Raw genomic sequence first — 144,179 nt, 5'->3', positions numbered from 1 at the left:
GCCGTGATTTGGCCACTCGAGTGAGGCGTGTCGCTGCTCATTTTCCTGCAACTTTCTTCACAAATCAGCAATTTCTCTCTAGCTTTTCTCCTTGTTCGAGCGTCGTCACGGGGTGTGCCACATATCAAAATGCTCGTCTTGACGAGACGAACATGCTCACAAATTGAGCACGATCCGACTTGGGATGAATGAGATATGGCATCCAAAAGTCACTGTCCGAGACTGTAAAAACAACCACATTTAATGGTGATTTGGTGCAGGGAGGGCGCATGGGAATAGTGTGCAGCCTACCCCTTTTTGGCCTTTTACCCATAACTTTGTCTTGGAGTGCCCGATTAAGCCGAAACTTTACCATAGGGGTTTTCTGGATCCAATGACGGTGGTCCCATAGCATTTTGACGCACCAAAAATAAAGCTCTAGTTACGGAGTCCATTTTAGGGTGCAAGAGTTTAATTTTTTCGAAATTGTTTCTTTGTCTGCACTGCCTTAGACATATCGGATTGGAACGAAACTTGGTGGGTGCCTTTTTAAAGTGCTTGAGAACATTCTGACTCATTATGGGTCAATTCTTGGACTATCGAGAATTCCATTGTATGTCAACGACTTCCTCTTTATTTAGCATCAGGGACCAAGGTGCTGAAAAATGTCTTCAAACAGCTTGCCCCACCGAATGTTGTGCTTAGGGACAAGCGAGAAGAACAACATTCAAAAATTTCCTTCGGCTTTATTTCTTTTTTCTTCCTAGCCACAAGACCACGTGAACGCCGAGGAGATCCATGCAACGTACAGGTCCATCCGTGGAGACTTTAGGGGGAGAAGAGACTTTTCTGATGGATCTTGTCGAAGTCCTCACCTTCAAGGGACTAATTGTGATTCTGACAGCTGGGGATTTTGTATGGACCTCGTTGATCAGAATCAAGCCCGTCTGGCGGTCGAGTGCCATGCTGAAGGGCATTTTTCCCATTTTGATTTGGTTTTGTTTATTTTGTTGTTGCAGCAGGGACTGTATTGAAATTCCATGAATTGTGAGGCAGGGGTAAAACAATCATTTTGCACTATTTTTAGAATTTATTTTAATTCAAAATAATTGTAATTATCATCAATTGAGATAGGCTTTGGACATCCACCCATGTTTAGGTCCAATTCTATAAATACATGCCAAACTTAATTGTAAAGGGCTTCCCTGGCTCTTCCCTTATTCCCCTTCAGACTTTCAATTGATCAATAAAGTTCAGCTGCAGTATAGGAATGTCGCTCTTACATATAAGGAAAAAAAGACGGTTGACCCTAAGCGTCGCTCTTGCATCTGAGGAAAAGAGAACGACTACCCCCAGCGTTGCTCTTGCATATGAGGAGAGGACGGTTACAGGCCAGAAATTGCTCTCATGTCAGAAGCATTGCTCTTGCATCTGAGGAGAAGAGGATGGTTACAGACTAAAAGTGGCTCTCACAATAGGATAAGGTGGAAGCGCTTTGATGGGGTATACCAGACATACGAAGCAGACTTCTCTAGCAAGAAACTGGCCTATGATAGAGAGCCTACCCTGTTCAGTGTGAGGCCCCTTCCACAGAACAACATAGACTTTACTGTTGTGCTGGAGGACTTAGCTTCCAATAGGCATCATAAACACGGCAAGCAATACCCTTTGCTTACCCAAGTCATCGTTGTGTATGACAATCAGTGTGCGCAACTCTTCACGCAGCATAACCACAGTCAGAAGCAACTTACTACCATTCATGAAAGGATCGTCAAGTGAACAGCCACCGTCGCATGTGATAAACGCCGTATGCATCATGTCGTTGGCCATGCGTGACTGAGGCACTGATAATCGCCGCGTGAGGCTAGCGTCGCTTGTGTCTCTATAGCCCAGCGCCGATTGCGCTTCTTGAGGACTAACGTCGGCTGTGACTAAGAGGGGTAACACTGACTGTGTTGGACAAAGGGTGTAACGCCGGCTGTGTTCACTGGCGTCGCACGTGTTCGCTCCTGATGGTCACCTTTCACCTTCCCACGACCCTTCGTCTCCCCGACGAATCGAATCCGTGGCAACCTTTCGTCTCCCCGCAACTGTCCGGCTGCTTGCGGCTATTTACTTTCCCTGCGACCTTCGGTTGCCCACCGGGAAACCGTTTTCCCGCTCTCTAGAAACCAACTGTGACACCTGTTCCACTACTTCCCGATGCCAGAAAACACTTTTGCTCGCAGCTGCTACTCTTCCACTACTCCCCGGAGACGGAAAGCCATCGAGAAACAATCAGGAATCCACGGAATGCCCCGATGACCCTCACTTGCCTCTTTCCCACCTCTCCGATATCTCAAGAATTACTGTAGGAACCTTAATTTGCCTTGGCAACCTGCCTGTTGCTCAATTCCAACGGTGACAATCACTGTGACTATCCCTGTCTTCCCTTCTGGTGCTCTCTCCTCACAGTCGGAACCTTCTCCTACTCGCCAGACTGCTTGCAAACCCTCACCCGAGTACTTTGCTGACACCATAGTTCTTACTTGAAGTCCTTTCCTCTCTCTCACAGTTACTGTTTTACTTGAGATAAAAACAGTGAAAAATGGGGTTAATCCCCTTATATAGGAAAAGCTTCACCAACGTACCCCTCACAAAGCAAGAATACCTGACATCCCTGAAGGCCAATCAGCGATGGCCCAGACTGGGTCAGGCTTAGACTCAAGGCCCGAATAGAGGCCTACTGCCAACCATGCAATGCCGAGTAGCAACCTTCAGATGGGATGGACAAGGTCGGGTTCAGACCCAAGGCGAATAGAGGCTTACTACTGCCTATGCAACGTCGAGCATCAACCTTCAGAAGAGTCGGCCCAAAACATACATGATCTTCCGTGGATGATCTGGATCACACAAAGCATGCCGTCACGTTCACGTGGCAACAAATACAGCTCGATTTCGTGCCTGGACGAAGATTTCGCAACTTTTGAGTTTTGACCGGAATTTGAAATTTCAGCACCGAAATTTACTGTCACTTTATTGGCTTTGTGTGCGAAATCCGACCGTTCATCATGTACAGAGTTCGGACCAGAGATAGCCCTAGACCTTACGCACACAATGGAACTGGTCTCGCATCAATCTAACTGTGAGTGCCATGATTTGGCCGCTCGAGCGAGGCGTGTCGCTGTTGATATTCCTGCGACTTTCTTCACAGATCAGTAACTTCTCCCTAGCTTTTCTCCTTGTTCGGGCACCGTCCCGGGGCGTTCTATATATCGAAACGCTCATCTTGATGAAACAAACATGCTCACAAAATTTAAACGCAATCCGACTCAGGACGAATGAGATATGGACTCTGCCCAAGACTGTAAAAACAACCACATTTAATGGTGATTTGGTGTTGGGAGGGTGCACGAGAATAGTAGGCGGCCGACCCCTTTTTGGTCTTTTACCCTTAACTTTGTCTTGGAGTGCCCTATTAAGCCTAAACTTGACCGTGTCGGATCCAATGATGGTGGTCCCATAGCAATTTGATGCAATTTAATAAATTTCATTTTTTTTTCAAATAACTTGATAGAGCAAAATGGTGGACCATGATTTGTATAGTCGATCTCAATTAGTTGAGAAAAAACTCTACTGATGATTACAATAATTTTTATTTCAAATAACAAATAAAATTGGGCTAAAATTTTGAGTGCAGCCCCACTTGGATGCACCTGAAAAAAATATAATTCAAAATTAGAAAATGGTGAACTTCCCTAAGCAGCATATATATTGGTTATTTCAAATTTTTTGAATATTTTAGGTTTGAGACGTTGACAAATACACATGCCCAAAATTGCAAACCTCTCATATATAGAAAGTAATTAAAATTCAAATAATAACATACATTATCAACTGTTTGATCAAGATCAATCTGCTAGGAGGTGGACCAAAAATTATTAAATAAAATAGCTTTGGCATTTTTCTCACAAAATTATGCAATGAACTATCTTTACTTACACCTTATAATGTTAAACCATGAATACTATGGTTTAGATTTGAACCTATATGGCATGAGCACAATTTTCTTCTTCTTCTCCTTCTCCGTATCCTTCGGTTTCTTCTTCTTCTTATTGTTTTCTGGTTTTGTTTCAAAGAACCCCTATGTCCTGTTGGCTAACCCATCTGGATCGAGCACTGGGTCAGCGATAAGTGCTGCAACAAATCTAGCAACTGTAACTTTAGGCATCGAAACTGATGGCTCCATCATTACTCCATCAAGTGCTAACAGCGTAGTTGGGATCAAGCCCACTCTTGGCCTCACTAATAGAGCTGGAGTTATTCTTATATCTCCTCGACAAGACAATGTTGGGTAAGCTTTCTGTACATAAATATGAGAAGCAATTATGCAGCACAAACCCCCAATATTCCTTTAAGAACAGCATGCTTCACTCACTATGATATATATACAGAATAGGATTATCACCACCGTTTGCTTCAATGATAGGGGGAGTAATATTGATCTTTTATTTTCTTTTTAGGAAATTGTTCTTATTTATATTGGTCTTTCTATTTGAACAATAATCGCGAAATTATGGCGGAACATTTTGCGATTCTATGTCATACCCACCATACAAAGTGCGTATGGCATAGTTTCCCTTTCATCAGTTATGTGTGCTATTGCAAGAATCATATAGGATTGATTACCTCCTTCCAATCCACTCAGTATATTCAGATTCAATAATTGTTATTTAGAATGCTACATATTGACTTTGAACAATGTCGTATACATTTTGGATTAACATGTAGAAAATGGCAGGCCAATTTGTCGAACTGTATTTGATGCAGTGTTTGTTTTGAATGAAATTGTTGGTTTTGATCAAAGGGACAAGAAAGCTACAATAGCAGCATCCAAGTTCATACCTGCTGGGGGTTACAAGCAATTTCTCAAGGCAGAGGGTCTTAGAGGGAAAAGATTGGGGATCCTGAGACGGCCTTTCTTCAATTTCTCAGGGACATCTGTGTCAGCACAGACGTTCGAAACCCATTTTAAAACATTAAGGTACTAATTAGAGAAGCCACTTGAAATTTATGATGTATTATGATCATTGAAACACTGAGAAAGGGTTAGAAGAGAAACTGAATATTTCAAAACTTGAGTATCGGTTTTGATATCGTTCAGAAGAAAAAATATCATGTAAGCCAACATTGTTATACTGTCATATAAGTCACTTTCAAACCTAGGGATCCGTTAGGCCCAAATTTTGCAAACACGTAGGCCTCATCTGAAATATCAAAATTTGTTAAAAATGAAAATAATTAACTATATAAATTTGCATAGTAAATAGAAGACAATGAGGCTCCCATTTGGTGTATAAGAGATCTAGGACTTCATCAACTTAAAACAATTTTTTTAAAAATTGTTTATTTTCATATCCAAGTTGTATTCAAAATTTGAACCATAAAAGATCCCTTTGGCTATGTTTTGGAGCTCAGCCTATACTATAGCTATAAGCCTTTTGGAGTGTAGAAGTTATTCCCTCGAACTAAATTTTCATAAGGATGTATTTTTCTTTGTTATCCTAACACTGCACGTATTTTATTTTGATTTTTGTCTTCTTTGATATAAAACTCATCTAAAAGATGAATATTGATTGCAAATACCACATATAAAGAAAATATGAGTTGCAGATAGTGTGAGAAAAAATAGATTGTAAAAAATCAAAATTCAAACACCATTGAAAGCTGAAGTTCCATTTTTCTTCTGTTTTTACTTGTTTCCTTTAAATTTCTTCTATCTTATGTTCTGTTAAAAAAAATTCCTTATAGTTTTCAAATTATTATGGGGAATTATCAAATTTTGACAATATGCTATGGAATAACCGCATCAGAAATATCTCAAATAGATTTATGATATGCTTTTGGTTGTGTCGCAGGCAAAAGGGAACCATTCTGGTATATAACATAGAAATATCAAATATTAATGTCATTTTGGATGTTCGAGAGAGCGGAGAAGGGTTGGCATTGCTCTATGAGTTCAAAAAGGCATTGAATGCTTACTTGTCTGAGCTACTGGTTTCTCCTGTTAGGACATTGGGAGATGTGATTGCTTTCAATTTAAAGCATTCAAAAGAGGTATCTCTTGCCCTCTCCCCCATCCCCTTCCCCTTCTCTACGTTAATTATAGAACTTGATGCTGTTCTATCCTCATTTAATCTCTTTTGAATGTTAGCCCTGGATAAAATTGACTTCTACTTGTATTTTAACATACTAGGGTGTTCACTCTTTTCTTTTAGCAGGCCGAAATCCATCAAATGGGTAAACGATTCCCTACCCATTTTCATTAATTCAAAAAGAATAAGAAAAATTAGAAGTATATTAGATCACTCTTTGATGGGCAGTAATTGTTGCATCAAAAAAAGAACCCAACAAGAGCCGTTTTGGTAGTATTTTGGTATATCGGGGTGTTGGGATAAGGCTCTGATGAACATGATGATATTACATCAGAGTGTTCACTCTTCTTCAATACATGTTCCATTTTTAGATCCTCCTTGTATGAAGGATGCCTCAAATTACCAAAAATAAATATCACAACCAATATTTTACTTTTTTGTTCATGATTTGCAGTAGACATGAATACACCTTTTCAGTTGGTTCAAACCCGAGCTTAAGCATGATCTAGCAGGAGTAATTCAATCCAAGAATAACTCTGAATTGTTAAGGACATTGTTAACCAAACTAGTGCGAAAGTATGTTCCTTCATCTGACTTAAACCTTCAAAGTGGATGGTTGGCTTGTTACAAAACTGTGTAAGTACACTATAATGGGTCAAAAAGTAATAGCGCAGGTTACATCCCTTGAACATACAATTGGAATTCCCAGTTAGGGGGAAAACATGAAATATGTTGGTTTGTTTTCTTGGAAATATGGAATAATATATTCTATTAAGAAAGATGATTTTGTATTATATCCATTATTTTCATATTCCTTTTAGCACTAGTCAAAAAATTAAAAAAATGGGGGAGTGAGGACTTCTATGTAAATACTGAATATTTTGGAAGCAGACCATAATTACTGCAACAGATAATGGGATGGACATAAATTTCCCTTAAAAAATACAAAATTTATAAAAATCCAAAAATATAATAATTTATTTGTAATATGTTTCTTTATGTTTTTATCATTTTGGTAAAATACTGAAGTGTTTTGGCCATGAATACTTATTTTTACATTTTCCCTTCTATTTAGATTATGTCTAAAATAACCCCGATCACAAAATTTACTCTTTTAAAATCGATTTTTTTTTTTTACTACTTTTTAAACCTCATTTAGATGTGTTTTCTTTAATTTTACTTTAAACATGTTTTAGAACTTTTTTGGATATTTTGGGATTCTTTTGTATTGTTTTATTTTTAACACTTTTTGCTTTGGCCGGACCCTGGCCAACTCGGGCCAAGTAACTTGGAATTCAGCCGAGTTAACCTGGGCTCGACCCATGGCTGACTTCCATCTCCAAGTCGTGGTTTTCCAGCACTAATCCTGATAAATGGTTATTTGGCACAGGAGAAGCTGAAAGAGTATGGACAAGACATATTCATACTGGCTGAGAGCTTAAACAGGTCAAACAGTAGCCAAGTGAAAAGGGCCATATCAAATCTCAAAGAGTTATCAAGAAATGGTATTGTGAACGTGATAAGGGAGAAGAAATTAGATGCTATTCTGGCTCCTGCTAATACTCCAGTCTATACCATATTAGCAATTGGAGGTTATCCTGGGATTACTGTGCCTGCTGGCTATGACGAGGAAGGTGTGCCATTTGGGATTTGTTTTGGTGGACTCAGGGGCTCAGAGCCCAAGTTGATTGAGATCGCCTATTCTTTTGAGCAAGCAACACACATTAGAAGGCCTCCATCCTTCAAGTCTTGATACAAATGGTTGTGTTTTGCACTTAATAGTACGACCCACTTTTATTTGATGATAAATACAATGCATCCTGATGATTGGTATTAATGCATCTAAATTGGTCACCTGTCTGAATATTAATTATGTGGCTGATTATTGGTATTAATGCATCTAAATTGGTCACCTGTCTGAATATTAATTATGTGGGTTTTTTTTTTTTCCTTTGTTTTTGGAGTAGTTCATTGTTAGGAATAGAACTTGGGATGTAGCATTGCTTGATATCAACTAATAACCACTCAAGCCCAAGCCCAAGCCTAAGCCTATTCCCATTGTGCTTTTAATGTTTGAACACACACAAGAAAATGAGTTCAAGTGATATTTTGCTTCTTTTCTATCTATAAAATTTATGATACGAAAACCATACAAAGAGACCATTTACTTTTAGTACAAGGAAGTCATAATCGCTCTTATCCGTCAGATTTCTAGTCGGGTACTTGTAATGTGTTTTTGATTAAACTTAGAGTTATAAATAAAAAATTAAAAATTGTCAAACTTTGTGAGACACCCCAAAGTATCCAATTTGACATGTAATAGCCAGTAGCATTGTTGACGTCCTTGGACCAAAGATTACTGGCTCATTGTACACAATACCTTTATGATATGAATACTCTTAAGATACTTAACTGAATCTTTCTTTCGTGGTAGATCGATGATTACTTGAACTTTGTTAATCCAAATCCATTAATATTTCCCAGCGAATAGGTTCCATAAACACTTGGTTTTATCTTAGGATAATTTGATTGTTAGTATAGTGCACTAGTATTACTTTTATCCTATGGCATTATATACTATGAAATCATTTATTTTTTGTATAAGGTCACAGTCACGTTTAGCTATTGGATGTGAAATTCAATAGATTAAAGTATATCATAACATTTGAAAAATTTTATTTTAGACTTTGTGCCCAAATATCCTAAACTCTTAGATTTCAAATAGAACAATCAATAATATTTGTAACTTCCTTGTATCAAAAGTCAAATCATACATTTTGTCACTACAATGCACTATTTCAGGTAAACATTATGCAGGATGTCACTTTTAGTTTAATGATATAACATGAAGAAAATCTCAAACCAATGAATAACCAAAAAAAGTCATATGCTAAATATAAAAATATAAGGGAATCATCCTATTAGAGAAAATAACAAAACTCTACATAGCATTGTTTACGCTTGAAACTTGGGCGAGAAAGAACTTTGTTTCTTCCAGCTCAGTTGACGGGATACAAAATGAATAAAAATTAATAGAAAAGGCTCATGTCATATTATCAATGTTATCAAACTAACTTCGCTTTGGTCGAAGAGGTCGAAGCATTCAGATTTTAAGCATAAGCCGAAGCGAAGAAAGGATGGTGCCGTCACTTCGGTCAAATTCGGGCCACTTCAGGCAAGTCGGTTTGCTTTGGGTCTGCTTCGGCCGAACCTTCAGGCTGCTTCAGTCAAAAAAGAAATAGCTACATAAATATTTTTTTATTTTTTATTATTTATTTTTTATTTTTTTATTTTTATATATAAATATTTAATTTATTTATATACATTTTTTTAAAAAAAGTTCTAAGTCTTTCTCTAATCGGTCCAAATACCGAAATATTTCATTTTCTCACCAAACCAAAAAAACTCTAAAACGAATCTGATAACATTGCATATTACACATGACAAAACGTTGGCCTAACAACTTTCCATCATAGTCCGACCATACTAGCAAGACATTCGCCACATAACCAAGGAGAAGATTAGAGAAACTTTAGAAAACAAAAAAAAGGTTCTAAAAAGCGTTTGAAAAACAAAAAAAAAGACTGTTATGCAAACAAATGAAAGAAAATGAAAAGAGAAAAAGGAAAAGATGTGAGAGTACTTGATAAGCTGGGCACACAGGTCTAACACCAAAAGTTGAGGTTTAAATGGGGGCCATTGTTTTGATCGTATATGCCAGAGAAGATTGTGTTTGGAGTTGGAATAAGATTTAAAAGTACTATGGCCAAGGTACGCTGGTCTGAGCTCCACCTAATGGTAGGTTTTGTTTTTTTGTTTTTAAAAACAAGTAATATCATTTGGATAAGGGTCTTATAATCATAATAAGACTGAAATTAAAAACATTATGTTGTAACACCCAACACCTTCAACACCTATGCCTTCAGTCCATTCCTAAGTTTTAAGGATTTTGGTGAGTTTAAGGTCTTGGAAGAGTTGGGTCAAGGTTTACTAGAATTATAAGATATCTTAGAAGGTCTATAGTTAGGGTTATGGTTGCCTGGAAGGTTTGCCTAAAGGATTAGTGCAATTACGAAAATTGGCTTTTTAGGGCTAACTAATTAGCGTTTCCTAATGATGGGGATCCTATGGTAGTTTTAGATGTTACTTGAGACATATGGAGCACAGGATATGGTGCACCATGGGCTAATACTATGTCACTGGCACGATGCAAACCATAGTTACCAAAGTGCCTAACTAGGATGGCGCTCCCTCTCCAGAACCTAGCTCATGCGTTTTATGACCAGGATCTTGAACGGAACTCAATTTAAATTTTTCAGGAGCTGGCTCATATTAATAGGATTCTCTATCCCATGCACAAAGGATCTCGATCCCACTGTCCCATAGAACGCGTTCCTTAAATTGTTGAACTCGTTTCAGAATAAATTAGATCCTTACGTTCTCAAAACTTCATCCTTACATTCTCGGAACTTCCTAAAAGAAACTTTTTAAATAATATTAACTTTTAAAATAAAGTAATTATATTTTAACCCAAATTTTCATACAAGTGGAGTTCAACGATGGGAGCACAGACTAATCATGCATGGAACGCGATCCTTCTTTGAATGATGCTTTATCCTTTCCAAATAGGAACATGGTTAGTCATAGATGGGGGCGCTATTTGATGGAAGCGCAATCTTATTGAATATTGGAAAACGATTCCATTTGACATGGAACGCGTATCTGTTAACTAAAGATCTAGATTCCGATATATTGGGAACACACTATCTGTTCATACGAGATCTCGATACACTATGTTTACCCTCACCGAAACTCTCTTTCCGAACTTTGTAGCTTTGGCCAGCCGTCAATCTGATGCTCCCGTTCCCTAAAGCAGGAGTTGTTCCCGCTCTCTAAATTGGGAGTTGTTCCCGGCCTCGGTAACTATGGTTCAAACTAGGAAGGGAGTCCTTGGAAGGGAACAAAATTACGTTTTTGGTCTAGGATAGTTCTGGGGAAGTGATTAGGATTGACTGGCCCTATGGTTTAGGTTTACGGGCTCCAAGAAAGCCCTTTAGCCAATGTAGGATATCAAGCTGGTAATTGTGTTTTCTACTAAAGTCAACCGTAAACCAATAAATATATGAAAATTCCAGCCCAAGATATTAATACACAAAAGAAATTTCCAATTGAATCTAAAGGGATAAAATAAATAAATCGACTAGTTTTGAGCTGTTCAAAATAGGGAACAGAGCAGTTCGGAAGTCCAAAAATGGCAAAACTCGCTTCAATACGTAGAAAAAAAAAAACGAAAAAGAGGGGGATATTCTTTTAGTGATAGTATACCCTATACCGCAATTATACATTGTGGCTTTCATTCTCACTGACACTTTTAAAAACTACTAACTAATTTAAAAAAGGTGGATTTCATTCAAATTGGCATCTTCAAAACCTACTAACTAATTTAAATCAGTAGGGGCCGTCTTCCCTATTGAATTACCAAAAAAAAAAAAAAAGCCTTAATAGAGAATCTTGTCTCAAACCATGGCCTACAACCTCTTTCAAGCTAAATATATGCATGCCATGGCAGTATAAGAATTCCACTCTCAAACCATGGCATAGAGCCGAGAGGAAGTCTTAGAGGAGGGAGAGGAGCTGAGTTCGTGGTGGTAGTACACCCCATATCTCAGTTGCACGTTGTGGCTTTTACTCGTAGCTTCAAAAACCACTAACTAATTCAAAAACAACCAGGGGCCTATTATTCCTACTTACATCCTTAAAAATAAAATAAATAGAATCTCATCGTCAAACCCTCAAATATAGGCTAGTGTTTGTGATCTAGCCATTCCTCCAATGGTCTATTGCAGATCAACAGTGAGAAACTCCCTCTCCAGTCCGATCTCCACCGTCCATCTACAAAGAAGGCCAGACCTGAAAATGACAGCACGTTGAACCACAGTAGGAGGACCATCCGCTAGTGTATAAAATATTGCAATATACACTGACGGTCCACAAACAATGGGTTCTTGCTCAAACCAGATTGCTCTGCCCCTCTTGCTTGTTATCTCTCCCTCTTTTGCCTTTGAGATCAAGGAAGCCACAGTGAACCAAATTCAAGAAGCCTTCAAGCGCAAGGAGCTGACATCAAGAGACCTTGTCGAGTTCTATCTCCGAGAAATTAACGCGCTCAATCTGCTTCTACGTGCAGTGCTTGAGGTGATCCCGGATGCGTTGGACCAGGCCGACAGGGCTGACAAAGAGATAGAGGCCACACATGGAGAGTGCGCCAAAGGGTTACATGGGATACCGGTGCTGTTAAAGGGTAAAATAGTGACACGAGACCTGCTCAAACACCACGGCTAGATCATTTGCGTTGCTTGGCTTGGTTCGGTGGTGCCACGAGATGCGGGCGTGGTCAGGAGGCTGAGGAGGGCGGGTGTTATCGTTCTGGGGAAGGTAAGCCCTAGTGAATGGGCACATTTTAGGACGTTTAAGGCCCCTAATGGGTGGAGTGTTCTTGGGGGTCAACCTAAGGTAACACATGGATCCTCTATTTAGAGCAAATGGTTTGGAAATCTCCTCACGCATTAGATTCGTTAGGATCATTAACCGTGAGTCCGATTGCCTTACCCAGTCAAGTCTTAAGCAAAAAATACATGCAATTTATGCTTTCTTTTAGGAGTAAGCTTTGTAAAAATACGCTTACACTAAAAAATTCAAATAAATATTTTATTTAAATAAAAAAATAAAGTCTTAAGCAAAAAATACATGCAATTTATGCTTTCTTTTAGGAGTAAGCTTTGTAAAAATACGCTTACACTAAAAAATTCAAATAAATGTTTTATTTAAATAAAAAAATAAAATGTGAGACTAACTTTTGGTCATTGGATATGACCATACGAGATCTTAACCATTGGAAGGGTCTGTCCACTTGATGTGGACAGGTACTTTCCCTTTTTAAGTTTGTTTTTAAATGGTTCCTTTGCATTTGTTAATGTTCTACCTTATTCAACCTTATTCATGATTATTTTTCTCTTCTATGCTCACTTTGGCTGTTTAGCATGGTTTTTTAGAACAAACAAGCAATTAGTTTTCCAATGATTTCTATTTACCTTTTTAATTTATCTAATTTTTAACTGTTTATTTGAATTTTATTTTTTTAATAGCGTAAATAACTCGTTCATGTCTACTAGGGCTTGGCCAAGTAATTAGCTTCAACCAAGGTCCGAGTATCTTGGTCTAGGTGAGCTTGAAATATGGAATGCGTTTTCAATAACGCCCGGCTTTGCGAAAACAAAGTGAAGCCTCATCTCATATCCTCATTCGGAAAGCACTTTGGGCATCATAAATCTTCATGATGGCTCTAAATTCAATTATTAAGCCGACTATGAAATTTTGAAGCTCAAAAAATAGTACAAATCTTGCTATCTATTAATACTCATTTTTTCGACGAAATGGACAAATTGTTTTATAATAGACATCATTTTTTGAGCTTGGAATCCTAATTTTTTCACAACTATAATGTTCAAGGATGATGATTAATTTGAAGGTTTCCAACGCAACAATTGTAATCTTCTGTGATTTTTAGGGTGAGGCTTTACTTATTTTATTAGGGCTGCAGCCCTATCAAAACATTTTCATGGCTAATGTCATGAAAATTTGAAAGTTCAAATTTTCAACGTGTTATCTCATAAAGTATTTTAAATTTTTAGGAAGTACCCATGTTATGAAGATATTTTTGTAGTTTTTGGAAACAACACAAAGATTGGATCATCATATTTTGAGAGCTTCATTCCCATTTAGAGAAACCACGATTTTATCTAAATACATCATCCGCATACTCAGTTTTATGCAAATATTTGCTCCTAATTCTCTATAAAAATGGGTATTAACTTTGAGAACCAGCAAAGTCATAGTTTTGAGATTGTCCATTTTTTAAAGAGTTTTGTTTGCATTATGAAGCTCTCTACAGTTAATATTCATATCTTACTATAATTTCACATTATAGTATACAATCCCTTTTTTTAGTTCTTCTCATGCGAATTTGCATTGTTTTTTAGGCCACAAAATCATCAGATGGATGTTTTTGGAGGGGACAGATTGAAATGGACCTCATTTGTAATTTTCCCAAAAATGAATAAGAAATATTCTTTTGAAGCCATGACTCAATTCTTGTCATAAATTGATACTCCAGGGCCAGAAAACTATTAAATTCATCATCTCGAGAGTTCCAACCATAGTTAGCAAGTCTCCGATTAAAACATGATTTTTTCATAAAATCTCAAAGTTTTTGAAATAGGTTTAGAACTGCAAATTTTTCAAAAGAACTTAAAAAAAATGTGACTTTTTAACAGAACCAATTTAAATCCAAATTTTATCTTTTTTCAAAAAATATTTTCAAAAAAACTTCTTCCCTATATCCTTATTTCCTCATTAATTAATATTATTAAATTTTGATTTAAAGATAAATACATTAACAGTGGGAGTAAATTAAGAATCTTTATTTAACAAAAAATTCCATCAAAAATTTCAAATAAGTCTTCTTAAAAAACATATATAAAAAATACAAGCAATGTATTCCTCAAAAAAAAAAAATTAAAACAAGGGAAAAGTTTACTTAAAGCCAAGGCTCTAAACAATTAAATTAGAGCCTACATCAAAAATTTCACTAGAAGAGGTTCTTTTGATGCCCAAATATTTTCAAATTGATCATTTCGACATCAAGATGCATGAACATGGAAAAAAATAGATTTTAAGTTTTGGAAATAGTATATTTTGTAATGCATTTTTGGATAGTCACTTTTCAATATTTTTAAGTTTTCATAGATTTGTCGATCTACACTATTTGAAGCTTTAAAGTTTATAAATAAATCTGAAAATATATTTTAAGGCTATCAAAAAGATTTCAAGTATTGAAACAACATTTCTCAGCACTATTTGAAGGTACGCTCTAATTTGATTGTTTAGAGCCTAGGCTCTATACAAACCGCACCCTTAAAACAATCTTATATCTTAAAATAATAGGAAAAATTAGAAGAAGAGCAACCTAACGAAAAATCTCTTTTTAAAAAAATAAAATTTATGGCATACTGTAAAGAGCAAGAGAGATATTCATTGATACTAAAGATTTAAGTTGTAGCTATTCAAGGCGATATTTAAATTTTCTTGAGCATTTTGTGTAGTTTTTATGCATAAAGAAGTTTTCTTAATTTCATAGTTTATTTTTTGATTTTTTCATTTTCTTGGTGAATGCAACATAGCATTTTGGATGAACAGGTATTTCTTTTGAGAAATAGAAATAGTCATGTAGCTTGGTTCACAATTATTGTGTTTAGTATTGTTGTTGTTGTTTCATCTTGTGCTCGCAATAGATCTATGATATGTTTTGTGTTGTGACAATAAAGTAAGTATTATTGTTGGATTTATTTAAAGTTTCAACAAAACATTATTCAGCATTATTTTGAGGGATTATAAACAATGAGACTTTTTACCTTTCATACATGGAGGTCACAATTACTTACAGCTTTATGATATTAAATCTGGTAGCTTGGAAGTGTTACAAAGTTCGAGAAAATTTCTTTTAGACTTTGAGTGTGATCAATAAAATAATTACAGCCACCCAAATATCACATCCAATGGTCAAGATCAATTGTGACCACCTTGTACCAAAGGTAAATGGTCTCATTAAATATTTTTCCTTATTTTAATGATACTAGTAAAGCTAGAAAATTATTATTTAGTGGCTTAAGTATATATATATATATATATATATATATATATATATATATATATATATATATATATATATATATATATATATATATATATATACAATAGCTGCAAATCACAATCCTATGTTTTATCATCTTTACATATCCAATTTTTTGGCTACGTTTTTTTTTAACTAAATCCAAAACCTTATTTTTTTAGCAATATGTATTTTTTACCCGATTTTTTCCTTCGACTTTTTGAAATAAAATCGACTTATTACCGATATTTTATTATCTCCCGACTTGCTAACTATTGTTGCCACTGCCCCAAACAAACATCGCTCTTTATAAGTATAAATGGCCTCAAAATTGCAGTACTATATGGATTGCATATTTGCATCTCCTCAACGAAAATACACCAAAATAAGCATGACTCAATAGCCTTATAATTACGAGAAAAGTTTATGTAGAGCCTTGGCTCTAAACAATCAAATTAGGTCTACCTCAAAAGTTTCACTAGAAAAAGTTGTTTTGATACTCAAATATCATCAAATTGATCATCTCGACATCAAGATGGATGGGCATGAGAAAAAAAATGAATTTCAGGTTTTGGAAATTAGTGCATCTTGTAATGCATTTTTTTACCATTAATTTTCAAGATTTTCAAGTTTTCATAGATTTGCTCAATCTACACTATTTTTAAATCTTTAAATTTTATGACTAAAGATGAAAATATATTTTAACGCGATTACAAAAATTTCCAGTATTGAAACCATATTTCTCGACACTATTTGAAGGTGGGCTCTAATTTGATTGTTTAGAGCCTCGACCAGATATTAAGTTTCCTATCTTGTAAAGTTTCCGGTTTCTATAAGTTTAATATAAATTGTGTCAAATAAAGAATACAGTCAAATGAAGATGACTCCAAAGCTTTATAAGTTGAATAGAAATTGTCCAAAAGAAGCAAGCATATGATGATTCATACACAACATAATACGGAGGAAGGCTACATACACAACATAATATGGAGGAAACTATATATTCTCCGAGCATACTAGGAAGACTACCATCAGAGAGAGAGAGAGAGAAGAAAATCACTTAGGGGTTGCAAATTTTTGCAGTATTGTAAGGGCTATGGGATTTCTGGGGTTCGATGATCGGAAGAGTTCACTTATGGTGCAATGGGTTGGGGCCGCCGGGCACCTCACGGAGAATGCTGTCCTTTGGGAGGGAGGGTGGTCCGCCCCCACCATTGGTTGGGTAAGGACCATTGGGAACATCACCGAGCATGCGGCCCTCCAAGACTAAGACAGAGGGTGGGCTGCCCTCACCATGGTTGTTCCCGATTGGGCTAGGACCGCTGGGCACATCGCCGAGTTTGATTCCGTAGCCACCACCAAGCTTTGAACCCACTCTGCTGCCATAACTCTTTGAAGAAATTATCTTCCGGTTCTTCAACCGCAGCTCACCATTGTCCAGGCTCTCTTTGCCATTGAAAGCACTTTCGCCTGTTCGAGAACTGAGAAAAACCAAACAAACGGCTACTCATGGTACCTTAGCCTAGGGTTTGCAGATGAGACTCTCATTGGCATGCACGTACAACTATCTTTGTCGATACATAAACGAATGAATATAGGAAAGGGGCTTTAGTCATGGTGGTAGCATCCCCACATCCAATTACCACATCTTGGTATGCATTGTTAACCTTAAAAAAATGTTACTCTCTAATCTAGTGAAAGAACAGGTGGGGATCTATCTTCCCCACTGAATTACCTAAAAACAAATAAAACTAATGAATGTAAGGATTGGTGTGTTAAGACTTAGAGATTTACAGGGTTGGTGTGTTAAGACTTAGAGATTTACATAGGGACCAGAAAAAATTTTCCTTAAATACGATAAAGTTTGTTCTAAAATACAAAATGCTCCATTTATAGTGGAAATTACAACAAATGCCGGGCAAATTGTGTTTTTTTGTTTTTTTTTTTTCAAAATTGCCCCTCATTCCAAAATTCTAAAACCGAAATTTAATTTAATTTTTTTTTAGCTTTTTCATTAGACTGCCCTAAAGCTTGGAGAATTGCCCAACTAACAAAAATAAATAAATAAATAATGAAAATTTGGATCGAGGATTCCATCTACTAGTAAAGGAGAAATTTTGACAAAAAAAAAAAGTTTTGACTGACCTTCTTTGTAATTTCTGCCTATAAATGAAACATTTTGCATTTTAGAACAAAATTTAAAATCTATACGTAAATCACACTCTGAAACTTTAAAGAGCGAGTTTCTTGGAGAACTAAGAGAGAGAAGCGAAAGGATATGTCGTGTACATTCTAGTAGATTCTACACACATTCTCTCTCCTTAACTTTGTCATAGGTGCACAGACTTCAAAATCATGAACAAGCAACAAAATTAAAATATAAAAAATAGGTGTCTCTTCTTGCTACCAAATGTTAATCCCAGTGGTTTAAAAAAAAGGATCGATGCCCCAAATCGGATACCCCAAAACCCGTTCGGATCGATAAATTGGTGTTTGGATGGAGAATCGGCCGAACCGGTAGGATTCAGTCTTAAAAAGGATTAAATTTTTTTATTAAAAATCATTATAAATGTTGTTTTTTAAGAATCCAATAAAAAATACACTATTATATATTGAATTTAGAATTATTGGTTTGTATTTTATTATTTTATCATCATTTTATTATACAAGTAAAAATAAATTTGAAATTTGTCTTATAACATCATCTAATTTACAATTACAACAAAAAATAATACATTGCAATAATTTATAGATCTTTTTTTATTGTTCAAAAATAAAATATTTTAGATCCATAAATACTCTATAAGTACATTATGATCCTGCAAGTACACACACTCTTTTTCACCACTTATGAGGTGCATTTAAGCCCTTTAATATGCCATATGTTAGTTTTCGTCTTTAAAGAAGCAAAACAATCGCACATCGAAGATATAGGATTGAGCAAGTACATATAAATAAAACCCTACGTGCATGTGGTGGGGGTTGGTGCATGAGCTAGTGGGTCCCATGGCAGGTGGAGAGCAGGAGGCACATGAATGAGTTGGTTGGATGGATCCGGAACGGTATCACTGATTCTCAAACCAGATCACCCGATTCGTAATCCCTATAAGTACAATGTAAAAGTCTCAATTTTAATTAAACCACTAGTTAAGTTCTTAAGGCTATATTGAGTCTCAATGAAAAAGTCTCAATTTTAATTAAACCACTAGTTAAGGTCTTAAGGCTATAAGTACATTGAGTCTCAATGTAAATACAAATATTCGACAGAGAGAGAGTTAGTGCATTAACAAATATTCGAAAGAGAGAGATAGAGAGAGTGAGTTGTTAGTGCATTGCAGTAAATGAGGAAGATAGGAAGTTACCAGAAGCCCAGTATCTCTAGTTATAGGCAAGAAGGCTATAAATACATTGAGTCTCAATGTAAATAAAAATATTAGAAAGAGAGAGTTGTTAGTGCATTAGGAAGTTACCATAAGCCCTATCTCGAGTTATAGAGAGAGTTGTTAGTGCAGTGAAATGAATGAGGAAGATAGGAAGTTACCAGAAGGCCAGTAGGGAAAAGCAAATGAGGGTAGAAAGACTCAGCATGCTAGCAAAACTTATCAACCAATGAACAATAACATAACTCTGACTCTTGCTGAAACTCAAGGTTAATAGCCATCTCTTATATATAGAGGATTAGGTACCATTATTACGAAATTTGTTTCCTCTATTGCATAGCATCGAGGATCCGGATACTAATTATCGGTATTATTATGTTCTCTCTGTATGGAAAGGAATCTCTAACAATCTTGTGTTGTTTTCAAAAACAATACCAATATTTTCATTAAATCGTTATTTCCTAACCCAAAATAGCAGGTTGAAAATTCCTATTTTGTTTATGGGTATATGTAATATACTCCTTCAAGGGCATTGTATATATTTATTCTCTTGGTTAGAAGACTTACTTTCGAGGATTTTTTCAATTTGAAATTATGGGAACTATCTAATAATCACTAGATGATTATTTTCAAAAAAAATAAAAAAAATAAAAATAAAAAATAAAAAAACTAAATAAATTGGGCTTTTTAACACTCGATCTCACCCTCTAAAAACTGGACGGTCTCTATTAAATCTTGAGACATTATTTTTTTCAATTACGTAGAAGGTGCAATCAGCAATTTTTCTTATTGAGGTTAATCTATCCGTTGAAGAGGTTATATTCTAAAATTTGGGATCCTTAAATTCATCCTGATAAAGATTTTACTCGAGGGAGTAAATAGATAGTATCCTAGCCACCACGTTCCCATCAGTAACATCACCCAACTAACACCTTCAACAAAGCTAACTCCTAATTTATTAGAAAAAAAAGGGTAGGAGTCTGTCTTTTCCACTGAATTACCCAAAAAAAAAAAATTATTATTTTTAAAAAAATTATTTAATTAGTGTTTTATTTTTTAATTCAAGTCATTATTTTCTTTATAGCAAAATAATATGAAAAATTATAGAATGAGACGATTTACTTTTGGTACAAAGTGGTCACTTCAATCTTGACTTTTGGATGTGAGATTGGGTCGTTGCAATTATTCAATTGACCAAGCTCAAACTTCAAAAGACATTTTTTCGAACTTTGTGACATAACTAAGCCATCAAATTTCACATCGGATGGTTTTAAGTAATTGTGAACACCTTGTATAAAAGATAAATGATCTCATCGCATACAATCCCATTTAATATTTCCTATTACTTTTTTGAATTCTTTTCTAAGTTCCAAATTCTCTAAAAGAAGGTGGCACTTTTGGAATGAACAATCACGCATAGAAAAGCCTTTCTTAAATTTTTCATAATATTTTTCTCGCTCCTATTTATTCTCCAAAAGATATTCTCTCGTATTTAATTATAATTAATAAAAACATATTAGAGATTTCTAAGACAAATGAACAAAGAAGGAAGTAAATGCATAATACGTGAATTATCCATGAAAACATCGAAATAAATTCTCTAGAATCATAAAAGATTGGGACCGTATTACAAAAACCTATGGTTTAAACCAATATATTTGCATACCGAGTACAACACTTGTTAGGAGCAGTGGTTTAAAAAATGGATTGGTGCCCCAGATCAGGCACCCCAAACACCCATCCAGATCGGTGAATCGGTGGTTCGTATCGGTTATCGGCCGAATCGGTCTGATTCGGCAATAAGAAAATCCAAAAAAAATTATTCAAAATTATTATAAATATTTTTGTTAGGAATTCAATAAAAAATGGGCTACTAAATTATTAATTTTCAATTTTTTTATCAATATATGAATATTGAGATATTCTTTCCATGTTTGAACTTACGTTAACAATTAAATTTACATCACAAAAAAAAAGAATCCCAGAATTATCATGAATGAAGTATCTTATAATATCATCTAATTTAAAATATAATATTAACAACTGTAAAAAAAATAGTACATTACATCAAGGATTGTTGATTTTTAAACACTGGGTGTCACCAAATTAAAAAAATAAGACGTTATTTAAAAATAAGAACAAATCTACAATGTCTTATAATATCATCGAATTCAAACAATCTTATTTACAACAATAAGAAAAAATAATACATTATAAAATTTATAATACAAATAAATTAATAAATAAAATACAAGATTTGGTTATCAATATATAATTATTAATTATAATATTATAATAAAAATAAAAATAAAACCCCTTATAAATTTTAATATCATGATATTAAAATATTTCAAAAAACATTTACCCTAAAAAATGTAAAATAAAGATATTAAAATTCAAAGAAAAAAACAAAAACAACTTTAAACCTCTTTCAAACATTCAATATAAATATAAATGCTATATTTACAAGTGTATTTTTTTAGACAATGATGATTAAGTATCAATCATGTTCTCTCTCTAGATCCTATCTATCTAACCAAGTCTTTTACCTGTGACTTTCTCGAACTCCATTCTTTCTGACCACGCCTTTTCCCTCTCTAACTCATTTCCCTCTCCAACTAAAGTGACCATTTAGCTCGAGAAGCAAAACACTAAGTTAGGGACACTTTCAGTTTCTTTCAAGGGGAAGTATATGAAGATATCATTTACTTTTTGTAATTAGAGATCACAATCATTTTTGTCCTTTAGATTTTAACGATGGTCGTAGGAATCATAGTGAATAGATACAAATTTTTCAAAAAAAAAGTTTTGAACTTTGTAATTGACTCAAAGTCCTCCAATTTGACATCTAATGACTAACGATAATAGTGATCTCCTTAAAGATAAAGATCAATGCTCTCTTTATAGCCAACTTGTAAAGGAAAAAGATTATATAAGGTTGTAACCTTAAAATGTAGAATCACATATGCACCTAAAAAATCTACCAGAAATGTTGTTTTAATATTAAAAAAACCCTCTAATCGATCATCTCGACATTGAAATATATAAATATTAAAAAAAAAAAAAAATTGAGTCTCAAAAATAATGCATCTTGCAACAAATTATCTAGACCGTCCATTTTCAAGATTTTCATATATTTATAGATCTATTTGATTTTAACTATTTTTTAAATTTAAAATTTTTTAATTATGTATGAAAATAGATTTTAAGATAATACTAAGAGTTTGTTATTATAAAATTACAATAAAATTTTAAGATGCGTCCTATGAATTGTTTAAGTAAAAAAAGCTTTTTTGTAGTTCTTAAAAAACGTAATCTATTTGTCTGTCAAAATAGAGCCGGTCACGAGTCAAACATGGAGGCGGAGTGGGTACAAATCCTTCTTTGATGTCCAAATGGAACTGAAATCACTTAACCCTTAAGTTTCTACCATGTGGGGTCTAATACTAGTTCTACATTTTGTCCCAGTTTTCGCGGTCATTGTTTAAAGGAAAGTTGTTTGGTGCTCCCAAGCCCGCAACTGTTGCTATGCGCACTCGAAGATCTACACCGTCCACCAAAACATGGTCCTGTAAATAATAGTCCTCCAAAGAAAAAATAAAAAGCAATGGTTCTGATATTTTCTCTAAAAAATATCATTTCTAATTTTCTAAATTTATTTATTTTTACAGATTAATAATATCCATGATTATATATGGGTGTGGTTTGTATAGAGCCTAGGTTCTAAACAATCAAATTAGAGCCTACCTTCAAATAGTGTGGAAACATGTGGCTTCAATAATGGAAATCTTTGTGATAGCCTTAAAATATATTTTTATGTTTACCTATAAAATTTAAAGTTTAAAAAATAGTGTAGATCAACAAATCTATGAAAACTTGAAAATTGACGGTCCAAAAATGTGTTATAATATACACTATTTCCAAAACTTGAAATCTATTTTTTTTACATGCCCATGCTTCTTGATGTCGAGATGATCAATTTGAAGATATTTCGACATCAAAACAACCTCTTCTAGTAAAATTTTTGAGGTAGGCTCAAATTTGATGGTTCAAAGCATCGACTCTATATAAACTTTTCCCATTATATATTCCCTAAAAGTTAAATCAAATTACATTTCAAAAATAAATTATTAAGGGGCCCGCATTCTATATTTGAGTCCGTGGACTCGTAGAAACCGTGTCCTTGTTGAAAGTTTCAGACTCGTGTGTTGGTAGAACGTAACCAATCTCACACATCAGCTCCTGTTTCTTGTTGGCAGAGTTTCGTGAGGTCCCACAAGACCATAAGATACATTTAGTCGGGCATGAAAAACACCTAGGTAGGGGCATCTTTATGACTTGAAACTTTTCGAATGGTCTTCATTCCATTTTCTGAATAAAATTTAAAGAGACAAAGTTTGAATATCTAATGAACGGCCACGAGTCAAGGAGAGAATGACTCCCAGCGTTTTTAATGCCTAAAATATATATTTTACAAAACTAACTTTGAAAAGAAAAAGGTTTATATAAAGTTGACACTTTAAAATATAGAACTAAGGTGCACAACTAAAATCCTAATAAAAATAAATAAAACTGTTTTGATGTTAGAAGGGTGCGGTTTGTATAGAGCCTAGGCTCTAAATAATCAAATTAGAGCCTACCTTTAAATAATATCGAGAAATGCTATTTCAATACTGAAATTCATTGTGATAGCCTTAACATATAGTTTCATCTTTATTTATAAAGTTTAAAGCTTCAAAAATGGTGTAGACTGATATAACTATGAAAACTTGAAAATCTTGAAAATGATGGTCCAAAAAAGAATTTCAAAATACATTATTTCCAAAACTTGAAATCCATTTTTCTCTCATGTCCACGCATCGTGATGTCCATATGATCAATTTGAGGATATTTGGGCATCAAAACAACCTCTTCAAGTGAATTTTTTGAGGTCGGGGCCAATTTGATTGTTTTGAACCTCGGCTCTATATAAACTTTTTCCATGTTAGAAAAGCATCTAATTGGTCATATGGACATTGAGATATATAGAAATGGAGGAAAAAAAAAAAAAAGATTTCAAATCATAAAAATAGTACATCTTAGAATATTATTGAAAAAGAAATTCAAGTAATAAAAATAGTGCACCTTAAAACACATTATTTCGACCATTCATTTTCAAGATTTTCATTTGTTTATAGATCTACTTGATTTGAGCTATTTTTGAAATTTAAGATTTTATAGTTAGAGGTAAATATTGTTGGGAAGCAATCTCTTTCCTTCCATGTGTGAATTAAAGGTAAAAACATCCCACAATGTATGTTTGTGCAAATACCGAAAAAATGACAATTTGCTAAGGGTCTACAAAATAGAAATCACAAATCGCAAAAAGGAAAGTTCCACCAGACACAAACACAAGCACAATCACAACATAAGCTTTAACGTGGAAAGCCCTGCAATGTGAAGGGAAAACCACGGGTCAAATCTGATAGAGGAATCCACTAAAATCAAATAAGGGTTATAATATAGTTTATTATCAAGTTTTTGCCCTAAACTTGAAGCTTACAATCAAATGAGAGAACAACAATAACTTGGAGAAAAGACAAAGTTGCCTCACAAGCACCAACAAGATCATCTCTTTCCCACTTCAAAAAAGTTCCAAAAAAATGGTCTTCCAATGGCTTGGAGATACAACCAGAGAGCACACCAGTGGTTCCGGTTTTCTACCTGAGTGTTGAGCGTGAGAGATAGCACAAATGGTCTCTGGAATGGCCTAAAATAGTAATGGAAACCTTGCTACAAACTTGCACTTTCTTCTCTTCCAGAGCCTTCAAAGAACCCTATCTTTGCTTGCAAATGGTGTCTCCAAAACACAACCCTTTTTGTTTTGTCTTTTAAAACGCCATCTATATTCTCTCTCTAAAAACCTCTCTCTCTCTAACCTTTTTCTTATTTATTGGGTCCCCCTTTTTTTTTTTTCACTCCTTATGGGGCTGGACCCCACAAGGTAATCACCCAACAAATATTGCCTTACTTCAATTATTTAAGGTTGCAACTTTTCAAAAATAAATAGAAGATGAATGAGCGGGATGTGATTATCTTTGAATTAAATAGATCCCATACCATGTTACTTTGGACCATTCCTAGAAAAACCGGACGATCTAGTCGGTAACCGGCCGGTTAGATCGGAACCGGCCCCTTGTCGGTTTCGGTTTCGAGCGGTTTTGGTGATCAGTCGGTATTTAAAAATTAAAAATTAAAAAACAATGTATATAAAATATTAAAAATAAAAAAATTGATTTGTAATACATTTTTTATTATTTTTTACATTATGAAAAATATTAAAAATTGTTTTGGTCATTAATACTCACTTTTAAAATCCATTTTTTCATTAATTTTCAACTTTATTTGAATGCGTTTTGTTTTAATCATTATTTATATGCTTTTCGTATTCTAGTACAGTTTTTTGCATCTCTTTTATTTTTTTTATTAATATTTTGGCTATCGAGATTGCCCGGTAATAACGGTTGAATAGGCTGGTTTACCGGTTAAGTCAGTTAAACCGCTTCCGGCCCCATGTCCGGTTAACCCTCCAGTTCGATTTTGCAAACGCTTCTTTGGACAAAGAATCAAGTCTCATGCTGGACCACCAAAAATTGTCTAATTGAAAATGCGCATTAAAAAACCTTGAAATTTAGTGGGCATATAAGTGGTTTATAACCTTTAAAAATGAATCATTTTCATGGAATTGCATCCCATTCTACTTCCTGAAATTGGAGTAATATTAGCATACCAATTTCCCTTAATAATATTCCACACACCAAACAATGGGTCCATCCCCACTCCTGGTTGCATTGCTCATCTTCTCTCTTCTTCATTTTCTATCTCTCTCTTTTGGCTTTGAGATTAAGGAAGCCACAGTTAGCCAGATTCAACAGGGCTTCAAGCGCAAGGAGCTCACATCGAGAGACCTCGTCGAGTTCTATCTTCGAGAAATTAACGGGCTCAATCCGCTTCTACGTGCAGTACTCGAAGTGAACCCGGACGCGGTAGACTAGTCCGACGAGGCCAACAAAGAGAGAGAGGCCACATATGGAGAATGCGCCGAAGGGTTACATGGGATACCGGTGCTGTTAAAGGGTAACATAGCGACGCGAGACCGGCTCAACACCACGGCTGGATCACTCGCGTTGCTTGGCTCGGTGGTGCCACGAGATGCACGGGTGGTTCGGAAGCTGAGGGCGGTAGGGGCTATCATTTTGGGGAAGGCGAGCATGAGCGAGTGGGCGGTATTTAGGTCCCTTGAGGCGCCTATGGGGTGGAATGCAATTGGTGGTCAGCCTAAGGTAACAAATACGCAGAGTACATTATTAGTAAGTTGGTCCTTTAAGTTTTTATTATTTTGCGGAATTAACGTATATATTTATTTACATTTTGCAGACTTAAATTATCATTACCATCCGATTCTTGTCTCAACAATTTAGGGTCGGCTATATGAATCTTGCTCCGGACTTTAACTCTATCAAGGGTATAATAGTCTCAATTATACCATATCCCTTCTCACTATTTTTATCCATGCTTTTTTGGACTTTTTTTTGTTTTTATCAGAGCATTTTACTTGAATCTTTCTTTTTATTTTTTTAGAGCGTTTTACTTAAATCAAATCACATCTCCTAACAGATGTTGTTCTAGGGTGATGTTGCATGTGGCCAAACTACTTAAGTCCACTTTCTCTTATTTTATCACCTATTGAAGCTACCACCAAGTTCCCTCAGGATGCATTTATTCTGAATTCTATCCATTTTGGTCTTGCCACTCATCCATCTCAACATCCTCATTTCTGCCACACTCATTTTATGATATGTTATTTCTTGACCACCAGTATTCCATCTCATAAAGCATGACTGACTTTACAACCATCCTATAGAATTTTTCCCTTAGTTTCACTCCTATGTAATGCTAATAAAAAACAAAGAGAAGCACATCTCCATTTTGTCTACCTAGCTCTATGTGCAATATCTTTCACAAATTCTCAATTCTCATAGATTATCGACCTGAATTATTGATAATATTCTCTTTTACGCTCTTTTTGGCTATCATCTCAGCTAATTCCTCATTTCTATTCCTATTATTGCGAAACTCTTTTGGGTACTACTTGTTTTCGTAAAATGGTTTGGTATTGTGGCCACATGTTGTGGACACTCAAAAGGTGCATAAGCACCTTTTAATGGTTCAGATTGAACCATCCTCATTCAAGGGCTAAAAATAATTTCTTTTTAATTTTTATTTAAAATAATATTGGTATGAAATTTGGGTTTTAGCCTCATTTTTAAAAGTAAAATTAAATAAAAAATATTGATCAAAATAAATTTAGAGGTAATTTGTTTACGTTTTTAATAAATATTTTAATATTCTATATTTTATGTTCAAGTCTTTTATTTGATAGTTTTTATTTTTCCCAATATACAAATAATTTGGGACTTCTTTTCTGCTGATATATTTTTCAGTCAAAGACCGGACTGAATTTTTTGAGTCGAAGTGCTTGAATCAAATTTCTTGTAACCACCCAAAGTAAGCCAAAAATCATGCATTCATCTTAACAGTGGCAATGGGCAAGGCCAGCCCAGACACGGCCCTTGTCCTTATAGGGTTGGCCAATGCCTAGCCCTGGCATACTTCAACTGGCCTTCAAGCGCAAGGAACTCACATCGAGAGACCTCGTCGAGTTCTATCTCCGAGAAATTAACGGGCTCAATCCGCTTCTACGTGCCGTGCTCGAAGTGAACCCGGACGCGTTGGACCAGGCCGACAAAGACAGAGAGGCCACATATGGAGAATGCGCCGAAGGGTTACATGGGATACCGGTGCTGCTAAAGGATAACATAGCGATGCGAGACCCGCTCAACACCATGGCTGGATCACTCGCGTTGCTTGGCTCGGTGGTGCCACGAGATGCAGGGGTGGTTTGGAGGCTGAGGGCGCCCGGGGCTATCATTTTGGGGAAGGCGAGCATGAGCGAGAGGGCAGAGTTTCGGTCCCTTGAGGCGCCTATGGGGTGGAATGCGTATGGTGCTCAGCCTAAGGTAACAAATCGGTGGAGTACATTATTAGTACGGTGGTCCTTTAAGGTTCTATTATTTTGCAGAATTAACGTATATATTTATCAGCATTTCGTGGACTTAAATTATCATTACCATCCGATTTTCATCTCAACTATTTAGGGTTGGCTATATGAGTCTTGTTCCGGCCTTTTACTCTATCAAGGGTGTAATAGTCCCAATTATACCATATCTCTTCTCACTATTTTTATCCATGCGTTTCTGGAAATTTTTCTTGTTTTTTTCAGAGCATTTTACTTGAATCTTTCTTTTTATTTTTTTAGAGTGTTTTACTTAAATCAAATCACATCTCCTAACCGATGTTGTTCTAGAGCGATGTTGCATGTGGCCAAACTACTTAAGTCCACTTTCTCTTATTTTATCACCTATTGAAGCTACCACCAAGTTCCCTCAGGATGCATTTATTCTAAATTCTATCCTTTTTGGTCTTGCCACTCATCCATCTCAACATCCTCATTTCTGCCACACTCATTTCATGATATGTTATTTCTTGACCACCAGTATTTCATCTCATAAAGCAAGACTGACTTTACAGCCATCCTATAGAATTTTTCCTTTAGTTTCACTCGTATGTAATGCTAACAAAGAACAAGAGAAGCACATCTCCACTTCGTCTACCCAGCTCTATGTACAATATCTTTATCAAATTCTCAATTCTCATAGATTTTCGACCTAAAATATTGATAATATTATGTTTTACGATCTGTTTGGCTATCATCTCAGCTAATTCCTCATTTCTATTCCTATTATTGCCAAACTCTTTTGGGTACTACTTGTTTTCGTAAAATGGTTTGGTAATTTGGCCATGGACCCTCAAAAGGTGCATAAGCACCTTTTAATGGATCAGATTGAACCATCCTCATTCAAGGGCTACAAATAATTTCTTTTTAATTTTTATTTAAAATAATATTGATATGAAATTTGGGTTTTAGCCTCATTTTTAAAAGTAGAATTAAATAAAAAATATTGATCAAAATAAATTTAGAGGTATTTTGTTTACTTTTTTAATAAATATTTTAATATTCTATATTTTATGTTCATGTCTTTTATTTGATATTTTTTATTTTTCCCAAAATACAAATAATTTGGGACTTTTTTGATGCCTTCATCTTAACAGGGGCAATGGACAGGGCCAATGGGCAATTGGGTTGGCCAATGCATAGCCCTGGCATGCTTAGTGCCTGGGCCGGCAAGGCGAAAAAAAAAGATCGGGCCAATCCGAACTGGGCTCGCACTAGCCCCAAAGAAAAGATGAACGTTCAAAAATTGGAGGTGGTTTCAATAAAGAAAAATGTCCATCCACCGCCGATTTGTGCGCACATGGTCTTACTTTAGGGTTCCCATCGTTTGTTCTTAGATTGATTCAAGGGCTTGGTCTTGCCACTCATCCATCTCAACATCATCATTTCTGCCACACTCATTTTATGATATGTTATTTCTTGACCACCAGTATTCCATCTCATAAAGCATGACTGACTTTACAACCATCCTATAGAATTTTTCCCTTAGTTTCACTCCTATGTAATGCTAATAAAAAACAAAGAGAAGCACATCTCCATTTTGTCTACCTAGCTCTATGTGCAATATCTTTCTCAAATTCTCAATTCTCATAGATTATCAACCTGAATTATTGATAAAATTCTCTTTTACTCTCTTTTTTGGCTATCATCTCAGCTAATTCCTCATTTCTACTCCTATTATTGCGAAACTCTTTTGGGTACTACTTGTTTTCGTAAAATGGTTTGGTATTGTGGCCACATGTTGTGGACACTCAAAAGGTGCATAAGCACCTTTTAATGGTTCAGATTGAACCATCCTCATTCAAGGGCTAAAAATAATTTTTTTTTACTTTTTATTTAAAATAATATTGGCATGAAATTTGGGTTTTAGCCTCATTTTTAAAAGTAAAATTAAATAAAAAATATTGATCAAAATAAATTTAGAGGTAATTTGTTTACTTTTATAATAAATATTTTAATATTCTATATTTTATGTTCATGTCTTTTATTCGATAGTTTTTATTTTTCCCAATATACAAATAATTTGGGACTTCTTTTCTGCTGATATATTTTTCAGTCAAAGACAGGACTGAATTTTTTGAGTCGAACTGCTTGAATCAAATTTCTTGTAACCACCCCATGTAAGCCAAAAATTATGCATTCATCTTAACAGTGGCAATGGGAAGGCCAGCCCAGACACGGCCCTTGTCCTTATAGGGTTGGCCAATGCCTAGCCCTGGCATACTTAGAGCCCGGGCCGGCTGGCCAAAAAAAAGATCGGGCCAGTCCAAACTGGGCTCGCACGAGCCCCAAAGAAAAGATGAACGTTCAAAAATTGGAGGTGGTTTCAATGAAGAAAAAAGTCCATCCACCGCCAATTTGTGTGCACTTGGTCTTACTTTAGGGTTCCCATCGTTTGTTCTTGGATTGATTCAAGGGCTCGGTACGACGTGCTCTTCACACCCCGCTAGAGACAAGTCACACTGATTTGACTTTCGAAACCAAAGCTTCTTACTTAGCCCTTTGTACCTTTGGTTTCGTGCGATTCCCTGGGACATATAAATATATGTGAATCACATATTGATTCGTATAAATGCATATGCAAATAAAATATTAGGGTAAAAGCTTTTAGTTTATTTAATTCATGATAAAATAAAACAACACCTATTGAAGTGTGGAACATATTTTAAGTAATATAATATAGAGAAGTGATCCTATTGGACCCTCCCCCACCCATGTGTGTAAGATCCTAAATGATCACTATTAAATTTGAGCAAGATCTATACAAAATTCAAGTCCTACACCTATGTGATAATATTTCTAGAGATCTGTGCCAACTTTAATAGTGATCCTTTGAGGTTTTACACACATGGGCGGGGGAGGGTCATATAGGATCAATTCTCTTTTTATAAATGTATAAAAAGAGTAATGATCCTATAGGACCCTCCCCCACCCATGTGTGTAAGACCCTAAAAGAACACCATAAAGTTAGTACGGATCTCTAGAAAAGTTATCACATGGGTGTACGACTTGACTTTTCTATAGTTTTGTGTCAAATTTAATGGTGATCTTTTAGGGTCCTACACACATAGGTTGGGGAGGGTCCTATAGGATCATTTCTCTTATAAAAATGAGTAATGATCCTATGAGACCCTCCCACTCCCATGTGTGTAGGACCCTAAAGGATCACCAGCACAGATCACTAGAAAAGTCAAGTCTCACACCCATGTGATAACTTTTCTAGAGACCTGCGCCAAATTTAATAGTGATCATTTGGGGTCCTACATACATGGGTGTGGGAGGGTCTCATAAGATCATTACTCTTATAAAGTTTATAATAATATATCTGACTTACGACCTTTACCCTACTACTACTGTGATGTGAGTAGTTCAAATTGTTTTGTCCCAACCACCCTGGCCGGAACTTATACGCATCACTTGTACAGGAATAATCTATATTATATATTATTTTATAAATAATAATAATACTTATTATATATTATTTTATAAATAATAGTATATATTATTATATATTTTATCAATATATTATATTAATTAAGTATATATAATATTTAACTATATTTATATTATTTTATATATGATATATTGTTTATATTAAATAATATATATTTATTATATTTTATATAATATATATATCTATTAAAGGTTTTATGTAAATATTCTCATGCCAACCAAGCGCTACCAAATATATGAATTGTTTGCACAATACTTTTTAAATATGCTATCAAACATGGTAAAAAGAATACACATACAAATTTATGCAAATATTTACACGGGTAAAGTATTTACTTATGTAACTATTTTTCGAGGAATATTTACGTGCTAACCAAACATGCCCTAAAGGTGTGGTCTCTATGAGGCTTAGGTCTTAAACAATCAAAGGCCAAAGAGTCTTGAAAGATGATTTCTAAGCAGCAAAAATCTTTATGATGACCTGAGTATATATTTCTATTTCTAATTATAAAACTTAAAACTTTAAAAATAGCGTAGATCGAACGGATTTATGAACACTTGAAATATTGAAAATTGATGGTTCAAATAATGTATTACAAGATGAACTATTTTCCATACTTGAAATTCCATTTTTTTTATAGGTCTATATATCTCGAGGTCGAGATGATAGGTTTGAGATTTTTCTACATCAAAATAACCCCTTATAGTGATTTTGATGTGTGCCTTCATTTGATTGTTTAGGGCCTCAACTTTATATAAACTTTTTCCTTTTTTTGAAGAAACAAAAATAGTGGTCAATTGAGATTAGGTTCGGAATTTGTAGGTCAAAACTATTCTTTCTTTCGAATATGGATATAAAAAGAAAAATACTTGTGACTCAGTTTGGAAATTTAAGTTCCAAACTAGTGCAATTACAGGGAAAAAAAAAAAAAAAGAGTTGGGTATTGAGAATCAGATTATATTTTTGACAAATAGCATAAAAACCTCAGTTTGGAACTCGAAGTGCCCAGTAGGGTTATTTGGAAAAACACAAAAATTCTCGCACCAAAGACATGAGCATAAATATAATGGGTGTGGTTTGTATAGAATTGAGGCTCTAAACAAAGTAAAACGCACTTTCAAATAGTATCGAGAAATATGGTTTTCACATTGAAAATCTTTGTGATAGCCTTAAAAAATATTTTTACCTTTAATTATAAAATTTAAAGCTTCAAAAATAGTGTAGATCGAGTAGATCAATGAAAACTTGGTAATCTTGAAAATTAATGTTACAAAAATGCATTACAAGATGCACTATTTCTAAAACTTGAAATCCACTTTTTGCTCATGTCGATTCATCTTAATGTCGAGAAGATCAATTTGAGGATATTTGGGCATCAAAACAACTTCTTCTAGTGACATTTTTGAGGTGAGCTCTAATTGGATTGTTTAGAGCCTCGGCTCTATAAAATTTTTTTCAAAATATAAAATAGCAACAAATTTTTCCTAATACCTCAGAAGATGAAGGGTATTTATTAACGTGCGTGGTTTGTATAAGGTGAGGTCCTAAACAATCAAAGTAAGGTGCACTTTTAAATAGTATCCAAAGATGATTTTCAATAGTTAAAATCTTTGTGATGGCCTGAAAATTTACTTTCATAGCTATTTATAAAATGGGATTGTATACTATGACAAGCAAATGAAATCTTTTTTTTTTTTTTCTTCTAATTTTAATTTTCAATTTTGCGATACGAAAATCTTATCATATTGGTAAGTGGGTTCCTGATTGCTAGTTAGGATTAAAGGTGGAATAATATATCTATCTGATTCATACTACAATTAGAAATTACAACTTATGTCAAGAAAAAAAACTCCTTTTTGGTTACTTCGATTCCGATCAGCTAAATACTCGTTGGTTACAAATATATGAACCTATCGCTTCACTTTATTTGATTTAAGGAAATGGAAAGTAGAAGAAAAGAAATTTTGGAGCTGAAATAACTCACTTGGAATACCTTTTGAAGGATTACGTGGTACGATTGAATTGAATAAAGCCCTTATATAATGAATAATTAGCTACTTGCTAACCATCAAGTAGACCATTTATTTTTGGTACAAAAAGATCACAACATTTCTTAACCTTTGGATATGAAATCTAACATATTAAAATATATCACAGCTTTCGAGAAAATTTGTTTCGAACTGTATATATCACCACCCATCCGATTTTACATCTAATGGTTTACAATTATCGTGACCTTCATGTATAAAAAGTAAATGGTCTCATCATATGCATCCTTATAAAATTTAAGCTTAAAAAATAGTGTAGATAGAACAAATCGATAAACACTTGAAATTATTGAATATTGACGCCTTAGATATGCATTACAAAATGCACTATTTTCCAAACTTGAAATCTTTTTTTTTCACGTCTATACATCTCAATATGGAGATAATCAATTTGAGGGCTTTTCATCATCGAAATATGAATTTCAATGATAAATAAGATCAAAACATTAAAAAATTGGACCAATGGGTAGAATCGATAAAACTAGTGACCAAATATTCCCCATTGGTTCCTTGAGTTTGTCCATGTGGACCACAAAACAAGAATAAAATAAAAAAGTAAAAGAACAGAAGAAAGTATTTGAAAATTTATGCTCAAATTGTGTTTTAAATCATGCATTAACTACTTTAGATTGAGGATAATACTCCCCACAACAAAACCCCTAACAAAATTAAGCCAAATATATGTACAATTTTTTTTCTGAAAATCCTGATGCTTTTTTAGGAAAGAAACTTGACTAAAAATTGAAAATACAAAAATATTGTTTAAATTATGCAACATCAGTGTAGATGGAAGCTAAATATATGGTTTTCTTGAAACCCAGAGGTTATCTTAAATGCTGCCAACATTTTTTATGCTAGCTCTCCTCGCATATGGTTTTTTATGGGAGAACTTGTTACATATATGCTAGAGGGCTACAATGGCATTGCCCTCTTTATGTAATAAAGTGCTAAGCAACATTGTTTGTAAAGGCCGTCAGCTTGGAAAACTTCATAAATTACTTTTTTTAATGCCAATAAATGTACTTTTTTTTTTTTTTGAACTCATTCATACTGATTTCTAATGACCATTTGATATTACATCTCTCTCTGGTTCTCGCTATTATATTAGTTTTGTTGATGATTTCACCCGTTTTACATTGATATATTTTCTAAAATCCAAATCTGAAGCGCTTCAAGTTTTCCAGTCCTTCAAAGAATTCACCGAAAAACATTATCAAGTACAAATTAACGTCCTTTGTAGTGATAATGGTGATGAATTTACTTCTCATGATTTTAGATCCTTCTGTCAAACTTACAGTATCAAACAACATGTCTTTTGTCCACGTAGACCTGCTAAGAATGGTATTCTAGAGCAAAAACACATACACATCAGTGAATTGGGGATGTATGTAATATTTACTAGTGGGATACCGATGCATTTTTGAAGTGACGCATTTCATACAACTGTGTTTGTAATTAATCGGTTACCTACCGACCTCTACCAATCCAAACAATAAGTCCCCATATCAAATGCTTATAGGAAAAGTTTCCGATTATTCAATTTTACGTGCCTTTGGTAGCATGTGTTATACTTATATTGAAAAAATTTTAAAGCGAAAACTCTCTACAAAGACAAAGAATGTGTGTTTATTTGGTACAGTGATGAGCATAAAGAATATCGATGTTACTCTCCTGTTAGCAGAAAGATACATGTTTCTTATTATGTGACCAGCGATGTGGGACAATTATTTAAGGAAGCACAGAAAATTTGTCAAAATGATGACTTACAGCCTTTACCTTCTTTTATTATAGCACCTGCAGGGGACACATTATCAACTAGATTTCAATCATTGCTACATAGTAGTTCTGAGTCCTTGATAGATGTAGTTATTGGCTAAGTACCGAGTGATGGTGGCAATGTTAATCCCTCCATAGAAAGTATTTCAAGTACACCAACCATAATAATCAATCAGGTCGGTCATCTAGAGATGTTCAACTACGAAGGTTCATTTTGATATAAGATTGGGCATCCTATAGTGAACACTCCCCTGAACATTATTCATTTCTCATTGCACTCACTAAACATACATAACCAAATACCTACAGATAAGCTATAAAAAACCCCAAGTGGATTGAAGCTATGAATGAGGAAATACTTGCTCTTCATCAAAATCACACTTGGGATCTTGTACCTAGACCAAAACTTAAGAATGTTGTTATATGTAAGTGGGTTTATAAGATCAAGTACAAGGCTGATGGCAATATTGAAAGATACAAAGCGAGATTGGTTGCTAAAGGTTATAATCAAAAGTATAAGTTAGACTATGAAGAAACGTTTAGTCCGGTTATGCAGATTGAGACTGTAAGACTAGCATTAGCAATGGCTAATCTTTGTGGTTGGAGATTACATCAGTTAGATGTCAAAAATGCATTTTTGCATGATTATCTCCAAGACAAGGTCTACATCGAGCAACCACCAGGGTATGGAGAATCCAAAGAGTCTGATTTTGTGTGTAGATTAAGGAGGGCAATATATGGCCTCAAACAAGCCTTGCGAGCTTGGTTTGAAAGCTTCTGGAAAGCCCTTCTTACATGGGGTCATTCTCGAAGTGTTGTAGGTAAAAGGATTCTCCGATATGTGAAGGGTAGGGTACCTTGGGTGCTAGTTTTCTCTTTCCTATTGGTGGAAGACAGCTTAACCTAATCGCCTATTCTGATGCAGATTGGGTTGGAGATCCCTGTACAAGAAGATCGGTATCTGGATTATGTATTTTCTTTACAGGATCTCTAGTGTTTTGGAGTAGTAAAAAGCAAATGATTGTTTCACGCTCAAGTTCAGAAGCAGAATCCCGAGCAATGTCTTCTACAGCTGCTAAAATCACTTGGTATCGCCACATTCTATCAGAATTGGGGATAAAAATTCAACATGCAATTCTACCTTGTAATAACAAAAATGCAATTAAGCATGCCTTTAATACAGTTCTTCATGCATGGACCAAGCAGATTGAACTGGACTATCATTTTCTTCAAAAAAAGGTTGAAAGTGAAGAGATTACTCCTTATTATGTTTCAAGTATAGAACAACTTGCTAATATTTTTACAATAGGTCTTCCTACTTCACAACATCTTCAATAACAAAAAAGTTGTACATGTTTCACATTGATAATAGTTTGATGGGGACTAATAAGAATGATGATAATGATCTAGAGAATGATATATCTAATGAATGATAAATGATAAAAAAAGATACGATCATGATAAGGATTAACATAATATATTGTAATATATGTCTTCTATGTACAAATTTGTTGTTGTAATCACATCTTTGATTGAGCCAATCAAGGATGAATATAGAATACTTATAAATAGAACTCACATCCCTCTTTATGGGTGTAGAGAATTTTACAGAAATATTGCTCTCTAAATGTCTTTAAGCTTTTGATATCTTGATCTCATAAAAAATATATTTTTGATCCAATTCTTTAATCTTTTAGAACTATTGTACATCAAGGAGAGATGAACACTAAGCGACATATTCAAGAGGATTAAGTGAATAAGCACGAGAGAAAATGATTAAGTGAGTCCGCATCATACTATGATTTTATTTCTGATTTCTTCTTTTTTCATTATCGTTACAATTACATTCATTATTTACAATTACATTGATTATTAAGAATAAGAATTCATTCTATCATTAATTAATGAAATCTATTCATTCTAATATTCTATCATTCTAATTTAATTATTTATATATATATATATATATATATATATATATATATATATATATATATATATATATATATATATATATATATATATATATATATATATATATATATATATATATATAGAGGAAAAGTCTTCCCAATGCCTATAGATGAAAATTAACAATGATTTTGCCTATGCTCATCACCGTCCAAAGTTCATTGCACGATCATGATTGTCCAGTAGTGTTTCAATTTTCATTTGTTTTATAAATCTGAATTATTTGAAATCTGGAGCGTGTGTACATCTTAGTGAGGCGCACGTAATAAAAATATAGAACAAATGTTTCGTAAAGTACAAATTGATCAAAATACCCTTATAATTTTTCAGGGGTAGTTTGGTCAATTTATATTTTACGAAGTATTGTTTCTATATTTTTATTAGATTATTCTATTTTTGATGAACACATGTTCCAAATTTTAGATCATTTTGATTTGTAAAAAAAAATAAAGAATGAAGCACTACTAAACCACTGTGACCGTACGATGAAGTTTGGATAGTGATGAGGGTAGGCGAAATCGTTGTTCATTTTAGCCTATAAGCGTTGGGAAGAGTTTTCCATATATATATATATATATATATATATATATATATATATATATATATATATATATATATATATATATATATAGAGGGAAAAGATGGGATTAGCCCACTAGCTCATACGAACCCAATGGTTCAAATTGAATTTGGGTTGATCTGACGATCACGGATGTCTAGTAGTGCTAGAATTGTTTTTTGTTTTTTTTTTTACAGATCCAAATCATTTAAAATTTTAGGTGTGTGTTCTTCTCATCAAAGTGCACCTAATAGAAATCGAAAAAAAAAAATTAGCTGTGAAAATAAAAATGATCAAAATAACCCCTGATACTTTTTCGGGGTATTTTGATCAATTTATTTCATGTAAAATATGTTTTTGATATTTTTCACAGATTCTCCTATTTTTTATGAACACACGTCTAAAATTTAAAGTGATTTGGATTTATAAAAATAAAAACTAAAATTCAAACACTACAAGACATCCGTGATCGTCAGATCGGCCCAGATTAAATCTAGGATGTTGGGCTTATATGTTCATATGAGCTAGTGGGCTAACCTCATCTTTTCTCATATATATATATATATATATATATATATATATATATATATATATATATATATATATATATATATATATATATATATATATATATATATATCAATTTTGTAAAGCTTTAAAAAGGGGTAAATTGGCCACTTTTGGGCCATACTTGGATCGATCCCCCACCAGTTTTGGACCCTCAATTAGACGAATTTTTAGAGATAGATATGAGTTTTCTGGAACCCTTGATAAGATATTAGATATGGATAATATCTAATTTCAATTAGGAATGAGATGATGGGTACCTCTAATACTGGATTCTAGCACATTTTGATCAAACCTTTATCATGCTTAATTTAAAATGGATAATAAGGTCCAAAAGAAAAAGCAAAACAAATAAAATCTAGATTTGCATTATGATCTATTTCATAAAATTTCATTTTTTATTGGGTTGTTGCCCTTCATTTCAATGGGGACAATTCTCATTGCTTGAAATTTGTCCGTGGTTAGGTGCCTCGATCTCGTCCTTCGGATCCAAATGATTTTGCGGCACACATCTCGGGTTTCGGGGGAACCCGGGACTTGAAATCGCTCTCTCGAGAACTTTGCTCAGGAGTAAGGGCAGGTATACCAACAGATGAGAGAGGAATTTAAGGTGGGTTTTGGACTTACGCGGGTTGCTAGCGTGGAGGCCCTCTTAGATCACGATGAAAGCCCCCCAATCCTACAGCTGGTTCGGAATCGCCTCCCTTGGCCTGTAGTCTATTGTTTTTGTAATCATACATCTATGGTTAATTTTACAAGACAAGTGGGCTAAAGGGCCCCACTTTGTCTTTAAGTGAATGTACACAAGACGTGCACATCCAAAGGAGAAAAGAGAAGAAACGATGAGATGAGGGTTGGGAGAAGGAAGAAGAGAGAAGAATACATTTGATCGGGTGACTAGCTTAGCACAGTGGCTAGATTGGTATGATGATTAACCTGGCATGGTAGCAAGACGGGCACAGTAACGAGACCGGCACGGCGGCAGTACTACTCGACAAAAGAACATCAACATCAACTAGCCTCGCACAATGGCAAATTCGACGTGGAAGCAAGACAGGCACGGTAACTTAGGTCGGCACAACGGTAGTACTGCTCGATGACGAGACTACTGTGACAGTGCTAGACTTGTCCCTAGGTCAAATGAGAGAGGAAAAAGAAGAAGAAAGAGGGAGATAAAGAATAAGAAAAGCAAAGAGAGAAAGAGAGAGAAGAAGAGAGAAATAAGAGAAAAGAGAAGGAAAGTAGAAGAAAGGCAAGAGAAGATGAGGAGAAAAAGGAAAGAGAAGAGAAAAGAGGGAAAGGAGAGAGAAGTGAAGAAAGAGAAAGGAGAGAGAACAGAAGAGATAGAAGAAAAGAAAAGAGAGAGAAAGAAAAGAAAGAAAGAAGAGAGAGAAACCATGGACAGTGATGGAGTTTCGCCGTCCATGACAGAGAAAGAACATGGATGATGATCGACTTTCGCCGTCGATGATAGAAAGAGAGAGAGACAAAATTGAAAAAGGAATATCATGCGCGGTGATGATCATCGCCGTGCACCACATGGGAAAGGGGAAATTTGGATAGGGGTTCGACCCTCCACTCGGGTTAAGGCCCGGCTCGCTGCGCATATTTCCATAAGATAAAGAAAGACTAAGAACGTCATACTCGGCAATGAGCATCGTCGTGCATGACTGGAAAGGAGAGAGAGAGGGAATATCAAGGTGAGGGAAAGAAAGACAGAGAGAGAAAGTTTTAGGAAAGAGAAAAAAGAAAAAGAAAGTAGAGAGAGAAGGAAAGTGAACAATGAGACATAAAAAAGAAAGAAAGAAGAAAGAGAAAAGAAAAGTGAAGAAAGAGATTAGGAAAGAGTAAGAGGAGAAAGAAAGAAAGGGAGACAAAGAGATTAAGAAAAAGAGAAGAAGAATAGGGAAAGAAGAGAGAAAGAAACACGCACGGTGTTGCTACCACCGTGTGTGTCAGAGAGAGAAGAAAACAGAAAGAGAGATTCGTGCATGGTGTTGCCATCGCTGAGCATGTTAGAAGAAAGAAAGAAACACTCACAACGTTGCCACCACCATGTGTGTCAGAGAGAGGAGAAAACAGAAAGAGGGATTTGTGCACGGCGTTGCCATAGCCGTGCATGTTCAGACGGAGAGAGACAGAGAGAAAGACAGAGCAGAGAGAGAAGGGAGAAGAAAGGGATTCATGCACGGCGTTGCCATCGTTGTTCATGTTCCGACAAAAAGAAAGATAAAGCAGAAAGAGAAGGGAGAAGAAAGGAGAAGAAGAGAGCAAGAAACACGCATGGCACTGCCACTGTCATGTGTGTTAGAGAGAGTAGAAAGTAGGGAGAGAGATTCATGCATGGCGTTGCCATCGCCATGCATGTTCAGACAGAGAGAGACAGAGAGAAGGTTAAAGCAGAGAGAGAATAAAGAAAGAAGGAGAAGAGGAAGAAGAAGAAAAGCAAGAAGAAAACACACACGACGTTGTCGCCGTCGTGTATGCGAGATAGAGAAAATAAAATAGAGAGAGAGAGGTTCAAGCATGGCGGTGCTATCACCGTGCACATTCCGCCAAAGAAAAACAGAGAGAAAGATTGCCAAGAAGAAGAAAGAGAGAGAATGGGACACACACAGCGTTGTCATCGTCGTGTGGGTTAGAGAAAGAGAAGGCAGAGGATGACATGCACTGCTCTGCCATAACCGTGCGTGTCTACAGAGAAGAAGAGAGAGAAGCCGAGAAAAAAAGAAGAAAGAAAAGAGAGAGGAAGCAAGAGAGAGAAAAAAAAAGGAGGAAAGAAGAAGATAAAGATGAGTGGAGAGAGAAAGAGAGAGACGAGAGGAGGAGAGAGAAAATTACCTTATCGAAGGATACCAGCCCTTTTCTTCTCTCTCCTCTCTCTCTCTCCAAGACGCACCCATGAATTCAAAGAAGAAAACCAAACGTTATTGATCAATTGAAAGTTTGAAGGGGAATCAGGGAAGAGCCAGGGAAGCCTTTTACAATTAGGTTTAGCATGTATTTATAGAATTGAGCCCAAACATGGGTGGATGCCCAAAACTATCTCAATTGATGATAATTATAATTATTTTGATCTAAAATAAATTCTAAAAGTGGTGTAAAATGACTGCTTTGCCCATGCCTCACAATTCATGGAATTCCAATACAGTCTCTACTACTGCCCTATAATGTACGTGATCTTCTGTGGATGATCCAAGATTGCTCTGGTGCTTGTTTGTCAAAAAAATGATTGTTTTCTTGTAGGGGCGATCGATTTGATACCAACTTTGAGCCATGGATCATGTTTTAAGCCACGATCATGCGACTTGAAATTTGGATGGATCTTGAAAACTTCGGATCTATAGTACGCTTGTTCCTAGATGTTTCTATGTGATTTCTTCACTGGATCACACTAAGCATGCAGTGAGGATCGTGTGGCAAAAAATGCAACTTGATTTCATGCTCGGACGAAGATTTTACAACTTTTGAGTTTTGACCGGAATATGAAATTTTGGCGCCGAAATTTACAGTCACTTTATTGGCTTTATGTGCAAAATCTTGCCGTTCATCATGTACAGGGTTCGAAATAGAGATAGCCTTAAACCTTACACACGCGATGGAACTAGTCTCACGTCAATCTGACGTACGAGAGCTGTGATTTGGCTACTCGAGCGAGGCGTGTCGCTGCTCATTTTCCTGCAACTTTCTTCACGGATCAGCAATTTCTCTTTAGCTTTTCTCCTTGTTCGGGCGTCATCACGGAGCGTGCCACATATCAAAATGCTCGTCTTGACGAGACGAACATGCTCACAAAATTGAGCACGATCCGACTTGGGATGAATGAGATATGGCATCCATAAGTCTCTGCCCGAGACTGTAAAAATAGCCACATTTTTTGGTGATTTGGTGCAGGGAGGGCGCATGGGAATAGTGTGCGGCCTACCCCTTTTTGGCCGTTTACTCATAACTTTTTCCTGGAGTGCTCTATTAAGCCGAAACTTTACCCATAAGGGTTTTCGACTGTTCCGGATCCAATGGCGGTGGTCCCATAGCAATTTGACGTACCAAAAATCAAGCTCTAGTTACGGGGTCCATTTCAGGGTGCAAGAGATTAATTTTTTTGAAATTGTTTCTTTGTCTGCATTGCCTTAAACATGTCGGATTGCAACGAAACTTGGCAGGTGCCCTTTTGAAGTACTTGAGAACATTCTGACTTGGCAGGTGCCCTTTTGAAGTCGGATTACCGGCTCCCTCTTTATTCAACATCAGGGACCAAGGTGTTGAAAAATGTCTTCAAACAGCTTGCCCCACCAAATGTTGTGCTTATGGAGAAGATAGAAGGACAACATTTGAAAAATTTCCTTCAGCTTTATTACTTTTTTCTTCCTAGCCACAGGACCACGAGAACGCCAAGGAGATCCATGCAATGTTGTAACTAGGATGCCCAGACGTTTGGGTGCAATGTACAGGTCCATCCATGGAGACTTTAGGGGGAGAAGAGACTTTTCTGATGGATCCTGTCAAAGTTCTCACCCTCAAGGGACTAATTGTGATTCTGACAGCTGAGGATTTGGTACAGACCTCGTTGATCAGAATCGAGCCCGTCTGGCAGTCGAGTGTCATACTGAAGGGCATTTTTCCCATTTTGGTTTGATTTTGTTTGTTTTACTGTTGGTGGTCTGCTGAAGGGCCTTCGGTTGGCGACCATCTGCGTGGTGCACCAGATTGTACTCGGTGGGTAGGGTACCTCAGTTTATCGAGGTGACCAGCTGTGGGTATAACCCATGCCTATTCCTTGCAGTTTTGTTTGCATAATGGGTCCAAGTTCCGGCTGACTTTGGTCTTCTTGGGGCATCTCTTGGAGTGTGTTTGTGACCTCGTGGGAATAGTGCTCTTCCTCATGAGACTTGTCTTACCTCCTTGGCGAGTCTTCTGTCGTTTGAGTCCTTTTTGGAAATGGACTCAGGCTGTAGGAACTTTGCTTGATGCTCGTAGTTTTGGGTCCTGGTATTATGACATCAAGGATTTTTATTTTGAATGTTGGCTGAAGTCGCCTGTTAAGGTGAGTGTTGCATCAACCTATTTATTGGTCTAAAAGTCCTTTGCAGATTTTCACTTGGACTTGGGAAGCGTTGTCGTAGAGATAATTTTCACCAACTTCTTTTTATTCGGGCTTTTTTACCCATGACCTTTCGGCCATGTCCACCCCTATTTTTTCATTTTTACTCACGGTGCCCTTTTGGGTTTTCACCATGCCCGGGTTTTTATTTATGGAACACTTTTACTCATGGTTTCGTGACCATGCCCGTCCGTCATTTACTCATGGCGTTCCCTTGTCCAGGACACCATTCCCATTTTTTTTGTGAAGGCATGTTTAAGGTCATGCCTTCGGGACATCATGCAGCCAGGACGTGCACTATACTTTAAGGTCATATGGCTATATCATAGTGGAGATAGATGGCAGTCTATTGAGGCCATGGAGTGAGTATGATAGTGGTCTTGACTAACTTTGGGAAGATGGCATGAGGCTATCTTTGAAGGATGGATGATGTATGAATGGAAGGTGGAAAGTGGTGACCCACTAGCTGACGACGAGTATGGATGGTAGGATGGTTTACCGTTTTGTGAACTCGGGTGAGACTCATTGGGGAATGATGAATGCTAATGAAGGAATTCACTACGGAGTTGATGAAGGTGATGTACGCACACGGACGGGTCAGTTTGGGAAGACGTGTGTGAAAATGCACGTAAAGGGCATGTTCGCGTGTGTGGGGGTGAGTTTAAGGTCATGCCTCTGGGACCTGTGCAATGTAGTTTAACGTCATGCGGCCAGGACGTGCACTATGGTTTAAGGACATATTGCTTGGACTGTGGTTATGCAGTTTAGAGTCATGCAACTAGGACCATGCAGTTTAAGGTCGTGCAACTAGACCTCTGCTATAGTATAAGGTCATATAGTTTGGACCATGGTGTGAAGCCTTTTAACGTCATGCTGCCATGACGTGCACTCCAGTTTAGAGTCATACAGCTGGACCGTGGCTACGTAATTTAAGGTCATGGAGCATGGACTATGCAGTTTAGGGTCATGCAACTAGACCTCCGCTATAGTTTAAGGTCATATAGTTTGGACCATGTTGTTTAAGGTCGTGCATCTAGACCAAGGTGTTGCAATTTAAGGTCATGCAGCTCAGACCAAGGCTATGCAGTTTAAGGTCATGTAGCTCAGACCATGGTATGGGTCGCTCAGTAGGTGAAGCTTTATGGGGGATAGGTCCGTGGATAGCTATCTGACTCCCTGGGGATAGAATGATTAAAGCCAGCAGGGGTTTAGATGGAGAAGCAGACTTCATTAGGGATTAGGGGACAAGTATGACTCCCTAAGGTGAAGGATGGAATTCCATGGGGAATAGGTTCATGGAAGGTAACCCGACTCCTGGGGATAAGATAGCTTGGTGCGAGACTGACCCATAGGGGATTAAAGGGGTAACATGACCTTAACTCCGCTGGGGATGAGGGACAGTGGATTGCTTCTGACTCCATTGAGGATGACCAGTCATGGCTTGGGTCGAACGACTTGGATGCAACTCCACTGGGGATAACAGAGGCTACGGCTTTAATCCAACTCCACTAAGGATAGTGGTAGAATACTCGTAGTGATGATCAAGTTTAGACATGCACGGCGCTAGCCACAGACAGTAGCAACATATGCGACGATAGTCATTGCCGCACATAGCGCTAGCACAAGCGGCCTGGCGTGCATGGGAGTGGCCACGGGCAGCAGTAGTACTGGCACGCACAACGTTGGTTGCACGCAGTGTTAGCAACGCTCGGCGATGAGGAACACATCTATCTTTTAGCCTGCGTTCGGGCCTCGGGCTTGAGCCCTATCCGGTCCGTCTGAAGGTCGGTGCTCGACGTTGCACAGGAGGCGGTAAGCCTCTATTCGAGCCTCGGGTCAAAACCCGACCTGATCCATCCCATCTAAAGGTTGGTCCTCGGCATTGTGTGGTCGGCAGTAAGCCTCAGTTCGTGCCTTAGGTCTAAGCCTGACCCAGTCCTGCCCATCGCCGATTGGCCTTCTGGGACCTGTCAGGTATTCTTGCTTTGTGAGGGGTACATTGGTGAAACTTTTCCTATATAAGGGGATTAACCCCATTTTTCATTGTTTTTATCTCAAGTAAAATAGTAACCATGAGAGAGAGGAAAGGACTTCCAGTGAGAACTCCGGTGTCAGGAAAGTACTCGGGTTTGTAAGCAGTCTGGCGAGCAGGAGAAGTTTTCGGCTGTGAGGCGAGAGCACCGGTAGGGAAGACAGGCATAGTCGCAGTGGTTGTCGTCGCTGGAATAGAGGAGCAGGCAGGTTGCCGAGGCGAACTAAGGTTCCTACAGTGATTCTTGAGATACCGGAGAGGTGGGAAAGAGGTAAGTGAGGGTCGCCGGGGCATTCTGTGGATTCCCGATTGTTTCCTGATGGCATTCCGTCATCAGGGAGTAGTGGAAGGGTAGCAGCGGTGAGCAAAATTTTTTTCTGGTGTCGGGATGTAGTGGAACAGGTGTCATAGTTGGTTTTCAGCGAGCGGGAGAACGGTTTCCCGGTGGGCAATCGAAGGTCACAGGGAAAGTAAACAGCTGCAAGCATCCGGACTGTCGTGGGGAGACGAAAGGTTGCCACGGATTCTAGTCGTCATAGGAAAACGAGGAGTCTGGGGAAAGTGCACAATCGTCGGGGAGACGAAGGGTTGTGGGAAGGTGAAAGGTCACTGTCACGAGCGAACATGTACGGCGACAGTGAACACAGTCGACGTTATGTTTCCAACACAGTCGATGTTACCCTCTTAGTCACAACCGGCGTTAGTCCTCAAGAAGTGCAATCGGCGCTAGGCTTTAGAGACACAAGCGGCGCTAGCCTCACGTGGCACTTATCAGTGCCTCAGTCGCGCATGGCCAACGACATGACGCATACGGCATTTATCACGTGCCGTGGTGGTTGTTCACTTGAATATCCTTTCATGAATGGCAGTAAGTTGCTACTGACTATGGTTATGCTCGGTGAAGAGTTGCGCTCGGTGATTGTCATACACAGTGATGACTTGGGTAAGCAAAGGTGATGGCCAATGGTAAGGCCGTGTTTATGATGCCTGTTGGAAGCTAAGTCCTCAAGCACAACAGTAAAGTCTATCTTGTTCTGTGGAAGGGCCCTCACTGTGAATAGGGTAGGCTCTCCATCATAGGCCAGTTCGTTGTGAGAGAAGTCTGCTTCGTATTTTTGGTATACCCCATCAAAGCGCTTCCACCTTCTCCTATTGTGAGAGCCACTTTTGGCCAGTAACCGTCCTCTTCGCCTCAGATGCAAGAGCAACGCTTCTAACATGAGAGCAATAATTGGCCTGTAACTATCTTCTCTTCATATGCAAGAGCAACGCTGGGGGTAGCCGTTCTCTTTTCCTCATATGCAAGAGCGACGCTTGGGGTCAACAGTCTTCTTTTCCTTATATGCAAGAGTGATATTCCTATACTGCAACTGAACTTTATTGATCAATTGAAAGTCTAAAGGGGAATCATGGAAGAGTCAGGGAAGCCCTTTATTTCAAATAACAAATAAAATTGGGCTAAAATTTTGAGTGCAGCCCCACTTGGGTGCACTTGAAAAAAATATAATTCAAAATTAGAAAATGGTGAACTAACATGCGCATAGATATTGGTTATTTCAAAATTTTCTAATATTTTAGGTGTGAGACGGTGACAAATACACATGCCCAAAATTTCAAATCTCTCATATATAAAAAGTAATTAAAATTCAAATAATAACATACATTATCAACTGTTTGATCAAGATCAATCCGCCAGGAGTCGGACCAAAATTATTAAATAAAATAGCTTTGGCATTTTTTTCACAAAATTATGCAATGAATTATTTTTACTTACCCCTTATAATGTTAAATGATGAATACTATGCTTTGGATTTGAACCTATATGGCATGAGCATCTGGATCGAGCACTGTGTCAGCGATAAGTGCAGCAACAAATCTAGCAACTGTAACTTTAGGCACCGAAACTGACGGCTCCATCATTACTCCATCAAGTGCTAACAGCGTAGTTGGGATCAAGCCCACTCTTGGCCTCACTAGTAGAGCTGTAGTTATTCTTATATCTCCTCGACAAGACATTGTTGGTAAGCTTTCTGTACATAAATATGAGAAGCAATTATGTAGCACAAACCCCCAATATAACTTAAAGGACAGCATGCTTCACTCACTGTGAAAGTATATATACAGAATAGGATCATCACCACCGTTTGCTTCAATGATAGGTGGAGTAATATTGATCTTTTATTTATTTTTTAGGAAATTGTTCTTATCTATATTGGTCTTTCTATTTGAAAAATAATCGTTAAATTATGGCGGAACAGTTTGCGATTCTATGTCATACCCACCATACAAAGTGCGTATGGCATAGTTTCCCTTTCATCAGTTATGTGTGCTATTGCAAGAACAATATAGGATTGATTACCTCCTTCCAATCCACTCAGTATATTCAGATTCAATAATTGTTATTTAGAATGCTACATATTGACTTTGAACAATTTCGTATAACTTTTGGATTAACATGTAGAAAATAGCAGGCCAATTTTTCGGACACTATTGGATGCAGTGTTTGTTTTGGATGAAATTGTTGGTTTTGATCAAAGGGACAAGAAAGCTACAATAGCAGCATCCAAGTTCATACCTGCTGGGGGTTACAAGCAATTTCTCAAGGCAGAGGGTCTTAGAGGGAAAAGATTTGGGATCCTAAGAGAGTCTTTCTTCAATTTCTCAGGGACATCTGTGTTAGCACAGACATTCGAAACCCATTTTAAAACATTAAGGTACTAATTAGAGAAGCCACTTGAAATTTATTATGATGTATTATGATCGAAACACAGAGAAAAGGTTAGAAGAAAAACTGATTACTTCAAAACTTGAGTATCAGTTTTAATATTGTTTAGAAGAAAAAATATCATGTAAGCCAACATCGTTATACTGTCATATAAGTCACTTTCAAACTGAGGGATCCGTTAGGCCCAAATTTTGCACACACGTAGGCCTTATCTGAAATATCAAAATTTATGAAAATTGAAAATAATCAACTATATAAATTTGCATACAAAATAGAAGACAATGAGGCTCCCATTTGGTGTATAGGAGATCTAGGACTTCATCAACTTAAAAAAGTTTTTTTTAAAATTGTTTATTTTTCATATCCAAGTTGTATTCAAAATTTGAACCAGGAAAGATCCCTTTGGCTATGTTTTGGAGCTCAGCCTATACTCTAGCTATAAGCCTGTTGGAGTGTAGAAGTTATTCCCTCTAACTAAATTTTCATAAGGATGTATTTTTCTTTGTTATCCTAACACTGCACTTATTTTATTTTGATTTTTGTCTTCTTTAAATTAAAACATATCTAGAAAATGAATATTGATTGAAAATAACACTTATAAAGAAAATATGAGTTGCGGATAGTATGAGAAAAACAAGATTGTAAAAACTCAAAATTCAAACACCATTGAAAACTAAAGTTCCATTTTTCTTCTAGTTTTACTTGTTTCCTTTAAATTTCTTCTATATTATGTTCTGTTAAAAAAAAATCCTAATAGTTTTCAAATTATTATGAGGAATTATAAAATTTTGACAATAAGCTATGGAATAACCTCATCAGAAAATTCTCAAATAGATTTATGATACGCTTTTGGTTGTGTCGCAGGCAAAAGGGAACCATTCTGGTAGATAACATAGAAATATCAAATATTAATGACATTTGGGATGTTCGAGAGAGAGGAGAAGGGTTGGCATTGCTCTATGAGTCCAAAAAGGCATTGAATGCTTACTTGTCTGAGGTACTGGTTTCTCCTGTTAGGACATTGGCAGATATGATTGCTTTCAATATAAAGCATTCAAAAGAAGTATCTCTTGCCCTCTCCCCCATCCCCTTCCCCTTCTCTTCTTTAATTATAGAACTTGACGATGTTCTATCCTCATTTAATCTCTTTTGAATGTTAGCCCTGGATCAAAATTGACTTCTTTTATTTTAACATACCAGGGTGTTTACTCTTTTCTTTTAGCAGGCTGAAATCTATCAAACGGGTAAACGATTCCCTACCCATTTTCATTAATTCAAAAAGAAGAAGAAAAATTATAAGCATATTAGATCACCCTTTGATGGGTCAAAAAAAGACCCCAACAAGAGCCGTTTTGGTTGTATTTTGGTATATCAGGGTGTTGGGACAAGGCTCTGATGAAGATTATGATATTACATCAGAGTGTTCACTCTTCTTCAACACATGTTCCGTTTTTAGATCCTCCTTGTGTGAAGGATGCCTCAAATTACCAAAAATAAATATCACAACCGATATTTTACTGTTTTTCATGATTTGCAGTAGACATGAATACACCTTTTCAGTTGGTTCAAACCGAGCTTAAGCATGATCTAGCAGGAGTAATTCAATCCAAAAATAACTCTGAATTGTTAAGGACAATGTTAACCAAACTAGTGCGATAGTATATTCCTTCATCTGACTTAAACCTCCAAAGTGGATGGTTGGCTTGTTACAAAACTATGTAAGTACACTATAATGGGTCAAAAAGTAATAGCGCAGGTTACATCCCTTGAACATACATTTGAAATTCCCAGTTAGGGGGAAAACATGAAATATGTTGGTTTGTTTTCTTGGAAATATGGAATAATATATTCTATTAAGAAGGATGATTTTGTATTATATCCATTATTTTCATGTTCCTTTTAGCACTAGTCAAAAAAATAAAAAAATGGGGGAGTGAGGACTTCTATGTAAATACTGAATATTTTGGAAGCAGAACATAATCACTGCAACAAATAATGGGATGGACATAAATTTTTCTTAAAAAATACAAAATTTATAAAAATCCAAAAATATAATAATTTATTTGTAATAGGTTTCTTTATGTTTTTATCATTTTGGTAAAATATTGAAGTGTTTTGGCCGTGAATACTTATTTTTACATTTTCCCTTCTTTTCATATTATTTCTAAAATAACCCATATCACACTGGCAGAGAGCTTAAACAGGTCATACTACTGCCAAGTGAAAAGGGCCATATCAAATCTCAAAGAGTTATCAAGAAATGGTATTGAGAAGGTGATGAGGGAGAAGAAATTAGATGCTATTCTGGCTCCTGCTAATACTCCAGTCTATACCGTATTAGCAATTGGAGGTTATCCTGGGATCAGTGTGCCTGCTGGCTATGACGAGGAAGGTATGCCATTTGGGATTTGTTTTGGTGGACTCAGGGGCTCAGAGCTCAAGTTGATTGAGGTCGCCTATTCTTTTGAGCAAGCAACACACGTTAGAAGGCCTCCAACCTTCAAGTCTTGATACATTTGCACTTAATAGTACGACCCACTTTTATTTGAAGATAAATACAATGCATCCTGATGATTGGTATTAATGCATCTAAATTGGTCACTTGTCTGAATATTAATTATGTCGGTTTTTTTTTTTTCCTTTGTTTTTGGAGTAGTTCAGTGTTAGGAATAGAACTTGGGATGTAGCATTGCTTGATATCAACTAATAACCACTCAAGCCCAAGCCTTACCCTATTCCCATTGTGCTTTTAATGTTTGAATACACACAAGAAAATGAGTTCAAGTGATATTTTGCTTCTTTTCTATCTATAAAATTTATGATACGAAAATCATATAAAGAGACCATTTACTTTTCGTATAAGGAAGTCATAATCGCTCTTGTCCGTCAGATTTCAAGTCAGGTAGTTGTAAAGTATTGTTGATTAAACTTAGAGTTATAAATAAAAAATAAAAAATTCTCAAACTTGGTGAGACACCCCAAAGTATCCAATTTGACATGTAATAGCTAGTAGCATTATTGACGTCCTTGTACCAAAGATAACTGGCTCATTGTACACAATACCTTTATGATATGAATACTCTTAAGATACTTAAATGAATCTTCTTTCGTGGTAGATCGATGATTACTTGAATTTTTTAATCCAAATCCATTAATATTTCCCGGCTAATAGGTTCCATAAACACTTGGTTTTATCTTAGTATAATTTGATTGTTAGTATAGTGCACTAGTATTACTTTTATCCTATGGCATTGTATACTATGAAATCATTTATTTTTTGTGCAAGGACACAATCACTTTTAGCTATTGGATGTGAAATTCAATAGATTAAAATATATCATAACATTTGACAAATTTTATTTTAGACTTTGTGCCCAAATATCCTCAACTCTTTGATTTCAAATATAACAATCAATAATAATTGTGCCTTCCTTGTATCAAAAGTCAATTCATACATTATGTCACAACAATGCACTATTTCAGGTTCCATGTTTACACTATGCAGGATGTCACTTTTAGTTTAATGATATAACTTGAAGAAAATCTCAAACCAATGAATAACCAAAAAAAAGTCATATCCTAAATATAAAAATATAAGGGAATCATCCTATTAGAGAAAATAACAAAACTCTACATAGCTTTGTTTACGCATGAAGCTTGGCCGAGAAAGAACTATGTTTCTTCCAGCTTAGTTTACGGGATACAAAATCAATAAAAATTAATAGAAAAGGTTCATCTCATATTATCAATGTTATCAAACTCACTTCGCTTTGGACAAAAAGGTCGAAGCCTTCAGATTTTAAGCATAAGCCGAATTGAAAAGCATGGTGTCGTCGCTTCGGTCAAATTCGGGCCACTTCAAGGCTAGTCTGCCTACTTTGGGTCTGCTTCGGTCGAACCTTCGGGCTGCTTCGATCAAAAAAGAAATACCTATATAAGAATATTTTTATTTTTTTATTTTTATATATATAAATATCTAATTTATTTGTATTAAGTTTTTTTTAAAAAGTTCTAAATCCTCCCCTGACCGATCCAAATACCGGAATACTTCATTTTCTCACCAAACCAAACAAAACTCCAAAACGAATCTGACCACATTGCATATTACAGATGACAAAATGTTGGCCTAACAACTTTCAACATAGTCCGACCATACTAGCAAGACATTCACCTCATAGCCAAGGAGAAGATTAGAGAAACTTTAGAAAACAAAGGAAAAGGTTTTAAAATGCGTTCGAAAAAAAAAAAAAAAGACTGTTATGCAAACAAATGAAAGAAAATGAAAAGAGAAAAAGGAAAAGATGTGAGAGTACTTGATAAGCTGGGCACACAGGTCTAACACCAAGAGTTGAGGTTTAAATAGGGGCCATTGTTTTGGTCGTATAAGCTAGAGAAGTACTAAGGCTAAGGTACGCTGGTCTGAGCTCCACCTAATGGTACAATGTACGTACGGTTTGTGGTGGTAGTACACCCCATATCTCAGTTGCACGTTGTGGCGTTTACTCAGCTTCGAAAACCACTAACTAATTCAAAAACGACTAGGGGCCTATTATCCCTACTTACTTACTTAAAAATCAAATAAATAATAATAATAGGCTTCGAGAGAGAATCTCGTCGTCAAACCCTCATATATTGGCTAGTGTTTGTGATCTAGCCATTCCTCCAATGGTCTATTGCAGATCAACAGTGAGAAACTCCCTCTCCAGTCCAATCTCCACCGTCCATCTACAAAGAAGGCTAGACCTGAAAATGACAGCATGCTGGACCACAGTAGGACGACCATCCGCTAGTGTATAAAATATTGCAACGTACACTGACGGTCCACGAACAATGGGTACTTGCTCGAACCAGATTGCTCTGCTCCTCTTGCTTGTTATCTCTCCCTCTTTTGCCTTTGAGATCAAGTAAGCCACTGTGAACCAAATTCAAGAAGCCTTCAAGCGCAAGGAGCTCACATCAAGAGACCTTGTAGAGTTCTATCTTCAAGAAATTAACGCGCTCAACCTGCTTCTACGTGCAGTGCTCGAGGTGAACCCGGATGCGTTGGACCAACCCAATAGGGTTGACAAAGAGAGAAAGGCCACACATGGAGAGTGCGCCAAAGGGTTACATGGGATACCGGTGCTGTTAAAGGGTAAGATAGTGACACGAGACCAGCTCAACACCACGGCTGGATCACTTGCGTTGCTTGGCACGGTTCGGTGGTGCCACGAGATGCAGGCGTGGTCAGGAGGCTGAGGAGGGCGGGTGTTATCGTTCTGGGGAAGGCAAGCCCAAGTGAATGGGCACATTTTAGGACATTTAAGGCCCCTACTGGGTGGACTGTTCTTGGGGGTCAACCTAAGGTACCACATGGATCCTTTACTTAGAGCAAATGGTTTGGAAATCCCCTCATGCATTAGACTCGCTAGGATCATTGACCCCACTGAGGGCTTGGATGGGGCGAGTCCGATTGCCTTACCCAGTCGAGTCCTAAGCAAAAAATACATGCAATTTACGCCATCTTTTAGGAGTAAGCTTTATAAAAATATGCTTACACCAAAAAATTCAAATAATTGTTTTATTTAAATAAAAAAATAAAATGTGAGACTAACTTTTGGTCATTGGATATGAACATACGAGTTCTTAACCATTGGAAGGGTCTGTTCACGTGATGTGGACGGGTACTTTCCCTTTTTTAGTTTGTTTTTAAATGGTTCCTTTGCATTTGTTAATGTTCCACCTTATTCAGGATTATTTTTCTCTTCTATGCTCACTTTGGCTTTCTAGCATGGTTTTTTTAGAACACACAAGCAATTAGTTTTCCAATGATTTCTAATTACCTTTTTAATTTATCTAATTTTTAACTGTTTATTTGAATTTTAAACAGCACTGAAGGGCCATATGCTCCATGATATGCCCAGCGGCCCTAACCCAATTAGGAACCACAATGGTGGGGGAAACCCTCCCTTTGTCTCCGAGGACCGTATGCTTCATGATGTACCCAGCGGCCCTAACCCAATCGGGAACCACAATGGTGGGGGAAGCCCACCCTCTGCATTAAAGGGTGTATGCTCCATGTTGTGCCCAGCGGGCCTAACTCAATCGGGAATCACAACGGTGGGGGAAGCCCGCCCTCTGTACTAAAGGGCCGTATGCTTTATGATGTGCCCAGCGGCCCTAACCCAATCGGGAACCACAATGGTGGGGGAAACCCGCCCTCTGTCTCGGAGGGCCGTATGCTCTATGATGTGCCCAGCGGCCCTAACCCAATCGGGAACCACAATGGTGGGGGAAGCCCTCAGCACTGAAGGGCTGTATGCTCCATGATGTGCCCAACGGCCCTAACCTAATCGGGAACCACAATGGTGGAGGAAGCCAGCCCTCTGTCCCAAAGTGTCGCACGCTCCATGATGTACCCAGCGGTCCTAACCCAATCGGGAACCACCATGGTTGAGGTAGCCCATCCTCTGCCTTGGAGGGCCGTAACCTCCATGATGTGCCCTGTGGTTGTAACCCAATTGGGAACCACCTTGGTGGGGGTAGCCCACCCTCTACCTAGTCCCCAGAGCAACAAAGTTCTCATATATTTTCCCACAGATCCCAACGCTTCGGACCATCACCGGATTACTCGTCTCTTCGATCCCCATGAATCCCATAGTCCTTACAATATTGTAAAATGGTCTCACTATAATTATTCTTGACGGTTATGGAAACGAGATAATGAGTTTCCTATCTTGTATATTACACGATGTTCAGTTTCCGGTTTCTATATCCGCCAACAATTATATTAGCCTCAAAATTGCAATACTGGAAGTATTGAATCTTATTCTCGAGAATATAGTCAAATGAAGATGAATTCGTAGCTTTATAAGTTTAATATAAATTGTCCCAAAAAAGCAAGCATATGATGAATCATACACAACATAATACCGAGGAAGACTGCATACACAACATAATATGGAGGAAACTATATATTCTCGTAGCATAATAGGAAGACTACCATCAGAGAGAGAAGAAAATCAATCAAGGGCTCCAAAATTTTGCAATATTGTAAGGGCTATTGGATTTCTAGGGTTCGATTATCGGAGGAGTTCAGTTATGGTGCAAAGGGTCGGGGCGCCGGGCACCTCATGGAGAATACGACCTTCTAGGACAAAGGGCAGGCTGCCTCCACCATGGATTGGGTAAGGATCATGGGGAACATCATGGAGCATGCGGCCCTATGGGAGGGAGGGCGGCCTGCCCCCAACATGGTGGCTCCCGATTGAGTTAGGACCGTTGGGCACATCACCGAGTATGATTCCGTAGCCACCATGAAGCTTTGAACCCACTCCGTTGCCGTAACTCTCCAAAGATTATCTTTCGGTACTTCAAGCACAGCTCACCGTTATTCAGGCTCTCGTTGCCATTGAAAGCATTTTCGCCTCTTTGAGAACTAAGAAAACCCAAACAAACATATTACTGTTATGCTTGCTATTCATGGTACCTTATCCTAGGGTTGGCAGGTGAGACTCTCTCTCTTTAGCATGCACGTACAACCATCCTTGTCGATACATAAACTAATGAACATAGTAAAGGGGCTGGAGTCGTGGTGCTAGCATTCCCACACCCAGTTACCACATTGTGGTATACATTGCTACAGTTGGCACCCCCAATTAACACCTTAAAAAATGTAACTCTCTAATCTATTAAAAAAAAAGTAAGGGCTTGTCTTCCCCATTGAATTACCTAAAAACAAAAAACTAATGAATGTAAGGATTGCAGTGCTAAGACTACTTAGGGATTTACATAGGGAGTATAAAATTTTCCTAAAATATGATAAAGTTTTTCTAAAATACAAAATACTCCATTTATAGGTAGAAATTACAACAAATGTTAGTCAACTTGTGTTTTTTTGGTTATTTTTCAAAATTGCCCCTCCGTCCAAAATTTCTAAAATCAAAATTTAATTTTGTTTTTAGTTTTTTCATTAGACTGCCCTAAAGCTTGGAGCATTGCCCTACTAACAAAAAAATTAAAAAAAAAAATTAATGAAAATTTGGATCAAGGATTCCATCCTCAGGTCAAGGATAAATTTTGAAAAAGAAAGAAAAAGAAAAATAAAACAGGTTTTGACTATATATGAAACATTTCATATTTTTTAAAAAAATTTAGGATCCATACATAAATCAGTCTAAGAGTTACAAGCGTTGGAAAGAAGTGAAAGAGGGTAGAGAAAGGAAATGTCATTAACAATCTAGTAGATTCAAGACACATTCTCTATCTCTTCTCTTTCTCTATATCTCTATGTCATTGGTGCACAAACTTCAATATCATGAACAAGTAAGAAAACCAAAATCTCAAAAATAGGAGTCTCTTTCTTGCCACCAAGTGTTAAGAAAGAAAGGCTATAAGTACAGAGAGAGAGAGAGTCTCAATGTAAATAAAAATATTCGAGAGATCGGGAGAGAGAGATTGCATTGAATGAGGAAGATAGGAACTTACCAGAAGCGCAATAGAGAAAAGCAAATGAATGTAGAAAGCTTCATCATGCTAGCAAAACTATCAATGTAGAAAGCTTCATCATGCTAGCAAAACTGTCAACCAATGGACAATCACAAAACTACCTTTACATAGAAAAAAGTTTATATAAAGTTGACACCTTAAAATATAGATATAAGTTACACAACTAAAATCCTTGAAAAAAAAACATTGTTTTGAAGTTAGAAAAACATTTAATTGGTCATATCGACATTGAGATATAAAGATGTAAAGATTTCAAGTCATAAAAATAGTACATCTTAGAACATATTATTTGAAAAAGCAAATTCAAATTATAAAAATCGTACATCTTGGAACACATTATTTGGACCCTCCATTTTCAAGATAATCATTTATTTATAGATCTACTTGATTTGAAATGTGAGCGTGTGGAAAAACTTTAGTATAGTTGAGTTTTATGTTTATCTCTCCATGAGTACGTGAATACGTGTTTTTTAACATTTCGACGTGGTATCAAAGCCGAGGTTCTCAAAAAGAAAAAAAAAGTTAGGCATTGACTTGCAGAGCGCAGGTTATGAAAAAAAAAGATAAACATTAGATATCACATTGTGAAGAGAGCCCAGGTTGTGAAAAATATAAACTTTAGAGATCAGCGTGGTGGGCCCATCACCTTCAGAGCACAAGTTGCCAAAGATAGGCATTGGAGAGCCAAGTTACCTAAGAGACAGGCTTTGGTGGAGATTTATTACGTTGAGAGGAGAACAGAGACAAAACTCAAAGGAAGGTGGCACAAATTTCTTTATTTTCATGCTTTTTTCCATATGGCAAACAATAGCAACTCAAAGATTTCTCAACCACCAATTCAAAATTTTAAAGGAGATTTTTATGAGCATTGAAATTTTAAAATGAAAACAATGTTTGGGTCTTAATTAAAAAAAAAGGGTGATTAAAAAAAAAATGATTTGCAATAAAAAAAAAAGGAGAAAAAAAATTGTGATGTTCTTGGAAAAAGATGATGAAGAATTAAAAAAAAAGAAAAAAAAAAAAAAAAGGGAAACAAAGTTGGAGAGCTCTTGATGTCATATTTTTGCAAAAGTTTTCAGAAATGAGATTTAAAAAAGAAAAAAAAATTCTAAAAGACGAACATGAATAGTCCTCATGGGAAATCCATGCCTATGTAGGCATAGGAAAAATTAAAAATGACAAATGATGTTTAGGAAAGAAGAAAAACAGGACACTGCAGTCCTGGTATGTTTTGCTATGGATTGCATGTTGGGAAATTCATGCCTAGTGTAGGCATAGGAAAAACGATTGATTTTTGAAAAATGAAAACAAGACATCAAAGTCCTAGTTTGTCATGTCATGAAAAGGCATGATGATGCCATGAAAATGCATGAGGGTGCCTAATGAGAATGCATAAAAAAAAATTTGTGTTTAGAAAAACAGTACATTGAAGTTCTAGTTTATCATGTCAGGAAAAGGTATGATGATGCCATAAGAAGACTAACAATGGTGCCTAATAAAAAGGCATAAAATAAAAAATTGAATTTAGAAAAACAGGACAGTCCTAGTTTGTCATGTCATGAAAAATCATGATGATGCCATGAGAAGACATGAAAAAAAAAAAAAAATGAAATGTGTCTTTTTTAAAAAAAAAAAAGAAGAAGAAATAAATAAGAAGAACCAAGAAGCAAAAAGAAGAAGAAGAAGCAAGAAGCAGCAAGTAGAAGAAGAAGAAGCAAAAAACTAAAAAAAGTAGAAAAAAATTGAGTTTTGTGTTTATCTCTCCTTGAGTATGTGAGTACATAACTTTTAAAATTTCAACAAAAGAGAGAGAGGCCACATATGGAGATTGCGCCAAACGGTTACATGGGACAATTGAAAAGCCATATTTGAGATCTCAGAGCTGGCTCCTTGCTCTGGTTCATACGAGAATTTATGAGGTGATACATGGTGACATCTCAGCCTGTGCAATACTTTTGCTTTAGAGGAAAGAGAGACCAACACCCGTTGTGCAGTGGAGAGAAGATTTAGGGCCTTATTTTTGTAGAGGTTTTAGATGGCAGTTTTGGGATCTGGATACAAATGGTAATTTTGGGATCAGATATTTGGTTTTCCAAATGGCAGTTTTGGGTGTGGTTTCAAAGTGGCGGTTATGGGTGTGGTTTGAACTGGTAGTTTTGAGAGTAGGTGGTTTAGGAAGATGGCGGTTTTGGGCATACGGTTTCAGATCAAGATAACAGGCGTAGTTTCGAACGGCGGTTTTGAGCAGACGGTTTCAGATATAGACGGCGTTATTCAGATACCAATCTTCACACTTCGGTAGGGTGGTATTTCTCGCGGTATTCAAATACTCGGTTATAGAAGGGTGGTATTGCAGAAACCGTCAAACCTTGCTTTCATACCATATGAGAAATATGTATTTTTTGTATTTCTGTAATAATAAAATGCTTTTGTTATTTCTGTAATAATAAAATGTGTATAGTCAATTTATAGAGTTACAAAACAATATGTGATAATTAACATAGTAAATAACTTTCCTAATCTGAGTACAAAAAGAAGGAGAGACAATATTCATATCGTACTATAATTTCACATTATAGTGTACAATCCCTTTTTTTAGTTCTTCTCATGCGAATTTGCATTGTTTTTTATGCGGCAAAATCATCAGATGGGTTTTTTTTGGAGGGGACACATTGAAATGGACCTCATTTGTAATTTTCCCAAAAATGAATAAGAAATATTCTTTTTGAAGCCATGACTCAAATCTTGTCATAAATTGATACTCCAGGGCCAGAAAACTATTAAATTCATCATCTCAAGAGTTCCAATCATAGTTAGCAAGTCTTCGATTAAAACATGATTTTTTTATAAAATCTCAAAGTTTTTAAAATATGTTTAGAACTCCAAATTTTTAAAAAGAACTTAAAAAAAATGTGACTTTTAAATGGAACCAATTTAAATCCAAATTTTATCTTTTTTCAAAAAATATTTTCAAAAAAACTTTTTCCCTATAACCTTATTTCTTCATTAACTTAATATTATTAAATTTTGATTTAAAGATAAATACATTAACAGTGGGAGTAAATTAAGAATCTTTATTTAACAAAAAATTCCATCAAAAATGTCATCAATAAGTTTTCTTAAAAAAAATATACAAAAAATACAAGCAACGTATTCCTCAAAAAAAAAAATTTAAAACAAGGGAAAAGTTTACTTAGAGCCGAGGCTCTAAACAATTAAATTAGAGCCTACCTCAAAAATTTCACTAGAAGAGGTTGTTTTGATTCCCAAATATCCTCAAATTGATCATCTCGACATCAAGATGCATGGACATGGAAAGAAATGGATTTTAAGTTTTGGAAATAGTGTATTTTGTAATGCATTTTTGGATAATCACTTTTCAATATTTTTAAGTTTTCATAGATTTGTCGATCTACACTATTTGAAGCTTTAAAATTTATAAATAAAGATGAAAATATATTTTAAGGCTATCACAAAGATTTCAAGTGTTGAAACCATATTTCTTGGCACTATTTGAAGGTAGGCTCTAATTTGATTGTTTAGAGCCTAGGCTCTATACAAACCGCACCCTTAAAACAATCTTATATCTTAAAATAATAGGAAAAATTAGCAGAATAGCAACCTAATGAAAAGTCTAATTTTTTTAAAAAATCATTTATGGCATCCTTGTAAAGAGCAAGAGAGATATTAAATGATACTAAAGATTTAGGTGGTAGCTATTCAGTGCGATATTTAAATTTTCTTGAGCATTTTGTGTAGTTTTTACGCATAAAGAATTTTACCTAATTTCATAATTTATTTTTTGATTTTTGCATTTTATTGGTGTATGCAACATAGCATTTTGGATGGACAACTATTTTTTTTGAGAAATAGTCCTATAGATTGGTTCACAATTATTGTGCTTAGTATTGTTGTTGTTGTTTCATCTTGTGCTCGCAATAGATCTACGATATGTTTTGTGTTGTGACAACAAAGTAAGTATTATTGTTGGATTTATTTAAAGTTTCAACAAAAAATTGTTCAGCATTATTTAGAGGGATTATAAACAATGAGACTTTTTACCTTTCATACATGGAGGTCACAATTACTTACAGCGTTCTGATATTAAATGTGGTAGCCTGGTTGTGTCACAAAGTTCGGGAAAATTTCTTTTAGACTTTGAGCGTGATCAATAAAATAATTACCGCCACCCAATATCACATCCAATGGTCAAGATCAATTGTGACCACCTTGTACCAAAAGTAAATGGTCTCATTAAATATTTTTTCTTATTTTAATGATACTAGTAAAGCTATAAAATTATTGTTTAGTGGCTTCTATATATATATATATATATATATATATATATATATACAATAGCTGCAAATCACAATCCTATGTTTTATCAACTTTACATATGCGATTTTTTGCTACGTTTTTTTGAACTAAATCCGAAACCTTATTTTTTTAGCAATCTGTATTTTTTACCTGATTTTTTTCTCCGACTTTTTGAAATAAAATCAACATTGCCAATAATTTATTATCTCCCGACTTACTAACTATGGTTGCCACTGCCCCAAACAAACATCGCTCTTTATAAGTATAAATGGCCGCAAAATTGCAGTATTATATGGATTGCATATTTGCATCTCCTTAACGAAAATATACCAAAATAAGCATGACGCAATAGCTTTATAATTATGGGAAAAGTTTATGTAGAGCCTTGATTCTAAACAATCAAATTTGGGCCTACCTCAAAAATTTTACTAGAAGAAGTTGTTTTGATACCCAAATATCATCAAATTGATTATCTCGACATCAAGATGGATGGGCATGAAAAAAAAATGAATTTTAGGTTTTGAAATTTGTGCATCTTGTAATGCATTTTTTTACCATTAATTTGCAAGTTTTCGTAATATGGAGGAAACCATATATTCTCCAAGCATACTAGGAAGACTACCATCAGAGAGAGAGGGGGAAGAAATTCACTTAGGGGCTCCAAATTTTTGCAGTATTGTAAGGGCTATGGGATTTTTGGGGTTCAATGATCGGAAGAGTTCACTTACGGTGCAAAGGGTTGGGCCCGCCGGGCACCTCACGAAGAATGGGGTCCTCTGGGAGGGAGGGAGGTCTGCCCCCACCATTGGTTGGGTAAGGACCATTGGGAACATCACGGAGCATGCGGCCCTCTAGGACTGAGATAGAGGGCGGGCTGCCCTCACCATGGTGGCTCCCGATTGGGCTAGGACCGCTGGGCACATCGCCAAGTTTGATTCCGTAGCCACCACCAAACTTTGAACCCACTCCGCTGCCGTAACTCTCTGAAGAAATTATCTTCCGGTTCTTCAACCACAGCTCACCATTGTCCAGGCTCTCTGTGCCATTGAAAGCACTTTCGCCCGTCCGAGAACTGAGAAAAACCAAACAAACAGCTACTCATGGTACCTTAGCTTAGGGTTTGCAGGTGAGACTCTCTCTCTCTCTGGCATGCACGTACAACTATCATTGTCGATACATAAACTAATGAATATAGGAAAAAGGCTGTAGCATTGGTGGTTGCATCCCCACATCCAGTTACCACAGCTTGGTATTATGCATTGCTAACCTTAAAAAAATGTAACTCTCTAATCTAGTAGGGGTCTGTCTTCCCCACTGAATCACCCAAAATCAAATAAAACTAATGAATGTAAGGATAGTTGTGTTAAGAGTTAGAGATTTAAGTAGGGACCATAAAAAATTTTCCTTAAATACGCTAAATTTTTTTCTAAAATACAAAATACATCATTTATAGTGGAAATTACAACAAATGTCGGACAAATTGTGTTTTTTTGTTTTTTTCTTTCAAAATTGCCCCTCAATCCAAATTTCGAAAACCGAAATTTAATTTAATTTTTTTTTAGCTTTTTCATTAGACTGCCCTAAAGCTTGGAGAATTGCCCAACTAACAAAAATAAATAAATAAATAATGGAAATTTGGATCGAGGATTCCATCTACTAGTCAAGGAGAAATTTTGACCAAAGAAAAAAGTTTTGACTGACCTTCTTTGTAATTTCTGCCTATAAATGAAACCTTTCGTATTTTAGCAAAAATTTTAAAATCTATACGTCAATCACACTCTGAAACTTTAAAGAGCGAGTTTCTTGGAGAACTGAGAGAGAGTAGGGAAAGGATATGTCGTGTACTTTCTAATAGATTCTACGCACATTCTCTCTCCCTAACTTTATGTCATAGGTGCAAAGAATTCAAAATCATGAACAAGCAAGAAAATTAAAATATGAAAAATAGGTGTCTCTTCTTGCCACCAAGTGTTAATCCTAGTGGTTTAAAAAAAAGGATCGATGCCCCAAATCGGACACCCCTAAAACCCATTCGGATTGATAAATTGGCGTTTTGGATTGAGAATTGGCCGAATTGGTAGGATTCAGTCTTAAAAAAGATTAATTTTTTTATTAAAAATCATTATAAATGTTGTTTTTTAGGAATCCAATAAGAGATGAGGGTACTATATTAATAACTTTTGTTTTTTTACATCAATATGCAAATATTGAGATGTTCCTTCCCTGTATGAAGAATCTCATCAAACATTTATCAAAATCTAACTAAATACACTATTATATATTGAATTTAAAATTATTGGTTTGTATTTATTATTTTATCATTATTTTAATATACAAGTAAGAATATATTTGAAATTTTTCTTATAACATCATCTAATTTTTTTATTATGACAAAAAATAATACATTGCATAATTTATAGATCCTTGTTTATTATTCAAAAATAAAATATTTTAGATTCATAAATACTCTATAAGTACATTATGATCCTGCAGGTACACACACTCTTTATCACCACGTATGTGTTGCATTTATGCCCTTTAATATGCCATATGGTAGTTTGCGTCTTTAAAGAAGCAAAACAATCCCACATTGAAGATATAGGATTGAGCAAGAACATATAAATAAAACCCTACGTGCGTGTGGTGCGGATTGGTGCATGAGCTGGTGGGTCCCATGGCAGGTGGAGAGCAGGAGGCACATGAATGAGCTGGTTGGATGGATCCAGAACGGTATCACTGATTCTCAAACCAGATCACCCGATTCTGAATCGCTATAAGTACAATATAAAAGTCTCAATTTTAATAAAACCACTAGTTAAGGTCTTAAGGCTATAAGTACATTGAGTCTCAATATACAAAGCGAGTCTCAATGTAAAAGTTTCAATTTTAATTAAACCAGAACGGTATCACTGATTCTCAAACCAGATCACCCGATTCTGAATCGCTATAAGTACAATATAAAAGTCTCAATTTTAATAAAACCACTAGTTAAGGTCTTAAGGCTATAAGTACATTGAGTCTCAATATACAAAGCGAGTCTCAATGTAAAAGGTTCAATTTTAATTAAACCATTAGTTAAGGTCGTAAGGCTATAAGTACATTGAGTCTCAATGTAAATAAGTACATTGAGTCTCAATGTAAATACAAATATTCGAAAGAGAGAGAGTTGTTAGTGCATTAACAAATATTCCAAAGAGAGAGATAGAGAGAGTGAGTTGTTAGTGCATTGCAGTAAATGAGGAAGATCGGAAGTTACCAGAAACCCAGTATCTCGAGTTATAGGCAAGAAGGCTATAAATACATTGAGTCTCAATGTAAATACAAATATTCGAAAGAGAGAGTTGTTAGTGCATTAGGAAGTTACCAGAAGCCCAGTATCTCGAGTTATAGTGATAGTTGTTAGTGCATTGCAGTGAATGAAGAAGATAGGAAGTTACCAGTAGGCCAGTAGGGAAAAGCAAATGAGTGTAGAAAGACTCAGCATGCTAGCAAAACTTATCAATCTTGTGTTGTTTTAAAAAAAAATACGACTATTTTCATTAAAACGGTATTTCCTAACCCAAAATAGCAGGTTGAAAATTCCTATTTTGTTTATGGGTACATGTAATATACTCTTTCAAGGGCATTGTATATATTTATTCCCTTGGTTAGAAGACCTACTTTCGTGGATTTTTTCAATTTGAAATTATGGGAACTATCTAATAATCAGTAGATGATTATTCTCAAAAAATAAAAATAAAAATAAAAATAAAAAATAAAAAAAAATAAATTGGGCTTTTTAACACTCGATCTCACCCTCTAAAAACTGGATGGTCTCTATTAAATCTTGAGACATTATTTTTTTCAATTACGTAGAAGGTGCAATCAACAATTTTTCTTATTGAGGTTAATCTATTAGTTGAAGAGGTTATATGCTAAAGTTTGCGATCCTTAAATTAATCCTAGTGAAGATTTTACTCGAGGGAGTAAATAGATAGTATCCTAGCCACCACGTTGTGGTTAACGTTCCCATCAATAACACCACCCAACTAACACCTTCAAAAAAGTGAATTCCAAATTTACTAGAAAAAAAAGGGGTACGAGTCTTTCCCACTGAATTACCCAAAAAAATAAAAATACTATTGTTAAAAAAATTATTTAATTATTTTTTTTTTTTAATTCAAGTCATTATTTTCTATATAGCAAATTAATATGGGAAATTATAGAATGAGACGATTTACTTTTGGTACAAGGTGGGCACTTCAATCTTGACTTTTGGATGTGAAATTGGGTCGTTGCAATTATTCAATTGACCAAGTTCAAACTTCAAAAGAAATTTTCTCGAACTTTGTGACATATCCAAGCCATCAAATTTCACATCGGATGGTTTTAAGTAATTGTGACCCCCTTGTATAAATGATAAATGATCTCAGCGTATACAATCCCATTTAATATTTCCTATTACTTTTTTGAATTCTTTTCTAAGTTCCAAATTCTCTAAAAGGTCGTACTTTTGGTATGAACAATCACGCATATAAAAGCCTTTCTTAAATTTTTCATAATTTTTTTCTCACTCCTATTTATTCTCCAAAAGATATTCTCTTGTACTTAATTATAATTAATAAAAAACATATTAGAGATTTCTAAGACAAATGAACAAAGAAGGAAGTAAACGCATAATAGGTGACTTATCCATGAAAACATTGAAAAAAATTCTATAGAATCGTAAAAGACTCGGACCGTATTACAAGAACCTATGGTTTAAACCAATGGATTTGCATACCGAGTACAAACTTGTTAGGAGCAGTGGTTTAAAAAATGGATTGGTGCCTCAGATCAGGCACCCTAAACACCCATCCGGATAGGTGAATCGGTGGTTCGTATCGGGAATCGGCCGAATCGGTCGGATTCGGTAATAAAAAAATCCAAAAAAAATTATTCAAAATCATTTTAAATATTTTTTTTAGGAATCTAATAAAAAATGGGGTACAAAATTATTAACTTTCATTTTTTTTATCAATATATGAATATTGAGATATTCTTTCCATGTATGAATTTACGTTAACAATTAAATTTACATCACAAAAAAAAAGAATCATAGAATTATCATGGATGAAGTATCTTATAATATCATCTAATTTAAAATATATTATTAACAACTGTAAAAAAATAGTACATTACATCACGGATTGTTGATTTTTTAAACACTGGGTGTGACTGAATTAAAAAAAATAAGACATTATTTGAAAATAAGAACAAATCTACAATGTCTTATAATATCATTGAATTCAAAAAATCTTATTTACAACAATAAGAAAAAATAATACATTACAAAATTTATAATACAAATAAATTAATAAATAAACTATAAGATTTGGTTATCAATATATAATTATTAATTATAATATTATAATAAAAATAAAAATAAAAACCCCTATAAATTTTAATATTATGATATTAAAATATTTCAAAAAACATTTACCCTAAAAAATGTAAAATAAAGATATCAAAATTAAAAAAAAAAAAAAAAAAACTTTAAACCTCGTCAATATATTTACAAGTGTATATTTTTAGACAATGATGATTAAGTATCAATCCTTTTCTCTCTCTAGATCCTTTCTATCTAACCACGCTTTTCCCTCTCTAACTCATTCTTTCTAACCACGCCTTTTCCCTTTCTAACTCATTTCCCTCTCGAACTCCATTCTTTCTAACCACGCCTTTTCCCTCTCTAACTCATTTCCCTCTCTAACTAAAGTGACCATTTAGCTCCAGAAGCAAAACACCAAGTTAGGGACAATTTCAGTTTCTTTCACGAGGAAGTGTACGAAGATATCATTTACTTATTGTACAAAGAGATCACAGTCACTTTTGTCCTTTAGATTTTAAAAAAAATTTCTCAAAAAAAAAGTTTCAAACTTTATGATTCACTCAAAGCCCTCCAATTTGACATCTAATGACTAACAATAGTTGTGATCTCCTTAAAGATAAAGATAAATTTTCTCTTTATAGGCAATTTCTTAAGAGAAAAGTTTATATAAGGTTGTAACCTTATAATGTAGAATCATATGCACCTCAAAAATCTATCAGAATTGTTGTTTTAATGTTGAAAAAACCCTCTAATCGATCATCTCGACATTGAGATGTATAAATATTAAAGCCAAAAAATGGATTTCAAGTTTTGAGAATTGTTGTTTTAATGTTGAAAAAACCCTCTAATCGATCATCTCGATATTTCAAGTTTTGAAAATAGTGTATTCAAGCCGGAGTAGGTACAAATCCTCCTTTGATGTCCAAATGGAACTGAAATCACTTAACCCTTACGTTTCTACCATGTAGGGTCTAATACTAGTTCTATGTTTTGTCCCAGTTTTCTCGGTCATTGTTTAAAGGAAAATTGTTTGGTGCTTCCAAGCCCGCAACTGTTGCTATGCGCACTCGAAGATCTACACCGTCCACCAAAACTTGGTCCTATAAATAATAGTCCTCCAAAGAAAAAATAAAAATCAATAGTTCTAATATTTTCTCTACAAAATATCATTTCTAATTTTTTGAATTTATTTATTTTTACAGATTAATAATATCCCTGATTATATATGGGTGCGGTTTGTATAGAGCCTAGATTCTAAACAATCAAATTAGAGGCTACGTTCAAATAGTGTGGAGAAATGTGGTTTCAATAATGGAAATCTTTGTAATAGCCTTAAAATATATTCTTATGTTTATTTATAAAATTTAAAGCTTCAAAAATAGTGTAGATGAACAAATCTATGAAAACTTGAAAATCTTGAAAATTGACGGGGCCAAAATAGTGTTACAAAATACACTATTTTCAAAACTTGAAATCCATTTTTTTCACATGTCCATGCTTCTTGATGTCGAGATAATCAATTTGAAGATATTTCGGCATCAAAACAACCTCTTCTAGTAAAATTTTTGAGGTAGGATCAAATTTGATTGTTTAAAGCCTCGACTCTATATAAACTTTTCCCATTATACATTCCCTAAAAATTAAATCAAATTACATTTTAAAAATAATATATTAAGGGGCCTGCATTTCTACATATGAGTCCGTGGACTCGTAGAAACCGTGTCCTTGTTGAAAGTTTCAGACTCGTGAGTTGGTAGAACGTATCACATCAGCACCTGTTTCTTGTTGGGTAGAGTTTCGTGAGGTCCCACAAGACCATAGGATACATTTAGCCGGGCATGAAAAACACCTAGGTAGGGGCATCTTTACGACTTGAAACTTTTCAAATGGTCTTCGATTCCATTTTCTGAATAAAATTTAAAGACACAAAGTCTGAATATCTAATGAACGGCCACGAGTCAAGGAGAGAATGACTCCCAGCTTTTTTAATGCCCAAAATATATATTTTACAAAACTAACTTTGAAAAGAAAAAGGTTTATATAAAATTTACACTTTAAAATATAAAATTAAGGTGCACAACTAAAATCCTAATAAAAAAAAAGTTGTTTTGATGCTAGAAGGGTGCAGTTTGTATGGAGCCTAGGCTCTAAACAATCAAATTAGAGCCGACCTTTAAATAATATCGAGAAATGCTATTTCAATACTGAAATTCTTTACGATAGCCTTAACATATAGTTTCATCTCTATTTATAAAGTTTAAGGCTTCAAAAATGGTGTAGATTGATATAACTATGAAAACTTGAAAATCTCGAAAATGACGGTCCAAAAAAGAATTTCAAAATACAATATTTCCAAAACTTGAAATCCATTTTTTTCTCATGTCCATGCATCTTGATGTCCAGATGATCAATTTGACGATATTTGGGCATCAAAACAACCTCTTCTAGTGAATTTTTTGAGGTCGGGGCCAATTTGATTGTTTAGAGCCTCGGCTCTATATAAACTTCTCCATGTTCGAAAAGCATCTAATTGGTCATATGGACATTGAGATATATAGATATGGAGGAAAAGAAAAACAGATTTCAAATCATAAAAATAGTACATCTTAGAACATTATTGAAAACATAAAAATAGTGCACCTTTAAAACACATTATTTCGACCATCCATTTTCAAGATTTTCATTTGTTTATAGATCTACTTGATTTGAGCTATTTTTGGAATTTAAGATTTTATAGTTAGAGGTAAATATTGTTGGGAAGCAAAGCTCTTTCCTTTTATGTGTGAATTAAAGATAAAAACATCCCACAATATATGTTTTTGCAAATACCGAAAAAATGACAATTTGCTAAGTGCCAAGAAAATAGAAATCACAAATCACAAAAAGGAAAGTTCCACACACAAGCACAATCATAACATAAGGTTTAACGTGGAAAGCCCTTCAATGTGAAGGAAAAAACCACGGGGCAAATCCAAGAGAGGAATCCACTAAAATCAAATGGGGGTTATAATATAGTTCTTCTCAAGTTTTTGCCCAAAACTTGAAGCTTACAATCAAATGAGAGAACAACAATAACTTGGAGAAAAGAGAAAGTTGCCTCACAAGCACCAAGAAGATCATCTCTTTCCCACCTCAAAAAAGCTCCAAAAAAATGGTCTTCCAATGGTTTGGAGATACAACCAGAGAGCGCACCAACGGTTCCGACTTTCTACCTGAGTGTTGAGCATGAGAGATAGCATAAATGACCTCTGGAATGGCCTAAATGGTGATGAAAACCTTGTTATAAACTTGCACTTTCTTCTCACCAAGAGTCTTCAAAGAACCCTATCTTTGTTTGTGAATGGTGTCTCCAAAAAACAACCCATTTTGTTTGTCTTTTAAAACATCATCTATATTCTCTCTCTAAAAACCTCTCTCTCTCTCTAACCTTTTTCTTATTTTATTGGGTCCCCTTTTTTTTTTTTTTCACTCCTTATGGGGCTGGACCCGACAAGGTAATCACCCAACAATTATAGCCTTACATCAATTATTTAAGGTCGCAACTTCTTAAAAATAAATGGAAGATGAATGAGCTGGATGTGATTGTCTTTGAATTTAATAGATCCCATACCATGGTACTTTGGACCATTGTTAGAAAAACCGGACGATCTAATCGGTAACTGGCCTGTTAGATCGGAACCAGCCCCTTGCCGGTTTCGGGAGGTTTTGGTGATCGGCCAGTATTTAAATAAAAAAAATAAAACAAAAATGTATAAAAAATCTAAAAAATAAAAAATTTTATTTGCAATATATTTTTTATTACTTTTTACATTATGGTAAATATTAAAAATTGTTTTGGTCATTAATACTCACTTTTAAAATCCATTTTTTCTTTAATTTTCAACTTCTTTTGAATGCGTTTTGTTTTAATCATTATTTATATGTTTTTCATATTTTAGTATATTTTTTGCATCTTTTTTATTTTATTTAACAATTTTTTGGCTGCCGGGACTTGCCCGGTTAGAACGGTTGATTAGGCCGGTTGACCGGTTAAGTCGATTAAACCGCTTCCGGCCCCATGTTCGGCTAACCGCTCCAGTTCAATTTTGCAAACACTGCTTTGGACAAAGCATCGAGTCTCATGCTGGACCACCAAGAATTGTCTAATTGAAAAAGGGCATTAAAAAACGTTGAAATTTAGTGGGCGTATCAGTGGTTTATAACCTTTAAAAATGAATCATTTTCATGGAATTGCACCCCATGCCTGGTTGCATTGCTCATCTTCTCTCTTCTTCAAATTCTATCTCTCTCTTTTGGCTTTGAGATTAATGAATCCACAGTTAGCCAGATTCAACTGGCCTTCAAGCGCAAGGAACTCACATCGAGAGACCTCGTCGAGTTCTATCTCCGAGAAATTAACGGGCTCAATCCGCTTCTACGTGCAGTGCTCGAAGTGAACCCGGACGCGGTAGACTAGTCCGACGAGGCCGACAAAGAGAGAGAGGCCACATATGGAGAATGTGCCGAAGGGTTACATGGGATACCGGTGCTGTTAAAGGGTAACATAGCGACGCGAGACCGGCTCAACACCATGGCTGGATCACTCGCGTTGCTTGGCTCGGTGGTGCCACGAGATGCACGGGTGGTTCGGAAGCTGAGGGCGGTAGGGGCTATCATTTTGGGGAAGGCGAGCATGAGCGAGTGGGCGGTATTTAGGTCCCTTGAGGCGCCTATGGGGTGGAATGCAATTGGTGGTCAGCCTAAGGTAACAAATAGGCAGAGTACATTATTAGTAAGTTGGTCCTTTAAGTTTCTATTATTTTGCGGAATTAACGTATATATTTATTTACATTTTGCAGACTTAAATTATCATTACCATCCGATTCTTGTCTCAACAATTTAGGGTCGGCTATATGAATCTTGCTCCGGACTTTAACTCTATCAAGGGTGTAATAGTCTCAATTATACCATATCTCTTCTCACTATTTTTATCCATGCTTTTTTGGATTTTTTTTTGTTTTTTTCAGAGCATTTTACTTGAATCTTTCTTCTTATTTTTTTAGAGCGTTTTACTTAAATCAAATCACATCTCCTAACCGATGTTGTTCTAGGGCGATGTTGCATGTGGCCAAACTACTTAAGTCCACTTTCTCTTATTTTATCACCTATTGAAGCTACCACCAAGTTCCCTCAGGATGCATTTATTCGGAATTCTATCCATTTTGGTCTTGCCACTCATCCATCTCAACATCCTCATTTCTGCCACACTCATTTTATGATATGTTATTTCTTGACCACCAGTATTCCATCTCATAAAGCATGACTGACTTTACAACCATCCTATAGAATTTTTCCCTTAGTTTCACTCCTATGTAATGCTAATAAAAAACAAAGAGAAGCACATCTCCATTTTGTCTACCTAACTCTATGTGCAATATCTTTCTCAAATTCTCAATTCTCATAGATTATCGACCTGAATTATTGATAATATTCTCTTTTACGCTCTTTTTGGCTATCATCTCAGCTAATTCCTCATTTCTATTCCTATTATTGCGAAACTTTTTTGGGTACTACTTGTTTTCGTAAAATGGTTTGGTATTGTGGCCACATGTTGTGGACACTCAAAAGGTGCATAAGCACCTTTTAATGGTTCAGATTGAACCATCCTCATTCAAGGGCTAAAAATAATTTCTTTTTAATTTTTATTTAAAATAATATTGGTATGAAATTTGGGTTTTAGCCTCATTTTTAAAAGTAAAATTAAATAAAAAATATTGATCAAAATAAATTTAGAGGTAATTTGTTTACTTTTATAATAAATATTTTAATATTCTATATTTTATGTTCATGTCTTTTATTTGATAGTTTTTATTTTTCCCAATATACAAATAATTTGGGACTTCTTTTCTGCTGATATATTTTTCAGTCAAAGACCGGACTGAATTTTTTGAGTCGAAGTGCTTGAATCAAATTTCTTGTAACCACCCCAAGTAAGCCAAAAATCATGCTTTCATCTTAACAGTGGCAATGGGCAAGGCCAGCCCAGACACGGCCCTTGTCCTTATAGGGTTGGCCAATGCCTAGCCCTGGCATACTTCAACTGGCCTTCAAGCGCAAGGAACTCACATCGAGAGACCTCGTCGAGTTTTATCTCCGAGAAATTAACGGGCTCAATCCGCTTCTACGTGCAGTGCTCGAAGTGAACCCGGACGCGTTGGACCAGGCCGACAAAGACAGAGAGGCCACATATGGAGAATGCGCCGAAGGGTTACATGGGATACCGGTGCTGCTAAAGGATAACATAGCGACGCGAGACCCGCTCAACACCATGGCTGGATCACTCGCGTTGCTTGGCTCGGTGGTGCCACGAGATGCAGGGGTGGTTCGGAGGCTGATGGCGCCCGGGGCTATCATTTTGGGGAAGGCGAGCATGAGCGAGAGGGCAGAGTTTAGGTCCCTTGAGGCGCCTATGGGGTGGAATGCGTATGGTGGTCAGCCTAAGGTAACAAATCGGCGGAGTACATTATTAGTAAGGTGGTCCTTTAAGGTTCTATTATTTTGCGGAATTAACGTATATATTTATCTGCATTTCGCGGACTTAAATTATCATTACCATCCGATTTTCATCTCAACTATTTAGGGTTGGCTATATGAATCTTGTTCCGGCCTTTTACTCTATCAAGGGTGTAATAGTCCCAATTATACCATATCTCTTCTCACTATTTTTATTCGTACGTTTCTGGACATTTTTCTTGTTTTTTTCAGAGCATTTTACTTGAATCTTTCTTTTTATTTTTTTAGAGTGTTTTACTTCAATCAAATCACATCTCCTAACCGATGTTGTTCTAGAGCGATGTTGCATGTGGCCAAACTACTTAAGTCCACTTTCTCTTATTTTATCACCTATTGAAGCTACCACCAAGGTCCCTCAGGATGCATTTATTCTAAATTCTATCCTTTTTGGTCTTGCCACTCATCCATCTCAACATCCTCATTTCTGCCACACTCATTTCATGATATGTTATTTCTTGACCACCAGTATTTAATCTCATAAAGCAAGACTGACTTTGCAGCCATCCTATAGAATTTTTCCTTTAGTTTCACTCGTATGTAATGCTAACAAAGAACAAGAGAAGCACATCTCCACTTCGTCTACCCAGCTCTATGTACAATATCTTTATCAAATTCTCAATTCTCATAGATTATCGACCTAAAATATTGATAATATTCTGTTTTACAATCTTTTTGGCTGTCATCTCAGCTAATTCCTCATTTCTATTCCTATTATTGCCAAACTCTTTTGGGTACTACTTGTTTTCGTAAAATGGTTTGGTAATTTGGCCATGGACACTCAAAAGGTGCATAAGCACCTTTTAATGGATCAGATTGAACCATCCTCATTCAAGGGCTACAAATAATTTCTTTTTAATTTTTATTTAAAATAATATTGATATGAAATTTGGGTTTTAGCCTCATTTTTAAAAGTAGAATTAAATAAAAAATATTGATCAAAATAAATTTAGAGGTATTTTGTTTACTTTTTTAATAAATATTTTAATATTCTATATTTTATGTTCATGTCTTTTATTTGATATTTTTTATTTTTTCCCAAAATACAAATAATTTGGGACTTCTTTGATGCCTTCATCTTAACAGGGGCAATGGATAGGGCCAATGGGCAATTGGGTTGGCCAATGCATAGCCCTGGCATACTTAGTGCCTGGGCCGGCCAGGCGAAAAAAAAAGATCGGGCCAATCCGAACTGGGCTCGCACCAGCCCCAAAGAAAAGATGAACGTTCAAAATTGGAGGTGGTTTCAATAAAGAAAAAGGTCCATCCACCACCGATTTGTGCGCACATGGTCTTACTTTAGGGTTCCCATCGTTTGTTCTTGGATTGATTCAAGGGCTCGGTATGACATGCTCTCCACGCCCCGCTAGAGACAAGTCACACTGATTTGCCTTTAGAAACCAAAGCTTCTTACGTAGTCCCTTGTACCTTTGTTTTCGTGCGTAAATATTCCCTGGGACATATAAATATATGTAAATCGTATATTGATTCGTATAAATGCATATGCAAATAAAATATTACGGTAAAAGCTTTTAGTTTATTTAATTCATGATAAAATAAAACAACATCTATTGAATTGTGGAACATATTTTAAGTAATATAATATAGAGAAGTGATCCTATTGGATCCTCCCTCACTCATGTGTATAAGACACTAAATGATCACTATTAAATTTGATACAGATCTATACAAAAGTCAAGCCCTACACCTATGTGATAATTTTTTTAGAGATCCATGACAATTTTAATGGTGATCCTTTGAGGTCCTACACACATGGGCGATGGAGGGTCCTATAGAATCATTAATCTTTTTATAAATATATAAAAAGAGTACTAATCCCATAGGACCCTCCCCTACCCATGTGTGTAGGAACCTAAAAGATCACCATCAAAGTTAATACAGATCTCTAGAAAAGTTATCACATGGGTGTAGGACTTGACTTTTCTATAGTTCCGTGCCAACTTTAATGGTGATCGTTTGGGGTCCTACACACATGGGTTGGGGAGGGTCCTATAGGATCATTTCTCTTATAAAAATGAGTAATAATTCTATGAGACCCTCCCACACCCATGTGTGTAGGACCCCAAATGATTATCAGCACATATCTCTAGAAAAGTCAAGTCTCATACCCATGTGATAACTTTTCTGGAGATCTGTGCTAAATTTAATAGTGATCTTTTGGAGTCCTACATACATGGGTGTGGGAGGGTCTTATAGGATCATTACTCTTATAAAATTTATAATAATATATTTGACTTACGGCCTTAACCCTACTACTACTATGATGTGAGTGGTTCAAATTGTTTTGTCCCAACCACCCTGGCCAGAACTTATACGCATCACTTGTACAGAAATAATCTATATTATATATTATTTTATAAATAATAATAAATACTTATTATATATTATTTTATAAATAATAGTATATATTATTATATATTTTATCAATTTATTATATTAATTAAGTATATAAAATATTTAACTATATTTATATTATTTTATATGTGATATATTGTTTAGATTAAATAATATATATTTATTATATTTTATATAATATATATATCTATTAAAGGTTTTATGTAAATATTCTCACACCAACCAAGCGCTACCAAATATATGAAATTGTTTACACAATACTTTTTAAATTTGCTACCAAACATGGTAAAAAGAATACATATACAAATTTATGCAAAAATTTACACGGGTAAAGTACTTACTTATGTAAATATTTCTCGAGGAATATTTACGTGCTAACCAAACTTGCCCTAAAGGTGTGGTCTCTATGAGGCTGAGGTCTTAAACGATCAAAGGCTAAAGAGTCTTAAAAGATGATTTCTAAGCAACAAAAATCTTTGTGATGACCTGAGTATATATTTCTATTTCTAATTATAAAATTTAAAACTTTTAAAAGAGCGTAGATCGAACAGATTTATAAACACTTGAAATATTTAAAATTGATGGTTCAGATAATGTATTAAATGATGAACTATTTTCCATACTTGAAATCCCATTTTTCTTACAGGTCTATATATCTCGAGGTCGAGATGATAGATTCGAGATTTTTCTACATCAAAATAACCCCTTATAGTGATTTTGTGCCTTCATTTGATTGTTTAGGGCCTCAACTTTATATAAACTTTTTCTTTTTTTTGAAGAAACAAAAATAGTGGTCAATTGAGATTAGGTTCGGAATTTGAAGGTCGAAACCAGTCTTTCTATCGAATATGGATATAAAAAGAAAAATACTTGTGACTTAGTTTGGAAATTTAAGTTCCAAACTAGTGCAGTTACAGAAAAAAAAAAGAAAAAAGAGTTAGGTATTGAGAATCAAATTATATTTTTGACAAATAGCATAAAAACCTCAGTTTGGAACTCCAAGTGTCCAGCAGGGTTATTTGGGAAAACATAAAAATTCTCGTACAAAAGACGAGCATAAATATAATGGGTGTGGTTTCTATAGAACTGAGGCTTTAAACAATGTAAAACGCACTTTCAAATAGTGTCGAGAAATGTGGTTTTCACATTGAAAATCTTTGTGATAGCCTTAAAAAACCTTTTTTACCTTTAATTATAAAATTTAAAGCTTAAAAAATAGTGCAGATCGATTAGATCTATGAAAAGTTGATAACTTGAAAATTGACGATACAAAAATGCATTACAAGATGCACTATTTTTAAAAGTTGAAATCCACTTTTTGCTCATGTCAATTCATCTTGATGTCGAGATGATCAATTTGAGGATATTTGGACATCAAAAGAACTTTTCCTAATGAAATTTTTGAGGTGAGCTCTAATTGGATTGTTTAGAGCCTCGGCCTATAAAAACTTTTTCAAAATATAAAATAGCAACAAATGTTTTCTAATGCCTCTGGAGGGTATTTATTAAAGGGCGTGGTTTGTATAAGGTGAGGTCCTAATCAAAGTAAGGTTCACTTCTAAATAGTATCCAAAGATAATTTTCAATAGTAAAAATCTTTGTGATGGCTCGAAAATTTACTTTCATATCTATTTATAAAATGGGATTGCATACTATGACGAGAAGATGATTTTTTTTTTTTTTTCTAATTTCAATTTCAATTTTGAGATACGAAAATCTTATCAAGGGTTTCTGATTGCTAGTCAGGAATAAAAGTCGAATAATATATCTATCGGATTCATACTACAATTAGAAATTAGAACTTACGTCTAGAAAAAAAACTCCTTTTTGGTTACTTTGATTCCGATCTGCTAAATACTTGTTGGTTACAAATAATTGAACCTAGCGCTTTACTTTATTTGATTTAAGGAAATGGAAAGTAGAAGAAAAGAAAGTGTGGAGCTGAAATAACCCACTTGGAATACCTTTTGAAGGATTACGTGGTATGATTGAATCGAATAAAGCCCTTATATTATGAATACATAGCTACTTGCGAACCATCAAGTAGACCATTTATTTTTTGTACAAAAAGGTCACAACTTTTCTTAACCCTTGGATATGAAATCTAACAAATCGATAAACACTTGAAATTATTGAAAATTGACGCCTTAGATATGCATTACAAAATGCACTATTTTCCAAACATGAAATCTTTTTTTTTCACATCTATACATCTCAATATTGAGATCAATTTGAGGGCTTTTCATCATCGCAACAATCTCTGCTAGTGAATTTTTTAACTGTACCTTAATTTGATTGTTTAGAGACTCAACCTTATATAAAGTTTATTTTTTCTTTATTGAAACCCTACCTCAAAATATAGAGGATATTTATAAAAACCCTATATTTATTTTTTTGATATTCACATTTCATGGGAAATATGAATTTCAATGATAAATAAGATCAAAACATTAAAAAATTGGACCAATGGGTAGAATCGGTAAAACTAGTGACCAAATATTCCCCATTGGTTCCATGTGGACCACAAAACAAGAATAAAATAAAAATGTAAAAGAACAAAAGACAATATTGGAAATTTTATGCTCAAATTGTGTTTTAAATCGTGCATTAAGTATTTTAGATTGAGGATAATACTCCCCACAAAAAAAACCCTAACAAAATTAAGTCAAATATATGTACAATTTTTTTTTCCTGAAAATCCTGGTGTTTTCTTGGGAAAAAAACTTGACTAAAAAATTGAAAACTACGAAAATATTGTTTAAATTATGCAACATCATTGTAGATTGAAACTAAATATATGGTTTTCTTGAAAGCCATAGGTTATTTTAAATACTGCCAACATTTTTTATGCTAGCTCTCATCGCATATGGTTTTTTATGGGAAAACTTGTTACATATCTGGTAGAGGGCTACAATGTGGGCATTGCCCTCTTTATGTAATAAAGTGCCAAGTAACATTGTTTGTAAAGGCTGTCAGCTTGAAAAACATCATAAATTCCGTTTTTTTTAATGCCAATAAATGTACTTTTTTTTTTCTTGAACTCATTCATACTTATTTCTAATGACCATTTGATATTACATCTCTCTCTGGTTCTCGCTATTATATTAGTTTTGTTGATGATTTCACCCGCTTCACATGGATATATTTTCTACAATCCAAATCTGAAGCTCTTCAAGTTTTCCAGTCCTTCAAAGAATTCACCGAAAAACATTATCAAGTAAATTAAAGTCCTTTGTAGTAATAATGGTGATGAATTTACTTCTCATGATTTTGGATCCTTCTATCAAACTTATAGTATTAAACAACAGGTCTTTTGTCCACGTTGACCTACTCAGAATGGTATTGTAGAGCAAAAACACATACACATCAGTGAATATGGGGATGTCCCCATATCAAATGCTCACAGGAAAAGTTCTCGATTATTCAATTTTACGTGCTTTTGGTAGCATGTGTTATGTTTATATTGATAAATTTTTAAAGCGAAAACTCTCTACAAAGACAAAAGAATGTGTGTTTGTTTGGTACAGTGATGAGTATAAAGGATATCGATGTTACTCTCCTGCTAGCAGAAAGATACATGTTTCTTGTTATGTAACCTTTGATGTGGGACAATTATTTAAGGAAGCATAAAAACTTTGTCAGAATGATGACTCGCAGCCTTTACCTTCTTTTATTATACCGCCTGCAGGGGACACATTATCAGCTAGATCTCAATCATTGCTACATAATAGTTCTGAGACCTTGATAGATGTAGTTATTGGCTAAGTATCGAGTGATGGTGGCAATGTTAATCCCTCCATAGAACGTATTTCAGGTACACCAACCTACAATAATCAACCAGGTCGGTCATCTAGAGATGTTCAACCACGAAGGTTCTTTCCGATATAAGATTGGGCATCCTATGGTGACCACTCCCTTGAACATTATTCGTTTCTCATTGCACTCACTAAACATACATAGCCAAATAACTACAGATAAGTTATAAAAAACCTCAAGTGGATTGAAGCTATGAATGAGGAATTACTTGCTCTTCATCATAATCACACTTGGGATCATGTACTTAGACCAAAACATAAGAATGTTGTTATATGTAAGTAGGTTTATAAGATCAAGTACAAGGCTGATGACACTATTGAACGATACAAAGCGAGATTGGTGGCTAAAGGTTATAAGTATAGGTTAGACTATGAAGAAATGTTTAGTCCTTTAATCCAGTTCTTCATGCATGGACCAAGCACATTGAACTGGACTATCATTTTATTCAAAAAAAGGTAGACAGTGAAGAGATTACTCCTGATTATGTTTCAAGTATAGAACAACTTGCTAATATATTTACAAAAGGTCTTCCTACTTCACAACATCTTCGATAACGAACAAGTTGTCCATGTTTCACATTGATAATAGTTTGATGGGGACTAATAAGAATGATGATAATGATCTAGAGAATGATATATCTAATGAATGATAAATGATAAAAAAAGATACGATCATGATAAGGATTAACATAATATATTGTAATATATTTCTTATATGTACAAATTTATTGTTGTAATCACATCTTTAATTGAGCCAATCAAAGATGAATATACAATAATTATAAATAGAACTCACATCCCTCTTTATGGGTGTAGAGAATTTTACAGAAATATTGCTCTCTAAATGTCTTCAAGCTTTTGATATCTTGATCTCTTCAAAAATATACTTTTGATCCAATTCTTTAATCTTTTAAAACTATTGTACATTAAGGAGAGATGAACACTAAGCCACATATGCAAGAGGATTACAATTACATTCATTATTTACAATTACATTGATTAAGAATAAGAATTCATTCTATCATTAATTAATGAAATCTATTCATTCTAATATTCTCTTTTTTCATTATCATTACAATTACATTCATTATTTACAATTACATTGATTAAGAATAAGAATTCATTCTATCATTAATTAATGAAATCTATTCATTCTAATATTCTGTTTTTTCATTATCATTACAATTACATTCATTATTTACAATTAAATTGATTATTAAGAATAAGAATTCATTCTATCATTAATTAATGAAATCTATTCATTCTAATATTCTATCATTCTAATCTAATTATTTATATATATATATATATATATATATATATATATATATATATATAGTGGAAAAGTCTTCCTAATGCCTATAGGGGAAATGAGCAATGATTTTGCCTATGCTCATCACCATCCAAAGATCATCGTACATTCATGATTGTCCGGTAGTGTTTCAATTTACATTTTTTTTATAAATCTGAATTATTTGAAATTTGGAATGTATGTGCATCTTAGTGAGGCGCACCTAATCAAAATATAAAACAAATATTTCGCAAAGTACAAATTGATCAAAATACCCCTATAATATTTCAGGGGCAGTTTGGTCAATTTATATTTACGAAGTATTGTTTTTATATTTTTATTAGATTATCCTATTTTTGATAAACACATGTTCCAAATTTTAGATCATTTTGATATGTAGAAAAAAATAAAAATTGAAACACTTCCAGACTACTGTGACTGTACGATGAAGTTTGGATAGTGATGAGGGTAGGCGAAATCGCTGTTCATTTTAGCCTATAGGCATTGGGAAGAGTTTTCCATATATATATATATATATATATATATATATATATATATATATATATATATATATATATATATATATATATATATCTATAGGGAAAAGATGGGATTAGCCCAATAGCTCATATGAACATATGAGCCCAACGGTTCACATTGAATCTGGGCCGATCTGACGATCATGGATGTCCGGTCGTGATTGAACTTTATTTATTTATTTATTTTTTACAATCCAAATCACTAGAATTTTGGATGTGTTCTTCTCATCAAAGTGCACCCAATAAAAATATAAAAAAAAATTATACATGGAAATAAAAATGATCAAAATACCCCTTGAAACTTTTCAGGGGTATTTTGATCAATTTATTTCATCTTAAATATTTTTTTGATATTTTTCACTGATTCACCTTTTTTTTATGAACACACGTCTCAAATTTCAAGTGATTTAGATTTATAAAAAAAAACTAAAATTCAAACACTACCTGACATTCGTGATCGTTAGATCGGCTCAGATTCCATCTGGGACGTTGAGCTCATATGTTCATATGAGCTAGTGGGCTAACCTCATATTTTCACATATATATATATATATATATATATATATATATATATATATATATATATCAATTTTGTAAAGCTTTAAAAAAGGGTAAATTGGGCACTTTCGGGCCATACTTGGATCGATCCCCCACCAGTTTTGGACCCTCAATAAGACGAATTTTTAGAGATAGATATGAGTTTTTTGGAACCCTTTATAAGATATTAGATATAGATAATATATAACTTTAATTAGGAATGAAATGATGGGTACCTCTAATACTGGATTCTGGCACATTTAGACCAAATCTTTATAATGCTTAATTTAAAATGGACAATAAGGTTCAAAATAAAAAGCAAGACTAAAAAAATCTAGATTTGCAATATGATTTATTTCATAAAATTTCATTTTTATTGGGGTTATTGGCCTTCATTTCAATGGGGAAAATTCTCATTGCTTGAAATTTGTCCGTGGTTAGGTGCCTCGATCTCGCCCTCTGGATTCAGATGATCTGGAGGCACACGTCTCGGGTTTTGGGGTAACCCGGGACTTGAGATCGCTCTTTTGGGAACCTTGCTCCGGAATAAGGGTAGGTGTACCAATCAATGAGAGAGGAATTTAAGGTGGGTTTGGGACTTACTCGAGCTAGCTCACGTGGGCGCCCTCTTAGATCACGAAGAAAACCCCCCAGTCCTGTAACTGGTTCGGAATCACCTCCCTTGGCCTGTATTCTCTTGTTTTTGCAATCACACACAAATGGTTAATTTTACAAGACAAGTGCGCCAAAGGACCCCACATTGTCTTTGGGTGAATGTACACAAGGAGTGCACATTCAAAAGAGAAACAAGAAGAAATGATGAGATGAGGGTTGGGAGAAGGAAGAAGAGAGAAGAAGAAGAAAAGAAAGATACATTTGATCGGGTGACTAGCTTAGCACAGTGCCTAGATTGGTATGATGATTGACCTGATATGGTAGCAAGACGGGCACGGTAACGAGACCGGCACGGCAGCAGTATTACTCGACAATAGAACACCAACATCAACCAGCCTGGCACAATGGCAAGTTTGACGTGGCAGCAAGACGAGCACGGTAACTTAGGCCGACACAACGGTAGTACTGCTAGATGACGAGACTACCGTGACAGTGCTAGACTTGTCCCTAGGTCAAATGAGAGAGGAAAAAGAAGAAGAAAGAGGGAGATAAAGAATACGAAAAGCAAAGAGAGAAAGAGAGAGAAGAAGAGAGAAATAAGAGAAAAGAGAAGGAAAGCAGAAGAAAGGCTAGAGAAGATGAAGAGAAAAAGGAAAGAGAAGAGAAAAGAGGGAAAGGAGAGAGAAGAGAAGAAAGAGAAAGGAGAGAGAACAGAAGAGAGAGAAGAAAAGAAAAGAGAGAGAAAGAAAAGAAAGAAAGAAGGGAGAGAAAACATGGACGGCGATGGACTTCCGCCGTCCATGACAGAGAAAGAACATGGATGACGATCGACTTTCGCAGTCAATGATAGAAAGAGAGAGAGACAGGAATGAAAAAGGAGTATCATGTGCGGTGATGATCATCGCCAAGCACCACATGGGAAAGGGGGAATTTGGATAGGGAAAGGGGGAATTTGGATAGAGGCCCAGCCCGCCACTCGGGTTAAGGCCCGGCTCACTGTGCATATTTCCAAAAGATAAAGAAAGACTAAGAACGTCATACTCGGCGATAGGCATCGTCATGCACGACTGGAAAGGAGAGAGAGAAGAAATATCAAGGTGAGGGAAAGAAAGACAGAGAGAGAGAGTTTTAGGAAAGATAAAAAAGAAAAAGAAAGTAGAGAGAGAATGAAGGTGAACAATGAGACATGAAAAAGAAAGAAAGAAGAAAGAGAAAAGGAAGGTGAAGAAAGAGATTAGGAAAGAGGCAGAGGACAAAGAAAGAAAGAGAGAGAAAAAGATTAAGAAAAGAGAAGAAGAATAAGGAAAGAAGAGAGAAATAAACACGCATGGCGTTGCCACCACCGTGTGTGTCAGAGAGAGAAGATAATAGAAAGAGAGATTCGTGCATGGTGTTGCAATCACCGTGCATGTTAGAGGAAAGAGAGAAACATGCACAATGTTGCCACCACCATGTGTGTCAGAGAGAGGAGAAAACAGAAAGAGAGATTCGTACACGGAGTTGCCATCGCAGTGTATGTTCAGACGGAGAGAGAGAGAGAAAGACAGAGCAGAGAGAGTAGGGAGAGAAAGGGATTTGTGCAAGACGTTGCCATCGCCGTGCATGTTCCGACAAAGAGAGACAAAGAGAAAGATAAAGCAGAAAGAGAAGGGAGAAGAAAGGAGAAAAACAGTGCAAGAAACACGCACGGCGCTGCCACTGTCATGTGTGTTAGAGAAAGAAGAAACTAGGGGGAGAGATTCATGCACGACGTTTCCATCGCCATGCATGTTCATACAGAGAGAGACAGAGAGAAGGATAGAGCAGAGAGAAAATAAAGAAAGAAGGAGAAGAGGAACAAGAAGAAAACTCACACGGCGTTGTCATTGCTGTGTATGTGAGATAGAGAAAAATAGAATAGAGAGAGAGAGGTTCATGCACGGTGGTGCTATCACCATACACATTCAGTCAGAGAGAAACAGAGAGAAAGATCGACAAGAAGAAGAAAGGGAGAGAATGGGACACACATAGCGCTGTCATTGTCATGTGGGTTAGAGAAAGAGAAGGCAAGAGATGACATACACTACTCTGCCATAACCGTGCGTGTCTACAGATAAGAAGATAGAGAAGCCGAGAAAAAAAGAAGAAAGAAAAGAGAGGAAGCAAGAGAGAGAAAAAATAAAGAGGAAAGAAGAAGATAGAGACGAGTGGAGAGAGAAAGAGAGAGACGAGAGGAGGAGAAAGAAAATTACCTTACCAAAGGATACCAGCCCATTTCTTCTCTCTCCTCTCTCTCTCTCCTAGACGCACCCATGAATTAACAGAAGAAAACCGAACTTTCTTGATCAATTGAAAGTTTGAAGGGGAACCAAGGAAGAGCTAGGGAAGCCTCTTACTATTAGGTTTAGCATGTATTCATAGAATTGGGCCCAAACATGGGTGGATGCCCAAAACTATCTCAATTGATTATAATTACAATTATTTTGAATTAAAATAAATTCTAAAAGTGGTGTAAAATGACTGATTTGCCCTTGCCTCACAATTCATGGAATTCCAATACAGTCTCTGTTATTGCCCTAGAACGTACGTGAACTTTTGTGGATGATCCATGATTGCTCTAGTACATATTTGTCAAAAAGATGATTGTTTTCTTGTAGGGCTTGGCATGTCGATCGATTTGATACCAACTTTGAGCTAGGCATCATGCTTTTAAGCCACGATCATGCGACTTGAAATTTGGATGGATCTTGAAAACTTTGGATGGATAGTGCGCTCGTTCCTTGATGTTCCTTTATGATTTGTTCACTGGATCATACTAAGCATGCTGTGAGAATCGTGTGCCAACAAATGCTTCTTGATTTCGTACCCGGACGAAGATTTCACAACTTTTGAGTTTTGACCAGAATCTGAAATTTCGGTGCCAAAATTTACAGTCACTTTATTGGCTTTGTGAGAGAAATCTGACCGTTCATCATGTACAGGGTTCAAAACAGAGCTAGACCTAGACCTTACGCACATAATGGAACTAGTCTCACGTCAATCTGACCTACGAGAGCCGTGGTTTGGCCACTCCAGCGAGGCGTGTCGCTGCTCATTTTCCTGCAACTTTCTTCACAGATCAGCAATTTCTCTCTAGCTTTTCTCCTTGTTCGGACGTCGTCACGGGGCGTGCCACATATCAAAATGCTCATCTTGATGAGACGAACATGCTCACAAATTGAGCACGATCCGACTTAGGACGAATGAGATATGACATCCGAAAGTCACTGCACGAGACTGTAAAAACAACCACATTTAATGGTGATTTGGTACAGGGAGGGCGCATAGGAATAGTGTGAAGCCTACCCCTAACTTTGTCCTGGAGTACCTGATTAAGCCGAAACTTGAACCATAGGGGTGTTCCGGAACAAATGGCGGTGGTTCCATAGCAATTTGATGCACCAAAATTAAAGCTCTAGTTATGGAGTCTATTTCAAGGTGCAAGAGATTAATTTTTTGAAATTTTTTATTTGTCTGCACTGCCTTAGACATATCGGATTGCAACAAAACTTGGCAGGTACCCTTTTGAAGTGCTTGATAACATTCTGACTCGTTATGGGGTAATTCTTAGACTATCGAGAATTTCGTTGTATGTCAACGGCTTCCTCTTTATTCAGCATCAAGGACTAAGGTGCTGAAAAATGTCTTCAAACAGCTTGCCCCGCCGAATGTTGTGCTTAGGGAGAAGCGAGAAGGACAACATTTGAAAAAATTCCTTCGCCATTATTTCTTTTTTCTTCCTAGGATGCTCAGATGTTTGGATGCAATGTAGTGGTCCATCTATGGACACTTTAGGGGGAGAAGAGACTTTTCTGATGGATCCTATCGAAGTCCTCACCCTCAAGGGACTAATTGTGATTCTGACAGCTGAGAATTTTTTATGGACCTCGTTGATCAGAATCAAGCCCGTCTGGAGGTCGAGTGCCATGCTGAAGGGCATTTTTCCCATTTTGGCTTGGTTTTGTTTGTTTTGTTTTTGGTGGTCTGCTGAAGGGCCTTTGGTTGGTGACCATTTGCGTGGGGCACCAGATTGTACTCGATGGGTAGGGTACCTCAGTTTATCGCGGTGACCAGTTGGGGGTATAACCCCTGCCTATATCTTTTAGTTTTGTTTGCATAACAGATCCAAGTTCTGGTAGACTTTGGTCTTTTTGGGGCATCTCTTCGGGTGTGTTTGTGACCTCGTGGGAATAGTGCTCTTTCTCATGAGACTTGTCTTACCTTCTTGGGAAGTCTTCCGTCTTTCGAGTCCTGTTTGGAAATGGACTCAAGCTGTCGGAATCTTGCTTGATGCTTGTAGTTTTGGGTCCTGGTATAATGACACCAAGGATTTTATTTTGAATGTAGGCTGAAGCCGCCTGTTGAGGTGAGTGTTGCATCAACCTATTTATTTGTCCAAGCGTCTTTTGAGGATTTTCACTTGGACTTGGGAAGCGGCATGGTAGAGACAATTTTCACCAACTTCTCTTTATTTGAGCTTTTTTACCCATGACCTTTCAGCCATGTCCACCCTTATTTTTTCAGTTTTACTCACGGTGCCTTTTTGGGTTTTCACCGTACCCTGGTTTTTATTCACGGAACACTATTACTCATGGTTTCGTCACCATGCCCGTCCGTCATTTACTCATAGCGTTCCCTTGTCCAGGTATACACCATGCCCGTTTTTTTTGTGAATACCTATTTAAGGTCATGCCTTCAGGACCTATGCGAAGCCTTTTAACGTCATGCAACCAGGACGTGCACTTTAGTTTAAGGTCATAAAGCTATATCATAGTGGAGATAGATGGCAGTCTATTGAAGCCATGGAGTGAGTATGGTAGTGGTCTGGACTTACTTTGGGGAGTTGGCACGAGGCTACCTATGAAGGATGGATGATGTATGAATGGAAGGTGGAAAGTGGTGACCCACTAGCTGACGACGAGTATGGATGGTAGGATGGTTCGCCGTTTTGTGAAACTCGGGTGAGACTCACTGGGGAATGATGAATGGTAATGAAGGAATTCACTGGGGAGTTGATGAAGGTGATGTACGCACACGGACAAGTCGGTTTGGGAAGATGTGTGTGAAAATGCACGTAAAAGGTATTTTCGCTTGTGTGGGGGTGAGTATAAGGTCGTGCATCTGGAAACTGTGCAAAGTAGTTTAACATCATGCAGCCAGGACGTGCACTATAGTTTCAGGTCATATTGCTTGGACTGTGGTTATGCATTTTACAGTCATGCAACTAGGACCATGCAGTTTAAGGTCATACAACTAGACCTCTGCTATAGTATAAGGTCATATAGTTTGGACCATGGTGCGAAGCCCTTTAACGTCATGCTACCAGGACGTGCACCCTAGTTTAGGGTCATACAGCTGGACCGTGGCTACGCATTATAAAGTCATGGAGCATGGACCATGCAGTTTATGGTCGTACAACTAGACCACCACTATAATTTAAGGTCATATAGTTTGGACCATGTTGTTTAAGGTCGTGCATCTGGACCAAGGTTGTACAATTTAAGGTCATGTAGCTCAGACCAAGACTGTACAGTTTAAGGTCATGCAGCTCAGACCATGGTGTGGGTCGCCCAGTAGGTGAAGCTTTATGGGTAATAGGTCTGTAGATTGCTATCTGACTCCCTGGGCATAGCTTGATTAAGGCCATCAGGGGTTTAGATGGAGAAGCAGACTTCACTAGGGATTAGGGGACAAGTATGACTCCCTAAGGTGAAGGATAGAATTCCATGGGGAATAGGTTCATGAAAGGTAACTCGACTCCTGGGGATAAGATAGCTTGGTGCGAGACTGACCCATAGGGGATTAAAGGGGTAAACATGACCTTAACTCCGCTTGGGATCAATGGGTTGTAGTACAGGTGTAGTTCCTATTGGGGATGAGGGACAGTGGATTTCTCTTGACTCCATTGGGGATGACCAGTCATGGCCTCGGTCGAACGGCTTGGATGCAACTCCACTGAGGATGACAGAGGCTACGGCTTTGATGCAACTCCACTAAGGATAGGGGTAGAATATTCACAGTGATGATCAAGTTTAGACATGCGTGGCGCTAGCCACAGACAGTAGCAACATACGCAACGATAGTCATTGCTGCACATAGTACCAGCACGAGCAGCCTGACATGCATGGAAGTGGCCACGGGCAGCAGTAGTACTGGTGCGCGCAGCGTTGGTTGCACGCAGTGTTTGTCATGCTCGGCGATGTGGAACACATCTGTCTTTTAGCCTGCGTTGGGCCTCGAGCTTGGACCCGATCCGGTCCTTCTGAAGGTCGATGCTCGACGTTGCACAAGCAGCAGTAAGCCTCTATTCGAGCCTCGGGTCTGAACCCGACCTGGTCCATCCCATCTGAAGGTTGGTGCTCAGCATTGCGTGGTCGGCAGTAGGCCTCTGTTCGGACCTTGGGTCTAAGTCTGACCCAGTCTGGCCCATCGCCGATTGGCCTTCAGGGACCTGTCAGCTATTCTTGCTTTGTGAGGGGTACATTGGTGAAGCTTTTCCTATATAAGGGGATTAACCCCATTTTTCACTGTTTTTATCTCAAGTAAAACAGTAACCGTGAGAGAGAGGAAAGGACTTCAAGTGAGAACTACGGTGTCAGCAAAGTACTCGGGTGAGGGTTTGCAAGCAGTCTGGCGAGCAGGAGAAGTTTCCGACTGTGAGGAACAGGCAGGTTCCCAAGGCAAACTGAGGTTCCTACAGTAATTCTTGAGATACTGGAGAGGTGGGAAAGGCAAGTGAGGGTCACCGGGGCATTTTGTGGATTCCCAATTGTTTCTCGATGGCTTTCCGTCACCAAGGAGTAGTGGAAGAGTAGCAGCGATGAGCAGAAGTGTTTTTCGGGTTCGGGAACTAGTGGAACTGGTGTCACAGCTGGTTTCTAGCGAGCAGGGAAATGGTTTCCCGGTGGACAACCGAAGGTCGCAGGGAAAGTAAACAGCCACAAGCAGCCGGAAATTTGCGGGGAGACGAAAGGTTGCCACAGATTCGAGTCGTCGCATGAAAACGAGGAGTCTGGGGAAAGTGCACAATCTTCGGGGAGACGAAGGGTCGTGGGAAGGTGAAAGGTCACCGTCAGGAGCGAACACGTGCGACGACAGTGAACACAACCGGCGTTACACCCTTTGTCCAACACAGTCAGTGTTACCCCTCTTAGTCATAGCCGGCGTTAGTCCTCAAGAAACGCAACTGGTGCTGGGCTTTAGAGACACAAGCGGCACTAGTCTCACGCGGCGCTTATCAGTGCCTCAGTCGCGCATGGCCAACGACATGATGCATACGGCTTTTATCACGTGCGGTGGTGGCTGTTCACTTGACAATCCTTTCATGAATGGCAGTAAGTTGCTTCTGACTGTGGTTATGCTCGGTGATGAGTTGCGCGCGGCGATTGTCATACACAGCGATGACTTGGGTAAGCAAAGGGTATTGCTTGCCGTATTTTTGATGCCTGTTGGAAGCTAAGTCCTTCAGCACAACAGCAAAGTCTATATTGCTCTGTGAAAGGGGCCTCAGTGTGAACAGGGTAGGCTCTCCATCATAGGCCAGTTCCTTACTAGAGAAGTCTGCTTCGTATGTCGGGGTATACCCCATCAAAGCGCTTTGACCTTCTCCTATTGTGAGAGCCACTTTTGGCTTGTAACCGTCCTCTTCTCCTCAGATGCAAGAGTAACGCTTCTGACATGAGAGCAATTTTTGGCCTGTAACCGTCCTCTCCTCATATGCTAGAGCAACGTTGAGGGTAGCCTTTTTCTTTTCCTCAAATGCAAGAGTGACGCTTGGGGTCAACCGTCTTCATTTTCTTATATGCAAGAGCGACATTTCTATACTGCAGCTGAACTTTATTGATCAATTGAAAGTCTGAAGGGGAATCAGGGAAGAGCTAGGGAAGCCCTTTACAATTAAGTTTGGCATATTTTTATAGAATTGAGCCAAAACATGGGTGGATGTCCAAAGCTTATCTCAATTGATGATAATTACAATTATTTTGATTTAAAATAAATTCTAAAAATAGTGCAAAATGTTTGTTTTACCCCTGCCTCACAATTCATGGAATTTCAATACAGCCCCTGTTGCTGCCCCAAAACATACATGATCTTCCGTGGATGATCTAGGATTGCTCTGGTGATCTTTTGTTAAAAAGATGATTGTTTTCTTGGAGGGCTCGGCAAGGCTATCGATTTGATACCAACTACGAGCTATGGATCATGTTTTTAAGCCACGATTATGCGACTTGAAATTTGGATGGATCTTGAAAACTTCGGATCGATAGTGCGCACGTTCTTTGATGTTTCTTTGTGATTCTTCACTGGATCACACTAAGCATGCCGTCACGATCACGTGGTAACAAATACAGCTTGATTTCATGCCCAGACGAAGATTTCACAACTTTTGAGTTTTGACCGGAATATGAAATTTTGGCACCGAAATTTACAGTCACTTTATTGGCTTTGTGTGCGAAATCCGACCGTTCATCATGTACGGAGATCGGACCAGAGATAGCCCTAGACCTTACGCACACAATGGAGCTGGTCTCGCATCAATCTAACTGCGAGCGCAGTGATTTGGCCGCTCGAGCGAGGCGTGTCGCTGTTGATTTTCCTGTAACTTTCTTTACGAATTAGTAACTTCTCTCTAGCTTTTCTCCTTGTTCGGGCGTCGTCATAGGGCGTGCCATATATCAAAACACTCATCTTGATGAGACGAACATGCTCACAAAATTTGAACACAATCCAACTCTGGACGAATGAGATAAGGATACTGCCCAAGACTGTAAAAACAACCACCTTTAATGGTTGATTTGGTGCAGGGAGGGTGCACAGGAATAGTGGGCGGCCCTTTTTGGTCTTTTACCTATAACTTTGTCCTGGAGTGCTCGATTAAGCCGAAACTTAACCCATAGGGTCGGATCTAATGGTAGTGGTCCCATAGCAATTTGAGGCTCCAAAAATAGAGCTCTAGTTACGAGGTCTGTTTCAGGGTGCTAGATACTGATTTTTCTGAAATTGTTTCTTTGTCTGCAATTCCTTAGACATGTTGGATTGCAACGAAACTTGGCAAGTGGCCTTTTGAAGTACTTGAAAAAATTCTTATTCGTTCTGGAAAAATTCTGAGACTATCGAGAATTCTACTGTATGTCAAGGCTTTATTGACCAGCGTCCTCTTTATTACGCACCAGGGACCAAGGTGCTGAAAAATGTCTTCAAACAGTCCGCTTTGGGAGCCATTGAAAAACATCCACATATTTTCAAGTATTTCAAGACTCGACCCGGTTGGCAAGGTAACTCAAGCTCGGCTTGGCCGAGGCAATTTCTAATCTACTTTCTACATTTTTAAGTCTACGTCCGAGCTATTTGATCTCCAATAGACAATTGAGCTGGTGCATAGTTAATAAATTTCATTTTTTTTTCCAACTAACTTGATAGAGCATAATGGTGGACCATGATTCGTGTAGTCGATCTCAATTAGTTGAAAAAAAACTCTAATGATGATGACAATAATTTTTATTTCAAATAACAAATAAAATTGGGTTAAAATTTTGAGTGCAACCTCACTTGGGTGCACCTGAAAAAAATATAATTCAAAATTAGAAAATAGTGAACTTACCTGCGCAGCATAAATATTGATTATTTCAAATTTTTCTAATATTTTAGTTGTGAGACGTTGACAAATACACATGCCCAAAATTGTAAATCTCTCATATATAGAAAGTAATTAAAATTAAAATAATAACATACATTATCAACTGTTTGATCAAGATCAATCTGCCTGGAGGGGGACCAAAATTATTAAATAACATAGCTTTCACATTTTTTTCACAAAATTATGCAATGAACTATCTTTACTTACCCCTTATAATGTTAAACCATGAATACTATGCTTTAGATTTGAACCTATATGGCATTTTCTTCTTCTTCTCCTTCTTCTTATTCTTCTTATTATTTTCTGGTTTTTTTTCAAAGAACCCCTATGTCCTGTCGGCTAACCCATCTGGATCGAGCACTGGGTCAACGATAAGTGCTGCAACAAATCTAGCAACTCTAACTTTAGGCACATAAACTGATGGCTCCATCATTACTCCATCAAGTGCTAACAGCGTAGTTGGGATGAAGCCCACTCTTGGCCTCACTAGTACAGCTGGAGTTATTATTATATCTCCTCGACAAGACACTGTTGGGTAAGCTTTCTGTACATAAATCTGAGAAGCACTTATGTAGCACAAACCCCCAATATTCCTTAAATAACAACATGCTTCACTCACTGTGAAAGTATATATACAGAATAGGATCATCACCACCGTTTGCTTCAATGATAGGTGGAGTAATATTGTTCTTGTTTATATTGGTCTTTCTATTTGAACAATAATCATGAAATTATGGCGGAACAATTTGCGATACTATGTCATACCCACCATACAAGGTGCGTATAGCATAGTTTCCCTTTCATCAGTTACGTGTGCTATTGCAAGAACAACAGAGGATTGATTACCTCCTTCCAATCCACTCAGTATATTCAGATTCAATAATTGTTATTTAGAATGCTACATATTGACTTTGAACAATTTCGTATACATTTTGGATTAACATGTACAAAATGGCAGGCCAATTTGTCGGACTGTATTGGATGCAGTGTTTGTTTTGGATGAAATTGTTGGTTTTGATCAAAGGGACAAGAAAGCCACAATAGCAGCATCCAAGTTCATACCTGCTGGGGGTTACAAGCAATTTCTCAAGGCAGAGGGTCTTAGAGGGAAAAGATTGGGGATCCTAAGAGAGCCTTTCTTCAATTTCTCAGGGACATCTGTGTTAGCACAGACATTCGAAGCCCATTTTAAAACATTAAGGTACTAATTAGAGAAGCCACTTGAAATTTATTATGATGTATTATGATCATTGAGACACTGAGAAAGGGCTAGTAGAGAAACTGAATATTTCAAAACTTGAGTATCAGTTTTGATATCGTTCAGAAGAAAAAATATCATGTAAGCCAACATCGTTATACTGTCATATAAGTCACTTTCAAACCTAGGGATCCGTTAGGCCCAAATTTTGCACACACGTAGGCCTCATCTGAAATATCAAAATTTATGAAAAATGAAAATAATCAACTATATAAATTTGCATACAAAATAGAAGACAATGAGGCTCCCATTTGGTGTATAAGAGATCTAGGACTTCATCAACTTAAAACAATTTTTTTTAAAATAGTTTATTTTTGATATCCAAGTTGTATTCAAAATTTGAACCAGAAAGGATCCCTTTGGCTATGTTTTGGAGCTCAGCCTATACTATAGCTATAAGCCTGTTAGAGTGTAGAAGTTATTCCCTCTAACTAAATTTTCATAACGATGTATTTTTCTTTGTTATCCTAGCACTGCACTTATTTTATTTTGATTTTTGTCTTCTTTAAAATAAAACTCATCTAAAAGATGAATATTGATTGAAAATACCACTTACAAAGAAAATATGAGTTGCAGATAGTATGAGAAAAACTAGATTGTAAAAACTCAAAATTCAAACACCATTGAAAGCTAAAGTTCCATTTTTGTTCTGTTTTTACTTGTTTCCTTTAAATTTCTTCTATCTTAATTTCTATTAAATAAAATTCCTAATAGTTTTCAAATTATTATGGGGAATTATCAAATTTTGACAATATGCTATGGAATAACCGCATCAGAAAATTCTCAAATAGATTTATGATAAGCTTTTGGTTGTGTCGCAGGCAAAAGGGAGCCATTCTGGTAGATAACATAGAAATATCAAATATTAATGTCATTTTGGATGTTCGAGAGAGCGGAGAAGGGTTGGCATTGCTCTATGAGTTCAAAAAGGCATTGAATGCTTACTTGTCTGAGCTACTGGTTCTCCTGTTAGGACATTGGCAGATGTGATTGCTTTCAATATAAAGCATTCAAAAGAGGTATCTCTTGCCCTCTCCTCCATCCCCTTCCCCTTCTATAATTTAATAATAGAACTTGATGATGTCTTATCCTCATTTAATCTCTTTTGAATGTTAGCCCTGGATCAAATTGACTTCTACTTTTATTTTAACATACTAGGGTGTTCACTCTTTTCTTTTAGCAGGCAGAAATCTATCAAACGGGTAAACGATTCCCTACCCATCTTCATTAATTCAAAAAGAAGAAAAATTAGAAGTATATTAGATCACTCTTTGATGAGTAGTAATTGTTGCATCAAAAAAAGACCCCAACAAGAGCCGTTTTGGTAGTATTTTGGTATATCAGGGTGTTGGGATAATGCTCTGATGAAGATGATGATATTACATTAGAGTGTTCACTCTTCTTCAACACATGTTCCATTTTTAGATCTTCCTTGTGTGAAGGATGCCTCAAATTACCAAAAATAAATATCACAACCTATATTTTACTTTTGTTCATTATTTGCAAGAGACATGAATACACCTTTTCAGTTGGTTCAAACCGAGCTTAAGCATGATCTAGCAGGAGTAATTCAATCCAAAAAAAACTCTAAATTGTTAAGGACAATATTAACCAAACTAGAGCGAAAGTATATTCCTTCATCTCACTTAAACCTCCAAAATGGATGGTTGGCTTGTTACAAAACTACGTAAGTACACTATAATGGGTCAAAACGTAATAGCGTAGGTTACATCCCTTGAACGTACAATTGAAATTCCCAGTTAGGGGGAAAACATGAAATATGTTGGTTTGTTTTCTTGGAAATATGGAATAATATATTCTATTAAGAACGATGATTTTGTATTATATCCATTATTTTCATGTTCCTTTTAGCGCTAGTCAAAAACATAAAAAAATGGGGGAGTGAGGACTTCTATGTAAATACTGAATATTTTGGAAGCAGACCATAATTACTGCAACAATTAAAGGGATGGACATAAATTTCCCTTAAAAAATAAAAAATTTATAAAAATCCAAAAATATAATAATTTATTTGTAGTATGTTTGTTAATGTTTTTATCATTATGGTAAAATATTGAAGTGTTTTGGCCGTGAATACTTATTTTTATATTTTCCCTTCATTTTAGATTATTTCTAAAATAACCCCGATCACAAAATTTATTTTTCTAAAATCCTGTTTTATTTACTACTTTTTAAACCTCATTTGGATGTGTTTTCTTTAATTTTAGTTTAAACATGTTTTAGAACTTTTTTGGATATTTTGGGATTCTTTAGTATTGTTTTATTTTTAAAACTTTTTGCCCTGGCCGGACCCTAGCCAACTCGGGCGAAGTAACTTGGAATTATGCCGAGTTAACCTGGGCTCGAACCATGGCCGACTTTCATCCCCAAGTCTTGGTTTTCCAACACTGATCCTGATAAATGGTTATTTGGCACAGGAGAAGCTGAAAGAGTATGGACAAGACATTTTCATACTGGCTGAGAGCTTAAACAGGTCAAACAGTAGCCAAGTGAAAAGGGCCAAATCAAATCTCAAAGAGTTATCAAGAAATGGTATTGAGAAGGTGATGAGGGAGAAGAAATTAGATGCTATTCTGGCTCCAGCTAATACTCCAGTCTATACCATATTAGCAATTGGAGGTTATCCTGGGATCAGTGTGCCTGCTGGCTATGACGAGGAAGGTGTGCCATTTGGGATTTGTTTTGGTGGACTCAGGGGCTCAGAGCCCAAGTTGATTGAGATCGCCTATTCTTTTGAGCAAGCAACACACGTTAGAAGGCCTCCAACCTTCAAGTCTTGATACAAGTGGTTGTGTTTTGCACTTAATAGTACGACCCACTTTTATTTGAAGATAAATACAATGCATCCTGATGATTGGTATTAATGCATCTAAATTGGTCACTTGTCTGAATATTAATTATGTGGGTTTTTTTTTTTTCCTTTTTTTTGGAGTAGTTCAGTGTTAGGAATAGAACTTGGGATGTAGCATTGCTTGACATCAACTAATAACCACTCAAGCCCAAGCCTATTCCCATTGTGCTTTTAATGTTTGAATACACCCAAGAAAATGAGTTCAAGTGATATTTTGCTTCTTTTCTATCTATAAAATTTATGATACGAAAACCATGCCAAGAGGCCTTTTACTTTTAGTACAAAGAAGTCATAATCGCTTTTGTCCGTCAGATTTCAAGTCGGGTAGTTGTAATAAATAAACAATAAAAAATTTTCAAACTTTGTGAGACATCCCAAAGTATCCAATTTGGCATGTAATAGCCAGTAGCATTATTGACGTCCTTGTACCAAAGATAACTGTCTCATTGTACACAATACCTTTATGATATGAATACTCTTAAGATACTTAACTGAATCTTTCTTTCGTGGTCGATCGATGATTACTTGTTAATCCAAATCCATTAATATTTCCCGGCTAATAGGTTCCATAAACACTTGGTTTTATCTTAGTATAATTTGATTGTTTGTATAGTGCACTAGTATTAGTTTTATCCTATGGCATTGTATACTATGAAATCATTTAGTTTTTGTATAAGGTCACAGTCACTTTTAGCTATTGGATGTGAAATTCAATAGATTTTATTTTGGACTTTGTGCTCAAATATCTTTAACTCTTAGATTTCAAATATAACAATCAATAATAATTGTGACTTCCTTGTATCAAAAGTCAATTCATACATTTTGTCACTACAATGCACTATTTCAAGTTCCATATTTACACTATGCAAGATGTCACTTTTAGTTTAATGATATAACTTCAAGAAAATCTCAAACCAATGAATAACCAAAAAAATTCATATCCTAAATATAAAAAAATAAGGGAATCATCCTATTAGTGAAAATAACAAAACTCTACATAGCTTTGTTTATGGATGAAACTTGGGAGAGAAAGAACAATGTTTCTTCCAGCTCAGTTTACGGGATACAAAATCAATAAAAAATAATAGAAAAGGTTCATGTCATATTATCATTGTTATCAAATTCACTTCGCTTCCGTCAGATTTTAAGCATAAGCCGAAGAGAAGAGAAGCGTGGTGCCATCACTTCGGTCAAATTCGGGCCACTTCAGGCTAGTCGGCCTACTTTCGTCTGCTTCGGCCGAACCTTCGGGTTGCTTCTATCAAAAAAGAAATACCTATAAAAAAAAAATTTATTTTTTATTTTTATATATAAATATCTAATTTATTTATATTAATTTTTTTTAAAGAGGTTCTAAGTCTTCCCCTAATCGGCCCAAATACCGAAATACTTCATTTTCTTACCCAAGCAAAAAAAAACTCTAAAACGAATCTTACAACATTGCATATTACATGTGACAAAACGTTGGCCTAAAAACTTTCCATCATAGTCCAACTATACTAGCTAGACATTCGCCACATAGCCAAGGAGAAGAATAGAGAAACTTTAGAAAACAAAGAAAAGGGTTTTAGAAAGCGTTTAAAAAAAAAAAAAAAAAAACTGTTATGCAAACAAATGAAAGAAAATGAAAAGAGAAAAAAGAAAAGATGTGAGAGTATTTGATAAGCTGGGCACACAGGTTTAACACCAAGAGTTGAGGTTTAAATGGGAGCCATTGTATTGGTCGTATAAGCTAGAGAAGATTGTGTTTGGAGTTGGAATAAGATTTAAAAGTACTAAGGCCAAGGTACGCTGGTCTGAGCTCCAGCTAATGTGGTACATTGTACGTACGGTTTTGAGGTTTTTTTTTTTTTGTTTTTTTAAAAGTATATCATTGGATAAGGGTCTTATATTCATAATAAGACTGAAATTAAAAACATTATGTTGTAACACCCAACACCTTGAACACCTATGCCTTCAGTCCATTCCTAGGTTTTAAGGATTTTGGTGAGTTTAAGGTCTTGGAAGAGTTGGGTCGAGGTTTACTAGACTTATAAGATATCTTAGAAGGTCTATAGTTAGGGTTATGGTTGCCTGGAAGGTTTGTCTAAAGGATTAGTGTAATTACGAAAGTTGGCTTTTTAGGGTTAACTAATTAGCGTTTCCTAACGATGGGGATCCTATGGTACTTTTAGATGTTACTTGAGACATATGGAGCACAAGATATGGTGCACCATGGGCTAATACTATGTCACTAGCACGATGCAAACCATAGTTACCAGAGCACCCAACTAGGATGGCGCTCCCTCTCCAGAACCTAGCTCCTGCGTTTAATGACCAGAATTTCGAACGGAACTCAATTTAAATTTTTCAGGAGTTGGCTCATATTTATAGGATTCTCAATCCCATGCACAAAGGATCTCGATCCCACTGTCCCACAGAACGCTTAAATTGTAGATCTCGTTCCAGAATCCCTACGTTCTCGAAACTTCATCCTTACATTCTTGGAACTTCCTAAAAGAAACTTTTCAAATAATATTAACTTTTAAAATAAAATAATTATATTTTAACCCAAATTTTCATACAAGTGGAGTTCTACGATGGGAGCGCAGACTAATCATGCATGGAACCCGATCCTTCCTTGAATGATGCTCTATCCTCTCCAAATAGGAACATGGTTATTCATAGATGGGGGCGCTATCATGCTGTTGATGGAAGCGTAATCTTGATGAATATCGAAACACGATCCCATTTGACATGGAACGCGTATCTGTTAAATAAAGATCTAGATTCCGATGTATTGGGAACACACTATCTGTTCATACGAGGTCTCGATCTGCTACTTTTACCCTCACCGAAACTCTCTTTCCGAACTTTGTAGCTTTGGTCAGCTGTCAATCCGACGCTCCCGCTCCCTAAAGCAGGAGTTGTTCCCATTCTCTAAACCGACAGTTGTTCCCGCTCTCGGTAACTATGGTTCAAACTAGGAAGGAAGTCCTTGGAAGGGAACAAAATTATGTTTTAGGTCTAGGATAGTTATGGGGAAGTGATTAGGACTGACTGGCCCTATGGTTTAGGTTTACGGGCTCTAAGCAAGCCCTTTAGCCAATGTAGGATATCAAGCTGGTAACTGTGTTTTCTACTAAAGTCAGCCGTAAACCAATAAATATATGAAAATTCTAGCCCAAGATATTAATACACATAAAAGAAATTTCCAATTGAATCTAAAGGGATTAAATAAAGGAATCGGCTAGTTTTGAGCTGTTCAAAATAGGGAACAGAGCAGTTCGGAAGTCCAAAAAGGGCAAAACTCGCTTCAAATACAAGGAAAAAAAAAACAAAAATAGGGGAATATTCTTTTAGTGGTAGTATACCCTATACTACAATTATACGTTGTGGCTTTCTTTCTCACTGACATCTTCAAAAACTACTAACTAATTTAAATTAGTAGGGGTCATCTTCCCTATTGAATTACCCAAAAAAAAAAAAGCCTTAATAGAGAATCTCGTCTTAAACCATGGCATACAACCTCCTCCAAGATAAATATATGCATGCCATGGAAGTATAAGAATTCCACTCCCAAACCATGGCATAGAGCTGAGGAAGTCTTAGAGGAGGGAGAGGAGCTGAGTTTGTGGTGGTAGTACACCCCATATCTCAGTTACACGTTGTGGCTTTTACTCATAGCTTCGAAAACCACTAACTAATTCAAAAACGACTAGGGGCCTATTATCCCTAATTACTTACTTAAAAAATAAATAAATAATAATAATAATAATAATAGTAAAAGCCTTTGAGGAGAATCTCGTCGTCAAACCCTCATATATTGGCTAGTGTTTGTGATCTAGCCATTCCTCCAATGGTCTATTGCAGATCAACAGTGAAAAACTCCCTCTCCAGTCCAATCTCCACCGTCCTTCTACAAGAAGGCCAGACCTGAAAATGACAGCCGCTGGACCACAGTAGGAGGACCATCCGCTAGTCTATAAAATATTGCAACGTACACTGACGGTCCACAAACAATGGGTACTTGCTCAAACCAGATTGCTCTGCTCCTCTTGCTTGTTATCTCTCCCTCTTTTGCCTTTGAGATCAAGGAAGCCACAGTGAACCAAATTCAAGAAGCCTTCAAGCACAAGGAGCTCACATCAAGAGACCTTGTCGAGTTCTATCTCCGAGAAATTAACGCGCTCAACCTGCTTCTACGTGCAGTGCTCGAGGTGAACTCGGATGCGTTGGACCAGGTCGATAGGGCTGAAAAAGAGAGAGAGGCCACACATGGAGAGTACGCCAAAGGGTTACATGGTATACCGGTGCTGTTAAAGGGTAACATACTGACACGAGACCAGCTCAACACCACGGCTGGATCACTTGCGTTGCTTGGCTCGGTTCAGTGGTACCACGAGATGCGGGCATGGTCAGGAGGCTGAGGGCGGGTGTTATCGTTCTGGGGAAGGCAAGCCCTAGTGAATGGGCACATTTTAGGACGTTTAAGGCCCCTAATGGGTCGAGTGTTCTTGGGGGTCAACCTAAGGTAACACATGGATCCTTTATTTAGAGCAAATGGTTTGGAAATCCCCTCACACATTAGACTCGCTAGGATCATTGACCCCACTGAGGGCTTGGATGGGGCGAGTCCGATTGCCTTACCCAGTCGTGTCCTAAGCAAAAAAATACATGCAATTTATGCTTCTTTTTAGGAGTAAGCTTTGTAAAAATATGCTTACACTAAAAAATTCAAATAAATGTTTTATTTAAATAAAAAAATAAAATGTGAGACTAACTTTTGGTCATTGGATATGACCATATGAGATCTTAACCATTGGAAGGGTCTGTCCAATTGATGTGGACGGGTACTTTCCCTTTTTAAGTTTGTTTTAAAATGGTTCCTTGCATTTGTTAATGTTCCACCTTATTCAGGATTATTTTTCTCTTTTATGCTCACTTTGGCTTTCTAGCATGGTTTTTTTAGAGCAAACAAGCAATTAATTTCCAATGATTTCTATTTACCTTTTTAATTTATCTAATTTTTAACTATTTATTTGAATTTTAAATAGCACTGAAGGGCCATATGCTCCATGATGTGCCCAATGGCCCTAACCCAATTAGGAACCACAATGGTGGGGGAAACCCACCCTCTGTCTCAAAGGACCGTATGCTTCATGATGTACCTAGCAGCCCTAACCCAATCGGGAACCACAATGGTGGGGGAAGCCCTCCCTTTGCACTGAAGGGCCGTATGTTCCATGATGTGCCCAGCGGGCCTAACCCAAGCGGGAATCACAATGGTGGGGGAAGCCCGCCCTCCGCACTAAAGGGCCGTATGCTCCATGATGTGCCCAACGACCCTAACCCAATCAGGAACCACAATGGTGGGGGAAACCCGCCCTTTGTCTCGGAGGGCCGTATGCTTCATGATGTGCCCAGCGGCCCTAACCCAATCGGGAACCACAATGGTGGGGGAAACCCGCCCTTAGCACTGAAGGGCTGTATGCTCCATGATGTGCCCAGCGGCCCTAACCCAATTGAGAACCACAATGGTGGAGGAAGCCAGCCCTCTGTCCCAAAGGGCCACATGCTCCATGAAGTACCCAGCGGTCTTAACCCAATCGGGAACCACCATGGTTGAGGTAGCCCATCCCTTGCCTTGGAGGTTCGTAACCTCCATGATGTGCCCTGTGGTTGTAACCCAATTGGGAACCACCTTGGTGGGGGTAGCCCACCCCTCTCCCTAGTCCCCAGAGCAACAGAGTTCTCAGATATTCGCCCACCGGTCCCAACGCTTCGGACCATCACCGGATTACTCGTCTCGTCGAACCCCATAAATCCCATAGTCCTTTCAATATTGTAAAATGGTCTTACCATAATTATTGTTGACGGTTATGGAAACGAGATAATGAGTTTCCTATCTTGTATATTACACGATGTTAAGTTTCCAGTTTCTATAACCACCAACAATTATAATAGCCTCAAAATTGCAATACTGGAAGTATTGAATCTCCTTCTCGAGAATATAGTCAAATGACGATGAATTCGTAGATTTATAAGTTTAATATAAATTGTCCCAAAAATGCTAGCATATGATGAATCATACACAACATAATACCGAGGAAGACTGCATACACAACATAATATGGAGGAAACTATATATTCTCGTAGCATACTAGGAAGACTACCATCAGAGAGAGAGAAGAAAATCAATCAGGGGCTCCAAAAAGGGCTATGAGATTTCTAGAGTTCGATTATCGGAGGAGTTCAGTTATGGTGCAAAGGGTCGGTGCGCCGGGCACCTCATGGAGAATATGGCCCTATGGGAGAAAGGGCGGGCTGCCCCCACCATGGATTGGGTGAGGATCATGGGGAACATCATGGAGCCTGCAGCCCTATGGGAGGGAGGGCGGCCTGCCCCCAACATGGTGGCTCCCGATTGAGTTAGGACCGTTGGGCACATCACCGAGTATGATTCCATAGCCACCACAAAGCTTTGAACCCACTCCGCTGCCCTAACTCTCCGAAGATTATCTTTCCGTACTTCAACCATAGCTCACCGTTGTCCAGGCTGTCTTTGCCATTGAGCGCATTTTCGCCTCTGTGAGAATTGAGAAACCCAAACAAACATATTATTGTTATGCTTGCTATTCATGGTACCTTATCCTGGGGTTTGCAGGTGAGACTCTCTCTCTCTAGCATGCACGTACAACCATCCTTGTCGTTACATAAACTAATGAACATAGTAAAAGGGCTCGAGTGGTGGTGCTAGCATCCCCACACCCAGTTACCACATTGTGGTATACATTGCTACAGCTGACACCCCCAATTAACACCTTAAAAAGTGTAAGTCTCTAATCTATTAAAAAAAAAGTAAGGGCCTGTCTTCCCCATTGAATTACGTAAAAACAAAAAACTAACGAATGTAAGGATTGCAGTGCTAAGACTACTTAGGGATTTACATGGGGACTATAAAATTTTCCTAAAATACGATAAAGTATTTCTAAAATACAAAATGCTCCATTTATAGGTAGAAATTACAACAAATGTTGGTCAAGTCGTGTTTTTTTGGTTATTTTTCAAAATTGCCCCTCCATCCAAAATTTCTAAAACCAAAATTTAATTTTGTTTTTAGTTTTTTCATTAGACTGCCCTAAAGGTTGAAGCATTGCCCTACTAACAAAAAAATTAAAAAAAAAAAATTAAGGAAAATTTGGATCGAGGATTCCATCCTTGGGGCAAAGATAAATTTTGAAAAAAAAATAAAAATAAAAATAAAACAGGTTTTGTCTATATATGAAACGTTTCATATTTTTTAAAAAAATTTAGGATCCATACGTAAATTAGTCTAAGAGTTAAAAGGGCGAGTTTCTTGGAAAGAAGTGAGAGAGGGTAGAGAAAGGAAATGTCATGAACAATCTAGTAGATTCAAGACAGATTCTCTATCTCTTCTCTTTCTCTATATCTCTATGTCATTGTGCACAGACTTCAATATCATGAACAAGTAAGAAAACCAAAATCTCAAAAATAGGAGTCTCTTTCTTGCTACCAAGTGTTAAGAAAGAAAGGCTATAAGTACAGTGAGAGAGAGAGAAAGTCTCAATGTAAATAAAAATATTCGAGAGATCGAGAGAGATAGAGAGATTGCATTGAATGAGGAAGATAGAAACTTACCAGAAGCCCAATAGAGAAAAGCAAATGAATGTAGAAAGCTTCATCATGCCAGCAAAACTATCAATGTAGACAGCTTCATCATGCTAGCAAAACTATCAATCAATGGACAATCACAAAACTAACCTTAAAAAGAAAAAGTTTATATAAAGTTGACACCTTAAAATATAGAATTAAGTTACATAACTAAAATCCTTGAAAAAAAAACATTGTTTTGAAGTTAGAAAAACATTTAATTGGTCATATCGACATTGAGATAGAAAGATGTAAAGATTTCAAGTCATAAAAATAGTACATCTTAGAACATATTATTGGAAAAAACAAATTCAAATTATAAAAATCGTACATCTTGGAACACATTATTTGGACCCTCCATTTTCAAGATTTTCATTTATTTATAGATCTACTTGATTTGAAATGTGAGCATGTGGAAAAACTTTAGTATAGTTGAGTTTTATGTTTATCTCTCCATGAGTACATGAATACGTGTTCTTTTAAAATTTCGACATGGTATCAGAGCCGACGTTGTCAAAAGAAAAAAAAAGTTAGGCATTGACTTGCAGAGCGCAGGTTATGCAAAAAAAGATAAACATTAGATATCACGTTGTGAAGAGAGCCCAGGTTGTGAAAAAGATAAACATTAGAGATCAGCGTGGTGGGCCCATCACCTTCAGAGTACAAGTTGCGAAAGATAGGCATTGGAGAGTCAAGTTACCTAAGAGATAGGCATTGGTGGAGATTTATTACGTCGAGAGGAGAACAGAGACAAAACTCAAAGAAAGGTGTTACAAATTTCTTTATTTTCGTGCTTTTTTCCATATGGCAAACAATAGCAACTCAAAGATTTCTCAACCATCAATACCAATTTTTAAAGGAGATTTTTATGAGCATTGATTTAAAATGAAAACAATGTTTGGGTCTTATTAAGAAAAAAAGGGTGATTAAAAAAAAAAATTGATTTGCAATAAAAAAAAAGGAGAAAAAAAATTGTGATGTTCTTGGAAAAAGAAGATGAAGAATTAAAAAGAAGAAAAATAAATAAATAAAAGGGAAAGAAAATTGGAGAGCTCTTGATGTCATATTTTTGCAAAAGTTTTCAGAAAATGAGATTTAAAAACGAAAAAAAAATTCTAAAAGACGGACATGAGTAGTCCTCATGGGAAATCCTTGCCTATGTAGGCATAGGAAAATGAAAAATGAAAAATAATGTTTAGGAAAGAAGAAAAACAGGACACTGCAGTCTTGATATGTTTTGCCATGGAAAGCCATGATGGGAAATTCATGCCTAGTGTAGGCATAGGAGAAACGATTGATTTTTGAAAAATGAAAACAAGATATCGAAGTCTTAGTTTGTCATGTCATGAAAAGGCATGATGATGCCATGAAAATGCATGAGGGAGCCTAATGAGAATACATAAAAAAGAAATTGTGTTTAGAAAAACAGCACATTGAAGTTCTAATTTGTCATGTCAGGAAAAGGTATGATGAAGCCATAAGAAGACTAAATAAGGTGCCTAATAAAATGGCATAAAATAAGAAATTGCGTTTAGAAAAACAGGACAGTCCTAGTTTGTTATGTCATTAAAAAACATGATGATTCCATGAGAAGACATGAAAAAAAAATGTGATATGTTTTAAAAAAAAAAAAAAAGAAGAAATGAATAAGAAGAAGCAAGAAGCAAAAAGAAGAAAAAGAAGCAAGAAGCAGCAAGTAGAAGAAGAAGAAGCAAAAAAATAAAAATAAAAAGTAGAAGAAAAAAAAGCAAGATGCAAAAGAAGAAATAAGAAGAAACAAGAAGAGATTTAAAAGAAAAAAAAAATGAAATTTGTACCAAGAAAAGTGTTAAAGATGATGCAAAAAAGTGGACGTAATGGGTAGTTATCTAAGTAATGGGTAGTTAGCTAGATAGTGGGTAATTTGTTAAAGATGATGCATGGATGTAATGGGTAGTTATCTAGGTAGCGGGCAGTTTGTTAAAGTCGATGCAAAAAAGTGGATGTAATAGGTAGTTATCTAGGTAATGGGTAGTTATCTATATAGTGGGCAGTGTGGTAATAGTGAAGGTGTGGTAAATTTGAGTAAAGTTGAGTTTTGTGTTTATCTCTCCAAGAGTATGTGAGTACGTGACTTTTAAAATTTCAACAAAAGAGAGAGAGGCCACATATGGAGAGTGCGCCAAAGGGTTACATGGGACAGTTGAAAAGCCATATTTCAGATAATTCTCATTTTTGTTGACACGGAAAACCGGAGAGATATGCTTCTCAGGTTTGATTTTTACTGCTTTGATGGAGATCTCAGAGCTGGCTCCTTTCTCTGGTTCACAAGAGAATTTCTGAGGTGATACCTGATTCTTTATCTAATCGCAGTTTCTCTCTCTAGTTTGTTGGAGACATCTCAGCCTGTGCAATACTCTTGCTTTAGTGGAAAGAGAGACCAACACCCGTTGTGCAGTGGAGAGAAGAATTAGGGCCTTATTTCGTAGAGGTTTTAGATGGTGGTTTTGGGATCTGGATACAAATGGTAGTTTTGGGATCAGATATTTGGTTTTCCCAATGGCAGTTTTGGGTGTGGTTTCAAAATGGCGGTTATGGGTGTGGTTTGAACTGGTAGTTTTAGGAGTAGGTGGTTTGGGAAGATGGCGGTTTTGGGCATACGGTTTCAGATCACGATAACAAGGGTAGATTTAAATCCAAATTTTATCTTTTTTCAAAAAATATTTTCAATAAAACTTCTTCCTTATAACCTTATTTCTTCATTAACTTAATATTATTAAATTTTGATTTAAAGATAAATACATTAACAGTGGGAGTAAATTAAGAATCTTTATTTAACAAAAAATTCCATCAAAAATTTCACCAATAAGTTATCTTATAAAAAATATACAAAAAATACAAGCAATGTATTCCTCAAAAAAAAAAATTAAAACAAGGGAAAAGTTTACTTAGAGCCGAGGCTCTAAACAATTAAATTAGAGCCTATCTCAAAAATTTCACTAGAAGAGGTTGTTTTGATGCCCAAATATCCTCAAATTGATCATCTCGACAACAAGAAGCATGGACATGGAAAACAATGGATTTTAAGTTTTGGAAATAGTGTATTTTGTAATGCATTTTTGGATAGTCACTTTTCGATATTTTTAAGTTTTCATAGATTTGTCGATCTACCCTATTCGAAGCTTTAAAATTTAAAAATAAATATGAAAATATATTTTAATGCTATCACAAAGATTTCAAGTATTGAAACCACATTTCTTGGCACTATTTGAATGTAGGCCCTAATTTGATTGTTTAGAACCTGGGCTCTATACAAACAGCACCCACCCTTAAAACAAACTTATATCTTAAAATAATAGGAAAAATTAGAACAATAGCAGCCTAATGAAAAATCTATTTTTAAAAAAAAAAAATTTATGCCTCCTTGTAAAGAACAAGAGAGATATTAAATGATACTAAAGATTTAGGTGGTTGCTATTTAGTGCGATATTTAAATTTTCTTGAGCATTTTGTGTAGTTTTTATGCATAAAGAATTTTTCTTAATTTTATATTTTATTTTTTTATTTTTGCATTTTATTGGTGTATGCAACATAGCATTTTGGAAGGACAGCTATTTTTTTTGAGAAATAGTCCTATAGCTTGGTTCACAATTATTGTGTTTAGTATTGTTGTTGTTGTTTCATCTTGTGCTCGCAATAGATCTACGATATGTTTTGTGCTGTGACAACAAAGTAAGTATTATTGTTGGATTTATTTAAAGTTTCAACAAAATATTGTTCAGCCTTATTTTGTGGGATTATAAACAATGAGACTTTTTACCTTTCATACATGGAGGTCACAATTACTTACAGCCTTCTGATATTAAATGTTGTAGCCTGGATGTGTTACAAAGTTCGAAAAAATTTCTTTTAGACTTTGAGCGTGAGTAATAAAATAATTACCGCCACCCAATATCACATCCAATGGTCAAGATCAATTGTGACCACCTTGTACCAAAGGTAAATGGTCTCGTTAAATATTTTTCCTGATTTTAATGATACTAGTAAAGCTATAAAATTATTGTTTAGTGGCTTAAGTATATATATATATATATATATATAATAGCTGCAAATCACAATCCTATGTTTTATCATCTTTACATATCCTATTTTTTCGCTACGTTTTTTTTAACAAAATCCGAAACCTTATTTTTTTAGCAATCTGTATTATTTTACCCGATTTTTTCCTCCGATTTTTTGAAATAAAATCAACATTGCCAATAATTTATTATCTCCCGACTTGCTAACTATGGTTGCCACTGCCCCAAACAAACATCGCTCTTTATAAGTATAAATGGCCGCAAAATTGCAGTATTATATGGATTGCATATTTACATCTCCTTAACGAAAATACACCAAGATAAGCATGACTCAATAGCCTTATAATTATGGGAAAAGTTTATGAAGAGCCTTGGTTCTAAACAATCAAATTAGGGCCTACCTCAAAAATTTCACTAGAAGAAGTTGTTTTGACACCTAAATATCATCAAATTGATCATCTTGACATCAAGATGGATGGGCATGAGAAAAAAAATGAATCTTAGGTTTTGGAAGTAGTGCATCTTGTAATGCAATTTTTTTTTACCATTAATTTTCAAATTTTCATAGATTTGCTCAATCTACACTATTTTTAAATCTTTAAATTTTATAATTAAAGATGAAAATATATTTTAATTCTATTACAAAAATTTCTAGTATTGAAACCATATTTCTCGACACTATTTGAAGATGGGCTCTAATTTGATTGTTTAAAGCCTTGGCCAGATATTAAGTTTCCTATCTTGTAAAGTTTCCGGTTTCTATAACTACCAACAATTATAATAGCCTCAAAATTGCAATACTGGAAGAATATCCTTCTCGAGAATACAGTCAAATGAAGATGACTCCATAGCATTATAAGTTTAATATAAGCTGTCCCAAATAAAGAATACAGTCAAATGAAGATGACTCCATAGCTTTATAAGTTTAATATAAATTGTCCCAAAGAAGCAAGCATATGATGATTCATACACAACATAATACGGAGGAAGGCTACATACACAACATAATATGGAGGAAACTATATATTCTCCAAGCATACTAGGAAGACTACCATCAGAGAGAGACAGAAGAAAATCACTTAAGGGCTCCAAATTTTTGCAGTATTGTAAGGGCCATGGGATTTTTGGGGTTCGATGATCGGAAGAGTTCACTTATGGTACAAAGGGTTGGGGCCGCCAGGCACCTCACGGAGAATGGGGTCCTCTGAGAGGGAGGGTGGTCTGCCCTCACCATTTGTTGGGTAAGGACCATTGGGAACATCACTGAGCATGCGGCCCTCTAGGACTGAGACAGAGGGCGGGCGGCCCTCACCATGGTGGTTCCCGATTGGGCTAGGACCGCTGGGCACATCGCCGAGTTTGATTCCGTAGCCACCACCAAGCTTTGAACCCACTCCGCTGCCGTAACTTTCTGAAGAAATTATCTTCCGGTTCTTCAACCATAGCTCACCATTGTCCAGGCTCTCTTTGCCATTGAAAGCACTTTCGCCTGTCCGAGAACTGAGAAAAACCAAACAAACTGCTACTCATGGTACCTTCGCCTAGGGTTTGCAGGTGAGACTCTCTCTCTCTCTCTTGCATGCACGTACATACATAAACTAATGAATATAGGAAAGGTGCTGTAGTCATGGCGGTAGCATCCCCACATCCTGTTACCACATCTTGGTATGCATTGCTAACCTTAAAAAAATGTAACTCTCTAATCTAGTAGGGGTCTGTCTTCCCCACTAAATCACCCAAAAACAAATAAAACAAATGAATGTAAGGATTGTTGTGTTAAGACTTAGAGATTTACGTAGGGACCATAAAAAATTATCCTTAAATACGATAAAGTTTTTTCTAAAATACAAAATGCTCTATTTATAGTGGAAATTACAACAAACGTCAGGCAAATTATGTTTTTTTGTTTTTTTTTTTTCATAATTGCCCCTCAATCCAAATTTCTAAAACCGAAATTTAATTTAATTTTTTTTTAGCTTTTTCATTAGACTGCCTAAAGCTTAGAGAATTGCCCAACTAACAAAAATAAATAAACAAATAATGGAAATTTGGATCGAGGATTCCATCTACTAGTCAAGGAGAAATTTTGACCAAAAAAAAATATATTGACTGACCTTCTTTGTAATTTCTGCCTATAAATGAAACATTTCGCATTTTAGAAAAAAATTTAAAATCTATACATAGATCACATTCTGAAACTTTAAAGGGCGAGTTTCTTGGAGAACTGAGAGAGAGTAGGGAAAAGATTTGTCGTGTACTTTCTAGTAGATTCTACACACATTCTCTCTCCATAACTTTATGTCATAGGTGCACAGAATTCAAAATCATGAATAAGCAAGAAAATTAAAATATGAAAAATAGGTGTCTCTTCTTGCCACCAAGTGTTAATCCCAGTGGTTTAAAAACAAGGATCGATGCTCCAAAAAACCCAAAACCCATTTGGATCGATAAATTGGTGTTTTGGATTGAGAATCGGCCGAATTGTTAGGATTCAGTCTTAAAACAGATTAAAAATTTTTATTAAAAATCATTATAAATGTTGTTTTTTAGGAATCCAATAAGAAATGAGGGTACTATATTAATAACTTTTGCTTTTTTGCATCAATATGCAAATATTGAGATGTTCCTTCTCTGTATCAAGAATCTCATTAAACATTTATTAACATCTAACTACATACACTATTATATATTAAATTTAGAATTATTGGTTTGTATTTTACTATTTTATCATCATTTTAATATACAAGTAAGAATAAATTTGAAATTTGTCTTATAACATCAGCTAATTTACATCTATAACAAAAAATAATACATTGCATAATTTATAGATCACTTTTTATTGTTCAAAAATAAAATATTTTAGATCCATAAATACTAAGTACATTATGATCCTGCAGGTAAACACACTCTTTTTCACCACTTACGTGGTGCGTTTATGCCCTTTAATATGCCATGCCCTTTAATATGCCATAGGGTAGTTTTCGTCTTTAAAGAAGCAAAACAATCCCACATCGAAGATATAGGATTGAGCAAGTACATATAAATAAAACCCTACGTGCATGTGGTGCATGAGCTAGTGGGGCCCATGGCGGGTGGAGAGCAGGAGGCATATGAATGAGCTGGTTAGATGGATCCGTAACGGTATCACCGATTCTCAAACCAGATCACCCGATTCTGAATCGCTATCATTTTACAATGTAAAAGTCTCAATTTTAATTAAACCACTAGTTAAGGTCTTGAGGCTATAAGTACATTGAGTCTCAATGTAAATAAATACATTGAGTCTCAATGTAAATACAAATATTCGAAAGAGAGAGAGTTGTTAGTGCATTAACAAATATTCGAAAGAGAGAGATAGAGAGAGTGAGTTGTTAGTGCATTGCAGTAAATGAGGAACATATGAAGTTACCAGAAGCCCAGTATCTCGAGTTATAGAAAGAGTTGTTAGATAGGAAGTTACCAGAAGGCCAGTAGGGAAAAGCAAAGGAGTGTAGAAAGACTCAGCATGCTAGCAAAACTTATCAACCAATGAACAATCACATAACTCTGACTCTTGCTGAAACTCAAGGTTAACAGCCATCTCTTATACATAGAGGATTAGGTACCATTATTACGAAATTTGTTTCCTATATTGCATAGCATCGAGGATCCGGATACTAATTATCGGTATTATTATGTTCTCTATGGAAAGGAATCTCTAACAATCTTGTGTTGTTTTAAAAAAAAATACAAATACTTTCATTAAATCGGTATTTTTTAACCCAAAATAGCAGGTTCAAAATTCCTATTTTGTTTATGGGTACAGGTAATATACTCTTTCAAGGGCATTGTATATATTTATTCCCTTGGTTAGAAGACCTACTTTCGAGGATTTTTTCAATTTGAAATTATGGGCACTATTTAATAATCACTAGATGATTATTCTCAAAAAATAAAAAATAAAAATAAAAAATAAAAATAAAAAAAGAAAAAAAATTGGACTTTTTAACACTCGATCTCACCCTCTAAAAACTGGACGGTCTCTATTACATCTTGATACATTATTTTTTTCAATTACTTAGAAGGTGCAATCAGCAATTTTTCTTATTGAGGTTAATCTATCAGTTGAAGAGGTTATATGCTACAGTTTGGGATCCTTAAATTAATCCTAGTAAAGATTTTACTCGAGGGAGTAAATAGATAGTATCCTAGCCACCACGTTGTGGTTATCGTTCCCATCAATAACACCACCCAACTAACACCTTCAAAAAAGCTAATTCCTAATTTACTAGAAAAGAAAGGGGTAGGAGTCTGTCTTTCCCACTGAATTATCCAAAAAAATAAAAATATTATTTTTAAAAAATTTATTTAATTAGTTTTTTTTTTTTAATTCAAGTCTTATTTTCTTTAGAGCAAATTAATATGGGAAATTATAGAATGAGAAGATTTACTTTTGGTACATAGTGGTCACTTCAATCTTGACTTTTGGATGTGAAATTGGGTCGTTGCAATTATTCAATTGACCAAGCTTAAACTTCAAAAGAAATTTTCTCGAACTTTGTGATATATCCAAGCCATCAAATTTCACATCAGATGGTTTTAAGTAATTGTGACCACTTTATATAAAAGATAAATGATCTCATCATATACAATCCCATTTTGTATTTCTTATTACTTTTGTGAATTCTTTTCTAAGTTCCAAATTCTCTAAAAGAAGGTCGCACTTTTGGTATGAACAATCACGCATATAAAAGCCTTTCTTAAATTTTTCATAATTTTTTTCTCGCTCCTATTTATTCTCCAAAAGATATTCTCTTGTATATAATTATAATTAATAAAAAACATATAAGAGATTTCTAAGACAAATGAACAAAGAAGGAAGTAAAAGCATAATACGTGAATTATCCATGAAAACATTGAAATAAATTCTATAGAATCATAAAAGACTCGGACCGTATTACAAGAACCGATGGTTTAAATTTACATCAGAAAAAAAAATGAATCATAGAATTATCATGGATGAAGTATCTTACAATATCATCTAATTTAAAATATATTATTGATAACTGTAAAAAAAAATAATAACATTACATCACGGATTGTTGATTTTTTAAACACTGGGTGTGATCGAATTAAAAAAATAAGACATTATTTAAAAATAAGAACAAATCTACAATGTCTTATAATATCATCGAATTCAAAAAATCTTATTTACAACAATAAGAAAAAATAATACATTACAAAATTTATAATACAAATAAATTAATAAATAAAATACAAGATTTGGTTATCAATATATAATTATTAATTATAATAAAAATAAAACCCCTATAAGTTTTAATATTATGATATTAAAATATTTCAAAAAACCTTTACCCTAAAAATTGTAAAATAAAGATATCATAATTCAAAGAAAAAAAAAAAAAAAATTAAAACCTCTTTCAAACATTCAATATAAATATAAATGATATATTTACAAGTGTATTTTTTTAGAAAATGATGATTAAGTTTCAATCCTTTTCTCTCTCTAGATCCTTTCTATCTAACCAGGTCTTTTACCTGTGACTTTCTCGAACTCCATTCTTTGCCTTTTCCCTCTCTAACTCATTTCCCTCTCCAACTAAAGTGACCATTTAGCTCCAGAAGAAAAACACCAAGTTAAGGACAATTTCAGTTTTTTTCACGGGGAAGTATGCATTTACTTTTTGTACAAAGAGATCACAATCACTTTTGTCCTTTAGATTTTAACGATGGTTGTAGGAATCTTAGTGAATAGACACAAATTTTCGAAAAGAAAGTTTCGAACTTTGTGATTCACTCAAAGCCCTCCAATTTAACATATAATGACTAACAATAGTTGTGATCTCCTTAAAAATAAAGATAAATGATCTCTTTATAAGCTATTTCTTAAGGGAAAAGTATGTATAAGGTTGTAACCCTAAAATGTAGAATCACAGATGCACCTCAAAAATCTGTCGGAAATATTGGTTTAATGTTGAAAAAACCCTCTAATCGATCATCTCGACAATGAGATGTATAAATATTAAAAAAAATAAAAAAATAAAAAAAATTGAGTCTCAAAAATAATGCATCTTGCAACAGATTATCTAGACCGTCCATTTTCAAGATTTTCATATATTTATAGATCTACTTGATTTTAACCATTTTTCAAATTTAAATTTTTTTAATTATGTATGAAAATAGATTTTAAGATAATACTAAGAATTTGTTATAGTAAAATTACAATAAAATTTTAAGATGCGTCTTAATTGAGTTGTTTAAAATTGCAACCTTATAGAAATCGCACCCATTTTTTAATTTAATTATAAATAATTAAGTAAAAAAAGCCTTTTTTTAGTTCTTAAAAACCTAATCTAATTGTCTGTCAAAATAGAGCCGGTCACGAGTCAAACATGGAGGCGGAGTGGGTACAAATCCTCGTTTGATGTCCAAATGGACCTGAAATAACTTAACCCTTAAGTTTCTACCATGTGGGGTCTAATACTAGTTCTACGTTTTGTCACGGTTTTCTCAGTCATTATTTAAAGGAAAATTGTTTGGTGCTTCCAAGCCCGCAACTGTTGCTATGCGCACTCGAAGATCTACATAATAGTCCTCCAAAGAAAAAATAAAAATCAATGGTTCTAATATTTTCTATACAAAATATCATTTTTAATTTTTAAAATTTATTTATTTTTACAGATTAATAATATCCATGATTATATATGGGTGTGGTTTGTATAGAGCCTAGGTTCTAAACAATCAAATTAGAGCCTACCTTCAAATAGTGTGGAGAAATGTGGCTTCAATAATGGAAATCAATGTGATAGCCTTAAAATATATTTTTATGTTTATTTATAAAATTTAAAATTTAAAAAATAGTGTAGATCAACAAATATATGAAAACTTGAAAATCTTGAAAATTGACGGTCCAAAAATGTGTTACAATATACACTATTTCCAACACTTGAAATCCATTTGTTTCACATGTCCATGCTTCTTGATGTCGAAATGATCAATTTGAAGATATTTCGACATCAAAACATCATCTTCTAGTAAAATTTTTGAGATAGGCTCAAATTTGATTGTTTAAAGCATCGACTCTATATAAACTTTTCCCATTTCTACATATGAGTCCGTGGACTCGTAGAAACCGTGTCCTTGTTGAAAGTTTCAGACTCGTGAGTTGGTAGAACGTAACCATTCTCAACATCAGCACCTGTTTCTTGTTGGGCAGAGTTTCGTGAGGTCCCACAAGACCATAAGATACATTTAGTCGGGCATGAAAAACACCTAGGTAGGGGCATCTATATGACTTGAAACTTTTCGGATGGTCTTCGATTCCATTTTCCGAATGAAGTTTCTAAAAATAAAAAATAAAAAATTTGATTTTTAATATATCTTTTATTATTTTTTACATTATGGTCAATATTAAAAATTGTTTTGGTCATTAAAACTCACTTTTAAAATACATTTTTTTACTAATTTTCAACTTCATTTGAATGCGTTTTGTTTTAATCATTATTTATATGCTTATCATATTTTAGTATATTTTTTTTATTCTTTTTTATTTTTTTTAACAATTTTTTGGCCGTCGGGACTTGCCTGGTTAGAACGGTTGATAAGGTCGGTTTACCGGTTAAGTCGGTTAAACCGCTTACGGCCCCATGTCGGGTTAACCGCTCCGGTTCGATTTTGCAAACACTGCTTTGGACAAAGCATCAAGTCTCATGCTGGACCACCAAAATTGTCTAAAATGCACTATTTTCCAAACTTGAAAACTTTTTTTTTCACATCTATACATCTCAATATTGAGATAATCAATTTGAGGGCTTTTCAGCATCGAAACAATCTCTGCTAGTGAATTTTTTAAGTGTACCTTAATTTGATTGTTTAGAGACACAACCTTATATGAACTTTATTTTTTCTTTATTGAAACCCTCCCTCAAAATATAGAGGATATTTATAAAAACCCTATATTTATATTTTTGATATTCACATTTCATGGGAAATATGGATTGCAATGATAAATAAGATCAAAACATTAAAAAATTGGACCAATGGGTAGAAACGGTAAAATTAGTGACCAAATATTCCCCATTGGTTCCGTGAGTCTGTCCATGTGGACCACAAAACAAGAATAAAATAAAAAAGTAAAAGAACAGAAGACAATATTTGAAAATTTATGCTCAAATTGAGTTTTAAATCATGCATTAACTATTTTAGATTGAGGATAATACTCCCCACAACAAAACCCCTAACAAAATTAAGCCAAATATATGTACAATTTTTTTTTCTGAAAATCCTGGTGTTTTCTTAGGAAAAAAACTTGACTAAAAAATTGAAAACTACAAAAATATTGTTTAAATTATGCAACATCATTGTAGATTGAAGCTCAATATAAGGTTTTCTTGAAAGCCATAGGTTATTTTAAATACTGCCAAAATTTTTTATGCTAGCTCTCATCGCATATGGTTTTTTATGGGAAAACTTGTTACATATCTGTTAGAGGGCTACAAATGTGGGCATTGCCCTCTTTGTGTAATAAAATGCCAAGCATCATTGTTTGTAAAGGCTGTCAACTTGGAAAACATCATAAATTACTTTTTTTTAATGCCAATAAATGTACTTTTTGTTTTCTTGAACTCATTCATACTGATTCCTAATGACCATTTGATATTACATCTCTCTCTGGTTCTCGCTATTATATTAGTTTTGTTGATGATTTCATCTGCTTTACATAGATATATTTTCTACAATCCAAATCTGAAGCGCTTCAAGTTTTCCATTCCTTCAAAGAATTCACCGAAAAACATTATCAAGTAAATTAAAGTCCTTTGTAGTGATAATGGTGATGAATTTATTTCTCATGATTTTAGATCCTTCTATCAAACTTATAGTATCAAACAACAGGTCTTTTGTCCACGTAGACCTGCTCAGAATGGTATTGTAGAGCAAAAACACATACACATCAGTGAATTGGGGATGTCTGTAATATTTAATAGTGGGATACCGATGCATTTTTTAAGTGAGAAATTTCATAAAACTGTGTTTGTAATTAATCGATTACCGACCTTTGCCAATCCAAACAATATGTCCCCATATCAAATGCTCACAAGAAAAGTTCCCGATTATTCAATTTTACGTGCTTTTGGTAGCATGCGTTATGTTTATATTGATAAATTTTTAAAGTGAAAACTCTCTACAATGACAGAATAATGTGTGTTTGTTTGGTACAGTGATGAGCATAAAGGATATCGATGTTACTCTCCTGCTAAGAGAAAGACACATGTTTCTTTTTATGTGACCTTTGATGTGGGACAATTATTTAAGGAAGCACAGAAAATTTGTCAGAATGATGACTCGCAGCCTTTACCTTCTTTTATTATACCTCCTACAGGGGACACATTATCGGCTAGATCTCAATCATTGCTACATAATAGTTCTGAGTCCTTGATAGATGTAGTTATTGGCTAAGTACCGAGTGATGGTGGCAATGTTAATCCCTCCATAGAACGTATTTAAAGTACACCAACCTACAATAATCAGCCAGGTCGGTCATCTAGAGATGTTCAACCACGAAGGTTCTTTCCGATATAAGATCGGGCATCCTATGGTGAATACTCCCCTGAACATTATTCCTTTCTCATTGCACTCACTAAACATACATAGCCAAATAACTACAGATAAGATATAAAAAACCCCAAGTGGATTGAAGCTATGAATGAGGAATTACTTGCTCTTCATCAAAATCACACTTGGGATCTTGTACCTAGACCAAAACATAAGAATGTTGTTCTATGTAAGTGGGTTTATAAGATCAAGTACAAGGTTGATGGCACTATTGAAAGATACAAAGCGAGATTGGTGGCTAAAGGTTATAATCAAAAGTATAAGTTACACTATGAAGAAACGTTTAGTTCTGTTGTGAAGATTGAGACTGTAACACTAGCATTAGCAATAGCTAATCTCTGTGGTTGGAGATTACATCAATTAGATGTCAAAAATGCATTTTTGCATGATGATCTCCAAGACAAGGTCTACATGGAGCAACCACTAGGGTATGGAGAATCCAAGGAGTCTGATCTTGTGTGTAGTTTAAGGAGGGCAATATATGGCTTCAAACAAACCCTGCGAGCTTGGTTTGAAAGCTTCTGCGAAGCCCTTCTTACATGGGGTTATTCTCGAAGTGTTGTAGACAAAAGGATTCTCCTATATGTGAATGGTACCATGGGTGTTAGTATTTTCTTTCCTATTTGTGGAAGACAGGTTAACCTAATCGTCTATTCTGATGCAGATTGGGCTGGATATCTCGATACAAGAAGATCGGTGTTTTGATTTTGTATTTTCTTTGCAGGATCTCTAGTGTTTTGGAGTAGTAAAAAGCAAATGATTGTTTCACGCTCAATTTCAGAAGCAGAATCCCGAACAATGTCTTCTACAGCTACTAAAATCACTTGGTATCGCCACTTTCTGTCAGAATTGGGGATAAAAATTCATCATGCAATTCTACGTTGTAATAACCAAAATGCAATTAAGCATGCCTTTAATCTAGTTCTTCATGCATGGACCAAGCACATTGAACTGGACTATCATTTTATTCTAAAAAAGGTTGAAAGTGAAGAGATTACTCCTGATTATGTTTCAAGTATAAAACAACTTGCTAATATTTTTACAAAAGGTCTTCCTACTTCACAACATCTTCGATAACAAACAAGTTGTCAATGTTTCACATTGATAATAGTATGATGGGGAATAATAAGAATGATGATAATGATCTAGAGAATGATATATCTAATGAATGATAAATGATAAAAAAAGATACGATCATGATAAGGATTAACATAATATATTGTAATATATTTCTTATATGTGCAAATTTGTTGTTGTAATCACATCTTTGATTGAGCAAATCAATGATGAATATACAATAATTACAAATAGAACTCACATCCCTCTTTATGGGTGTAGAGAATTTTACAGAAATATTGCTCTCTAAATGTCTTCAAGCTTTTGATATCTTGATTTCATCAAAAATATATTTTTGATCCAATTCTTTAATCTTTTAAAACTATTATACATCAAGGAGAGATGAACACTAAGCGACATATTCAAAAGGATTAATTGAATAAGCAAGAGAGAAAATGATTAAGTGAGTCCGCATCATACTATGATTTGATCTCTGATTTCCTCTCTTTTCTCATTATCATTACAATTACATTCAGTATTTACAATTACATTGATTATTAAGAATAAGAAATCATTCTATCATTAATTATTGAAATCTATTCATTCTAATATTCTCTTTTTTCATTATCATTACAATTACATTCATTATTTACAATTACATTGATTATTAAGAATAAGATTTCATTCTATCATTAATTAATGAAATCTATTCATTCTAATATTCTATCATTCTAATCTAATTATTTATATATATATATATATATATAGAGGAAAAGTCTTCCCAATGCCTATAGGCGAAAATGAACAATGATTTTGCCTAAGCTCATCACCGTCCAACTTCCATCGCACGGTCATGATTGTCCGGTAGTGTTTCAATTTTTATTTTTTTTATAAATCTGAATTATTTGAAATTTGGAGCGTGTGTGCATTTTAGTGAGCCGCACCTAATAAAAATATAAAACAAATATTTCGCAGAGTACAAATTCATCAAAGCACCCCTATAATATTTCAGGGGTAGTTTGGTCAATTTATATTTTACGAAGTATTGTTTGTATATTTTTATTAGATTATCCTATTTTTTATCAACACATGTTCCAAATTTTAGATCAATTCGATATGTAGAAAAAAATAAAAAATAAAACACTACCAGACTAATGTGACCGTACGATGAAGTTTGGATAGTGATGAGGGTAGGCGAAATCACTGTTCATTTTAGCCTATAGGCGTTGGGAAGAGTTTTCCACACACACACATATATATATATATATATATAGGAAAAAGATAGGATCAGCCCACTAGCTCATATGAACATATGAGCCCAATGGTTCAGGGCCGATCTGACAATCATGGATGTCCAGTAGTGATTGAACTTTATTTATTTATTTCCTTTTTACAGATCCAAATCACTTAAAATTTTAGAAAAAAAAAAAACTAAAATTCAAACACTATCTGACATCTGTGGGGAAAAGATGGGATAAGCCCACTAGCTCATATGAACATATGAGCCCAATGGTTCAGGGCCGATCTGACGATCATGGATGTCCAGTAGTGATTGAACTTAATTTATTTATCTCTTTTTTACAGATCCAAATCACTTGAAATTTTAGAAAAAAAAAAACTAAAATTCAAACACTATCTGACATCCGTGATCGTCAGATCGGCCCAGATTCCATCTGGGACGTTGGGCTCATATGTTCATATGAGCTAGTGGGCTAGCCTCATCTTTTCCTATATATATATATATATATCAATTTTGTAAAGCTTTAAAAAAGGGTAAATTGGCTACTTACGAGCCACACTTGGATCGATCCCCCACCAATTTTGGACCCTCAATAAGACGAATTTTTAGAGATAGATATGAGTTTTTTGGAACCCTTGATAAGATATTATATGGACAATTTATAATTTCAATTAGGAATGAGATGATGGGTACCTCTAATATTGGATTCTGGCACATTTAGACAAGCTTAATTTAAAGTGGACAATAAGGTTAAAAAAAAAAAGCAAAACAAATAAAATCTAGAATTGCAATACGATCTATTTCATAAAATTTCATTTTTTAGTAGGGTTGTTGCCCTTCATTTCAATGGGGACAAGTCTCATTGCTTGAAATTTATCCGTGATTAGGTGCCTCGATCTCGCCCTCTGAATCCAGATGATCTGGAGGCACACGTCTCGGGTTTCTGGGGAACCCAGAACTTGAGATCGCTCTCTTGGAAACCTTGCTCCGGAGCAAGGGTAGGTGTACCAACCAATGAGAGAGGAATTTAAGGTGGGTTGGGAACTTACTCGAGCTGGCTCATGTGGGCGCCCTCTTAGATCACGAAGAAAGCCCCCCAGTCCTACAACTGGTTCGAAATCGTCTCCCTTGGCCTGTATTCTCTTGTTTTTGCAATCACACACATATGGTTAATTTTACAAGACAAGTGGGCCAAAGGACCCCACCTTGTCTTTGGGTGAATGTACACAAGGAGTGCACATTCAAAAGAGAAAAGAGAAGAAATGATTAGATGAGTGTTGGGAGAAGGAAGAAGAGAAAAGAAGAAGAAAAGAAAGATACATTTGATCGGGTGACTAGCTTAGCACAGTGCCTAGATTGGTATGATGATTGACCTGACATGGTAGCAAGACAGGCACGGTAACGAGACTGGCACTGCAGCAGTACTACTCGACGATAGAACACCAACACCAACATCAACCAGCCCGACACAATAACAAGTTCGACGTGGCAGCAAGACGAGCACGGTAACTTAGGCCGGCACAACGATAGTACTGCTCGATGACGAGACTACCGTGACAGTGCTAGACGTGTCCTTAGGTCAAATGAGAGAGGAAAAAGAAGAAGACAGAGGGAGATAAAGAATAAGAAAAGCAGAGAGAGAAAGAGAGAGAAGAAGAGAGATATAAGAGAAAAGAGAAGGAAAGCAGAAGAAAGGCGAGAGATGAAGAGAAAAAGGAAAGAGAAGAGAAGAGAGGGAAAGGAAAGAGAAGAGAAGAAAGAGAAAGGAGAGAGAACAGAAGAGAGAGAAGAAAAGAAAAGAGAGAAAGAAAAGAAAGAAAGAAGAGAGAGAAAACATGGACGGCGATGGAATTCTGCTGTCCATGACAGAGAAAGAACATGGATGATGATCGACTTTCGCTGTCGATGATAGAAAGAGAGAGAGACAGGAATGAAAAAGGAATATCATGCGCGGTGATGATCATCGCCGTGCACCACATGGGAAAGGGGGAATTTGGATAGAGGCCCGGCCCGCCACTCGGGTTAAGGCCCGACTCACTGCGCATATTTTCAGAAGATAAAGAAAAACTAAGAACGTCATCCTCGGCAATGAGCATCGTGCATGACTGGAAAGGAGAGAGAAAAGGAATGTCAAGGTGAGGGAAAGAAAGACAGAGAGAGAGAGAGTTTTAGGAAAGATAAAAAAGAAAAAGAAAGTAGAGAGAGAAGGAAGGTGAACAATGAGACATGAAAAAGAAAGAAAGAAGAAATAGAAAAGGAAAGTGAAGAAAGAGATTAGGAAAGAGTCAGAGGAGAAAGAAAGAAAGAGTGATAAAGAGATTAAGAAAAAGAGAAGAAGAATAGGGAAAGAAGAGAGAAAGAAACACGCATGGCGTTGCCACCACCGTGTGTGTCAGAGAGAGAAGAAAATAGAAAGAGAGATTCGTGCATGGTGTTGCCATCACCGTGCATGTTAGAGGAAAGAAAGAAACATGCACAACATTGCCACCACCATGTGTGTCAGAGAGAGGAGAAAACAAAAAGAGAGATTCGTACACGGAGTTACAATCGTCGTGCATGTTCAGAGAGGAAGACAAAGAGAAAGACAGAGCAGAGACAGAAGGGAGAATAACGGGATTCGTGCACGGCATTGCTATCGCCGTGCATGTTCCGACAAAGAGAGACAACGAGAAAGATAAAGCATAGAGAGAAGGGAGAAGAAAGGAGAAGAAGAGAGCAAGACACACGCACGGCGTTGCCACTGTCATGTGTGTTAGAGAGAGAAGAAAGTAGGGAGAGAGATTCATGCACGGCATTGCCATCGCCATGCATGTTCAGATAGAGAGAGACATAGAGAAGGATAGAGCAGAGAGAGAATAAAGAAAGAAGGAGAAGAGGAAGAAGAAGAAAAGAGAGAAGAAAACGCACACCGCGTTGTCATCGCCGTGTATGTGAGATAGAGAAAAATAGAATAGAGAGAGAGAGGTTCATGCATGGCGGTGCTATCACCATGCACATTTAGTCAGAGAGAAACATAGAGAAAGATCAACAAGAAGAAGAAAGAGAGAGAGAATGGGACACACACAGCGTTGTCATCGCCATGTGGGTTAGAGAAAGAGAAGGCAAAAGATGACATGCAATGCTCTGCCATAGCCGTGCGTGTCTAGAGAGAAGAAGAGAGTGAAGCCGAGAAAAAAAGAAGAAAGAAAAGAGAGAGAACGCAAGAGAGAAAAAAAGGAGGAAAGAAGAAGATAGAGACGAGTGGTGAGAGAAAGAGAGAGAGACGAGAGGAGGAGAGAGAAAATTACCTTATTGAAAGATACCAACCCATTTCTTCTCTCTCTCCTCTCTCTCTCTCCAAGATGCACCCCTGAATTCAAAGAAGAAAACCTAACTTTATTGATCATTTGAAAGTCTGAAGGGTCACCAGGGAAGAGCTAGGGAAGCCTTTTACAATTAGGTTTAGCATGTATTTATAAAATTGGGCCCAAACATGAGTGGATGCCCAAAAATATCTCAATTGATGATAATTACAATTATTTTGAAGTAAAATAAATTCTAAAAGTGGTGTAAAATGATCGATTTGTCTCTGCCTCACAATTCATGGAATTCCAATACAGTCTCTGCTACGGCCCTAGAACGTACGTGAACTTCTGTGGATGATCCAGGATTGCTCTGGTGCTCGTTTTTCAAAAAGATGACTATTTTCTTGTAGTGCTCGGCATGGCGATCGATTTGATACCAATTTCGAGCCATGCATCATGTTTTTAAGCCACGATCATGCGACTTAAAATTTGGATGGATATTGAAAACTTTGGATCGATAGTGCGCTCGTTCCTTGATGTTCCTTCATAATTTCTTCACTGGATCACACTATGCATACCATGAGGATCGTGTGGCAATAAATGAAGCTCGATTTCGTGCTTGGACGAAGATTTCGCAACTTTTGAGTTTTGATTGGAATCCGAAATTTTGGTGCCGAAATTAACAGTCACTTTATTGGCTTTGTGATCGAAATTTGACCGTTCATCATGTACAGGGTTCTAAACAGAACTAGCCCTAGACCTTACGCACACAATGGAACTAGTCTCACGTCAATCTGACCTACGAGAGCCGTGATTTTTCCACTCGAGCGACGCGTGTCGCTGCTCATTTTCCTGCAACTTTCTTCATAGATAAGCAATTTCTCTCTAGCTTTTCTCCTTGTTCGAGCATCATCACGGGGCATGCCACATCTCAAAATGCTCGTCTTGATGAGACGAACATGATCACAAATTGAGCACGATCTGACTTGGGACGAATGAGATATGGCATCTGAAAGTCACTGCCCGAGACTGTAAAAATAGCCACATTTAATGGTGATTTGGGGCAGGGAGAGCGCATGGGAATAGTGTGTGGCCTACCCCTTTTTGGTCTTTTACCCATAACTTTGTCCTGGAGTGCCCGATTAAGCTGAAACTTTACCCATAAGGTGTTCCGGATCCAATGGCGGTCGTCCCATAGCAATTTGATGTACCAAAAATAAAGCTCTAGTTACGAAGTCCATTTCAGGGTGCAAGAGAGTAATTTTTTAGAAATTGTTTATTTGTCTGCACTGCCTTAGACATATAGGATTGCAACGAAACTTGGCTGGTGCCCTTTTGAAGTGCTTGAGAATATTCTGACTTGTTATGGGGTAATTCCTAGACTATCGAGAATTCCATTGTATGTCAACGTCTTCCTCTTTATCCAGCATCTTGGACAATGGTGCCAAAAAATGTCTTCAAACAGCTTGCCCCGTCGAATGTTGTGCTTAGGGAGAAGCGAGAAGGACAACATTCAAAAAAATTCCTTCGGCTTTATTTCTTTTTCCTTCCTAACCAAAGGACCACGTGAACGCCGAGGACATCGATGTAATGTTGTAACTAGGATGCTCAGACGTTTGGATGCAATATACAGGTCTATCTGTGGAGACTTTAGGGGGAGAAGAGACTTTTCTGATAGATCCTGTCGAAGTCCTCACCCTCAAGGGACTAATTGTGATTCTGACAGCTGAGGATTTTGTATGGACCTCGTTGATCAGAATGAAGCTCGTCTGGCGGTTGAGTGCCATGCTGAAGGGCATTTTTCCCATTTTGGTTTGGTTTGGTTTTGTTTATTTTGTTTTTGGTGGTTTGCTAAAGGGCCTTTGGTTGGTGACCATCTGCGTGGTGCACCAGATTGTACTCGACGGGTAGGGTACCTCAATTTATCGAGGTGACCAGCTGGGGGTGTAACCCCTGCCTACTGCATGTAGTTTTGTTTGCATAACTGGTCCAAGTTCTGGTTGACTTTGGTCTTTTTGGAGCATCTCTTGGAGTGTGTTTGTGACCTCGTGGGAATAGTACTCTTCCTCATGAAACTTGTCTTACCTTCTTAGCGAGTCTTCTGTCTTTCGAGTCCTTTTTTGAAATGGACTCAAGCTGTCGGAATCTTGTTTGATGCTCGTAGTTTTGGGTCTTGGTATAATGACACCAAGGATTTTTATTTTGAATGTAGGTTGAAGCCGCTTATTGAGGTGAGTGTTGCATCAACCTGTTATTGGTCCAAGCGTCCTTTGCAAATTTTCACTTGGACTTCGAAAGCGGCGCCGTAGAGAAAGTTTTCACCAACTTCTTTTTAAGAGAGCTTTTTTACCCATGACCTTTCGTCCATTTCCACCCTTATTTTTTCATTTTTACTCACGGTGCCTGTTTGGGTTTTCACCTTGCCTGGGTTTTTATTCACGGAACACTATTACTCATAGTTTTGTGATCATGTCCGTCCGTCATTTACTCATGGCGTTCCCTTGTTTAGGTATACACCATGCCCGTTTTTTTTGTGAATGCCTGTTTAAGGTCATGCCTTCAGGACTTGTGTGAAGCCTTTAAACGTCATGCAGCCAGGACGTGTACTACAGTTTAAGGTCATAAAGCTATATCATAGTAGAGTTAGTAGAGATAGATGGCAGTCTGTTGAGGCCATGGAGTGAGTATGGTAGTGGTCTTGACTTACTTTGGGGAGTTGGCACGAGGCTACCTATGAAGGATGGATGATGTATGAATGGAAGGTGGAAAGTGGTGACCCACTAGCTGACGACGAGTATGGATGGTAGGATGGTTCGTCGTTTTGTGAACTCGGGTGAGACTCACTGGGGAATGATGAATGGTAATGAAGGAATTCACTGGGGAGTTGATGAAGGTGATGTACGCACACAGACGGGTCGGTTTGGGAAGACATGAGTGAAAATGCACGTAAAGGGCATGTTCGCGTGTGTGGGGGTGAGTATAAGGTCATGCCTCTGAGACCAGTGCAAAGTAGTTTAACATCATGCTGTCAGGACGTGCACTATGGTTTAAGGTCATGTTGCTTGGACTGTGGTTATGCAGTTTAGTGTCATACAACTATGACCATGCAGTTTAAGGTCGTGCAACTAGACCTCTGTTACAGTATAAGGTCATATAGTTTGGACCATGGTGCAAAGCCTTTTAACGTCATGTTGCCAAGACGTGCACTCCAGTTTAGGGTCATACAGTTGGATCGTGGCTACGCATTTTAAGGTCATGGAGCATGAACCGTACAGTTTATGGTCGTGCAACTAGACCTCCGCTATAGTTTAAGGTCATATAGTTTGGACCATGTTGTTTAAGGTCGTGCATCTGGACCAAGGTTGTGCATTTTAAGGTCATGCAGCTCAAACCAAGACTGTGCAGTTTAAGGTCATGCTGCTCAGACTATGGTGTGGGTCGCCCAATAGGTGAAGCTTTGTAGGGTATAGGTCTGTGGATTGTTATCTGACTCCTTAGGGATAGAATGATTAAGTCCATCAAGGATTTAGATAGAGAAGCCGCGTATGATTCCCTAAGGTGAAGGATGGAATTCCATGGGGAATAGGTTCATGGAAGGTAACCCGACTCCTGGGGATAAGATAGCTTGGTGCGAGACTAACCCATAGAGGATTAAAGGGGTAAACATGACCTTAACTCCGCTAGGGATCAATGGGCTGTAGTACGGGTGTGGTTCCTATTGGGGATGAGGGACAGTGGATTTCTCCTGACTCCATTGAGGATGACCAGTCATGGTCTAGGTCGAACGACTTGGATTCAACTCCACTGGGGATGACAGAGGCTACGGCTTTGATACAACTCCACTAAGGATAGTGGTAGAATACTCACTGTGATGATCAAGTTTAGACATGTGTGGCGCTAGCCACAAACAGCAGCAACATACGCAACGATAGTCATTGCCACACATAGCGCTAGCACGAGCGGCCTGACATGCATGGGAGTGGCCACAAGCAGCAGTAGTACTGGCGCGCGCAGCGTTGGTTGCACGCAGTGTTCGTCACGCTCGACAATACGGAACACATCTGTCTTTTAGTCTGAGTTCAGGCCTCGAGCTTAGGCCCGATCCGGTCCTTCTGAAGGTCAATGCTCGACGTTGCACAGGCAGTAGTAAGCCTCTATTCGAGCCTCGGGTCTGAACCCGACCTGATTCATCCCATCTGAAAGTTGGTGCTTGGCATTGCGTGGTCGGCAGTAGGCCTCTGTTCGGGCCTCGAGTCTAAGCCTGACCCAGTCCGGCTCATCGCCGATTGGCCTTCAAGGACCTGTCAGGTATTCTTGTTTTGTGAGGGGTACATTGGTGAAGCTTTTCCTATATAAGGGGATTAACCCCATTTTTCACTGTTTTATCTCAAGTAAAACAGTAACCGTGAGAGAGAGGAAAGGACTTCAAGTGAGAACTACGGTGTCAGCGAAGCACTCAGGTGAGGGTTTGCAAGCAATCTGGTGAGCAGAAGAAGTTTACGACTGTGAGGCGAGAGCACCGGAAGGGAAGACAGAGATAGTCGCAGTGGTTGTCGTCGCTGGAATTGAGGAACAGGCAGGTTTTTGAGGCAAACTGAGGTTCCTACAGTAATTCTTGAGATACCGGAGAGGTGGGAAAGAGGAAAGTGAGGGTCGCCGGGGCATTCCGTGGATTTCCGATTGTTTCCTGATGGCATTCCGTCACCAGGGAGTAGTGGAAGAGTAGCAGCGGTGAGCAGAAGTGTTTTCCGGCGTCGGGAAGTAGTGGAGCAGGTGTCATAGTTGGTTTCCAGCGAGCGGGAAAACGGTTTTCTGGTGGGCAACCGAAGGTCGCAGGGAAAGTAAACAGCCGCAAGTAGCCAAACAGTTGCGGGGAGACGAAAGGCTGCCACGGATTCAAATCGTCGTAGGAAAACGAGGAGTCCGGGAAAAGTGCACAATTGTTGGGGAGACGAAGGGTCGTGGGAAGGTGAAAGGTCACCGTCAGGAGCGAACACGTGCGACGACAGTGAACACAGCCGGCGTTACACCCTTTGTCCAACACAGTCAGTGTTACCCCTCTTAGTCACAGTCGGCATTAGTCGTCAAGAAGCGCAACCGGCGCTGGGCTTTAGAGACACAAGCGGCGCTAGCCTCACGCGGCGCTTATCAGTGCCTCAGTCGCGCATGGCCAACGACATGATGCATACGGCGTTTATCACGTGCGGCGGTGGCTGTTCACTTGACAATCCTTTCATGAATGGCAGTAAGTTGCTTTTGACTGTGGTTATGCTTGGTGAATAGTTACGCGCGGCTATTGTCATACACAACAATGACTTGGGTAAGCAAAGGGTATTGCTTGCCGTGTTTATGATGCCTGTTGGAAGCTAAGTCCTCCAGCACAACAGTAAAGTCCATGTTGTTTTGTGGAAGGGGCGTCACTGTGAACAGGGTAGGCTCTCCATCATAGGCCAGTTCCTTGTCAGAGAAGTCAGCTTCGTATGTCTAGTATACCCCATCAAAGCGCTTCCACCTTCTCCTATTGTGAGAGCCACTTTTGGCCTGTAACCGTCCTCTTCTCCTCAGATGCAAGAGCAACGCTTCTGACATGAGAGCAATTTTTTGCTTGAAACCGTCCTCTCCTCATATGCAAGAGCAATGCTTTCCTCAGATGCAAGAGCGACGCTTGGGGTCAACCGTCTTCTTTTCCTTATATGCAAGTGTGACATTCCTATACTGCAGCTGAACTTTATTGATCAATTGAAAGTCTGAAGGGGAATCAGGGAAGAACCAGAGAAGCCCTTTATAATTAAGTTTCGCATGTATTTATAAAATTAAGCCCAAACATGGGTGGATGTCGAAAGCCTGTCTCAATTGATGATAATTACAATTATTTTGAATTAAAATAAATTCTAAAAATAGTGCAAAATGATTGTTTTACCCCTGCCTCACAATTCATGGAATTTCAATACAGTCCCTGCTGCTGCCCCAAAACATACATGATCTTCCGTAGATGATCTAGGATTGCTCTGGCTCTCATTTGTCAAAAAGATGATTGTTTTCTAGTAGGGCTCGGCAAGGCGATCTATTTGATACCATCTTCGAGCCGTGGATCATGTTTTTAAGCCACGATCATGCGACTTGAAATTTGGATGGATCTTGAAAACTTCGGATCGATAGTGCGCTCGTTTCTTAATGTTTCATCGTGATTTCTTAACTGGATGACACTAAGCATGCCGTCACGATCATGTGGCAACAAATACAGCTCGATTTTGTGCCCGGACGAAGATTTCGCAACTTTTGAGTTTTGACCGGAATCTGAAATTTCGGCACCGAAATTTACAGTCACTTTATTGGCTTTGTGTGTGAAATCCGACCATTCATCATATACAGAGTTCGGACAAGAGATAGCGCTAGACCTTACGCACACGATGGAACTGGTCTCACATCAATCTAACTGCGAGCGCCGTGATTTGGCCGCTGGAGCGAGGCGTGTTGCTGTTGATTTTTCTACAACTTTCTTCAATGATTAGTAACTTCTATCTAGCTTTTCTCCTTGTTTGGGCGTTGTCACGGGGCGTGCCATATATCGAAACGCTTAACTTGATGAGACGAACATGCTTACAAAATTTGAACGTGATCCGACTCACGACGAATGAGATATGGATACTGCCCGAGACTGTAAAAACAACCACCTTTAATGGTGATTTGGAGCAAAGACGGTGCACGGGAATAGTGGGCGGCCGACCCCTTTTTGGTCTTTTACCCATAACTTATCCTGGAGTGCTCGATTAAGCCGAAACTTGAGGGTCGGATTCAATGGCGGTGATCCCATAGCAATTTGATGCTCCAAAAATAGAGCTCTAGTTACGAAGTTCGTTTCAGGGTGCTAGAGACTGATTTTTCTGAAATTGTTTCTGTGTCTGCAATTCCTTAGACATGTCAGATTGCAACGAAACTTGGCAGGTGGCCTTTTGAAGTACTTGAGAAAATTCTTAGTCGTTCTGGAAAAATTCTGAGACTGTCGAGAATTCCACTGTATGTTAAGGCTATATTGACCGGCGTCCTCTTTATTACGAATCAAGGACCAAGGAGCTGAAAAATGTCTTCAAACAATCCGCTTTTTGGCGCCATTGAAAAACATTCACATATTTTCGAGTATTTCAAGACTCGACCTGATTGGCAAGGTAACTCAACCTCGGCTTCGCCGAGGCGATTTCTAATCTACTTTCTACATTTTTAAGTCTACTTCCGAGCTATTTGAACTCCAATAGACAATTGAGCTGGTGCATAATTAATAAATTTCATTTTTTTTTCCAAATAACTTGATAGAGCAAAATGGTGGACCATGATTCGTGTAGTTGATCTCAATTAGTTGAAAAAAAACTCTAATGATGATGACAATAATTTTTATTTCAAATAACAAATAAAATTGGGCTAAAATTTAGAGTGTGGCCCCACGTGGGTGCACTTGAAACAAATATAATTCAAAATTAGAAAATGGTGAACTTACTTGCGCAGCATAGATATTTGTTATTTAAAATTTTTCTAATATTTTAGGTGTGAAACGGTGACGAATACACATTCCCAAAATTTCAAATCTCTCATATAAAGAAAGTAATTAAAATTCAAATAATAACATACATTATCAATTCTTTGATGAAGATCAATCTGCCAGGAGGTGGACCAAAGTTATTAAATAAAATAGCTTTCGCATGTTTTTCACAAAATTATGCAATGAACTATCTTTACTTACCCCTTATAATGTTAAACCATGAATACTATGCTTTAGATTTGAACCTATATGGCATGAGCACAATTTTCTTCTTCTTCTCCTTCTTCTTCTTCTTCTTATTGTTTTCTGGTGTTTTTTCAAAGAACCCCTATGTCCTGTCGGCGAACCCATCTGAATCGAGCACTGGGTCAGCGATAAGTGCTGCAACAAATCTAGCAACTGTAACTTTAGGCACCGAAACTGATGGCTCCATCATTACTCCATCAAGTGCTAACAGCATAGTTGGGATCGAGCCCACTCTTGGCCTCACTAGTAGAGCTGGAGTTATTCTTATATCTCCTCGACAAGACACTGTTGGGTAAGCTTTCTGTACATAAATATGAGAAGCAATTATAAAGCACAAACCCCCAATATTCCTTAAAGGACAGCATGCTTCACTCACTGTGAAAGTATATATACAGAATAGGATCATCACCACCGTTTTCTTCAATGATAGGTGGAGTAATATTGATCTTTTATTTTCTTTTTAGGAAGTAGTTCTTATTTATATTGGTCTTTCTATTTGAACAATAATCGTGAAATTATGGCGGAACAGTTTGCGATTCTATGTCATACCCACCATACAAAGTGCGTATGGCATAGTTTCCTTTTCATCAGTTATGTGTGCTATTGCAAGAACAACATAGGATTGATTACCTCCTTCCTATCCACTCAGTATATTCAGATTCAATAGTTGTTATTTAGAATGCTACATACTGACTTTGAACAATTTCGTATACAGTTTGGATTAACATGTAGAAAATGGCAGGCCAATTTGCCGGACTGTATTGGATGCAGTGTTTGTTTTGGATGAAATTGTTGGTTTTGATCAAAGGGACAAGAAAGCTACAATAGCAGCATCCAAGTTCATACCTGCTGGGGGTTACAAGCAATTTCTCAACGCAGAGGGTCTTAGAGGGAAAAGAATGGGGATTCTAAGAGAGCCTTTCTTCAATTTCTCAGGGACATCTGTGTTAGCATAGACATTCGAAACCCATTTTAAAACATTAAGGTACTAATTAGAGAAGCCACTTGAAATTTATTATGATGTATTATGATCATTGAAACACAGAGAAAGGGTTTGAAGAGAAACTGAATATTCCAAAACTTGAGTATCAGTTTTGATATCGTTCAGAAGAAAAAATATCATGTAAGCCAACATCGTTATACTGTCATATAAGTCACTTTCAAACCTAGGGATCCGTTAGGCTCAAATTTTGCACACACGTAGGCCTCATCTGAAAGATCAAAATTTATCAAAAAAAAAAATAATCAACTATATAAATTTGCATACAAAATAGAAGACTATGAGGCTCCCATTTGGTGTATAAGAAATCTAGGACTTCATCAACTAAAAACAATTTTTTTAAAAATTGTTTATTTTTCATATCCAAGTTGTATTCAAAATTTGAACCAGAAAAGATCCCTTTGGCTATGTTTTGGAGCTCAGCCTATCCTATAGCTATAAGCCGGTTGGGGTGTAAAAGTTATTCCCTCTAACTAAATTTTCATAAGGATGTATTTTTCCTTGTTATCCTAACACTGCACTTATTTTAATTTGATTTTTGTCTTCTTTAAAATAAAACTCATCTAAAAGATGAATATGTATTGAAAATACCACTTATAAGTAAAATATGAGTGGCAGATAGTATGAGAAAAACTAGATTGTAAAAACTCAAAATTCAAACACCATTGAAAGCTAAAGTTCCATTTTTCTTCTATTTTTACTTGTCTCCTTTAAATTTCTTCTATCTTATGTTCTGTTAAAAAATATTCCTAATAATTTTCAAATTATTATGGGGAATTATCAAATTTTGACAATATGCTATGGAATAACCGCATCAGAAAATTCTCAAATAGATTTATGATATGCTTTTGGTTGTGTCGCAGGCAAAAGGGAGCCATTCTGGTAGATAAGATAGAAATATCAAATATTAATGTCATTTTGGATGTTCGAGAGAGCGGAGAAGGGTTGGCATAGCTCTATGAGTTCAAAAAGTCATTGACTGCTTACTTGTCTGAGCAACTGGTTTCTCCTGTTAGGACATTGGCAGATGTGATTGCTTTCAAAATAAAGCATTCAAAAGAGGTATCTCTTGCCCTCTCCCCCATCCCCTTCCCCTTCTCTACTTTAATTATAGAACTTGATGATGTTCTATCCTCATTTAATCTCTTTTGAATGTTAGCCCTGGATCAAATTGACTTCTACTTTTATTTTAACATACTAGGGTGTTCAGTCTTTTCTTTTAGCAGGCCGAAATCTATCAAACGGGTAAATGATTCCCTACCCATTTTCATTAATTCAAAAAGAAGAAGAAAAATTAGAAGTATATTAGATCACTCTTTGATGGATAGTAATTGTTGCATCCAAAAAGACCCCAACAAGAGCCATTTTGGTAGTATTTTGGTATATCAGGGTGTCGGGATAAGGCTCTGATGAAGATGATGATATTACATCAGAGTGTTCACTCTTCTTCAATACATGTTCCATTTTTAGATCCTCCTTGTGTGAAGGATGCCTCAAATTACCAAAAATAAATATCACAACTAATATTTTACTTTTGTTCATGATTTGCAATAGACATGAATACACCTTTTCAGTTGGTTCAAACCCGAGCTTAAGCATGATCTAGCAGGAGTAATTCAATCCAAAAATAACTCTAAATTGTTGAGGACAATGTTAACCAAACTAGTGCGATAGTATATTCCTTCATCTGACTTAAACCTCCAAAGTGGATGGTTGGCTTGTTACAAAACTATGTAAGTACACTATAATGGGTCAAAAAGTAATAGCGCAGGTTACATCCCTTGAACATACAATTGAAATTCCCAGTTAGGGGGAAAACATGAAATATGTTGGTTTGTTTTTTTGGAAATATGGAATAATATATTCTATTAAGAGAGATGATTTTGTATTATATCTATTATTTTCATGTTCCTTTTAGCACTAGTCAAAAAAATAAAAAAACGGGGGAGTGAGGACTTCTATGTAAATACTGAATATTTTGGAAGCAGACCATAATTAACTCAACAAATAATGAGATGGACATAAATTTCCCTGAAAAAATAAAAAATTTATAAAAATCCAAAAATATAATAATTTATTTGTAATATGTTTCTTTATGTTTTTATCATTTTTGTAAAATATTGAATTGTTTTGACCGTGAATACTTATGTTTACATTTTCCCTTCTTTTTAGATTATATCTAAAATAACCCCGATCACAAAATTTATTCTTTTAAAATCCATTTTTTTTTTTTACTACTTTTTAAACCTCATTTCGATGTGTTTTCTTTAATTTTACTTCAAACATGTTTTAGAACTTTTTTGGATATTTTGGGATTCGTTTGTATTGATTTATTTTTAACACGTTTTGCCCTGGCCAGACCCTGGCCAACTTGGGCCAAGTAACTTGGAATTCAACCGAGTTAACCTGGGCTCGACCCATGGCCGACTTCCATCCCCAAGTCGTGGTTTTCCAACACTGATCCTGATAAATAGTTATTTCGCACAGGAGAAGCTGAAAGAGTATGGACAAGACATTTTCATACTGGCTGAGAGCTAAAACAAGTCAAACAGTAGCCAAGTGAAAAGGGCCATATCAAATCTCAAAGAGTTATCAAGAAATGGTATTGAGAAGGTGATGAGGGAGAAGAAATTAGATGCTATTCTGGCTCCTGCTAATAGTCCAGTCTATACCATATTAGCAATTGGAGGTTATCCTGGGATCACTGTGCCTGCTAGCTATGACGAGGAAGGTGTGCCATTTGGGATTTGTATTGGTGGACTCAGGGGCTCAGAGCCCAAGTTGATTGAGATCGCCTATTCTTTTGAGCAAGCAACACACGTTAGAAGGCCTCCAACCTTCAAGTCTTGATGCAAATGGTTGTGTTTTGCACTTAATAGTACGACCCACTTTTATTTGATGATAAATACAATGCATCCTGATGATTGGTATTAATGCATCTAAATTGGTCACCTGTCTGAATATTAATTATGCGGCTGATGATTGGTATTAATGCATCTAAATTGGCCACCTGTCTGAATATTAATTATGTGGGTTTTATTTTTTTCCTTTGTTTTTGGAGTAGTTCAGTGTTAGGAATAGAACCTGGAATGTATAGCATTGCTTGATATCAACTAATAACCACTCAAGCCCAAGCCTATTCCTATTGTGCTTTTAATGTTCGAATACGCACAAGAAAATGAGTTCAAGGGATATTTTGCTTCTTTTCTATCTATAAAATTTATGATACGAAAACCATACTAAGAGACCATTTACTTTTAGTACAAGGAAGTCATAATCGCTCTTATCCGTCAGATTTCAAGTCGGATAGTTGTAAAGTGTTGTTGATTAAACTTCGAGTTATAAATAAAAAATAAAAATTTCTCAAACTTTGTGAGACACCCCAAAATATCCAATTTGACATGTAATAGCCAGTAGCATTATTGACGTCCTTGTACCAAAGATAAATAGCTCATTGTACACAATACCTTTATGATGTGAATACTCTTAAGATACTTAACTGAATCTTTCTTTCGTGGTAGTTCGATGATTACTTGAACCTTGTTAATCCAAATCCATTAATATTTCCAGGCGAATAGGTTCCATAAACACTTTGTTTTATCTTAGTATAATTTGATTGTTAGTATAGTGCACTAGTATGACTTTTATCCTATGGCATTGTATATTATGAAATCATTTATTTTTTGTACAAGTTCACAGTCTCTTTTAGCTATTGGATGTGAAATTCAATAGATTAAAGTATATTATAACATTTGAGAAATTTAATTTTGGAATTTGTGCCCAAATATCCTCAACTCTTAGATTTCAAATATAACAATCAATAATAATTGTGACTTCTTTGTATCAAAAGTCAATTCATACATTATGTCACTACAATGCGCTATTCCATGTTCCAATGTTACACTATGCAAGATGTCACTTTTAGTTTAATGATATAACTTCAAGTAAATCTCAAACCAATGAATAACCAAAAAAAGTCATATCCTAAATATAAAAATATAAGGGAATCATCCTATTAGAGATAATAACAAAACACTACATGGCTTTGTTTACCCATGAACCTTGGGCGAGAAAGAACTATGTTTCTTCCAGCTCAATTTACAGGATACAAAATCAATAAAAATTAATAGAAAAGGTTCGTGTCATATTATCAATGTTATCAAACTCACTTCACTTCGGTCGAAGAGGTCGAAGCCTTCAGATTTTAAGCATAAGCCGAAGCGAAGAGACGCATGATGTCGTCGCTTCGGTCAAATTCAGGGCACTTCAGGCTAGTCGACCTACTTTGGGTTCGCTTCGGCCGAACCTTCGAGCGGCTTCTATCAAAAAAGAAATACCTATATAAAAAATATTTTTTATTTTTTATTTTTTTATTTTTAAATATAAATATCTAATTTATTTATAGTAATTTTTTTAAAAAAAGTTCTAAGTCTTCCCCTAATCGGTCCAAATACCGAAATACTTCATTTTCTTAAAAAAACACTAAAACGAATCTGACAACATTGCCTATTACATATGACAAAACGTTGGCCTGACAACTTTCCATCATTGTCCGACCATACAAGCTAGACATTCCCCACATAGCCAAGGAGAAGATTAGAGAAACTAGAAAAAAAAGAAAAAGGTTTTAGAAAGCATTTGAAAAAAAAAAAGACTGTTATGCCAACAAATGAAAGAAAATGAAAAGAGAAAAAGGAAAAGATGTGAGAGTACTTGATAAGCTGGGCACATAGGTCTAACACCAAGAGTTGAGGTTCGAATGGGGGCCATTGTTTTGGTCGTATAAGCTAGAGAAGATTGTTATTGGAGTTGAAATAAGATTTAAAAGTACTAAGGCCAAGGTACGCTGGTCTAAACTCCACCTAATGGTACATTGTACGTACGGTTTTGAGGTTTTTTTTTTAAAAAAAAAGTATATCATTTGGATAAGGGTCTTAAACAATAAGACTGAAATTTAAAACATTATGTTGTAACACCCAACACCTTGAACACCTATGCCTTCAGTCCATTCCTAGGTTTTAAGGATTTTGGTGAGTTTAAGGTTCCGAACTTTGTAGCTTTGGCCAGCCGTCAATCGGAAGCTCCCGCTCCCTAAAGCAGGAGTTGTTCCCGCTCTCTAAACCGGGAGTTGTTCCCGCCCCCGGTAACTATAGTTCCAACTAGGAAGGGAGTCCTTAGAAGGGAAAAAAATTACGTTTTAGGTCTAGGATAGTTCTGAGGAAGTGATTAGGACTGACTGGCCCTATGGTTTAGGTTTACGGGCTCCAAGCAAGCCCTTTAGCGCATGTAGGATATCAAGCTGGTAACTGTGTTTTCTACTAAAGTCAGTCGTAAACCAATAAATATATGAATATTCCAGCCCAAGATATTAATACACATAAAAGAAATTTCCAATTGAATCTGAAGGGATAAAATAAAGGAATCAGCTAGTTTTGAGCTGTTCAGAACAGAGCAGTTCGGAAGTCCAAAAATGGCAAAACTCGCTTCAATACATAGAAAAAAGAAAAAGAAAAGAGGGGGATATTATTTTAGTGGTAGTACACCCTATACTGCAATTATACATTGTGGCTGTCATTCTCACTTACACCTTTAAAAACTACTAACTAATTTTAAAAAGGTGGATTTCATTCAAACTGGTATCTTCAAAAACTACTAACTAATTTAAATCAGTAGGGGCCGTCTTCCCTATTGAATTACCCAAAAAAAGAAAAAGACTTAATAGAGAATCTCGTCTTAAACCATGGCATACAACCTCCTTCAAGCTAAATATATGAATGCCATGGCAGTATAAGAATTCCACTCCCAAACCACGGCATAGAGCCGAGAGGAAGTCTTAGACGAGGGAGAGGAGCTGAGCTCGTGGTGGTAGTACACCCCATATCTTAGTTGCATGTTGCGGCTTTTACTCGTAGCTTCAAAAACCACTAACTAATTCAAAAACAACTAGGAGCCTATTATCCCTACTTACATACTCAAAAATAAAATAAATAATAATAATAATAATAATAATATTTGAGGAGAATCTCGTTGTCAAACCCTCATATATTGGCTAGTGTTTGTGATCTAGCCTTTCCTCCAATGGTCTATTGCAAATCAACAGTGAGAAACTCCCTCTCCAGTCCAATTTCCACCGTCCATCTACAAAGAAGGCCAAACTTGAAAATGACAGCACGCTGGACCACAGTAGGAGGACTATCCGCTAGTGTATAAAATATTGCAACGTACAATAACTGTCCACAAACAATGGGTACTTGCTCAAACCAGATTGCTCTGCCCCTCTTGCTTGTTATCTCTCCCTCTTTTGCCTTTGAGATCAAGGAAGCCACAGTGAACCAAATTAAGCCTTCAAGCGCAAGGAGCTCACATCAAGAGACCTTGTCGAGTTCTATCTTCGAGAAATTAACGCACTCAACCTGCTGCTACGTGCAGTGCTCGAGGTGAACCCGGATGCGTTGGACCAGGCCGACCGGGCTGACAAAGAGAGAGAGGCCACACATAGAGAGTGCGCCAAAGGGTTACATGGGATACCGGTGCTGTTAAAGGGTAACATAGCGACACGAGACCAGCTCAACACCACGGCTGGATCACTTGCGTTGCTTGGCTCGGTTAGGTGGTGCCATGAGATGCGGGCGTGGTCAGGAGGCTGAGGAGGGTAGGTGTTATCGTTCTGGGGAAGGCAAGCCTTAGTGAATGGGCACATTTTAGGACATTTAAGGCCCCTAATGGGTGGAGTGTTCTTGGGGGTCAACCTAAGGTAACACATGGGTCCTTTATTTAGAGCAAATGGTTTGGAAATCCCCTCATGCATTAGACTCGCTAGGATCATTAACCGCGAGTCCGATTGCCTTACCCAATCGAGTCCTAAGCCAAAAATACATGCAATTATGCCTTCTTTTAGGAGTAAGCTTTGTAAAAGTACGCTTACACTAAAAGATTCAAATAAATGTTTTATTTAAATAAAAAACTAAAATGTGAGACTATCTTTTGGTTATTGGATATGACCATACGAGATCTTAACCATTGGAAGGGTCTGTCCACTTGATGTGGACGGGTACTTTCCCTTTTTAAGTTTGTTTTTAAATGGTTCCTTTGCATTTGTTAATGTTCTACCTTATTTGGGATTATTTTTCTCTTCTATGTTCACTTTGGCTTTCTAGCATGGTTTGTTAGAACAAACAAGCAATTAGTTTTCCAATGATTTCTATTTACCTTTTTAATTTATCTAATTTCTAACTGTTTATTTGAGCTTTATGTTTTTAATAGCGTAAATAACTCGTTCGTGTCTACTATGGCTTGGTTAAGTAATTAGCTTCAACCAAGGTCCGAGTACCTTGGTCTAGGTGAGCTTGAAATATGGAATGCATTTTCAATAACACCCAGCTTTGCGAAAACAAAGTGAAGCCTCATCTCATATCCTCATTCGGAAAGCACTTTGGGCATCATAAATCTTCATGATGGCTCTAAATTCAATTTTTAAGCCGACTATGAAATTTTGAAGCTAAAAAAATAATACAAATCTTGCTATCTATTAATACTCATTTTGTCGACGAAATGGACAAATTGTTTTATAATAGACATCATTGTTAGAGCTTGGAATCCTATTTTTTTTCACAACTGTAATGGTCAAGGACGATGATTAATTTGAAGGTTTCTAACGCAACAATTGTAATCTTCCGTGAGTTTTAGGGTGAGGCTTTGCTTATTTTATTAGGGCTGCAGTCCTATCAAAACATTTTCATGGCTAATGTCATGAAAATTTGAAAGTTGAAATTTTCAACTTGTTATCTCATAAAGTATTTTAAATTTCTAGGAAGTACCCATGTTATGAAGATCTTTTCGTATTTTTTGGACACAACACAAAGATTGGATCATCATATTTTGAGAGACTCATCCCCATTTAGAGAAACCACGATTTTATCTAAATACATCATCCGCATGCTCGATTTTATGCAAATATTTGCTCCTAATTCTCTATAAAAATGGGTATTAACTTTGAGAACCAGCAAAGTCATAGTTTTGAGATTGTCCATTTCTTAAAGAGTTTTGTTTGCATGATGAAGCTCTCTACAGTTTCTTCACTGATTTTCTTTGCCCTTCACTATGTTTCTGGTAAGTTCTTATCTTCCTCATTCCCTGCAATGAATGTACCACCTCTTTCTCTCTCTTTTTTTCTCCACCGCTTTTTCTCTTTTTTTCTTTTTTTCTAAGAATCTCTCTATTGACACATTTTTGTTCATTCATTTTACTTTTATTTATTTTTTAGTAGATGGGGAAGGGTTACTACCCGTGGTAGGCATAGAACTCAAAATGTGACGATGTGGTACCTACTATTTTGACTATGTATGCCTTGAGTCCAATTTTTTCAGTTGTTCTTAAGATTGAGGCTCTCTTTCTCACTATATACGAAGACTTATATATTTTGTAGTTTTCTTACTTGTGTGTCTCCCATGAAAGAGAGAGAAACAGAGCAAGAAAGAGATTGTCTATTACAATGCCTATGACATTCCCAATGTCTCTTGTCTTTCACTTGCTCTCAACCTCATTGTTTAAACTTTTGATCGCTACAGTACGCTCTTATATTTATTCTTTTTCCTTTTTACTTTTGAAAAAATTATGTCCGGACCTCTTTATTTTACAATATATATAGGTTGGTACAATTTTATAGTTTTAAATAAAATTATATGTGACGTATTATTCGCATTTAAATATGGTATGGATGTAATCTTTTATATCCTGACATAGATTGCATGCATGCATGAGAGTGTCTCACTTTCAAGGCTAAGTTAGCATGAATAAAGAGTCAAATATACTAATTTGTTTCTATTTTGACTTTCAGTAATTGGAGAGGGGACTACCTTGAGAAATGCAGACATGAACAAATGCGAGCTGAGGTTGAAGAACAGGAAGCTAATTTCTTCAGCGAATATTGGCAGCGGAGTGGATTCGGAGTGGCTAACCCAATCGGGAACCACAATGGTGAGGGTAGCCTGCCCTCTATAAGCAAGCTCCATGATGTGCCCAGTGGTCCTAACCCAATCGGAAACCACCATGGTACGGGTAGCCCGCCCTCTGTCATGGAGGGCCGCAAGCTCCATGATGTGCCTAGCAGCCTTAACCCAATCGAGAACCACAATGGTAGGAGAAGCTCGACCTCTGCCCCCAATGGCCGTATGCTCTATGAAATACCTAGCGGCCCTAACCCAATCAATAACCACAATGGTGGGGGAAGTTCGACCTATGCCCTGAAGGACTGTATGCTCCATGACGTGCCCAGCAGCTCGAACCCAATCGAAAACCACCATGGTAGGGGTAGCCCACCCTCTGTCCTAGAGGGCCACAAGCTCCATGATGTGCCTAGTGGCCTTAACGCAATCGCGAACCACAATGGTAGGGGAAGCTCGACCTCTGCCCTGAATAGCCGTATGCTCTATGAAATACCCAACGACCCTAACCCAATTGTTAATCACAATCGTGGGAGAAGTTTGACCTATGCTCTGAAGGACCGTATGCTCCATGATGTGCCCAGCGGCCCGAACCCAATCGAGAACCACAATGGTGGAGGAAGCGCAACCTCTGCCCCAAATGATTGTATGCTTTATGATGTGCCCAGCGGCCTTAACCCAGTCGGGAACCACAATGGTGGGGGAAGCTCGACCTCTGCCCTGAAGGGTCGTATGCTCCATGATGTGCCCAGCTGTCCTAACACAATCGGGAAGCACAATAGTGGAGGAAGCCCGCCTTCTGCCCAGAAGGACCGTATGCTCCATGATGTCCCTAACGGCCCTAGTCCAATCGGTAACCACAATGGTGGGGGAAGCTCGACCGCTAGCTGAAATGGACGTATGCTCCATGATGTACCCAGCGGCCCTAACCCAATCGAAAACCACAATGGTGGGGGAAGCTCGACGTCTGCCTTGAAGGGTCGTATGCTCCATGATGTGCCCAGCGACCCTAACCCAATCGGAAAGCACAACAGTGGGGGAAGCCCGCCTTCTGCCTTGAAGGGCCGTATGCACCATGATGTGCCTAGCAGCTCTGACCCAATCGGTAACCACAATGGTGGGGGAAGCTCGACTTCTGCCCCGAATGGCCATATGCTCCATGATGTACCCAACGTCCCTAACCCAATCGGGAACCATAACAGTGGGGGAAGCCCACCCTCAGCACTAAAGGGCCATATGCTCCATGATGTGCCAAGCGGCCCTAACCCAATCGAGAACCACAATAGTGGGGGAAACCCGCCCTCTGTCCGTATGCTTCATGATGTACCCAGCGACCCTAACCAATCGGGAACTACAATGGTGGGGGAAACTCGTCCTCAGTACTGAAGGGCCATATGCTCCAGGATGTGCCCAGCGGCCCTAACCCAATCGAGAACCACAATGGTGGGGGAAACCCACCCTCTGTCTTAGAGGACCGTATGCTTTATGTTGTACCCAACAGCCCTAACCCAATCGAGAACCACAATGATGGGGGAAGCCTTCCCTCCGCACTGAAGGGCCGTATGCTCCATGATGTGCCCAACGACCCTAACCCAATCGGGAACCACAATGGTGGGGCAGCCTGCCCTCCGCACTAAAGGGCCTTAGGCTCCATGATGTGCTCAGCAGCCCTAACCCAATCGGGAACCACAATGGTGGGGGAAGCTCGACCTCTGCCCGAAATGGTTGTATGCTCTATGATGTGCCTAGCGGCCCTAATCCAATCGGGAACCACAATGGTGGGGGAAGCTCGACCTCTGCCCTGAAGGGCCGTATGCTCCATGATGTGCCGAGCGGTCCTAACACAATCGGGAAGCACAACAGTGGAGAAAGCCCGCCTTCTGCCAAGAAGGACCGTATGCTCCATGATGTCCCTAGCGGCCTTAGCCCAATCGGTAACCACAATGGTGGGGGAAGCTCGACCGCTAGCTCAAATGGACGTATGCTCCATGATGTACCCAGCGGCCCTAACCCAATCAAAACCACAATGGCGGGGGAACCTTGACCTCTGCCCTGAAAGGCCCTATGCTCCATGATGTGCCCAGCGACCCTAACCCAATTGGAAAGCACAACAATGGGAAAAGCTCGCCTTTTGCCTTGAAGGGTCGTATGCACCATGGTGTGCCTAGCAGCCCTGACCCATTAGGTAACCACAATGGTGGGGGAAGCTCGATCTCTGCCCCGAATGGCCATATGCTCCATGATGTGCCCAACGTCCCTAACCCAATCGGGAGTCGTAACAGTGGGGGAAGCCCGCCCTCAGCACTAATGGGTCGTATGCTCCATGATGTGCCAAGCGGCCCTAACCCAATCGAAAACCACAATAGTGGGGGAAACCCGCCCTCTGTCTCGAAGGGCTGTATGCTTCATGATGTACCTAGCGACCCTAACCCAATCGAGAACCGCAATGGTGGGGAAACTCATCCTTAGCACTAAAGGGCCATATGGTTCATGATGTTTCCAACGGCCCTAACCTAATCGGGAACCACAATGGTGGGGGAAACCCGCCCTCTGTCTTAGAGGACCGTACGCTTCATGATGTACCCAGCGGCCGTAACCCAATCGGGAACCACAATGGTGGGGGAAGCCCGCCCTCCGCACTGAAGGGCTGTATGCTCCATGATGTGCCCAGCAACCCTAACCCAATCTGGAACCACAATGGTGGGGCAGCCTTCCCTCCCCATTAAAGGGCCTTATGCTCCATTATGTGCCCAGCAGCCCTAACCCAATCGGGAACCACAATGGTGGGGGAAACCCGCCCTCTATCTCGGAGGGTCGTATGATTCATGATGTGCTCAGCGGCCCTAACCCAATCAGGAACCACAATGGTGGGGGAAACCCGCCCTCAGCACTGAAGGGCGGTATGCTCCATGATGTGCCCAGCAGCCCTATCCCAATCGGGAACTACAATGGTGGGAGAACCCGCCCTCGGTCTCGGAGGGCCGTATGCTTCATGATGTGCCCAGCGGTCCTAACCCATTTGAGAACCACAATGGTGGAGGAAGCCAGCCCTCTTTCCCAAAGGGCCGCATGCTCCATGATGTACCCAGCGGTCCTAACCCAATCGGGAACCACCATGGTTGAGGCAGCCCATCCTCTGCCCTGGAGGGTCGTATCCTCCATGATGTGCCATGTGGTTGTAACCCAATTGGGAACCACCATGGTGGGGGTAGCCCACTCTCTCCCTAGTCCCCAAAGCAACAGAGTTCTCAAATTTTTGCCCACCAGTACCAACGCTTCGGACCATCACCGGATTACTCGTCTCATCGAACCCCATAAATCCCAT

General features: G+C 36.7%; 1 protein-coding gene, 1 non-coding gene and 2 pseudogenes across 2 annotated transcripts; all 4 read left to right on the top strand.

Annotated features, from left to right (window-relative positions):
- Positions 1-12,110: 12,110 nt before the first annotated feature.
- LOC148780594 (putative amidase At4g34880) lies at positions 12,111-12,455 on the top strand. The gene has a single exon (XM_088847828.1). It carries the CDS (start codon positions 12,111-12,113, stop codon positions 12,453-12,455), a length of 345 nt encoding a protein of 114 aa, XP_088703954.1.
- A 13,568-nt stretch (positions 12,456-26,023) lies between these two features.
- LOC18441736 (putative amidase At4g34880) lies at positions 26,024-51,079 on the top strand (annotated as a pseudogene).
- Positions 51,080-62,059: 10,980 nt separating this feature from the next.
- LOC18441742 (putative amidase At4g34880) lies at positions 62,060-96,158 on the top strand (annotated as a pseudogene).
- A 4,072-nt stretch (positions 96,159-100,230) lies between these two features.
- LOC18441740 (putative amidase At4g34880) lies at positions 100,231-134,762 on the top strand. Its single transcript, XR_002282163.1, has 5 exons — positions 100,231-100,742; positions 130,990-131,204; positions 131,655-131,897; positions 132,776-132,974; positions 134,400-134,762. It is a non-coding gene; the product is annotated as a putative amidase At4g34880 (transcript).
- Positions 134,763-144,179: the final 9,417 nt, after the last annotated feature.

Source organism: Amborella trichopoda, chromosome 9 (assembly GCF_054954075.1).
Source record: "Amborella trichopoda isolate Santa Cruz 75 chromosome 9, AtrichopodaSantaCruz75HAP2 v2.0, whole genome shotgun sequence".
Classification (NCBI taxonomy): Eukaryota; Viridiplantae; Streptophyta; class Magnoliopsida; order Amborellales; family Amborellaceae; genus Amborella; species Amborella trichopoda.
Note: the sequence above shows the minus strand (reverse complement) of the source record. Positions and strands in the feature narration are given on the sequence as shown.

What these genes read in the sequence shown, in the direction of transcription:
- LOC148780594 (XM_088847828.1), top strand. Translation starts at nt 12,111, where the DNA reads ATGGGTTCTTGCTCAAACCAGATTGCTCTGCCCCTCTTGCTTGTTATC.